Raw genomic sequence first — 141,944 nt, forward strand, 5'->3', positions numbered from 1 at the left:
AAATGTGTTCTGAGTCATGAGTCTGCCCAAATATTAGGACATAAACCAGGAGTGTGTCACTGGTTTCTCTGCTGTGAGCTCTATTTACACTGCGGTCAGGTTAATACATTAAACAATTTGATGGAATAATCTACACAATATTAAACTGCAATTATTTAAAGGTGCTAGATAAGATGTGTTTTAACTGGGATTGCATTGTATGATATATGTGTATATGTAAGCACATACACAAAGTTTTATATTCTATAAAAATACAGAAAAGAAGATAATGGCATTTTTAGCAAACATGAAAACAATGTGCTATTGCTGCAAATACAAAGTCTCCATGAGAATTCTAGGCTGGAAAGTCTTCTATTTCTATAATGGTTAACTTATCACCACTTAATAAAACAAGGTCATTTTCAGAACATATTATCCAACATCTGGTCTACCATCTGCTGGCTGAATAAAAATTCATGTGACTCAAGCACAAAAGGAGCAATTTCCCACATCATTTCGGTTGTTGTTTTTTTCTCATTTACAAAAACAAAGGCTATGTGATCATTTAAAAGTTGCTCTCAGAAAGACACGTGTACTTCATTTGTGCAATAGGTAGGTTTCTGAAAAAAATTTGCATGAATTATTTTTTCCTTGTTTTATTAAATCTCATTTTCTATGCATGGGGAACATCTAAATTTTAAACAAATTTTATTCTGAGTCTTTCAAACACATAGTAGTCCCAATTTTTATGGAATACTATCTGTTATTTATTTTTGTATTTTTTTAAATTTATTTTTATAGTCGATGTATAACATTATATAAGTTATAGGTATACAATATAGTGATTCACCATTTTTAAAGGTTCTACTCCATTTATAGCTATTATAAAATATTTGCTATATTCCCTATGTTGTACAATATATCCTTGTAGCTTATTTTATACCTAATAATTTGTACCTCTTAATTCCCTACCCCTATATTGCCCCTCCCCGTTATTTATTTTTTAAAATAATCTAAGCAATTAATGCACATAGTTTAAAGAATACGAATATAATCAGTGTTTATAATGAGAAGCAAATCACCTGACCTACACTTCTCTTCCTCTAGTACAATGTCTCTGACGTTGTCCCTTTTTACTATTTCTGTTTTTAGGTCTTCTGAAGGTGCCAGCATCAATCAAGCCAGTATGCCTATACTATTGTTTCTCGTTTTATCAATCTGACATGATCTGACCTCCTGCTAGGATAAACGAAGAGTTGGCTCACCTACAATACCCTCTACCTTGTTCTCCACCTCCTTCCATTATCAATGGTATCAGCACCTCTAGTGCTATAAACTTCCCTCTTAGAACTGCTTTTGCTGCACCCCATAGGTTTTGGGTCATTGTGTTTTTGTTGTCATTTCTTTCTAGGTATTTTTTGATTTCCTCTTTGATTTCTTCAGTGATCTCTTGGTTCTTTAGTAGCGTATTGTTTAGCCTCCATGTGTTTGTGTTTTATACAGTTTTTTTCCTTGTAATTGATTTCTAATCTCATAGCATTGTGGTCGGAAAAGATGCTTGGTGCGATTTCAATCTTCTTAAATTTACCGAGGCTTGATTTGTGACCCAAGATGTGATCTATCCTGGAGAATGTTCCGTGTGTACTTCAGAAGAAAGTGTATTCTGATGCTTTTGGATGGAATATCCGATAAATATCAATTAAGTCTATCTGGTCTAATGTGTCATTTAAGGCTTGTGTTTCCTTATTAATTTTCTGTCTGGATGATCTATCCATTGGTGTAAGTGGAGTGTGAAAGTCTCCCACTATTACTGTGTTACTGTCGATTTCCCTTTTTATGGCTGTTAGCATCTGCCTTATGTATTGAGGTGCTCCTATGTTGGGTGCATAAATATTTACAATTGTTATATCTTCTTCTTGGATTGATCCCTTGATAATTATGTAGTGTCCTTCCTTGTCTCTTGTGACAGTCTTTATTTTAAAGTCTATTTTTTCTGATATGAGTATTGCTACTCCAGCTTTCTTTTGATTTCCATTTGCATGGAATATCTTTTTCCATCCCCATCAGTACCTCTACTGATCATCTCTGTAACTTCAAACATTTTTCATTTCCTAGTCCTTCAACCTAGGATAGAATCTCCTAAGCTAATTCTCATAGGGTCTCACTATTTCCTCCAACTTTATTCCTAGAACTGGTCAAGTGTTTTGTAGAATGTCCCTCAATTTGATTTTGTCTGATGTTTTCACATGATGAGATTGAGGTTATGCATATTAAGGAAAAATATCACATAGGTGAAGAGACCCTCTCAAGACACTGTATGAGGGGGTACAGGATGTTAATATGTCTTGTTACTGGTGAAGTTAGGTTTAATTATCTGGTTAAGGTGGTGTCAGAGGCTTTTCCACTTTAAATGACTACTTTCCCTTTGTAATAATAAACATTTGAGGGGAGATACTTTGAAACTATACAAACATCCTGTTTGTCCTTAAACTGTCACCCACTAATTTTAGCATTAATTGATGGATATTGTCTGTAAAAATTATTACTCTGGTGTTCTCATAGCCATTTTCTTTTCCCTGCATTTTTCTACACTTCTTAATTGGATTATCCTATAAGGAAGTGTTATCTCATCTCCATCATTTATTTGTATATTTAATCACATTTATTTTGGTATGGAATCATGGATATCTACTTTATCCTTTAAGTTTCATTATTTATTTTATTGCTAAATTTCTTCCAGCTTTAACCATTTGGGAGTTCTTTCAGGTTGGCTTCTGTGTCATTTTGACATGCCCCCAACTTTTTTTTGTTTGTTTTTGAGCACTTCATTACCTTCTGTCAACACAAGGTGCTCCAGGTTTATTTTGTATTTTTCCTGCCCTAGTCTTTTTTTTTTTAAGGGTATTTTTTTTTTCTTGGCTGTGCCACATGGCTTGTGGCATCTCAGTTTGCCAACTAGGGATTGAATCCAGGCCACAGCTGTGAAAGCCTGGAATCCTAGCCCCTAAGCCACTATAGACTCTACTATATATTTGCCTTTACCAGTGGAATTTTTCCTGTCCTATGATTTCTTATTTTTTGTTGTAGCCTTTTCTTTTTTCACTTAAAGAAGACCCTTTAACACTTCTTTTAAGGTTGGGTTAGTACTGATGAACTCTTTTAGTTTTTGCTTTTCTGAGAAGCTCTTTATCTCTCCAATTCTGAATGATAACCTTGAAGGTATAGTATCTTAAGTTGTAGGTTTTCCCCTTTTAAAACTTCAAGTATGTCATGCCACTCCCTTCTGGCCTGCAAAGTTTCTGCAGAAAAATCAACGGTTAGCCTTATGGGGGTTACCTTATATGTGACTCTTTGTTTTTCTCTTGCTGCCTTTGAAATTCTCTTTAGCTTTTGTCATTTTAATTATGAGATGTCTTATACAGGTCTCTTTGTTTTTTTGTTTTTGTTTTTAATAGTTCATATAATTGTGAGTTTTTTGTAACTGGTGAATATGCTTCTAACACTTTTAAATATTTTTAAAAATTAATTAATTAATTAATTTTTGGCTGTGTTGGGTCTTTGTTTCTGTGCAAGGGCTTTCTCTAGTTGCGGCGAGCAGGGGCCACTCTTCATTGCGGTGCGCGGGCCTCTCACTATCGCGGCCTCTCTTGTTGCGGAGCACAGGCTCCAGATGCTCAGGCTCAGTAGTTGTGGCTCACAGGCCTAGTTGCTCCGCGGTATGTGGGATCTTCCCAGACCAGGGCTCGAACCCGTGTCCCCTGCATTGGCAGGCAGACTCTCAACCACTGCGCCACCAGGGAAGCCCTACGGGTCTCCTTGGATTCATTTTGCTTGATGACTCTCTGTGCTTCCTGTACCTGGAAATCTATTTCCTTCCTCAGGTTCAGAGAGTTTTCAGCCACAATTTCATTAAATACACCTTCTACCCCTTGCTCTCTCTCCTCTCCTTCTGGGACCACTATAATGCTAATGTTAGTATGATTGATGTTGTCCCAGAAGTCCCTTAAGCTATCCTTATGTATCCTCATTTTTTAAATTTGTTTTTCTTATTGTATTCTGATTGGGTGATTTCCATTATTCTATCTTCCAGGTCACTTATGTGTTCTTCTGTATCAACTAATCTGCCGTTAATTCCTTCTAGTATATTTTTCATTTTAGTTATTGTATTCTTCAGTGATGACTGGTTCTTTTTTTTTTTTTTTTAATTTTATTTATTTATTTATTTATGGCTGTGTTGGGTCTTCGTTTCTGTGCGAGGGCTTTCTCCAGTTGTGGCAAGTGGGGGCCACTCTTCATCGCGGTGCGCGGGCCTCTCACTATCGCGGCCTCTCTTGTTGCGGAGCACAGGCTCCAGACGCGCAGGCTCAGTAATTGTGGCTCACGGGCCCAGCCGCTCCGCGGCATGTGGGATCCTCCGGGACCAGGGCTCGAACCCGTGTGCCCTGCATTGGCAGGCGGATTCTTAACCACTGCGCCACCAGGGAAGCCCTGACTGGTTCTTTTTTATATTTTCTAGTTCCTTGTCAAAATTTCCACTGTGTTCATCTATTCTTTTCCCGAGTTCAGTTAGCGTTCTTATTACTAATGCTTTGAACTCTTTATCTGGTAAATTATTTATCTCTGCTTCATTTGGGTTTTTTCCTTTCTTGTTCTTTCATTTTAAACAAATTCCTTTGTCTTCTCAATTTAACTTTCTCTGTCCCCATGAAATTAGCGACACAGTTACTTATTGTGGTCTTAAAGTGGTGTCCTTGAATGGGGCATCCTGTACAGTCTCTGGTACCCAGTGGCTTTGGTGGGAGAGTTGGATCTGAAATGAGCATGTCTTCCCACAGGTGTGCTGGCAGCCCCACCCTGGTAGGAGGTAGGGCTGGAGCTGGAGCAGCTAGAGCCAGAGCCAGGTGCAAGCTGGAGCTTCTCCTATGCTCAATGGCTGTTATCACCCTGTCGGGAGCAGAGTTGGGACCCAAGGGGCTGAAGCAGGAGCCCTGAGGGAGTTGGGTTTCTCCCAGATTGGTGGTAGTCTGTACCTTGGTTTGCATCATAGCCAGGGCCTGAGGGTTTGGGGCTGCACTTTTGTGCTGGCTTCACTTTTTCCCTGGTATGCGTGACTTGGTTAGAGGCTGGGTCAGGGCCAGTGGGGGCTGTTGCCACACTACTCAGCTGGTTTCGCTCCCGCTGGTTTCGGTGGTCTCCACCCTGGAGCTAGTTCCCCTCCTCCCAAGTGTGGGCAGGAATGTGCGTGCTGGCAATGGCTGCCTCAGCCTTGGTCAGAGGCAGAGCCAGGCCAGGGTTTGAGCTGGCTCCATTCCCCCTAAGTCTGTGTACTCTCGTTGGCAATGGTAGCCTCCCCCCTAGTGTTGATTAACGCTAAGATTTTCTCTTGCCCCTTTATCTGCTCCTTCTGAGCTTGGAGCTCCCCCAGAACCCTTCCTACCTTTTCCATCAGTCCTCTTCTACAATTGCTTTGGGCTACTATTCTCTCTTTTAGTCTGATCCCATCTGTTTTCTGTCTTTCAGAATTGCCTCATAATTTCTGGTTCACCGAGGATATTCTTTCCTGTTTCCCAATTCTTTATAGAAGTAATTTTCTGTCATTCTGGGGGTTTGAGGTGGGAGTGGGTGATTAAAACTAATGCCAAGTGTGGCATTATAATCTAGTCTCATTACTGATCACTGGAGCTGGAATCTCAGTGTATTATTCTCCACATCTAAATTCTCCTTTGGGAGACTGGCTACATAAATTATCTTGGGCAAATATTACACCTGACTCTAATTATCTTCTGGGTCTAACTACCAAATTCCAGGAAATATGGAAAATATAAGAACAAATTAAACATAACCATGAATATTCAGTCAATCAGCTAAATTCATTGAGGAACTATGTAGGAAAAATGACTCAATTTCTTCCACAAATAAATGTCATAGAAAAAAAGTGTGTATGGGTGAAACGGTATAGGTTAAAAGAGACTAGAGTGATGTTTCAGGCATGTGTAAACATATGGACCTTTATGGATCCCAACGTGAAAAAACTAATGTAAAATATTTTTTTGAAACAGCTAGGGAGATTTTTAATAAAATGAACCTGTTGTTAGTTGATATTAAGGACTTGTCATTAATTTCATTTGCTATGATAATGGTATTTTAGTTATGATTTTTAAAAAATCCTTATCTGCTAGAGCAGGGGTAAGCAAACAATAGCTGCAAATAAAAATAAACTTTTATTGGAACACATCCTGCCCGTGGCCTTGCATATTGTCTATGGCGGCTTTCGTGCTACAACAGCAGAGGTGAGTAGTTGCAACAGAGAGAGGGTTGCCTGCCAAGTGTGAACTATTTACTGTCTGGCCCTTTACATAAACTGTTTGTCAACTGGTTAAGTGGGGGAGAGGGATAAGTTAGGAGTTTGGGATTAACAGATACACACTACTATATATAAAAATAGATAAACAACAAGGACCTATAGCACAGGGAACTATATTTAATATCTTGTAATAACCTATAATGGAAAAGATCTGGAAAAGAATATATGTATATGTGTGTGTATATATATATATATATATATATATATATATATATGTATATATAAAACTGAATCACTTTGCTGTATACCTGAAACACAACATTTTCTATCAACTATACTTCAATAAAAAAAAATTTAAAAAAAGATGTATTGAGGTATTTATAGGTGAAAGGATATTTGGAAGTTCTTTTAAAACAATCTGGTAAAACAAACAAAGTTGGTAGAAGATAGATGAAACAAGATTGGGAAAATATTGGTAATTCTTGAAACTGATGATGACTCGATGGGGATTCATAAGCTATTCTCTCTACTTTTGTGTACATTTGAAAAATTCTGTAATCAATTCTTGAAAAAAATCATCTTAAGTATGCTTATTGCACATGAAAGTCCTGTGTTTGAAATGCTTTAGTTCTGACTAATTAAGCAAGTAGAGAGAGGGGGGAAAAATTGAAGGTAGAGGTTATATGTTGAAAATCTACTATATGAACCACTGTGCTAGGTTCTTGACAAATTTCATTAAAAAAAAATCATTCTAACAACTCCTTGAGGTGGATATTATGATTAACGATTTATTAATGAAACAGAGGCTTGGAGACATTAATTTACAGCTAGAAAAGAGCAGAGAAGGAATTTGACCGGTACCATTCTTAGTCACTGCCATCACTGGTGTTACACATCCACACTGTTAAGCGGACAAGCCGAGGCCACACATCTGTTTAAAGGTCAAGAAGTATTTAACCAGGTAGAGTCTATAATAGAATACAAACACTGGAGCCTTCAACTGAGAAGTTTTTCATCAATGCCCTGTGAGCATTAAAAACAATTTTCTGGTCGACCTTAGAGCTGCTAAGTTTGCCTGGTGTCAAGGATGCTGCTTGGTCCCCACGCCCACTTACCTCTTTCCATTTCTCTCTCTCCTATAAGATTCAAGGTTTGGCAGAGACCGTATGTCTCTACCGCCTACATTAAGCCCGGTCCCTGGAATAAAAGGAGAAGGTCAAATACGTTTCCTGAATGAATGAATGACCAAGAACTTCCATGCCACGACCTCATCCCTGTGTATAAAGTCTCCTTGTACTGGACACAGAGACACAGATGATAGATTGTAAACCTCCAGATTCCAAGGAAAGACTCTTGCTGTATATTACGTGTTCAACCTATACATCAGGAGATAATTTATTACTTTTTGATTGTCTGCTTTTCCAGGTGATGGAGAAGACATAACTGGTTTCTTAATCTCTGGAGTGGCTTTTGTGGCAGAGGCCTGGGGAGGCATGATGTGGTTAGAGCAGTTGTTTTAGTGGTTTAGTGCCAGGGTGTTACATGCTTGTTCTTGCCCTTGCTGATACTAGTCTACTCAACCTGACCTTTGTCCTTTCCCCAGAGATTTCAAGCAGAGAGTCATGCTGGAGTGCCATTAGAAGGGGCAAGAGATTGCTGCTGGATGTGAAAGGGGGATATTTGCAGAGTTGGAAGTAATGTGTCTTTACAGGTAAACAGGATTTGAATTTAGCCCAGATCTTAAACAGCTCCTGTGGTAGAGGGCTAGACACAAAATTCCCACATGCACACAGGTAATGATAAACGTCAAGGTTCGTATCCCTGAGCAATGATGCTAGCTTTGCCCTCCTTCAGTGCAGGGGAATTAAGTCAGTTTTTCAGTGAGGGCAAGGCGATGGATGGCGCATTCCAGGAAAATGGGTGGAATAGATGGAAACACATCCACAGACCCAGGAAACATTTAACTTTTATTCCTACCTCATATACTGCACATTTTCTGCAAAAATTATGAGTTAAATATAATTTAATGGAGACAAAGTACTCAAAATATAATCGCGACAATTAAAAAAAGAATCCTATCACGAATACAGAAGGAAACAAAACAAAACAAAACAAAAATAGGCGAAATAAGAACAAAATCTCCTCAACTTTGAAATGGTACATTCATTCCTCTTCTTTCCCAGGTCGAAGCTCCCTGGGGTAACTGTTGAGATTGGGCCCCAGAGTAAAAGGTAATTATTGCACTGAGGGCACACATCTGATTCACAGAAGCAAGTCTATGTTCCAGACAGGGCAGCGAGGCTGAGGAGGTTGCATCTAAGTCTTCTTCCGTTCCACTGAGGTCTCAGGGAAATGCAAGCTTCAGGACACTTGAGGTTGTTGCCCAAGTGCAGCTGGGCTTGGTTTGCCCGAGCCCTTAGACTTCACTGAGGTTTAAAAATGGGTGCTCTCCTTGTCTGTCGTGTTCAGCTGCAAGTATTCCAGGGTGCCCTTCTTGTAGCTGGCTATCCGGGTTGGTTTTCTGTTCCTTATCCCTGAGGCCTGTCTTTTCTGTAAAGAGCTGGCGATCATGTCTACAAACTCGGCTTGCAATCGCTGTTGGTTTTCCCTGGAGAGAGAGTGCGGAGGGAAAACGGATCTTCTCAGCAATTCATACAGACTACCCCTCAGCTCCACAACTGCCAGTTCCATTCACTGAATACTTGTTGAACACCTATTCTGGGCTGAACACAGGAAGTCCAGAGAACACAAAATGATCCTTGCCTTCCCTTGATGAGCTTAAAGATCTGTCATCCCTGCTCTGTGTAGTTGTAGGAAAAGCAGAATATATTTCGAGCAGGAAATTATCGATATATTTCAATTTCAAAGTGAAACAACATGCTGCGGAATTCGGAGGCATGGTTAGGTTTACACATACCTCTGCAGGGAGGGGAAAGGAAGCCAGGAGGGTGCTAAGCCCCTGCCACCACGAAACTCTGAAAACGCGTGGTCCCACACCTTCCTAGGAGTGTGGCTTGTCTGGGGAGCGCCCACAACGGGCGGAGGGTTTCAAGAGTTCAGAATGGACCTGGGGGGCTCTTAATAAGGGGCCAGGTCCCCCGTGACCCAGGGACGATCTGGGTTGTCTTGGCATCTCTACGGTCTTCCCCATGTGTCTGGGTCCTGCACCTAGGAGTCTGCAAAACGGGGTTTCTCTACCACAGCAAAAGCCATTCCAGTGGCCACAGTGACTGATCGCAGTGGCCAAGGTGCAAGTGGAAGACCATCTGAGTCATCTTTAGGGGAACTGAAACCGGTTACTTGGACCTGGAACCTCTCTTCCTCATCTCACGGGGAACACACGCTCCATGTGAAGACCCAGACCCGCAGTCCTGGAGCTGGGGGCGCTCCCGTTTCATCGGGTGACTCGGCGGAGCACCGCAGGCACGGGAGGCAATGCAGTACAGTGGGCTCCGCTGCTCCACTTTTGTTACGACCAGAGGGGCAGGGAGGGAGCCCTGAACGGTCCTCTGGTCTCCTGAGCAGGCCTGAAACCCTCCAGCGCTCAGAGAGGGGAGGTTTCCAAGCTTTTTCACGTGTGTAGTCTCTCGCCTTGTATTCACTGCATCACTGCCACTGGCAAAGCACTCGACAACAGTTAAACCGGCTGCACGTAGCACAACTTACAAAGCCAAGACCTCCCCTCCCCCACCCCTCCCCATCACAGCCGCAGGCAGCTTACGCGGTCGGAGGGGTTGGCAGGTTGTACTCCTGGTCCTTCCCCCCGGTCAGCCAGTAGGTGGTCTCAGTTCCTCTTCCCTAGAGAGAAAAGAAAGGTGTGTACCATGGAGACCAAGACAGTCGGCTCTAGCCCATCGTTCTGACCCACCGTTCTGACAAGTATCTGCTTCCAAAAGGCATTTCACCTCTGAGTTTCTCATCAGTGCCTATATTTCAGGACAGCACCTGTTCCTGATATGATCTGCATTATCTGTAGACCGATCTTTATTTCTAAGTGCCTGTTAAAAAATATGTCTCTCATCCACCAGACGTGTTTTTCTCAAAGTAGAATTTTCTTTTTTCCCAAAAGATATTTCAAAATATCATCACAGCAACAGCACAAGAGCTCTAAATGAAGAAGGAAGAACATGCATCCGCAATCCTGCTACGCCAACGAATCCAACTGGTTTCTGTTGCCTACGTTTTATTCCAGCCCTTTTTGCCCCAAAACTTTGCCACGAAACTTGTGCCACAGTTTCCCCACCTTAAGTGTGTAAATTATAAACGCATGTGCATCATAATAAACATTCACTAAGTACCACTGGCTGGGTCCATCTGGAGGCTATAAAATAAAGGGAAACACAGGCAATTCTGTTTTTGCTAGAGCTTGTATTTGAAAAGGAGACTGGATGTTTATATTTTAAAAAATCACTCATTCATGGGGCTTCCCTGGTGGCGCAGTGGTTGAGAGTCTGCCTGCCAATGCAGGGGACACGGGTTCGAGCCCTGGTCTGGGAGGATCCCACATGCCGCGGAGCAACTAGGCCCGTGAGCCACAACTACTGAGCCTGCGCGTCTGGAGCCTGTGCTCCGCAACAAGAGAGGCCGCGATAGTGAGAGGCCCGCGCACCGCGATGAAGAGTGGCCCCCGCTTGCCGCAACTGGAGAAAGCCCTCGCACAGAAACGAAGACCCAACACAGCCAAAAATAAATAAATAAATAATTAATTAATTAAAAAAAAAAATCACTCATTCAAAACAATCGTGTTTTGGGGCTGTGTTTGGACTGTAATAATCCTTAGACCACTTCTGTTTCGGGGGGAACACCCTGCAGAAAATGTATTTACGGAGAATTAAAAAAGCGAGTGTGATGTTCGGACACAACTACCTAAAAGGAGGCTTTCCCAGCTGCCGTCACAGAGTAGAGGCCAGCGGCCCTATGACTAGTAGAGGCAGATGGTCTTGGCCGATCATTGGCTTCAGACCAACTGTGAGTGCGGTTGCCTTCAACTAGCAGCCGGTGGGCCACCTGGAGACGCGCGGTGGCTCTCGAGGGCTGCTGTTCTAAATGTGTGCGCGGCAGCACGGCGCATCTGAAACGGGGATTCTTACGTCTCCCTGTGCGTCACAGTCACGTAGAGTACGTGTTTCAAGTACAGATTTCTGATCTACACCCAAGGAGAGTCTGACTCAGCAGGCCTGTGGGGGGAGTCAGGCATCTGCATTGTAACAAGTGCCCGGATGATGCTGAGTCAGAATGTGAAGCCACACCTTGAGGTTCACTGGTCCAGGACCTCAGAAAAGTACAGCAAGAAAGGTGGCCTTAGAGAGTAGCAGCATCTTGCAGTAAAAGCGAGGACATACGTGGGGAGAGTAGGGGCTTTGACCAAAGTAGTCCTGCAATAGACTTTAGCTCTTGGGAGTGGAGGGGGAACTGGGGACAAACTTGGATACAGGTGAAAGAAATGGTGGCAGCATTTTATAACGTAGTGGCCATAGTTCAAAACATCAGAAGGGGTCTTTGGAGTAAAGGAAAGTTCTGAGTTTATAGTCTTCGGTGGTAGATTCTCCTACAGGGGAGAGTGGGTGATCATTGCGGGGAGAACAGGAAAGCATGCTTCATCCCCGTGCTCATCAATATACTGAACACTGGATGTCCAGCCTCAAAGGAGGCAGCCCCCAGGTGCTGGTGAGAGCTTTTTTCTGGGTGCTGTCTCTGTGGATTCCTCACCTTTAAGTACGTTTCTCCTCTCACTTCATACCGGAACTGGCACTCCGTTCTCTTCAGGATGGATATTGTGGAGCCGCTCACATGAATTCTCAAGGCTGGAAATGCAAAATAGATAAATGAAAATCTCATCCGTTTTGAAAGCTATTATATGGCTCCATTTGTTTCCCCTTGAGCCAGAATATTTACTACAGGTGCTCTTGGCAGCTTAGATATTGTAGTAAAAAAAAAACACTTAAAAATATCATCAGTGAGATAAGAACTACTATCACACATGGGAAGAGAGAGGGTCCTGAGTGAGGGGGCTCCTTAGGTTGTGCCCCATAAATTCTCATCCCAGCTCAGAGTGGGGGCCCCTGGGCCTGGCTTTGGATTTAGCCTGTGGTGCTGAGCTTAAAAGGTGGAATTTGCTCTGGTGTCTCCATATATACATTCCAATAAGTAGCTAAAGTGTTGGTGGCAAGGTGAAGATTCTGGAGAGTTACAGAGTCTTGATTTTCTCGTATTTTACTCTTCCGGGCCCCAACCTTATTTCCTTTACACCGTGATTTTCTAGTTCAAACCAGTATCAGGTTGTCAGCAGACTGCCAAAATACCATACTACCACCAGTGTTTTGTAAGCCCGCACACACATTACCAATGCTTTCTTTCTCTCTTGTATATATTTCTAATATTATCATAGTCATAGGTATTTATTGAGCATTTACTAGATGTAACACACACTGCCTCCACCTTGCCAGAAAAACGCAATATAAGTTTTGCATATAACAAATACTTATCATTTTCTTTACTAAAACCAATTCCAAGGAAAACCAAATAAAAGAGGAATAGGAAAGTGAACCAGGGTATATACTCTGTATCTAACCCACTGAATTTCTATTCAGTTTAACAGAAATCCCGCGCGAGGCAATGAAGACTCGACGCAGCCAAAAATAAATTAAAAAAAAAAAAAAAAAGTAAACCTTAAAAAAAAAAAATTTAGCCCTGGAATGCATACCATGTCTTTCGTTTTTCCTTATTAAAGGCTCAATCCAGCACTTTGTATAGGCTATGTACATCAGGCAAAGTTCAGTGTTCATAGGAACTTGACATTAGCTGCCTCAATTTATAGCTGTGGTAGTTTGTCCACAGGGGTGCCAAATTTGAAGTCTGTAGGAAACAGATCTGGGGCCCGAGGACAGATTAGTCTGTAGACTGTCTGACTGTAACATCAGCAACACCAGTAATATCTCCAATTTCTTTTTGGGTCCTTTTCTCAGCTGATGCCTGTGAGGCCATGTAAATGGCGGCTGCTGCCACAGATACCGGGCTCCTTCCAGGAACCAAGTCCAACGCCACAGCTTTACGGGCTACATGTGTAGATGCCATCTGTACTTTAAATGTCCTAGGAACTCCTTCCTGTCTACAGGCAATATAGAGACAAGCAGAAGCTATGGCATCATTAGCCCTTCCCTTCAGGCTCTTCTGTTCATACCGTTGCCAGAATAGATTTCTGTTAAACGGCATTTCTGTTTAACTTACATGGATCTATGCTAAATTTCATGGCTATTCCAGGTAGAGCATGCCTGAATGCATTGCAAATGAACCCAAATTAATGATAACAGTCTAAAACTGAGTCAAAAAGGAAGAATAAAATAGTTATCAGTAAACGGCAATTTGTAGCAAGGACCGGATTGACCCAGGCTCACGGCCAGTCAGTGTGAAGAGTCATTCTTCATCTCCCTGGCACTTATTCTGCATTTTATCCTACAATTCCCCTCTGCTGGAAGACAGAATCTCTGTCCTCTAAGAAAAGCAGTCTCCCTTCTTACGGAGGCCAGTGGATTCCATCCGCGAGGCTGTGTTGACTGTATCTCCGAACAGGCAATAACGGGGCATCTTGATGCCCACAACTCCGGCAGCACAGGGACCTGAGAGAGACAGAAAGCAAGAGGTGGAGGCAACAGAAGTCACAGAGTGGGGGGATGTGGGGCAGGCCTCTTCTCGGGGTCACGATGCGCGATACCTCATGTCATGGAGAAGCGGTTCAAGGTGGGAAATGCGACCTGTGACTTTTGCTTTAAATCAATGTACTCACTGGGGGAAGCACCATTATCCAAATCACGCTTTCAGAAAGTAATTTGCTCTAGCACAGAGAAGGGCATTGGCAAGAAACAAGGCATCCAGAGATCCAGGCTGCAGAGGTGTAAAGTGCTCCTTGAGATTATATATATATATATATATATATATATATATATATATATAAGATTTATTTATTATTTATTTTTATTTATTTATTTTATTTATTTTCGGCCACACTGGGTCTTAGTTGTGGCACACGGGATCTTTTGTTGCTCCAGAGCGCCTGGGCTCTGTAGTTTGCGGCACGCGGGCTCTCTAGTTGAGGCGCGTGAGCTCAGCAGGCTTAGCTGCCCCGCGGCATGTGGGATCTTAGTTCCCTGACCAGGGATCGAACCCGTGTCCCCTGCATTGTTAAGGCAGATTCTTTACCACTGGATCACCAGGGAAGTCCCCCTCTTTAATGTATTAAATAGAAGGCTCTCAGGAAGGATGAAGACTGTTTGGCATTGGTGGCCTGATGATGGAAGACCCAGAAGACAAGGACTTGGCATCTTCTTCCCTGAGCATTTCCTGCACCATGTGAATACAGAATGGGGAGCCTGTCACACAAGGATACTCCAAAAAGAAGAACAAAAGCCAAGGCAAGGCGATGCACAGCGGCATATCAGGTAGGAAAGAAGGGTTTGCTCATGCAAGCATTTGTGTGGAATGACGGAATGCAAGGAGTTAAAATTTTAGAAGTTAAAGATTAACTCAGAAAAAAAAAAAAAAAAAGATTAACTCAAACTGCAAAATCGGGTTTTGGATAGAGGTAACTATTGATTTTATGGTTGGCTGATTGGGTTTTGACCTCTATGAGTTTCTTGATAGATTCGTCCTACAAATACTCTGTGTTTATGAACACTGAAAAAATTGAACATTGAGTTGTTCATTGTTTATGAACACTGAAAAAATAAAAACACTGAAAAAAAAAAAAAACAACTTTTTTTTTGCATTGAACCTAACCTCCCCTGTTAGGGTCAATGCAAAACACAAAACAAACCACAAAGAAATAAAAAACAAACAAAAACAGCAGCAGCTACTTGATTAGAAGCTCTCCGAGCTTCCCATAATCTAAAATATGACACAAATGAACTTATCTACGAAACAGATACAGACTGACAGACATAGAGAACAATCTGTGCTTGCCAAGGGGGAGGGGGGATGAGGGGAGGGACAGACTGGGAGTTTGGGATTAGCATATGCAAACTAGTGTATGTATGTATAAATGAATCACTTTGCTGTACACCAGAAACTAACACATTGTAAATAACTATACTTCAATAAAATAAATTAAAAAAAAAAGATCTCTGGGCTTCCCAAGGCTGTGTCTTGACTAGTCACTTCAAAATTGGAATGATAAAACTGGGAAGGGCCTGGAGGTGGAAAATCCCTGCAGATATTATGTTTTGTCTTCAACTATCAATATTTAACTGCAACCTTTTAATTTCTTAGGGATAAACCCATCCTGGTATATGTGTCTACTATTTACTCTCATTCCAGCCCAATGTGACAGTGCCTGGGCCCTGGCAGTCACTCAGGCATTGAGTAGGTCACAGAGGAAAAGAGAGGGGACCAGGACCCAGAGCTCCATTCTCCCTCCCTGGTTCCATCAGTTCTGCTGCTGTCCCTTCCTCCAGGCCCGACAATTTGTGATGGGTCAGGGAGATGCCGAACAGTTCACTTATGTGTATGTGGAAACATCTACGACAATTTGGTTGTGACATGACTGGGGAAGGCCACAGCTATGTTCCTGGCTGTCAAAGATATGGCAGCAGTTTTTAACTTCTATTTACTGTCACTCTGAGACTCTTACTGATTCATTACTCAACCAAATATTTACTGTCTGACTCTGTGCTAGGCACGGTGGATACAGGATGACTTTTGCAAATGCCGTTGTCTGGCCCTCACCACAAAGCCTGGAGTGACCTCTTGGGTTTTCTCTACCTTGGGTCTTCTGTGAGGCTTGGAGGCAGAAAAAGGGGCAATGACAAGAAATTATAGGGAGATGTGATTTACTTTAACACAAGGAAAGACTGTCTAACAATTATAACTATTTGATAAAGGAGTGAGCTGACTTTGGAAATACTGAGTTTTCAGGGAGTCCTGGGATTATTCACTCTAAACGTGGTTATATTATTACTTATCTTGGAAACTGTAAGTTATGCCCTGTAAAGGATTAATCTAGATGACTTCTGAGTTCCTCTACCACTATATTTTTCTGTAATACCGTAAGTCCCTACATACGAACGAGTTCTGTTCCGAGAGTGTGTTAAGTCAATTTGTTCGTAAGTCCAACAAAGTTAGCCTAGGTACCCAACTAACACAATTGGCTATACAGTACTGTACTGTAATAGGTTTATAATACTTTTCACACAAATAATACATAAAAAACAAACACAAAAAATAAAGAAAACATTTTTAATCTTACAGTACAGTACCTTGAAAAGTACAGTAGTACCAGCTACATCACCACTGCTTTTACGCTCGCTTCTGGACATCCTGGGCTCGAAATAAAGATACTGTACTCTAAACAGTACTATACAGCAAAGTACACAAAAGCACAACCACTTGTAGAGGATGCACGCATGTGACAACATACGCCAGATATGTGAACTAACTTACATGACTGGACACGCGAACGCATGTTTGCATCTTTAAAAGTTCGCAACTTGAAGGTTCGTATGTAGGGGACTTACTGTATTCATAACTCATCTTCTCAAATCTCTACATTCAAGGTTGGATAAGTTTCATGGTCTTTGAAGTGATCCATGTACTTTCTGCACCACTGAGGGGTTGGGGGAACATAAACGCCCTTTTATTGTAGGGATCTGACCAGATGTGTTTTCCCCTTGTAGATAACATAATCCATTTAAGATACTGTAATATTTTAGTGGAAAAAAAATACACAGAAGTTGGGGTGGGGGAGAGGGAGGGAATGGGGAAGAGATAAATGACATAGTAAATAGGGTGGCTTAAATAGGAAGTCTGGAGTTTGGTATTTTAGTTTGTGGTTGGTATTTATCATTCCATGAGTGCTGTCATGGCTGTTGTTTCCTAGAACTCTCTAGAGACTAATTATAGGTCTAATTATGTCAGGATGTGTAATGGGACTTCGTTTTTGGCAGGAGGATTCAAGAGTAAACCTCATGGGAAAATTGATCACGTCTGAAGATCCTTTAACCTTTCTGATTTAGTTGGTGCACAGAGGTACATACGGTTCCCCATTGCTACAATGCTCAACTGCATACCAGAGTGAATTCCAATGCGAATCCATATTGGGAGGCCGGGAAGATGCTCTAGCTCAAAGGTCCCCATGAAGCTGAGGATGTCCAAAGCCATCTTGGCAATGTCAATTGCATGCCGGTTGCCATTTCTCTTAGGCAAACCACTAGCCACCATGTACGCATCACCAATGGTTTCCACCTGTGGAAGTAGTTTCTCATCAGTGAATCTGCCCCTTCTAATGGCACAAGAAATTAAACAGAAGCAGTTAGTCACATAACAAATACAAAAATTCTCGAGAACTCAGTATGAGCATGGCCCTGTATGCTTTTTCTGGGACTAGTTCAAGACCAGTTCTATGCTAATTTCTTCAGGGTTTTTATAGCCTAGTGAAATAGTTGATAAAACAACTATAAAGGATTTTAACCATATGAAAGTATTTTATAATAATATGAATCATCCAGATGTGATGACAATTCTATCAATGTTGAAATAATCTGAATGGTTTTATATAATTTTAGGAACACCTCTAAATACCAGAAAAGTCATCTTTGGCTCTTATCATTTTTTATAAACTATTTGACAAAAAATAATTATAAAACTCAAAATGGATTAAAGACCTAAATGTAAGGTCAGACACTATAAAACTCCTAGGGGAAAACATAGGCAGAACACTCTATGACATAAATCACAGCAAGATCCTTTCTGACCCACCTCCTAGAGAAATGGAAATAAAAACAAAAATAAACAAATGGGACCTAATGAAACTTAAAAGCTTTTTTTGCACAGCAAAGGAAACCATAAACAAGACAAAAAGACAACCCTCAGAATGGGAGAAAATATTTGCTAACGAAGCAATTGACAAAGGATTAATCTCCAAAATATACAAGCAGCTCATACAGCTCAATATCAAAAAAACAAACAGCCCAATCCAAAAATGGGCAGAAGACCTAAATAGACATTTCTCCAGAGAAGATATACAGATTGCCAACAAACACATGAAAGGATGCTCAACATCACTAATCATTAGAGAAACGCAAATCAAAACTACAATGCGGTATCACCTCACACAGGTCAGAATGGCCATCATCAAAAAATCTACAAACAATAAATGCTGGAGAGGGTGTGGAGAAAAGGGAACCCTCCTGCACTGCTGGTGAGAATGTAAATTGATACAGCCACTATGGAGAACAGTATGGAGTTTCCTTAAAAAACTAAAAATAGAACTACCATACGACCCAGCAATCCCACTACTGGGCATATACCCTGAGAAAACCATAATTCAAAGAGTCATGTACCACAATGTTCACTGCAGCTCTATTTACAATAGCTAGGACATGGAAGCAACCTAAGTGCCCATCGACAGATGAATGGATAAAGAAGATGTGGCACATATATATGATGGAATATTACTCAGCCATAAAAAGAAACGAAATTGAGTTATTTGTAGTGAGGTGGATGGACCTAGAGTCTGTCATATAGAGTGAAGTAAGTTAAAAAGAGAAAAACAAATACCGTATGCTAACACATATATATGGAATCTAAAAAAAAAAAAAAAAAAAAAAAGGTTCTGATGAACCTAGGGGCAGGACAGGAATAAAGACACAGACGTAGAGAATGGACTTGAGGACACCAGGAGGGGGAAGGGTAAGCTGGGACAAAGTGAGAGAGTGGCATTGACATATATACACTACCAAATGTAAAATAGATAGCTAGTGGAAAGCAGCCACATAGCACAGGGAGATCAGCTCGGTGCTTTGTGACCACCTAGAGGGGTGGGATAGGGAGGGTGGGAGGGAGACACAAGAGGGAGGGGATATGGGGATATATGTATATGTATAGCTGATTCACTTTGTTATACAGCAGAAACTAACACAACATTGTAAAGCAACTATACTCCAACAAAGATGTTAAAAAATAATAATAATAATAATTATAGGTTCCTCTAAGACATAATACACTTTCTTGTACTATGATGATTCCAATCACTTTTCTTGTAATAGGTAGTAGACCTATTTATTCTTTGATAAATGTTCTCCCTTTTAATATTATTTTCATAATCATATATAGTTCACATGTGTTGGTTAGTTAACTTCATTTTGCTGAGTATCTCTAAAATGCATAATCATTTTCTATTCAACGGGAACCCTTGTTAGTATGGCTTTCTGATCTACATAGGGTGAGGACTGGGCTAAGATAAATCCTAAAAGGAAGTCCTCCCTGTGGGTAAAACCATCATAACAGACTGTTACATGAATGACCCCTAAACTTAAGGATACAGAGTTTTAGTCATATTGTTTATCTCAATAATCTTCAAAATAATCCATTGAGTTAGGTATTATTACCATGCCATTTTACAGATAGGTAGATTGAGACTTGCTGAAGTTAAATACTATATTTTATGAGGTCATGCAATGAGGTGGGGCAACCTGGGATTTGAATAAAGAGTTCTAATTCTGAAGTTACTTGTTCCACATGCTCTGCTGCTGTTCCAACATGAAAATGTGGGAATGCAATTCTCCTTTACTCTTCTGATTCAGACATTATCAGCCCGGAACTGGCCAGCACCCTGGTCGGGCAACAGATCCAGCTCTGTTCTTTACTCTTCTTCGAATGATGCTTGCTACTTCAGCAACAACAACAAAAGATTCCAATTCTTCTGAGAATAACTCTGGTGCCTTCTCTCCTTCATTCATAATCAGCCTAAACACTGCCCATTTTGTGAAGATGACTGAAGAGTAAACGATTTTCCCTAAATTTAACACCCCAAATTCGTTCTTGCAGGACTGTATGTTGTGTCTTTCATATTGGTCCTTAAAGTCACAAGGTCATTTCGACTTACGACCCTTCTTATTCTTCCAATTCCCTTCACTTTTAGCTCAGATTCAACCACTAATTCATTAAATCTTAAATTACAAAGGACAAGACCTGAGTATAGTTGGCCTCTGTATCCACAGGTTCCGCACTGTGGATTCAACGAACCATGAATCAAAAATATTTAAACAAAATTCCAGAAAGTTTCAAAAAGTAAAACTTGAATTTGCCACACTCCAGCAACTATTTATATAGCATCTACATTGTATTAGGTATTATAAGTAATCTAGAGATGATTTAAAGTACATGGGGATGTACGTAGGTCATATGCAAATATGCCATTTTACACAAGGGACTTGAGCATCTGGGGATTTGGGGATCCGCGGGGGTCCTGGAACCAATCCTGGGGCAGAGGGGGTAGTGGGTAGCGACGGAGGACTGTAATAACAGAAACAACCGATTCTGGCTCTGCTGACCTGGGGCTGAACCATCATTCAGCCTATTAGGTGAAGTGGTTACCTTGTACACGTCGTGGTGATCGAGAATGCGGTCAAAATTCTTATAGATGTCGTTGAGCATGTCCACCACTTCCATGGGGGTGCTATACTTGCAGATGGTGGTGAACCCCACAATGTCACTGAAGTAGATTGTAACTTCCTCGTATAGTTCAGGCTCCACGATGCCTTTCTCCTTCAGAGACTTGACCACCAGTCTAGATGAGGAAGCGAAAAACAAGGCCTTCAACTTCAGCAAACTTCTTCTTCTCCTACAGAAATCTTTGCGACAGTACTAATTGTCCACCAGGAATTCTAAAATTGGGGATTTCCAGTGAATTGTGTGGCTAGGAAGCAAAGATAGTTTGCATATACCAAATGTATGAATATACTACACATACACGTAGCACACGTATTTGACCTCAGATGAATAGGAGGTTCAGTATTAATTTAATACTTGATTATAACACTAATACACACGTACACATAACTCTAATACCTACACAATCCTAATACTTGCTCACTTTTTACCTCTCTATTGACAGTCAGCTTCTTCTAGATAGAGTTCTACATCCAGAAGCCGAGAAGGAGAGTGTGTCATTGATGTAAGAGCTTGACTCACGATAGCTATCAGATCTGACTTTCTCATCAGTAAATACTTTTACTTCCCTGGCATATTTAACATGGCCTTGTTTAATATCACTATGGAGGAATAATGTATTTAAAATGAATTTTGATACATTCTGAACCCGGATTTATTTGAAACATTTTGGACCAGAATTGGGTCCTTTAAAAAGCAACATCAATTACCATGTAAACAAGTTAAAATTCTGCTAAAACTGCACAAGTCAAATAGAAGCAGCTTAGAATATCTCTGCTGAACAGATATAAAGAGCAGTATATTAGACTCAGAATTAAGAGAAGAACCACAAGAAGAGATGCCACACTTCCTTTATGTGCCAAGTTGCCTTTTCACTGAGTAAATGGGGTGGAGGGGTGCTGACATGAGTCTGTGTGTTCCCTGTCTGCCTTTGGGATCACTTGGTAAAGGACCAGAGTATGGACCGCCTGCAAGCTGGGAGGTACGACAGAGGTCATAAAAGCCCTTACTTTTCCAGATGAGAACACTGAGGCTTAAAAAGAAAGTGTGGGGAGTTCCCTGGTGGTCCAGTGGTTAGGACTCCACGCTTTCACTGTCCAGGGCCTGGGTTCAATCCCTGGTCGGGGAACTGAGATCCCACAAGTTGCGTGGTGCAGCCAAAAAAACCCAACCAAATAAAAAAGTATGACTTTCACAAGGTCCCAGAACCACTGAGGGCAGAGCCAGTGCTGGAACTCAGTAACTCCCACCCTTCAGCTTTTTAATTGTATCACATTCCTCCACAACCCAGGCCTCGGATCCTCGGGGTGATGGGGAAGATTTGGAGGTGTGCTGGCTGTAGTAAAGGAAGAAGGTCTGGCACTTTCCTGCAAAACAGACAGCCAGTCAACCACAAGCATTCCCAAAACTCATTTAGAGAACCTTCAGAGCATCACGGGAGGTCCTTTCAATTGGTACGATGATGAAATTTGGGAACTTGAAAACCACCCCTTCCGTGCGGCTGGTTAGATTCGCAGGGGCACGTCTGGGGTGGTGGTTCTTTACGTGCCCAGTAGAAGGGTGCAGATTATTTGGAGGCTACATAGACTAATGATAAGACTGGATATTTCGCCATCTTTGCCCTTCATTTTACTGCTTATAGCTGAAAAGTCATATGAGCTTAGAAAATAGTATGTTACCTGAGAGAGAAACTAATGTTGGTGGATAAATGAAGGAAGGGCTATGACTTAACCTGGTGAACTTTGATAACAGGTTTTTGCTGACACAGTATACAGAGTAGGTGTCTTGGAAGTGCTTCCCATAGGTAGGTATTTTTTTCCATTGGTAGAAAAACTTCTATTCTAACCTGTTTCAAAACCCCAAGGAGTACTGTGAAATAAGTGTCTAAGTAGTATCTGGCTCCTACCTGCAGTTTATTTACAATTTTGCTGTAAATATTTATTTTGGATTCTTCTAGGTATCATGCATGTATATTTTAGTTTTCTTTTGCAGATATAAAGAACTTGTATATAAATGATCAAAATGACTTGCCCTGTAGTCACTGTGTATTGCAGGCCTTGCTCTACAATCTTTGGTGATCCAATAGGAACATCTCCCATCTAGTGGTCAACGTGGCACACTGAACCAAGGGTAGGAAAAAATCCATGGTGCTGAGCCAGCTATTTCAAATCGTGTGAGTGTCACTATGGGTTAAAACCATCAGTGATAAAAAAGCTGGGAAGGCAGCTAAATCATCAGGATGTTGTTTTTGTCACAACTCAGCATGAAAGGCCAGGCAAGGACTGATGCATTATATAAAGAACATTCACAGAGCGCTAACAGAAACTGCTATCTCTAAAGTGAATAATAAGGGCTCCAGCTTATGCCCAGGGTACCAATGCCAGGCTGAGGGCACGTGGGTTCTGCATTAGGCTTTCTTCAGGGCCAGATGGCTGAACAGGGCATGTGTGTAACTCCTACCTCCTCATTCAGGCTTATAGAAGAGAAACTATTTCTTTATTTAGAAAACAACTCATATGAGCTCAAAATCACTCCTTTATTAATGTAGAGCTGATATGCTCAATGAGCATGGGTTCAAAATAAAATAATAATTAATGCAAGTAATATATAAAAGTTGTAACTACTATGCATAGTAATAACAACCATGGACGTTCCAGACACTGTGCTAAGTACCTTATATTGTGCACATTATTTTAGAGGATTCTTTGAGCCAGCCTATGATGGGAAACTGAGGCTTGCAGTGTTTAGGTAACTTGTCCAAGGCTGCAGATCACAAGTAGGTGGTGGAACCATGATTTGAAGTCAGGCCTAGCTGACCTCAGTTTCCATGATCTCACCCAACGCGAGACTGCCTCGCTTATCCTTAATCTAAGAGGACAGTTTATCATTCATTAATGAGCAGAGAACATTACCTCTCACTTGTGACAGTTGTGGGTCCCTTGGTCCAACCTATTTCCCAGCTGTTCACATCTTAATTTCTTGCTTATCTTAACATTTCTTAGGTATTACCTGAGGACCAACACTTATAAAACGTTAAACTGGGATTTCAACCTTAATTTCTTTCTCTTCTGTCATGGTTGTAATATTGTTTCACAAAATAGAGATCAGCCCGTAGATGCCTGTGTGATGAGACACCCGGGGAGAGTGGGACCATACCTTCTCCACTAAAGATGCTCCCACTTCTTGTAATTTGGCCTCTACTTTGAGGCAGACAGAAGAAAGCAAAGGAACTAACACTTAGTGCCTGAAAATGCCTTAAAGCTCACAGATTCTGTAGGAAAACTTTAATTTCCATTTTTGGACTGGGGACAGACAGTGACTGGCCTAAGGTCCCAGACTTAGCAGAAGTGGCCAAGAGGTGTTGGAACCCAGGTCACTTTAACTCTACCGTCCATGCTCCTTCCATGGCACCACACAGCCACTGGAAAACAACCTCTTTCTTCTAGCTATTTAGACAGTGCAAACCAGGACAAGGCTTAGCAAGGTACATGAATTTTTTAAAAAATATATTTTCTCATATTTTATTGTGCAATATAAACGTGACTAAAATGCACTAAGTAACAACATGTTATATTTAAATCAGCACTAAATTAAAATGTTTGGTAGGAAATAGCGTAGTTTATTTTAATACACTCCAACTCAGTATGAAGGTGAGCAGTTTATTTCTGAATGTTTAGAGATTTTTAACTATAGCTTATTATTGAAACAAACAAATTTTTTGGTCTCTTTCTTCACCTTTGATTTTTAAAAATTCTTCTTCTTTAGTTCACAGTGTCATAGAAATGTAAAATAAGACTGATAGAAACCACTCTAAAACATATGACTTTATATACATAAAAAATTCAATAATGTTGTCACAACCCCTAATACAGTATGATTCTTATTTATTTACTAGCATCCAGAATAAATACATGTTCTGTACATATTAAATTGTTGAAGTATATCTAGAGCAGTGCTTGTAAAAGCGGGGATACATGCATTTTTAAACCCGACAATCTGTTGAAGAATATGCAAAAGGGACCAATCCTATATAAATACAGAGAAAACCAATGCTAGACAAATATGCTTTGGCTTTCAGCCTTAAGGGCTGAGCGTGTCTGTGGAGTCTGGGAAATCACGTCCGCGGGAGGACTTCCTTACCTTGGGAGCAACATAAAATTAAGTCTGTCAGCCCTGTCCCTCTCTGCCTTGTACAGCTGTGTCCTTTCTTCCACCAGATGTTCCAGGTTTCGGGAATACAGCTGTAGACGTCGGATCAAGGTATCCATATAAGTTTCATTTTTTTGGTCATGGAAAAGGCTGTAGGTAGTGATAGATGAAGAGGTCTCCATATTATTAAGAAAACATGAACATCCATTAAAACAATAGGCAAATATCATAAACAGGTAATTAAACAAAGAAAGAATAAAAATGACCAACAAATGTAGCAAAAATTTTTAACCTGAGGAAGGATCAAAGAAATAGAAATAACATTTAAAAAAAGAAAAACAAATGTTAGCACAATGGTAATCAATGTAGGTAAGATGGAAGAAAAATATACATTACAGCCTTTCTGGAGGGAAATCTGGTAAAATGTGTCATAAGCTTTAAGAATGCTTATGCCGATTGGCCCATCAACCCTACTTCTAAGAATTATCTGAAGGAAACAATCATGCACGTGCTGAAAGTTAACTACAAAGAAAGCCACAGTATTCTTCACAAGCAAACATTTAAAAATAACCTACATGTGTAACAAAAAGTGATTAAAATATGCAACGATGGAATATGAATGTATCATTAAACACAAATTAGAATTGTGATACACACAAAGATGCTACCTCTATATTATTAAGTGAAAAAAGCCAGTTTATAAAACAGCAAAAATTATCATCCCATTTTTAGTTTTTGAAAACTGGTGGTCATCTATTGAAAACCAGGTGATGTTTTTACTTTCTTGTTTGCTTATTCAAATTTTCTAAAATTTTAATAAGGAGCAACTTGCAATAAAGGGAAATATAAGAAAAGGACCAAGAAAAGTAAAGCTGAGCCTTACATAGTATCTCCTCAGACAGAGTCAGGGTCCTAGAGCAAGAGCCCTAACTCTGGAGTATTTTGTTAGATCAAGACAACTTAGATGAGATGGCAGCTTTTCGTGACCCTGTGACACGCCTAGGTGCAGAGCCCAGTCGGGAAACACACTGAGTCCCGCACAGCTGTTGTGAGGACTGGCGACAACGTTCATGACACAACCGAAGGGATGAATAGATCATACCGTTTCATTATCACAACACCAATTACAAGTTGCCGTTTCTGTACTCAAAAAGATGGACTACATCGTAATCCCCTTGGTGTGGGGCGGGATGTCTGTTAAAAATTCAGTACTTTTCTGAGTCCTATCACAGACCTATATGACTGGAAACCGCTAGGTTTGGGATTAAGAGAAATATTTAACAAGGTCCCTAGGAGATTCTTACCGGAAACCATTATGGAGTCTAGTTGGGTAGAAAGAGTGAGGGAGCAGGTGTAAGGGATGGATTATCTTATTTCATGATGAATTGATTCAATTAAAACAGTTTTCCTCAACCTTGGCTGTGTATTTTAATCACTTGAGGAGCTTATTTAAACTCCTGATGCCAGCCTGCACCCAGATCAATTACACCAGACTCTCTAGGGTAGGACTCTGGCATCAGTAGTTTAAAAATCTCCCCAGGTGATTTCAGTGTGCTGCCAAGTTGAGAACCACCATATTAAAGGCTAAATATCAGGGGCCTAGTTTTATCTTCACGAGCTTACATTTCATCTGTCACACATACAATCTCATCTGCTCTTAGTAACACGTCTGGGAAGAAATGAAAATAATAAATCATTTATTATTTCCTGCTCCTTTTCCACATATGACGGTTTAGATCAAACAGTCAATGGCCACACTTTCATTGTCTTCACTCTACCCCATCTCGGTCCTGGGCTTTATTTAGCTTTATCTGTGTCTTTGACTTGACGAGAACTACAGAAAGAGCTGGAAGGAACTGCAGAAATCATCTTGTTCATTCTAATTTTACTAGCAACAAAACTGATACCCAGTTCGGGTGTTTTGCCCAATGTCCCACAGCTAGCTATTATTAGATCCTAGCCTAGAAACTGGATCTCCTAACTCTTACCTCAGAGCTATTTTTCTCACCCTGCATTGTATCTAACTGAAAACATGGGAAATCTAAAATTCAGTCTTACTGGATAACTGTATGTTACTTTTTATGATCCTGAATTTAGAATCCGATTCATGGCTCAAGTGCTTAAGGCCAAAGTTGCTGATCTTAAGATTTTAAAACTGTAAGAAACTTTTTGATCTTCAGAATTATCCAGGGTTTTGTGAAGATTTGTACTAGACTTCTAAATCCTGATTACCTGCAGAAGGGTCAGGGAACTATATTTTTAACAGATCAGTCAGAATTTATTTTCTAATCAGGCAAGTTTTGCCCTTGAGGATAGTACTTAACGTTTCAAGTGATTATTCCCCCAAGAAAATGGTCTGTTCGTCTCCATACCATTTTAATTTTTTTGAGACAGGTATTGTAGTCTGTGATTTTTCATTAGAAAAGACATTCTCATACTTAGCTGCCACTGAATGTCAGCTCTTATTAAAAAAACCTGAAATTAGAGGAGAAAAGTAAAAATTTCAGCCATACCCAAATATCTTGGCCAGTGTATTCTCAATTTTCTTGAAGTCTGGCCTCTTTTCTGGATCTTCCTCCCAGCAGGTTTTGACAAGTAGATAGACCTGGAAGAAAGAAGAGGTGGAAGTGAAGTAAGTCGGAAGAAGAAAGACAAATACCATATGATATCACTTATAGGTAGAATCTAAAATACGGCACAGATGAACCTATCTACAAAACAGAAACAGACTCACAGACATAGAGATCAGACTTGTGGTTGCCAAGGGGCGGGCAGGGAGGGAGAGGGAGGGACTGGGAGTGTGGGGTTAGCAGATGCAAACAATTACATTTAGAATGGATAAACTACAAGGTCCTACTGTACAGCACAGGGAACTTTATTCAGTATCCTGTGATAAACCATAATGGAAAAGAATATTAAAAAAAGAATATATATGTGTATAAGTGAGTCACTTTGCTGTACAGCAGAGATCGGTACAACATTGTTAATCAACTATACTTCAATAAAAACAAACAAACAAACAAACAAATAAATAAATAGAAGAAGAGGTGCATTAGCTTAGAGGGTGGTATCCTATCCTATTCTGTTCTGGGTTGGGAGTAACTGAAGTAGAGACTATTTTTAAAACATCTCAACTCTGACAACGAGGATGAAACGGCCCAGCTCCCTGTGGTGTATCTCAATCACTGCCGCCTGCACTACCTTGCCTCACCCTTCCCTTTGATCCTAAACTAAGGAAACCGGCGATGCTGATTTGGACCAGGTGGGGTTGATGGGAGAGACAAAGTGCTTTACGGACGGACGTTTGCAGGCTTTGTGCGGGGGGATGGCAATAAACAGCTGGGCTCTGTGAGTACGAGGCAAGTGACTCTAAATGAGTGAGGCTCTATGACGTTAGTTTTCAACCATGCCTGACCGTGGAATCGTCTGGGGAGCGTTCACAAAGCTTCTTATGATTTCGGGAGATTCTGAATTAACTGGTTTGTGAAGGCGCCTTGTTAGGGTTCTCAGATATAGCAAATAGAAATACAGGACACCCAGTTAAACTTGAATTTCAGATAAACAACGAATAGTTTCTTTAGCCTAAGTATGTCCCAGATGTTGCACGGCCAAAGGACACTCATCTGTACATTTTTAAGTTCCCCAGGCGATGCAACGCGCAGCTGCGGTGAAGACAAGCGAGGAAGGGGAGGTGCGGAGGGAGAAGGAGACGCGAGGAAGCCTGCGGAACCGTCTCTCGTTCGATACCACTTGTTTGCAGCTTTTGTGGGATCAAAAAGCATGGTGAAAACCATTTGTTTTAAATAATAAAGTTTGTTCTTCACTCTGACCCCAAACAGGATCACAAATGGTACTAGATACAGTCCCTGCCTGCGTTCTTTTGCCTTAACGAGAGTCCCTGGGGAGGGACAGGACCGCGGTATGGAACCGTGGTTGCCAGTATTCACCACTAGGTGATGTCCTGCCTGGGAAAACGATCTGCTGGCTGATGCCTCAGCAAAGAAGGGACAGAAGCACTGACAAATGGGCTGATACGGCACCGCCCGTGAAACAGCAGATGTTCTTCAGGCATTGCCAAGTCTTGGAGTTTCGGGCCTGTATTCTGTTGGAACCAGCTACTAGATAATGCAATCGAATTCCTCATACCCAATTCCAGAACCATCCAGCCACACGAGTGAACTGATGAGGAGGATGCTTTGGTGAAAGAGGTTGTAAACAACATGTGGATATACTCAGGCTGGAAAAGAGGGCTTGAGAAGAGAGATGCTGATGTGTGGGGAGGGATCCCAGGATCCAGAAAAGCAGGAGGAAAGGAAGGCATGAGGAGAAGCAAGGATAGAAGCAGATGTAGCTCAGAACCCTGGGGAACAACCTGCCTTTAATGCGGAAAAAGAGAGAGAGAAGTAAAAATGGCCCATTCATGCCCAGCAGAGTCTGGCCATAACCGCAGCTGGCAGGTTGCCTGCAAATTAAAGCAAAATATTTTTATCTTTATCCTGCAAGGAACTAAAGTTTAAAAAAAAATTTTAAAGACCATAAATATTTTTTAAACATTTACTTACCATCTTCTGGATTATAAAAGCGCAGATAAAATTCTAAAGAAAAAAATTAGAATTTTTTTTCCCACAGGCCTTGAAGGCCTTTGTGAGGGATTACAAAAAAATTAAGCAGATACAGAGAAAATCTCCATTTTCTTCAGAGGAAGGATAGAAAGAGTGAAAGTACATTTCCCTACTGTTTCTAGATGTTGGCATATTTTTTTTTTTAATCAGGAGGTAGTATTTATAAGCTTAATATGGTTATCACATGGAATCTTGCTCTTTTAGCTCCTAAAAATCGAGAATGTAATGTGTACTTGAATTCCTTCCTGAGTTGGGAGTATGGTAGGCCGATAGCGGCTCCCAAGGGTGTGTCCCAACCCCTGGAACCAGTTACCTTATTTGGAAAAAGGGTCTTTGCAGATGTGATTAAGTTAAGGGTCTTGCGATGGGGAGATAATCTGGATTATCTTGATGGGCCTGATTGTAATCACATGTATCCTTATATAGGAGGGAAGTAGAGGGAGGTTAGACAGACAGAAGAGGAGAATGTGGCCTGGAAGCAGAGATTAGAGCATTGTGGCCACAAGCCAAGGAATGTCAGTAGCCACCAGAAGCTCCTGGAAGGAGCAAGGAATGGATTCTCCCCTAGAACCTCTGGAAGAAGCATGACCTTCTGACAACTCATTTCACACTTCTGGCCTCCAGAACTGTAAGTGTATACATTTCTGTTGTGTTAATCCACGAAGTTTGTGGTCCTCCTGCCGCGGCCCAGAAAAACTCCATGCAGGGAGATATACTCACTTCCAGCTCTTTTTCCTCTGCTGTTTCCAGGAACAGATCAGGGCGGAAGGGTTTCGCTCCGTCGGAATTCTCCACTCTGAAAATCTTCTCTGGTGGGGTAGGAAGAATTCAAATTACAAGAAAGAATGCAGCGTGAAGGAATTTTAGCAGCAGCCGCCAGACTCTGAATTGGTTCACCGACCCTGGGTGGGTACCTAGTGGGAGCGTGGCAGAGCCTAGGCCAGCACTTGACAGACAGATGTGAATGAATGGATGATCCACCAGGCGAAGGGGTCTCATGCCCCCTTATACCCAGGAGGTTACCTTAAGTTAAGGCTACTAACCGTTTAAAACTTAACTCAGAGACCACTGTCTTAGGGAGGCTTCCTCTGACCAAGACGTTAGCCTGTCCTTCCTATATCCCTTAGCCACCTCCATCCCCCAGACAGGTAAGAGCTGGCACATAATAGGTGCTCAGTAAAGCGAGGATTGGATGAACAGAAGGAGACATTTCCCCCCTGAGAGGACATGTGACAAAACTATAGATCTGCTCTTAGTAAGAACTAAAATATGTGTTATCCCGCTAGAGTGATCTAGTTCAGGTGTGAAACAGATACACGTCTCTTATTGGAATCAGAAGGAAAGCAAGAAATTGTAAGGCGAGATTCTCTAACTCACAAAAATGCTGACGGTAGTGGCAGCTGGCAGTGGTGTATTGTCCTATGCTTTTCAGAGCCCTCTAACGTTCATACTGTCACTGAATCCCTCCAACTACCCCGTGGAGTGTGGAGGGTGGATGTGACATTGCTTTTGCAGATGAGGGACTGAGATGTGGTCACAGAAACTTCGGGGTCTCAGTCAGCCTAGAATTCCTGCTGGGTCCCAGAGAAGGCCCCCGAAGGGTCAGACTCTCACCCTTCTGGTCCCGACAGCTGAACGTGTAGAAGGTTTCTCTCCGCAGGATGATCTCCTGGGCGATGATCCCATAGCTGTACACGTCTCCTTTCTGCGAGATGTTGGCTTGGCGAAGGTGCTCCGGGGCAGTCCACAGGTCTGTGCATTCAGCATTGAGATCGCGAGGTTGAGGGGGGTGAGCGGCCCAGAGGTCCCCAACTTGCTTTTATTTTTAAGTCCCTCTACCACGCTGATGCTGGTAATGGGGCAGAACACACACTTGCCTCCCAAGCTGACTAGGTAATGCCAGGATTTGGGTGAGGAAATATGGCAATGCCTTCCCTAAAACTGCTTGGATCATAGGCCTGAAAACCCTCAAGGTCTACCTAGACTAGCACCTGGGGTACAGGAAGCGCTCAGTAAATATTTGTGGGGTGAATGCAGTAGAATGTAAGAGGCCGACGATTTAATAGCTTACGGAACGTATGGCATAAACCTATGAAAGCCTCTATAAATATTTTAAAACTATATATTTATATATTTTATGTAATATAGAACATTATAAATACATATATTTATAATTTATAATGTTTCCTAAAAGAAAATAAAGACAGAACATTTGAACAAAGAGACCACCACTGATATTTTCTGGGTGTGACATACTGGCAGCCATGAAGTCAGCTATTATCCACGGATGTGTTTTCTTTGGAGGTCGCGGTATTATTTAGAAATAGAATGCATACACTTTACTCACATTTTACTAGTGTGCCTGCTATTCCTAGTGCTTTCCATCAAGTCTATTTCACACGAGCGAAGCACTCCTGTGTCCTGTGTTTGGCTCCTATAGACACTTGGGTTTTGGACCCCTATCACATATCTTATGTATAATAATGAGGGCATACAATGAATTATCCTCCAACATCCCTTGGAAGTTTTCCAGGATCACCTAGCTCCTTGCAGACTTTCTGAGATTTCTACCTTCAGCATTTTCAATTAAATAAACCTACAGATTCGTGTGTTTTCAGTACGGTGAGATGCTTATGATGAAGCACACTTTCCTCATTTAGTTTTCCATCCAACTGTTCACTGCCTTTTTGAATTTATATCTTGTGAATTCATGTGGCTTGTGATTCATGAACAACCGATCCTAATGGTTAAACTTGTGGGAAGGGAAATAAATCTACTTATGCTAAAATTTCCGATAACCGACCCCACAGATAGGTAGGTATAACTGGGTGATGTTCAGAAGGATAGGATTTGGCCTGCAGTTCATCTGATGCTGTGTCATGGTGAGTCATTTCATGAAGGTGAGTCATTTCGTGAAGGAGGTTTGCTCACTCCATGATGAGCACTGCTTGGCACACAGTAGGTCCTCAACAAGCACTTACTAGATTGAGTCCAATGTCCTAGCATCCTTGACATGACTGAAGAAGTGGGGGGCAGAACTGTAATTTTTCATCTATTAAGGGAAAACTAGAGGATTGCAAAGTAGGATTAGAGGCAGAATTTAGTTTTTGGATCCAGGTAGTATTTTGAGGCGTATATGAGCCCTAGCCTTCTGAGGCTGTTTAACCCTGAATTCTAGTAAAGAACAGGTGAATGTTCAACATGAAAAGCCCTTTATACTTTACAAATCACTTTTTTTGTGTGTTACTTTTTTGATCCTCATCACAATCCTGAAAGGGGTAAGTATGAATGTATTTTACTGATAAGACTTTTTTCTTATCCTCATCATTTCTTATCAATATCACAGATAAATGAATGAAGTCTAGAATTGGGAAGTGGGTCTTCAGCCTTGTACTCTATCTTCTTGGGCAAATCTCTTAACCTCTCTGAGCTTCAATTCTGTCTTCTACAAATGAAGGGGGTTGGATCAGATGATTTCTAAGATCTCTTACTGCTCTAACTTCTGTATTTTTTCACGCAGTCCTGCTTCCACAAGCCAATAACTTCTTCATGATTTCTCCCTGATATCAAGGGACACACAAATGAAGGAAATCCAGAGGAGATTTGTTCAACTCGACAAGCATGCACTGAACACTGAGAAGGGGGTAGTGCTGGAGAATGACCCAGCTGATGTCTCTTACAACTCCAAGTGTTTATTTTCTGACCAGTATCACCATTTCCTGAGCACCTTACATGGACTTGTGAGAAAAAAAAATTTTTTTAAGTGGGAAACTAGCAAAAATTTCATTCATGACAGACCTTTTCTTGGAGGTAAAATGGAATTGCAGCCAAAATCAGTGATCTTCACCACCATTCTACTATCCACCACGCAATTGGTGGATTTCAGACGACCGTGGACCTCTGTCTTGCTGGAGTGCAGATATGACATCCCCTGTAGTTTTTCAGATAACAGGAAAACAAAGAGATATGACACTTTTCAGCAGCTCCATTATTTTAAGGAAAGAAATGACGTTTTGAAATTATTTTGGCATGCAAATAGAATCACCATCAAACTTTAAATTTAATTCCATTAAGTTTAACTTTCAAAATGTTGTTAGAGCCCCAATATTTGCCTAAGCACTGCATCTAGTTTTGAAGTCTATTTAGGTGACACAGTAAAAGGCAATTGTCTAAAGACTCTGTTTAGTAGTTGTATATAATATGAAGCAAAGATTGATCCTATTTTTTTAAAGCGTTCCTGCTTACCACTTATTCTGTCTGTGACCTTGGGTATGTCTCTAGTCCTCTGCTACCTCAATTAAAAAATATGAATAAGGCCTTGCCTTCCTGAAGGGAGGGGTGAGGCTAGATTGTTTCCTAAAGTCTAAACGGTTTCATTCTATTTTGAAATAGAATGTTTCATCCTGTTTTGAAAGAGGAAGCCCTTTTTGGGCTGATGTGCCTCCCCCTGCTGGCCAAAGGTGGTATTGCAGAAACTGGTGTTCGGCCTTGATCCCAGGGATGGAATGTACCAAATAAGGTATTGTGTCACATTTTTTCCAACTGATTCTGATCCTATGTGACTTTCAAGTGATTTAAGACTGTATCACATAGCTTACTCTCGGGACTCACTTTTCTTCATTCTTGAATGGGGCCCTAGTTACTGGTATCCACTTCCTTTTCATAGCACATCTGGGAAATATACATGTCCAGATTTATTATTGCCTCATGCAAGACGAATGCCTGCCCTTAATATTCTCTCTTATGAAGATGAGGATTCAGTCATCTTCTCTGAGACCTTATGTGATTTTTTTACTTCCAGCAAATCCGTGAAAATGTGTGCCCCAAGCCCAGTGTAGAAAGAATTTAATAATAAAAATAATAATGGCCAACGTATATTGAATATCTACTCGTCAGGTCTTATTCGGAGCACATGCATTGCTTCATAAAATCCTCACAACAACCCTATGACATAGGTACTATTTTTATTATCATTTTACAGATGAAGAGACCAATGCAATAGCTTGCTAGATCTGTTTTCCCAGATTTAACTTTCATAAATGTCTTTTGTGTCTGTGGGTCTCTTACCTTAGCAATGTCATACAAGACAGAGATCTTAAACTCCCAATCCATGAATGTACCATCAGGATAGGAAATTGTGTCATTTAAAACTTCCTGAGCAGGAGAAAAAGAAGAAGATGAATTGGCTGAAGGAGGCTTTTGTGGAAAGACTCTTAGAGACAAATAATGACTTTCTGATCATGAGGCCTTGGGCTCAGGAACAAGTTGGAACTCCATTGTCCTAGTTTTCCTGAACACGTGTTTCTTTTCTCTCTGATTTAAGAAACATTAGGTGGTTCTTATCCCAAGGAGATGAGCAGGAGATGACCATAGATCCAATATACCGGTTCTTCCACCAGGAGTAAAGGCATGAGTAGGCACCTGCCAGGAGAGTGGGCTGGTGGGCTAAGCCACAGGCTCTGTCTCGTCAAAATTACCCTAGTGTTTTTCAACAAGGAATTGCTATTAGGAAATTCTTTCATTAGGCTATGTTTTCACTTACATGATCAATTGTATCCATTGGCTTAATACCTCTAAGTGTTTCTTCCGTTTACTAAGTCCTCTGTCGTTAAGACAGAGCACTTGGACTTTCGCGGTAACTGTAGGACCTAGAATTTTGAACTCACAGTATTAATGTGATAATGGGTTCTATCAAGATACAGGGTTTTAACTAAGCTGAAAACTATTCTTCACAGTAAAACTCTAAACAGCACCCTAACTGAGAACCTAACAATAGTTTCTTGTTTGGGGAAAAAGCCCAGTTTTAATTCAGGTACTGTACCAATAGTTTCCAACAGAGGGTCCAAAGCCGTCAGTCATTTCAGATAAGGGGCTGTGGGTAGCAGGCCAAGTTAAGGGAGAGGAGTTCTGAGCAGACAGACCCTAAGTAACTCTTTCCTTGAGCACTGACATTTTTTACGTTTTTATTTGTTTACTATCTCTTCTCCTTATGAAAATGTCAACTCTGTGATAATTTTCATTTACTGGTGTATCTGCAACATCTTAGTAAGTGTCTGGCACAGAATAGATGTTCGATAAATGTTTATTGCATTAATGAATCAACTGTTCCTAAACAAGGTTAGCCAAGGTTAGCCTTTTATATGCTGTATATTTTTTTAAACTAATTCATTAATTTATTTTTGGGCTGCGTTGGGTCTTCCTTGCCACGCGCGGGCTCTCTCTAGTTGCGGCTAACGGGGGCCACTCTTCATCGTGGTGCGCGGGCTTCTCATTGCGGTGGCTTCTCTTGTTGTGGTGCGCGGGCTCTGGGCACGCGGGCTTCGGTAGCTGTGGCGGGCGGGCTCAGTAGTTGTGGCTCACGGGCTTAGTTGCTCCGCGGCGTGTGGGATCTTCCCGGACCAGGGCTCGAACCCGTGTCCCCTGCATTGGCAGGCGGATTCTTAACCACTGTGCCACCAGGGAAGTCCCGGTTGCTGTATATTTATAAGATTGGAAGCATATTGTTTTTACTCTGTCTAGGGAGAGACTTTCTCATTTGTTTCCCCCCAAACGTAGTTTCTGATGGGATTTGCCATGGGTTGAGGCCTAAAAGGATTACATCAGGGAGGGGAATGTAGTTTGCAAAGGCACAGCCTTTGCTTTGAGGTTCATGATACAAAGGAGTGGATAAGTTTCCTGTAGAAGCTTCTGTGTGGTCTGCTCCCAGTCAGCAATGCCAGACGGGGGTGGCGGGGGCCCAGGACCACTCAGGTAATTGAAGTTTCCCACCATAGGGCAGAGAGCCAAACACACTACGCATATGATATCTAAATGTTGGCTGGGCATTTTAGGGATTAAAAGACCATGTGAAACCCTTTGACCAGGCTCTGTTAATTGGTAATTTCTGTTGCATTGAGATCAAATGAATCAGATATGGTCTAGCCTTTGTATGGAAAACACTGAATTTTGAAAGACCTGAAATTGTTATTATTAGGAATGTGTTTATTTTATTATATCAGCAGCAATTTAAACGATCACTATCAGCATCAATTAAAATGATCATATGGTCTTTCTCCAAAGACCTTTTGATATGATGCATTAGAGTAATATTTTTTCCATTCGTAGAATTAACCGTATCTAGTTGTATTACACTTTTCATATACAACTGGCTTAGTTACCAGTATTTTATTTATAATTTTTCCATTTACATTCATAAATGCAATTAGTCTTTAATCACACTTAAGTATCAACTTTATGCTAGCCTTGCTGAATGTTAAATGAACTTAGAAGACGTTCATGTTTTCGTTTAACTTTATAACAGTATTTACATAGATGATGAGAATTATTCACTGAAGTTTAGAAAAATTAAGCTGAATCTGGTTTTCTTTGTAATGGGAGTGTTAATTTCTATTGTTACTGACCTCCTTAAGTTTGTACTTCTTGAGTCAAGTTTTCATGATTATATTGTTTCTGAAGTTTTTCCTTTTTTTCTTAGATTTTTTTTAACTTAATAGTCATGACATTCTTTCATAATTGAAAGCATCTTTTTCGTAGCTTTATTTTTTTAAATTTTCACTTTTGTGTATTTTTATGTTTGTTTTAGAGATTTAATTAGAAGTATGAGAAGCTTGTATGTTTTGTAGTTTTTTTAAAAAATAAACAACTCATGAATGCACTTTAAAAATTTACCAGTTTTATAGTAATTGAATTGTGAAGGTTTCCTTTCCTTAGGCCATAGTTATTCTTCTAAATTTTGCATTGAATACTTAGATTTTTTTTTTAAGAGAGAATAGCATTTAGGGATATAATTTTTTTCTTTGAAGATAGATTTGAGTTTATACCACACATACATTTTTAAAGCTACATTCTTTTTTTTTTTTTTTTTCTTTTTTGGCCACGCTGCGTGCGGCATGCAGGATCTTAGTTCAGGATCCAACTCGTGCCACCTGCAGTGGACTTGCGGACTCCTAACCACTGGATTGTCAGGGAACTCCCTCTTGTGTTTGTCTTTTTTTTTTTTTTAATTGAAGCTTATTGAACAAAAATATTTAAGTTATTAGTTCAGCATTTTTTATTATCTTAAAATTTTATTGAATTATGAATGTATGGACCTCTTTGAAGCTGCTGCTGCCCCCAGTATTAGTACTCTGGCTTTGTTGGGGAAAACATTGAGGTTTTTAAGAGATAAGAGGTCGGAAAGGAGCCCATAGGTAGGGCGACCACAATTCCTGGTTTGCTTGGGGCCAGTTGCAGTTTATGTCTGCTGTTACAACATAATTATTTTGGTACCCCCTTTCATTCTCAAAGGATCCTGAGAATGAAATTATATGGTCACCCTACCCAAAGGTATTTAAAAGGCTGAAAGCTCTTGTCACATATGCCTAGAAAGTGCTCAAGGTGCGGAGCAAATATTTCGATGCTCTTTGAAGCAACTGTCCTGGTTTCCTTCCTGCTCCTCCCCTTTTCCTCAACACCTGACTTTGTCTTTTGTATGAATGCTTCTGTGTATGCCTGCCCTTCTGAACTAGCCAATGATTTGATATTCTTAGCTCGATACTTGGTTCTTCCCAAGAACTTGCCTCAGTCCTGTCTTTCTTTTTCTGCTTTGGACTTGTTCAACAAGAATTCCTGACCCCATCTGGCAACTCCTGGGTCATCCTCAATCCTTCCCAAGGGAGACAATGGTAGGATTTAGACAGCAGAACTAGGACTTAGGAACAAGCCTCCTTGCTATCGTAATGACCATCCAGTTTTCTTTTAATACAAAAGCAAGTATGCAAGTAAAATAAAATGAATCAAGAGGCAATCACATTCCACATCTGTCCTTTGTTTTTTCAAGTCTACACTCCTGAATATTTTTTAGCTAGTTTTCTCATAAAGATATAATATGGATGATTGACAAAATCTGAGTGATCTAGTTTGACAAGCATATGGGCCCATACACTTTTCCTGATAACGCTCTGATATTATTTCACTGAGTGAGCCTTTAAAATTGCTACTAAATATTTGTTTTTGCATATGGTTGGCTAGTTAGGGAATTGGAAACGATCCTGGTTCCTTACCCGGAGGGATCCTCTCTCGCAGTACTCAATCACCCCAAAGATCATGGAATCAAGCTTCACCGTGCCGTAGAACTTGGTTAGGTTGTAATAGTCAATCTGAAGCAACTGAGATATAACATGTTTATTTACAAAGCAAGTCAGCCAGAAAGGAGCGCCTAAGTAAAAACTAATATGTTAATAAAACATGCCGTGTCTCAGATCTCTGGGAAGATGTATTGTTCTTGATACAATGAAGTGTCAGTTCATTTCCTACTGCACTTGGCATTACATCTTACCCCACAGCCTTTCTTTTGTCAGCAAGGGGACTTGAATACAAACCTTTGACTACTCTCAAATCACATCAGGACCACTTTCTAGGACATGCCAGCATGTTTTACACCATCAAACATCACTCTTCAACATATTTTGGTAGAATTTTCAGCGAGTATGGTCACCCATTTCTTGGTCTGAGGGCTTCTCTGTCAGCATCCCCAGTAACATCTTGCTCCAGCAGGGACCTCAATGCTTGGGGAAAATGGAGTGAAGCTATTTCTCACTTAAAGGTTTTAAGTAAGGGACGCATACCTTGTTCAAGTCTATCTTCTGTTTCTCGGTGAAATTGCCATCGTTGTGCTTGAGATCCTTTAGAATCACTCGCTGCAAAGATCCATTGAATTAAGGAGATAATGTAGCATGACCACTCATATGCATGTTATAATAATTTGCTCACGTGTCTATCTTTCCACAATACCGTAAGCTCTAGAGAGCGGTAACACTTTAATTGCTGTTTATATCCTTGGTGCCTAGTGCCTGGGATATGGTAGGCTCAGATGGGAATGTTTCTTAAAAATGCCTAAATGAAAAGGCAGGAAGGAAGGGAGGGAGGGAGGGAGGGAAGGAGGGAGGGAAAGAAGATACAAAACCCCCCTATGGGATTGTCGTATTCGCACTGCAATGAGCCGAAATATATACAGGGTTGCCTGGACTGCTCTGAATCTCTTTAATTTTTCCTTTTCCTTCCTTCACTCTCCCCCTCTTAAAAATTCTATTTTTCCTTCAATATACTCATGACTTGTGAGTGTTGTAACCCTTGAAGCAGAGCCCTGCCCATCCCTGTGAAAGGCTCCAAGAACAGCCCCTGGGGATCAGCCCGGGCACCCCGGCCATCGCACTGCTGACATCAGAGCTGGGGTGACGATGAGTCAGAAGGCCCAGCACATACCCCTGACTGAGAGTTCAGAAGAGCAGAGGAGACTAGAGTCACCTTTTTGTCGTATTTGCACTGTCGTAGTCTCTGGATTGTATCTCGTCTCTTGTCATCATCGATCTGGCACAAGAAAAGGCCAATTATTCCAGAAGCTCCATACCTTGTCTCCCCCGCCCCCCCACCTGCCAGTCAAGGCTGAGAGGCCCTGCGGGCGGCCTGTGTCTGTTGTAGTTTGCTCACAGCACTCTGGGCAGGCTCAGAAAAACTGTCAGAATTGACTCGTGTTCCCCATCATTCTCACCTTCCCCCTCCAACGGTATCTTTCTTCCAAGTATCCGCCAGCTTAACCCTGGGTTTTCCTCCCTTCCTCCTGTGGCTTATTTCAGCCAGCGATTTCCTTTGCTTCCTTCTCTCTCAGCTCCCCCATCTACTGGGAACCATCGCCTGTAGCTCCAGACAGGTGCTCTTAGGGGAGCACGCTGTGTGTCTGAGTTGCGAACTCGTGCCTAAATGCCCAAGTAGCAACGCAAGTGGCGACACTGTGCTGGGGCTTCAGGAGCAGCCGCATCAGCTCTGGGTTCAGCCTGGAGTTGCCAGATCATCTGATTTGTCAAAAGAAGCTCGTAATATGGATTTTCTATGCCATTCCCAGATGTTTGTACTTGGTAATTAATTTTTTAAAAAGTTAAATATGGAACGAAACACAACACACACACACACACACACACACACACACGCACCTGCAGGCTAGTATGGCTCTTGGTCTGCCAGTCTAAAGGCAGAAAAAAGATTGGGAACTATTGCATCTTTCCACTTGATTCTCATAAAAACCTGTGTATTGTATTTGTTAAAACTTACCTCATAGGGACATTTTGAAAATGTGAGTGAAATAAGTTATATCCAATTCCAAGCATGATACCCAGCACAATGCAGATTAATAAATGTCACTTGTCTCCCCTTCTCCTGTGTCTCATTTTATACATGAGGTACAAAAGGGTTACAGGATACCACATGTGGCCTAAGAACATACGGAACCCAAGCATGACTTCTTGTCTAGTATTCTTTTCACCCTCTCAGGCCTCGATACGTCATTTAAACCATTTGAACCTCAGTCCCTTCCTTATCTGGGCAATCCTAACTCACAGGGATACCTGAGAATCAACTGAGACAAACTTTGTGACATTTTCTTGCAAGCAAAGGTGTTCTATCCTCAGATGAGTCCTCTGCATCTTTACCACTTTTTTCTGTCTGTTGCTCTCCCCTGGGGCTTTGCTGACTTCTCTTCCTCTGGCTGCCTTGGTTTTCTGACCCTCTCTCTTCTAGCCCGGGAAGCTTTCTTCATCGTCTCGCCCCTTAGTCTTGCTTCCTTATCCAGAGCTCGAACCACCGCCTGTCTGGTTGTATGGCATTTTCCCCTCTTGCTGACTTTGCCTGACCTCCGTGGGCCTTCTCCCGGCCCTGCCAGACTCAGAGCAATGGAAGACCTCTCCTTACAGCCAATTCCCAGTCGCCTGGTCCCCAGCCGGGCTGTAACTCAGAGTAACAAGGATTCCCCAGGCTCTGAATCACTTCTAACCTTCCTCCTTCTCGGTTACCGTCCCCAAGACCTATTCCTTAGCCTTTTCCTTAACTGATGAATTAACTCATAAAAATTCTGTCATGCCTGACAAGGGGTAGATGGGGTATACTCCTAGGAATATTTATATTTTAAGAAAACGCGCAGAGACACAATGTTTTAGGCTTAACCCAAAAGAACGAAGTGCAATATTGGGGTTTTGAGGCGGTGGGGTGGCTTGTGAGGAGTGGAGCCGTGGCTGGACGTGGGCAGAGGTGAACCACGTGGGAGCCCATCCTCGTGTCACACCAGAGGCAGGGGAGCACTCACTCCTTCTACAGGTCTCCTCTCCCCTTCCCAGGGTACTGCCGGTAAGTCATTCAGGTCAATAAATTCTCTCTTTGAACATCCAATAATCTGACGATTGTTTACATTTTACTGTGAATGACCACAAGATCGATTTCATCCTGACACTTGCCTGAGACAGATTGGTCATTTTTAATTTTTAAAATATTTATTTATTTGGTTAGTTAGTTGGTTAACTTTTTGGCCACACTGCACAGCATGCGGGATCTTAGTTCCCTGACCAAGGTTCGAACCCGTGCCCCTTGCAGTGGAAGCTGGGAGTCCTAACCACTGGACCGCCGGGCAAGTCCCTGGTCTTTGCCAACAGCACCTTTATTTCTGTGGTTCAGAATGTAACAGGAGCATCATTTTTGAGCGTGGAGCATTTCTGGAGGATGGGAAGACCCAGTCCTTGCACAGCTGTGAGGGGACCGGAGGCACCAGAGTGCAGTGTGCAGGACTTGGGGTGGAATGCCAGGAGCTGGTGGACAGGCTCCAAGCACAAACCTGACCCATGAAGCAACTGCTGATTCTAGGCAAGTAGGCACCCCAGGTCACACGATCCTGTTGGCTTGGCCCTGCTCTGAGGGACCCTGCTCACTCCTTCACGTGGAGGTTCTGGGACTCCATCTCCTCTTAGTATGCTTTGGTATAAAACCTCTGATAAGGCTATGGTGTATGGTGAATGTTAGGATCGTGGTCTTCACAGTTACACAGACTGGGTTCAAATTGTGGCCACGCTCCTGAAATTCTAGCCCTGTTGCCTCAAAGTGCTCGGGAACAATGAAACAGGTCAATGCTTCTGGCACATAAGAAGTGCTCAGGAAATGTTAGCTGTTACCATTTGTAGCAATCTGACTTACTAGCTGTGTGTGACCCTGCCCTGCTTCTCAACCCTTTGCCCTTCAATTTCCTCATCAGCAAAATTAGGATGATAAAGTTCATCTCATGAGGCCCTTGTGGGGAGTAGATAAGACCACTTAGGTCCCACATCACCCTCAGTGGATGGGAGGAGTTATCATGGGCTGCTGCTGAGATTTCCTGGCTGAGGGAGAATGTGGGCAAATATCAGCAGAGACCTCTTTTGTCAGCAATGAGCAAGTAAGTCACACGTCCTTAGTATAAGCAGAGTAGCTCCCCAAGGTTTAGAGGAACTCAAATGCTCTACCCATTTCCGTATCCCTTCCATAACAAATTCTCACTCTGTGCATTTCTCTTCTGGGTCAAATGCAAAGAATGAGTAACACACCATATCTCAGCCTCCACCGAAGTGTTCATTGGTTCAAATAGCTGACATTTAGTGCAGTGAAGAGCCAAGGGAAAGATAGGAAGCTGAGAGTTAGAAAACATCTAAGTCTTGGATTCTGAAACAAATGATCCTGGCCTGGAACATTTCATACCATGTACCAAAGTCTTGTCAAATCCCTGGCAAGTTGCACCAGCCCTTGCATTCACCAGGTAAGGGACACCTTACCTTTAGGCTAACATGGTTGGTCTCATTGGACTCCAGGGGTAAGATATTTTCAGGAGGAATGTGGGACCACTTTTTCTGACGAAGTGCATATTCTCTCTTATATTTTCTGTGAAAGGAATAGAACCAGCCAATAGGTTTGTATTAGTATTCATGCCATTCGGTTTCTGAACACTAGGAGAAATCTAGAGCTATGATGCCCTCAGGTGGATACGCGGTGAGTACAGCTGGCCCAATGGTGTGACTCCATGTTCTCCAAACTGGTGAGTGCTGGCCTTTTGTGGACCTGTAAGGATTTCTGATGGTCTTCTGTACTCTTTCTTTTTTTTCTTTTTCATTTCACTTTCTCAGATCCTTCACTAAGGCAACCCTTTATTATAATAAAAAATCTGAACTGATGTCACAGAAAGAGTGAGGTGAGAACAGAGGATACATCAGATTCCTAAATAAGCCAGTTCCTCTTCGGCATTTGTGCCTTTTAAAAAATGCATCAAGAAAATAGAAAAGCACAGAGAAAAATGTAACAACATGTAACCCAACATTCAAAATGTCAAGAATTTGTGATTGTTTCCCCCAGATAGTATAGACAAAGCAGCATTCTTGGGTTATAGGAATGCACACTCACAACTTTACAGACATCGCCAAATTGTTTCCCAAAGCGGTTGCACCAATTTGCCCTCCCACTGTGAAAATTCCCGTTTCCTCCGTATTCTTAACATTTGGTATTGTTTAACTTTTTTTAACCCTTAGGATGTACGTGAAATAGTGCTTGTTGCTTTGCATTTCATTTTCTTGATTATTAGAGAGATTAAATATCTTTTCAAATATTTTCTAGCTATTTTATAGAGTTGCTTATTCACAATTTTGCCCATTTTTTTCTATTGCATTGTCTTTGCCTTATTTATTTACATGAATTCCTTATAAATTCTGCAAAACAAATCTTTTGTCCTTTGATGCGTTGCAAATGCCTTCTTCTGGTTTATTGCTTTATTGAGCTTTGTTGTATAAAAAGTTTTGATTTTATTATGGCCATGGTTATATTATTTTCTTCTTTGACTTTTCTTTTTTATCTTGACTGAGAAGTATTTTCCTACTTGAGACATAAAGTGATTTTCTATTAATTTCTTCTGAGTTTGCTTTCTCACATTTAGGTCTGTAATCCATTTACAATCCATATGGAATGAACTTTATCTTTGTGTATTATTTCAGGTAGGGCTTTAATTTCATTTTTTTCATGTTGAGAGCCTACTGTTCCAACATCATTTCCCAGCTGACTCACAACGTTCCCATCATATGCCAAGCTCTCACGTTTGCTCGTGCCAGATTCTAGAATCTGTATTCTTTTCCATTGGCCTATTTTTCCCTGAGTTTGTCTTTGCTTGTGCTCATTTGACAAACTCCTACTCACCTTCTCAAGGTCATTGATGATGACTTTCTGAATGTCCCCTAAGCAGAAATGATTATTCTCTTCCTATGCTTCCATCTAACTCTGACTATTCCTCTATTAGATACATATAAAATAGTATATTATTGGCCAAAGATTTTGGTCCTAAGACCTGGTGGCAAGTGGCGTGACTATTAGGGCCTTGAAGGCTCCCGGACTCTCAGCTCTGCACTGCAGAAGACTCTTGGGACTCCACAGAGCCATATGCCATTCATATTGAATTAGAGGATGCTATAAATCATTCACGACTTTTCTTGCATAGCTGTTGGAATGGAAAACTATAGAATAACATTTGTCTTCCATATCTCCTCATGGACACAGTATTGCTCTGGCCATTAGGAAGCCCTATCTCTGCCTTCCCTGCTTAGAGAAAATGGAAAATGCCTGTTTCCACCTGTTACTGTTTCTTACTTTGTGATTCATCCTATCTTAAGCTGACGCCCATTTGGACTTGGTGTCTGAGGGACAATAGCCACATCTGTGGCCCTGCTATTGGCTGCCTTTACTCTCCTCAAATTTTGGTTTCCTCTTACCTTCAACTAAATGGTCACCATACACTGTAAATCATCTCTTATATTTCTTGGTAATACAGAGTCACAGGAGTCAAGTTCTGCCTTCAGACTGAAGAGAACAATCTACCCGCTTTCCTGGAGAAACCTTTAACTGACATGCAACAGACTGGACTCTCATGATGAGAAGGTACAGCGACACACAGACCAAAGCGTGTGATACATAGAGGAAAACTGTTGTCTGGTTTAGTTAGGAAATGGGAGTGATCCTGATACTCTAATGGGATAGAAAGTTTTGTGTGTTTAACACACACAGATTAGGAGGTAGTGTGAGACTCACTCATTCATTTATATATTCAACAAATATTTCTGAGTATACAGACTATGTCTCTGGCACTGCACTAGGCTCTTCATATGTCCAAGCTGAGTAGAACAATCATGGAACTGATGGACAGAAGGCCTGAGTTCTACCTTTGGCCCAACACACTACCTGGTGATGTGATTCCAGACAAACCGTTTGGCTTTCTGGGTCTCTCTTTCCTCAGGCTAAAGCAGGAGGTTTGGAATGGATGATTTCTAAAGCCTCTTCCAGCCTGAAAGTATGTAATATAGAGACTCTGACATTTCCCACAATATACTAATAAAACAGCAGAAATAGCTATTTCTACCTGTAGAATGCCTGGTATATGGTCACTATACGGACCTTATTTCAACCCCTCACAACAGTTCAGATGAGGATACTGAAGCTGAGTAACATGTTTAAGTTGCTGGTAATATGGTGAACACCACACAACTGGTAAAGCCTAGAACTGGGATGTGAGTTCAAACGTCTCTGACTGCAAGCTCTAATCCATCCACTGAGTAATATTCTGCCCTTGACAGAGTCTTTGATGCTGAATGCCTTCGTGATCTTAGCTCTGTCCAGAGACCTTCTTGTGAATGTATACTATCATCGACAGACATCAGACGTCTCCCTCTTGCCCTCTTCCCTCTCTGAAGGAGGAGCACAGCAGGTTAGAGGGGCTGGTAGGTACCTGAGCACCAGGAGGGCGATAAACAGGAGCAGGACCACAGTCCCCGTGAGGGTGAAGACAGCGATCATCAGGATTGGAGGGTCTGTGGCAGAAAAGACAGCGAAAATCGCACTAGTGAGGCTCTTTGAAAAGAGAATACACACACTACACAAGATTCTAGTTGGGTAATATAATCTGAGGAAGGGGAAAAGGAGAGACCTTTTAAGATGTCTGTCTTTTAGAGAGAGACAAATATCATATGATATCACTTACATGTGGAATCTAAAAAAATGGTACAAAGGAACTCATTTACAAAACAGAATCACAGACTTAGAGAACAAACTTACGGTTAGCAAAGGAGAAAGGTGGGAGGAAGGGATAAATTAGAAGTTTAAGATTAACATATACACACTACTATATATAAAATAGATAATCAACAAGGGCCTACTGTAGAGCACAGGGAACTCTACTCAATATTCTCTTAATAACCTCTATGGGAAAAGAATCTGAAAAAAGAATGGATATATGTATATGCATAACTGAATCACTTTGCTGTACACCTGAAACTAATACAACATTGTAAATCAACTATATTCCAATATAAAATAAAAATTAAATTAAAAAAAGATATCTGTCTTTTATTAATCTCTTCATTGGTAATACAGATCCTGCATCCTTGGTCTATGAGGAAAACTGTCTGGAATGTGCCCCAAAGTGGCTTAATTTCATCTACCCCTATAGTTTAGACATCTCGTTTCTTATGGGAATCATCAAATGTTACAAGAACATAAAATAGTTTCTGGCACACAAATAATTTTGGTGGGAAGACTATCTGATGTCTTTGAAACCAATATACCTAAGGAGGATTCACAGAGGAAGAAATAGACAACTGGTTTTCAATACGGAGAAACAAATCGGAGGAAAAGTAGGACGGTGTGGAATGAACAGTAAATGACAGTGTCGCCCACTGGTCCTTTCCAAGCTCAACCAGGTCACTGAGGGAAGTCAATGAAGAACGTAAGGAATTTGATTTATTAGCACGTAGGTGAAGCTGTGTAGAAGGAGGAATTTGAGAGACTCGCTGAAGGGTCAGTGGACTTCAGGAAAATGTGGATCCAACCCAACGAAGCACTGAAGCAGACTCTGAGTGTGCAGAGGACTAAGCCCAGATTAAGGACAACAACAATAATAAAACTGCACAAGAGGGCTTCCCTGGCGGCGCAGTGGTTAAGAATCCGCCTGCCAACGCAGGGGACACGGGTTCGAGCCCTGGTCCAGGAAGATCCCACATGCCGCGGAGCAACTAAGCCCGTGTGCCACAACTACTGAGCCTGCGCTCTAGAGCCCGAGCTCTGCAACAAGAGAAGCCACTGCAATGAGAAGCCCTTGCACTGCAGAGAAGAGTAGCCCTGGCTTGCTCGCCACAACTAGAGAGAGCCGTGCACAGCAATGAAGACCCAATGCAGCCAAAAATAAATTAAAATAAAAAAAACAAAACTGTACAAGAAGGTCGTTGTTCAAACATGCCTCAACAGATCCCTATCAGAATAGGAAGTTAGAGGGTTCAAGAAGAACAAATGGAATGGATTCCAAGCAACAGAGAGTGTGTAAGAAGCTGGAAGGTAATAGCAATATGGTGAAGGAGACAGGTTTTTTTTTTTCTTTATAGCATAAATAAGAGAGACCCAATCAGAAACTCTAGGGAAGAATGTTCAAGGAAGGCGCAATCTAAAAATAAAACAAAGTAAAATAGTTTGAGAATTTGGAATTTAAAAAATCCATTTGTGTGTGTGTGTGTGTGTGTGTCACAAAGGAGAGACATTGGAGTTATACAGAAAGAAATGTTATTCTGACATGCTATCTAGTTTTATAAAAATAATAATGAAAATATTTAGTAATTTTCAACTGATAGGTAAATGATAGAGGGCTTCATATGGCTACCAAAAAAATATTATCAGCCCCGACAAATTACAGCAAAATACAGGAGAATTTGGGAGGTAGGATGGAGGTAGAAGAAAGGAAAGAGACACTAACGTCTTCATCTTACAAAGCTGGGAAGCAAGAACTTTTATATATACTTGATAGAACTCGAAGCTTATGCAAAGTTAATTAAAATTACAAGGCACCAATAAATGTATTGACAAAAAGATATAACTATATTGAGAAGAGCTTAGAGAAAAGTAGGGCTAGTGAAAATGAACTATATCTTCATTTATCAATACAAGAAATAAATAGATAACATCTAAAGCTTATAATGCAAGAAATATATGCATATTATTTAAAAATATGAAAAAAAACTAAGCAGAAGGGACTGCAAGACCAGGGATACACAGAGGTGGGACCAGGTACACTCACTTTCCATTAGGAATATTTCTACTCTTGGCTTTTAAAATCATGTGCATGAAGTTTTATACAATAAAAATATAATTAATGAAGGTGTCCCTGGAATGATGAGTGGCCGGCTCTTATTCAAGTAGCATCTCAACACCTCACACTGTATTCTCTCTCATGGCACCATAACAAGGACCCTTGAGGGCATGGCTGGGGTTCTGTCTGCTCGTCCTGATACCTTTAGCACGCAGCACCAGACCTGGTACCTGGTCACGTATCAGTAAAAAATTACTGAATAAATAAATAACTGAATAAAAACTTGGCCCTGCTCATCTCACTCTCTGAGAAGAGGCAAAGAAAAATGCCCAAATGTTAATATATGTAAATAAATTCACATAAAAAAAATCTCTTGTGCTATTAGACTTAGCTTACATGTCACATGTATTTCTGAACCATTTTTGTTTTATCACATTATGTCCTTCTAATGAACTAACCATTTTTTTTTTCTGAGGTAGAGGGTTTAGTAAGGTTCATTCTGCAGCACCTTTCTATAAGGGATGAATTGGAAGGAGTTATGCTTTGCTAACTTATAACTTTGCCTCTGCTTGTTATTTTGTTTTCTGCTAAGGGGAGAATTTAACCGTGAAAATGTGAGCTCTGGATTTCTATTCTCGTTAGGGCAGAAATAAATTATTCCCTTGGAGGTGGAGCTGCATTGTGGGCATATTTGACTTTGGTGAACTCCGTTTATTACTACAATCACCACTTCCATCCCCATCACCACCACTCTCATACCCCCAACCCCCCCCAAAACAACAGTGAGTACGAGGAATACAATTTCAACAGTGCAGACGATTCTACTCACCAGTCATTTACTAAAATTACCCAGCCTCCAGACTACAGCATGAGTTGGAGGAAATATCTGCTGAGTCCTTAGCCCCTCTCAATTCTTCCCTAGTGTAAACATCACATTACATGAAATATAATTATGATATTTAAATATAGTACATAGAATTTAAATATAGTAAATTTTAATCCAATATACTTGTAAATCACCGCTATCACATTAGTTCTAAGGTTAAGCTTCTGCTGCCCTCTGGTGGCTACTGTGGTTATCACAGCCTATTTAACTAGATAGATGGTGAATGCAGATTGAGTTTTATAACCCCAAGGTCATAGAACATGATCGTTGGAAAGAACTTTGAGATCAGTTAACAAATCTCCTGACTTAACAGAGGAAGATACTCATACTTAGAGAAGTAAATGGACTGAAATTAACACTGTCTAGATTGGTACTGAATAGAAGCATATTCATAGTTATCTCATACTGTCTTTCATTCCTTACTTCTTTCCTTCCTCCCTTCATTTCCTCCCTTCTTTCCTTCCTTCATTTCTTCCTTCTTTCCTTCCTTTCAAGGCACTGTGTTTGAGTAAAGAATGGACCCTACACTTACACGGTGTATGGTGTAAACAAATAAATGAGATATAAGTAATATGCTAGAAGTCTGGTGTAATAAGGGCAAGATCAATAACCTCCTGAGATGCTAAGAGAAAGCTTAGGAAAGGTGAAATCCAAGTTACACAATGAGGATGAGTGGTTACTAGTTCTATGGGGGGGTGGTGATAGATTTTAGTCAGAGGGAGTAGCATCAATAAAGACACAGGGGCATGAAGCTGCAAGACCCTTTCTTTAAGGAAGTAGGAGAAGTTGAGAGAGTGGGGAAGAAATTTCAGGTAAGATGAGATAGAAGGCTGGAGACGTAGGAAGATCAGGGACATTTTGTGCTATAATAAGTCATTTGGACGCTGAAGGCAAAGTGGAGCTGCCATTCGAAGGGTTAGCAGCAGTTGGGTAATGCGACTGGATTCGCGCTGTCCCTCTGGTGGCAGTGGTGGCTGGGTTTGAGGTGGGCAGGAGGTGGGGCTGAGCAGGAAGACAGATGGATGTCACTGGCACCCAGGAGACAGCTGAGGAAGGCCTGGGTGAGGAACAGGAACCAAATCTGCCTTGTCCACTGCTGTGTCCCAGGTGCTTAGAACATTGTCTGGCATTAAGTAAATATTTGTCAGATGAATGAAAAGACAGTGATGGTAGAATCTCCAGATGAAACGTTCTGTTACTTAGTTGGCAGTTGTGTACACAGATGAAAGACCAGGCATGACTATCTTATTTGTATACTATTTGAAAGACTGAGTTACTTAATTTGTAAAGTTTGAAACTAAATGTAACAGTTAAAGAATGAAAAGCTCTGGCTAACTGAATATTCTAGTTAACTGAGGATGAAGTAAAGTTGCCCAGGATGAGGCAACGTCCCTGTCGTATGTAATGTAAATATTTAATGTGATCTCGTTTAGGTAAATAATGAGAACTCTCTCAAAAATCATGTTTTGAGAAGTTCATTATTTTAAACAGTACAGACCTTCTGTTTAATAACCAAAATATCTAAAAACTTTTAAAGAAATATATTAAAAATACAAACCCAACTCTGTCACTGAGGGCTATAATTAAGGAAAAAGAAAAATAATTTTAACTCAAAAAATTACAAAAGAAAGAAGCATGGAGTTACAGAAGCCTGTGAGAAAAGAGATATATTTCAGAAGTCAAGTTTGGCTTGAATCTAGGAAGCTTGAAGATGGTTCTAGAGATAATTAAAAAGAAAAAAAAAGAAAGCTTGCTAAAGAAAACAAATCAACTTTAAAAAGCAATGATGAGGGTAAATCATTTGGAAGAATGGGATCCCTACTTCCTACCTCTCTCTTTGCTTCAGTCAACTACCTCGTGTCTATTGACTAAAAACACAGGATTCATTTTTAACCACATTTGACTCATGGAACACAAGAACTAGAAACATAGTTACAGCTATAATGTAAACAAGCCCATTTCATCAGAACTGTTCTCTTCAGTCAGATCAACCTTTCAGCCAGAGTTTCTGGCTGTAGAGCAGGGCTAGAAGTATTTCTAGTTTATAATTTTTAATATTGTTAAAAAATGGTAAATTAATAGAGTCATTATGGAAAATTCAGAAAACTAAGAAATATATAAAAAAGCAAAAAGAAAATCTGGGATACTATTACCCGGAGGCTACGACTATTGACATTTTAGCATATTTTTCTGCAGTCTTATTTCTATACATTGTTTTGCAAAGTTAGACTTTCATTAAATAAAAAAGCTGTATTACTTTACTCATAACTTTTCCAATGTCATTTAAAATTCTTTGTAAATAATTATTTTTAATTGGTTGCATATTGCCCCATTTATGAATATATTGTAGTTTTCTAAGTCATTTTATTAATAATGTTTCCACCTTTTTTTTTTCTTTTGCATCTTTGGGCATAAATATTTGTTCAAATTTAAACTTTTTTCCTAAAAATTGATTAGTAATATGGAATTACTTACTATTCATTATGGAAAGCCTTGGCCAAGCCAGCCATGGGCAGAGTGCCCTGAGACCTTGCTGCCCATGAGACACTCAGCTGGCCCTGTCCAGTGACAGTCAGTGTTATACAGTTGCATGGCAAGTTGCATGGGTGAAGCCCTAGCCGTGTTAGGGCTTTCATGACATGATAGGACCTCATCTCAGGTAGGAGGGTAACCATCATTATGACCCAAGTATGTGTGTCCTCTGAGGAAACGGGGGAGACTTTAGAGGCCATGCTCACTTATCACCCTCAGCCTAATGACATCGAGTATTCCTTGCTGAAATATATATTCCATGAGTTTCCTTCAGTAAAATGTAAATGGAGTGAGGCTATGTGTCTCTGTGTTCATTTTGCCAATTGCCAAACCTAGTTTTCTATAGGAAAATTTACATCAAGGGGTAGGTAGGACACCCTATTGAAGACACCTTATATTAAAGACAGTTATAGCTAAATTAGAATGGGATATCTTCAGTGTTTTATCAGAACTGTAATATTATTCATTGGACAGAGACGTGAAGTCCATGTTTACAAACCTGGCAAATCTAATACAGACAATAAGCAAAACAAAACAGAAAACACAGGCTAATTTCATAAACCACAGAATTTACTCTCCTTACCAAAAAAACAATTTCAGGAAAAGAAACTTCACGAAGGATATCTTACCCCCTTCTGTAATATCATTAGGAAGTTTGTGGTTCTTCCAGATGAATGTGGGGCTCTTATCCACCGGGTTAGTCTGGTTTTTCCGGGTGTCATAGGTCAAAAGAACCTTGTACTGTGTCGGGGCATGAAAAGAAGAAGGATGAACAGAAAAAGACATTTTAGAATGACTTCTGATGAGACTGACCGTGCCGCCCAGTGACATCTGAATTTCATAGCAACGTTTCTCAGTGAAACAAGGTAAATGCTACCAGCCGGGAGCTAGTTAGCGTCCACGTGGTTCTCACCATGAACGTGGATTTAAGCTCCATGTGGGCCGATTAGTTTTTTGTTTCTTTATGACCATATGCTACACCTGCCCAGCAGAGATTCTTTGGGTCTTTCTAGTTCAAGTCTTTCATTTTACTAATGTTAAAATAGAGGCACAAAAAATTAAATGGTGAGCTCCAAGTCACATGACAAGGGAGGCAGCAGTGTTTTCCACAATATTAAGTTGTTATTAAAAACGATGTCTTGAGAAAATGCACCATAGCTAACATCCATTATCCATATTTATACACGTCAAGGGGCTCCTAGAGAATTCTACATTTCTTAAGTTCTGTCAATTACATAATTTTTGAATCTCTTCTAGCCCTATGCTCTAATGTGCTTTCTTAGACACGACACTCATTAGGTTTCCAAGATAAAAGGTTTCTTTTTCAAGTAATCTGTCAATGGAAATATTAATATATCCTTAAATTACTGCTGCATATATTGAGTCAGTTTTGTAAGAGACAACTGGAAAATGTTCATCCTTCTAAATTCACCACTGCTCCCTCAAAACATTCTGGACAAAATTTTACATTTTCAAAACTATACTCTTAACTTGAAAACAGAATATAAACTTGCATATATTGAGGATAGAAAATATCCTATATATTAGGGGCTGGTAGATTATATCTCTACTGAGACCTACTCTGGTTATGGAATAACTTATCTATAGCCCTATGTTTTGACAATTAATCCCTGTTTTCCCCATAGATACATATCATACAGCACAACTGATGGCATTAGATTATTGAAAAGTTCAACTAGGCTTGCCTGTGGAGACAGTAAGTGCACAGAACCACATTTTTCATTTTGAAGAGCAATCATAAGGCTGACATAGAATCTCACCGCAGGTGGAGCACCCTCTCCAAGGGAGGCAAAGGCATCATCCCAGGTGCAAATAACTTAGAGGGGCACGTAGTTATCTCAGTAGTTACTACTAGAAACTGAAGTATTGAGCAGATTTCATTTTAAGGTATTCCCATGGTATGATGCCAAATACAGCATTATAGTAAAGGTTCAGTATAACTAAAACAATGTAACTAAAAACGATGCATTACTTTTCTGAAATACTGCTACCCCCGCCCCGAACTTCTAGTTTAACTTTCTCAATCTGAGCATCTTTTCTCTAGCTTTCCACATTTCTCATTATAGATGTCTTTTACAAAGCTGGGTCAATACATACACTCAATATATGAGTTAGGGACGTCACAATGCTCATTTGGAAAATTACGTGAAAAAATGAAAAACTTTTTCTAGTAGATTCCTGGTTATGTCAGGACCTAACTTCTTCTTTTTTTTTTTTTTTTTTAAAGATTTATTTATTGATTGATTGATTGTTATGTTGGGTCTTCATTTCTGTGCTAGGGCTTTCTCTAGTTGCGGCAAGCGGGGGCCACTCTTCATCGCGGTGCGCAGGCCTCTCACTCTCGTGGCCTCTCTTGTTGCAGAGCACAGGCTCCAGACGCACAGGCTCAGTAGTTGTGGCTCACGGGCCTAGTTGCTCCGTGGCATGTGGGATCTTCCCAGACCAGGGCTCGAACCCGTGTCCCCTGCATTAGCAGGCAGATTCGCAACCGCTGAGCCACCAGGGAAGCCCCAGGACCTAACTTCTTAAAGAAGAAAAGGTTTCTACCTACCATTTGGTTGGTTAGAACAGTGGATTCTAGTTCATGATGGGCACAACTCTGGGTGACATAAAGGCAGGTATTTTTGTTTTTAAATTAAACGCTTAGCAGCCATCAACTATGTGCCAGATAAGAAGCTAAGCACAGGAGACATGGAGAAATGAGATCCATTCCCTTTCTTCAAAGAACCTACTATGTAGGTGTGTGAATATATCTATCTATCTATCTATAGATAAATAGATAGATATGTACTATGTATATATAGTGTGTGAATATAAAGCACATATGTAGGTATGTAAATATATATCTATCTATATACAGATAGACAGATATGTACTATGTATATATAGTGTGTGAACATAAAGCATAACATTAGAAGGCTGTTTGTATGTGCCAGAGGGATTACACAATTAATGATTTTCATGAGACTTCAGAAGGAGAGAGAATAGGTAATGCTTCATTCAGATTTTTAGTTGTGGAAATGAATAAACGATTCTTAGGAAAAAACCGTCACCTTCTCATTGGTATCTCATCAACAGTCTGGTCTTTATACCAGTGTTTTCTGGGTGGGTATTTTTTATACAGTAAATAAGAGTGGATACACTGAATAAGAAGTTCTATGGGAGAAAATGTTTAAGGAATATGGCCCCAAGGGGGGCATAATCGTAAATCTGAAATAAACTAACCTCTAGATTTTAAACATAACTTCTCTAATTCCTTTGCTAGTATTGGGTTGGCCAAAAAATTCGTTCGGTTTTTCTGTAGGCTCTTAGTTACAGAAAACCTTTTGGCCAACCCAATACTTGCCTTCCAGGATAACCCTCCTCACCTAGTCACTTAACCCCAAGTTCGTGATAAGAAGTCAGACATACTTTGTTGGTGTCCACAGAGGTGTACAGAAGGAACATAGTATTGTCAATATCTCCACAGTCATCCAAAGTCACAGGACCCACACGCCCTAGGGCAAAATCAGAAAGAGTTAGAGGCCATTGTTGACTTCTTGACTGAAAGACCAGTTACATCCTGACAGAGGGTATAAAATAGATTCAAATTGCTCTATTTTACTGAAAAATTATTGACCTTAATGATGTAATCTGAGGGCATCTGGATTGGTTCTTGGCCCTGAGATCTCTGAAGGATATTTTTATAAGAGATGGTATTTAGTTAGAAGGAAAATTCTTTTTCATTGCATTTAGAATGATGACACTAAATATAATCAGTCAGTAGATTTCTCCTGATTATTAGTGACAAGTTTTTGTTGAGAGTATTTACTAAACTAGTGGCACAGTGTTTGTCACTCCATAATCTAACTTAGATTGTAAAAAGGTCAAAATCCCTTCACTACCATGTATTAGCTAAACACATTGAAAAAGTTAAGTTCTTTAAGTCTCAGTTTTCTCAACTATGAAATTATAGCCATATAGGATGAGCCTATGAAACGGCTGTTTAGGTAAAAGAAAAAAATTGATCAAATATCAGTAATTTCACATGGTTCAATATAATAGTTAATATTTATTTTGTGTTTACTAGACCAGGCTCTGTGTTAAGTGCTTCATATGCATTTATCATATTATTCTTCCCCAAATACCAGGACATAGAAGCTGTTATTATCTCCATTTTATTGATGAGAAATCTGAGGTCAGAAATATTACTAACTTGTTCCAGGTTATAGGTACAGGTAGCAGGTGACTAACTGCTGCTTATGATCACAGAGGTGCAGGCAAAAAGGTGGCAGCCACTGCCATTGCACCTCCCCCATTGTTGAAGCCCTTCCCCCTCTGCTGATTATGACTTTCAAGGGATGTAAAGGGTTGGTGCTCCCCTCAATCCCCCTTCGTTTTTCTCTTTTTCCCCTTTGAGAGCCAGACGTTGAAGACTAGAATATTCAAGCAACTGCATATATGGGGGAAATTAGAAAGCTACTACACATGCCCAGGGGAAGGCAGAGGCTCAGAAAAGACCTAAGAAGACCTTAAGTTTACACCTCAGGCTGATCCTCAGCAGATAGCCTACAACAATAAAAACAGAAACAAAAAGCAAAACCAAAAAAGAGCAAACCCTGGGGAATGAGAAAATTCCCCATTCCCCATGTGATTTCCAGGATTACCGATTATTAGATTCAAATGTCCAGTTTTCAACAAAAAAATCACAAAGCATACAAAGAAACAGGAAAGTATGGTTCATTCAAAATAAGAGAAAAAAAAAAAAACCCAATGGAAATTATCCCTGAAAAAGACCTGATGGTGGATTTATTAGACAAAGGCTTTAAAACAACTGTCTTAAAGATGCTCAAAGAACTAAAGGAAGGCATGGATAAAGTCAAGAAAATGATGTACAAACAAAATGTAAATAGTAATAAAAAGGTAGAAAACCTAAAAAAGAAACCAGAAAGAAATTCTGGAACTGAAAAGTACAGTAACTGAAATAAAAAATTCACTAGAGGGATCAAAGGCAGATTTGAGCAGGCAGAAGAAAGAATTAGTGAACTTGAATATAGGACAATGGAAATTATCAAATCTGAGGAACAGAAATAAAAAGGATTGAAGAGAAGTGAACAGAGCGTAAGGGACCTGTGGGACACCACCAACCAGACCAATACATGCATTGTGGAAGCCCCATAAGGAGAAGACAGAAAAATGGGTAAAGAGACTATTTAAAAAAATAATGGCTGAAAACTTCCCAAATTTGATGAAACACGTGAATATAAACATCCAAGAAGCTCAATAAATGCCAAGTAGGATGAATTCAAAGAAATCCATGCCAAGGCACATTATAATCAAATTGTCAAAAGCCAAAGATATAGAATTTTGAAAGCAGCAAGAGAGAAGTGATTCATCACATATAAGAGATGTTTAATAAGATTTATAAGCAGATTTCTCATTATAAACTTTGAAGGCCAGAAGGTAGTGGGCTGATATATTCAAAATGCTAAAAGAAAAAGCTGTCAATCAAGAATCCTTTATTCAACAAAGCTGTCCTTCAAAGTGAAAGGAAAGTAAGACATTCTAAGATAAAAGTTGAGAGGGTTTGTTACCTACCACTAGACCTGTCCTGCAAGAAATGTTCAAGGGAGTCTGGCAGGTTAAAATGAAAGAACAACAGACAGTAACTTGAAGCCATATGAGGAAATAAAGATCTCAGTAAAGGTAAATACACAAGCAATGACAAAATCTAGTATTATTGTAAGAACAATGTGTTACTCCACTTTTTGTTTTCTACATGACTTAAGAGATGAACAGGGCTTCCCTGGTGGCGTAGTGGTTAAGAATCCGCCTGCCACTGCAGGGGACATGGGTTCGAGCCCTGGTCCAGGAAGATACCACATGCCGCGGAAAAACAAAGTCCGTGTACTACAACTACCGAACCTGCACTCTAGAGCCCGTGAGCCACGACTACTGAGCCCACATGCCTAGAGTCTGTGCTCCGCAACAAGAGAAGCCACCACAATGAGAAGCCCATGCACTGCAACCAAGAGTAGCCCCTGCTCGCCACAACTAGAGAAAGCCCACGCGCAGCAACAAAGACCCAGCACAGCCAAAAAAAAAAAGAGAGAGAGAGAGAGAGGATACATTAAAAAAAATTAGTCTAACAGTTAGTATTATTGTAACTTTTGTTTGTAACTCCACCTTTTGATTTTGAAGCAATTTAGGAGACTAATGCTTAAAAAAACATTAGTTTCCTACTTGGACACAAAGTATAAAGATGTAATTTTGCAACACCAATGTCTGAAAGGGATGGGAATGGAGCTATTAAAGGAGGAGAGTTTTTGTATTCATTGAAGTTAAACTGGTATAAAGTCAAACTAGAGGGTTATAATTTTAGCATGTAATCCCCATGGTAACCACAAAGAAAATAGCTAAAGAATATACACAAAAAATGAAAAAGGAATTTAAACATTTCACTATAAAAAATAAACAATACAAAAGAAGACAGTAATGCAGGAAATGGGGATAAAAAAGCTACACAGCATATAAAGAACAAATAACAAAGCGACAGAATAAATCTCTCCTTATCAGTAATTACTTTAAATGTAAATGGATTAAATAGTCCAATCAAAGATAGAAATTCAAAAATTGGATTAAAAAGGTGATCCAACAGTATGATGTCTATAAGAGATTCACTTTTGATCCAAAGACAGAAATGGGTTGAAAGTGAAAGGAAGGAAAAGGATATTTCATGCAAATAGTAACCAAAAGAGAGCAGAGGTGCCTACACTAATATCAAATAAACAGACTTTAAATCAAAAAAGTTTACAAGAGACAAAGAAAGAAATTCATTATATATTAATAAAACATTCAATAAAGCAAAAATATATAACAAGTATAAACATTTATGTAACCAACAACAGACCAACAAAAAATATGAAGCAAAAATTGGCACAAGAGAAACAGTTCTACAATAATCATTGGAGATTTTAATACTTCACTTTCACTAATGGATAGAATAACAAGACAGAAGATAAGTAAGGAAATAGAGGAGTTGAACAAAATGATAAACCAACTAGATATAATAGACAAATACAGAACATTCTACCCAACAACAGAATGCACATTTTTCTCAAGTGCCTGTAGGACATTTTCCAGAATAGACCATATGTTAAGCAACATATTAAGTCTCAGTTAAAATTTAAAAGATAGGTATCATACAAAGTATCTTCTCTGACCACAATGAGATGAAGTTAGAAATCAAAAACAGAAGGAAAACTGAAAAATTCGCCAATTTGTGAAAATTAAACAGCACACACTTAAATAACCAATGGCTCAAAGAAGAAATTACAAGGGAAAAGTTTTAAGACCTAGAGATAGAGGAATATAAAAATACAACACACCAAAACTATGGGACACACACAATCAAAGCAGTGCTAAGGGGAAATTTATAGCCATAAATGCTTACATTAAAAAACAACAAAGGTCTCAAATCAACACCCTAACTTTACAACTTAAGGAACCAGTTAAAGAAGAACAAATTAAACCCAAAGCTAGCAGAGGAAGGAAGCTGTAAAGATTAGAGCAGAGATAAATGAAATACAGAATAGAAAATCAATCGAGGAAATCAATGAAACCAAAAGCTGGTTCTTCAAAAAGTTCAACAAAATTGACAAACCTTTAGCCAGATAGAGTAAGGAAAAAAGGAGAAGACTTGAATTACTAAAATCATAAATGAAAGTGGAGACATTACAACCAATTCTAAGGAAATAAAAAGGAATATAAGGCAGTACCATGAGCAACTGTATGCCAAAAAATTGGATAACCGAGATGAAATGAACAAATTTCTAGAAACACAAAACCTACCAAAACAAAACCATGAAGAAACAGAAAATCTGAATAGACCGATAACTAGTAAGGAGACTGAATCAGTAGTCAAAAATCTCCAGACCCTCTACCCCCTAAGAAAGGGCCCTGAACCTAATGACTTTACCAGTGAATTCTACCAAACATTAAAAAAATAATTAACACCAATCCTTCTCAAACTTTTCCAAAAACCTGGAGAGAAACACTGCCTAACTTATTCTATGAGGCTAGAATTACTCTGATACCAAAGCCAGACAATGACACAAAAAGAAAAGAAAACTACACACCAATATCCCTTATGAACATTGATCTAAAAATCCTCAACAAAATATTTGTAAACAGAATTCAGTAGCATATTCAAAGGAGAATACAACATGACCAAATAAGATTAATTCCTGAAATGCAAGGATGGGTCAACATATAAAAATTAATCAATATAATACACTACAAGAGAATGAAGAAAAAAACCACATGATCATATGAATTGATGCAGAAAAAGCATTTTACAAAATTCAATACTTTCATGATAAAACACGCAACAAACTAGGAACAGAAGGAAACTATCTCAACATAATAAAAGCCATATATGAAAAACCCACAGCAAACATCATACTCAATGGTGAAAGACTAAAAACTTTTCCTCTAAGATCAGGAACAAGGTAAGGATGCCCAATTTCACCACTTCTATTCAACATAGTACTAGAAGACCTAGCCAGAGCATTTAAGCAAGACAAAAAAGGCATCCAAATTGGAAAGGAAGAAGTAAAATTAACTCTGTTCACAGAAAATATGATTCTGTATGTAGAAAACTCACAAGATTCCAAACACAAATAACCTGTTCGAACTAATAAAAGAGTTCAGCAAAGTAGCAAGATACAAAGTCAACACAAAAAAAATTAGTTTCATTTCTATACACTAACAATGAACCATCAGAAAATGAAATTAAGAATACAGTTTCATTTAAAATAGCATCAAAAAGAATAAAATACCTAGGAATTAACTTAACCAAGGAAGTGAAAGACCTGTACAATAAAAGCAACAAAACATTTCTGAAAGAAACTTGAGAAAACATCAATAAATGAAAACACATCCCATATTCAAGGATTGAAAGACTTAATATTGTTAAGAAATCAATATTACCCAAAGCAACTGACACATTTAATGCAACCCCTATCAAAATCCCAATGATATTTTTTGCAGAAATAGGAAAACTCATCATAAAATTCATATGGAATCTCAACGGACCCTGAATAGCCAAAACAAATCCTGAAAAAGAAGAACACAGCTGGAGGACTCACACTTCTTGATTTCAAAACTTACTACAAAGCTACAGTAATCAAAAGATACTGGCATAAAGTCAGACAAATAGACCAATGGAATAGAATAGAGTGTCCAGAAATAAAACACTGCATATATGGTAAAATGATTTTCGAAAAGGGTGCCAAGACAATTCAGTGGGGGAAAACATAGTCTTTTCAACAAATGGTGCTGGGAAATTTGATATCCATATGCAAAAGAATGAAGTTAAGACCCTTTGATAATGCCATATACAAAAGTCAACTCAAAATGCAGCCACAACTTAAATATAAGATGTAAAACTGTAAAACCCTTAGAAGAAAACACAGGGCAAAAGCGTCACAACACTGAATTTGGCAATGATTTCTTGGATGTGATACTAAAAGGCATAGGCCACAAATGAAAAAGTAGACAAATTGGACTTCATGAAAAGTTTAAAAATTTTGCGCATAAAACGGCAGCACAGTGAAAAGACATCTCACACAATGGGATATAACATTTGCAAATCATATATCTAATAAGGGATTAATATCCAGAATACATAGAGAACTCCTAAAACTCAACAATAACAACAGAAAACAACACAATTCAAAAATGGACAAAGAAAAGAAAAAAAAAAAATGGACAAAGGACCTGAATAGACATTTTCCAAAGAAGATATACGAATGACCAATAAGCACCTGAAAAGGTGCTCGACATTACTATTCATTAAAGAAATGCAAGTCAAAATGACAATGAGATACCACTTCGTACCCATTAGGATGGCTAATATATATATTTCTCTCTCCTCATCAACAGATAGATATATATATATATATATATATATATATATATATATATATATATATATGAAAATAAAAGTGTTGATGAGGATGTGGAATATTGGAACCCTTGTGCACTACTATTGGTAGGAATGTAAGATGGTATAGCCATTGTGTAAAACAATATGATGGTTTCTCAAAAAATTAAAAATGAGATTTCCATATGATCCAGCAATTCCATTTCTGGGTATGTACTCAAATAAATTGAAGGCAGAGTCTTGAAGACACCTTTATACACTGATGTTCATGGAAGCATTCTTCACCTTAGCGAAAACATGGAAGCAACTCAAGTGTCTATCGACAGATGAACGCATAAGCAAAACGTTGTATATAATATGATGGAATATTATTCAGCCTTAAAAAGGAAGGAAACATATCCTACAATATGGATGAAACTTGAGGACACCATGCTAAGTGAAATAAGGCAAGCACAAAAAGAAAAATATTGTATGATTCCACTTATATGAGGTACATATAAATCATAATCATAAGATTACGTGGTCAAAATTGTAGTAAAAATCATAAAGACAAAAAGTAGAATGGCGGTTTCCAGGGGCTAGAGGGAGGGGAGAATGGGGAGTTCTTGTTTAGTAAGAATAGAATTTCAGTTTTGCAAAATCAAAGAGTTCTGGAGATGGAGGATGGTGATGGCTGCACAACGATATGCATGTACTTAATGACACAGAACTGTACACTTCAAAGTGGTTAAGATGGTAAATTTTATGTTATGTGTATTTTACCACAATAAAAAAAAAATTGAGAAAAAATGCACATAAAGTCACTGGCAGAACTTGGGATACAGGGAGTGATTAATGACTCTCCCTCCCTCCCTGTATTTTCAGGGGAGCAGAAGTGATCTCTTCCTGTCATTGTCATACCCCACAGATGCTGGTACAGCCCTCAGTCTTTACTGCTGGGTGTCTGCTGCCCTCTGAAGCCAAGAAAAGAAGGCTCACTCTGCAACAGGATAAAGGTTTTCCAGAGTAAAGGTTTCAGGCAAGTTAGAGAAGTGAACCATCATTTGTCTTTTACGTAATACACATTAAATCTAAAAGGAAATTTCTTCCTAGTATCTGGACGAGATCTGGGAAATGAAAGACAGAAGTTTCCATAGGGGTTTGGGTAGCAAAGGAATGTTGATCCATGTGGCTCAGAGGCACATGTATTGGGAGCTTTTGGATGGCACTGCTATGAGAGGTTTTTTAGTTAGAGAAGTAACACAGGGTCCTTGATCCCTGAAGGACAGAAAGGGAGATATGGAAGGACGAAAATCAAACGGCAGCTATTTCTCTTCTTGCTGGTCTCTAAGCAGAGTCAGGACATCACTGCCCAAAATGCCCTGTGATGAGCTTGGTCATAAGTACAGGGCCTGAGCTACCTGCTCTTCCTTTGATATCCAAAGATTCTGAAGTTCTGAACCATAAACTGGGGTCTAGTTATAGATTATAGCATCCCCAAGGTTTATGCAATTATGTTTGCCTCCAATTAAGTTAAAGGTATTTAGCTGTTGATTCATTTATTGCCACACCCTCTCTTTGCTTCCCAAAGTCTGCCCACAGGGCCCATATTTCATCAGATTCCTCTAGAAACTGTTAGGTAAGTGTTGTTTGCTCCTAGGAAACCGGTACCTTCAAAAGTGACGTTCCTGAAAGCATGAGCAAATTTAGGGGTGGTAACTTCTTCTCCATTTGCAAGAAATATCTTCAACATGTGTCCAAAGAGCAAGACTCCATCAAAGTAGGCAGCAGCGAAATCATTTTTCGCCTGAATGAGAAAGGAAAATCTCAAAATGAGTTCCCAAAAAAAAAAAAAAAAAAGATTCTGGTCTTGAACCTGGAGAAAAACATTCTTGGGGTCAGCAGGGTAACTGGAAAGGTAAAGGAACATTAGGGGAATTGTAGGGGTGGTATTAAAGGAAGTTTTGGAAAAACTTTTCTTGGACCAGGGCTCTTTATCATCCCCACGTGACAATTCTGTCTTCTCTTGGGATCAATAAACTGCAAACCCTGCCTTTAGGGAAGTATCTAAAAGCGGCTGTGCTTCCTCCTTCCCACGATGAGAAAATATTTCACTTCGACCAGGAAGGACAACATACAGCATTTTCGATTCCTGTAAGGTTTTATATAGAAATAATGCTTTCATTTAAGAGGAAAAGAGAACAGCAACAAAAACAACCCCACTGCCTTTGAGTATCCTGATGGGGTGGGAAGAGTTTTCATTGGATGATACCATTGAATTTGCTTTGGAGATAGTCCTGATTGGGTGTTAGTTCAAGCCACAAAGGTCTGCCCTGGGGAACATAAGAAGGGGGTCAGAATTCCTCTGCCTTTGCAACAGTTGTGTGGTTGTCTTCACAGAGATGGGCTATGGATTAAAAGTTCTGTGCCCCCCTGAGACCACGTGAGTTCTGTCGGCTCAGACACTTTGGAACTCCCACCTGTGAAGAATCAGACTTTTGCCAGAGCCTAGAAGCTGTGCAAATGATAAGTGAATACTACACCCAGAAGTATATTTGCTAGAAAATATAAAAAGGAAAAACTAAAACACTGCTCATTGGTTTCAGTGTCTTTTGCTGAAATCATCCTTTCATGACATGAAAAGAATGAGTTAAGACCCAGCCCCCAAAGGGGTTGCAGCCCCTAATTTTGGCAGGGTTGCAAAACACAGGGCTTAGAACTGCTAGTCTAGGCAAAGCTGTGATTCTCTCAAAGGTCCCCAACTTTCCTCACTGCTCTTTGGGCCTTGTCATCCCCAAGTTGTTCAGGGTCCTCAGGACAGACTGCGCCCCCACTTCCCTCTCTAACCTGCTCTCAGCTGTGTCTGAGGGCAGAAAACATCCGATGAATTCAGTCACGTTACGGTGCAGTGACTGATAAAACCCGAAGTGGTATTAGAGGCAGGGGTCTTGCATTTAATGATTTTTTTAAAATATACTTTTAAAATTTCTTTATTTTTTTCCGCTGTGTCTGGTCTTCTTTGCGGCGCGTGGGCTTCTCTCTAGTTGTGGCGTTCGGGTTTTCTCTCTCTAGTTGTGGCGTGTGGGCTCCAGAGTGCATGGGCTCTGCGGTTTTTGCGGCACGCGGGCACATGGACTCTCTAGTTGAGAGTTGAGGCATGTGAGCTCAGTAGTTGTGGCGCGCGGGCTTAGTTGCCCCGCGGCATGTGGGATCTTAGTTCCCTGACCAGGGATCAAACCCGCGTCCCCAGCGTTGGAAGGCGGATTCTTTACCACTAGACCACCAGGGAAGTGCTGAGACATTAATGATTTAATGTCCAATTGGAGGTTCTTTTTCTGGGACAAATGCTAAACCAGATGGGATGCTGGGATAAGAGGAATAAACCAGGCCTTGCCTGGACAAAGTTGAACAATGGCCAACCTAATTAAAAAAAAAGGGACAATGTCTTAACCTAGGAATATGTATCTCTAGAGGTAGAACTGTGATATCAGGGCCAGCAGAAAGTTGCTTTAGGATGTAGGGAACTTCATTTATCTTTCATTGCTTAATTTCCACCTCCCCTACGTTAGCAGGGCTTCTTCTGATCTTCCCACACTGTCATTTCTGTTCTGATGTCACAGCAGTGTGCACTGTGGTGTTGATCTAGAGCCTAGCACAGTGACCTATAGTAACAGTTTTAGCAGCAGGAATCCTGCTATTGGCCTTAGTTAACATCTGTTGAGTGAATTGGAACAAGTGAAAAAAATGAATTGCTCATTTTAGAATTTGGGTCCCAAATGGAAGAATGATATTTTACCCTTGCCAAAAAAATAATAATATATACGTATATGAAGCTTACCAGTGATAAATTCTTGGAGAAAGAGCTATTTGAGACAGAATTTTCAGGAGGCAGTGTCAGAACAAGAACATTTTTCATATAGTCAGGGGCTGTGACATTGTCCATGAAGTAGTGGTCACTGGAATAAAAAGTACAAGTTCCTCATGAAAATTAGATTCCTCCAAAAATAGAAATGGAGCTTCTACAATTCATAGAGCAGCCTTGAAATAGTTTAAAACATCTTTTTCCTGCAAAACGTTCTACTTTTCCCAGATAAGTTTCTTCTACACCTGCTACCTTGAATAGAAGAAATTAGGCAGCTGTGGTTAACATACACAAATGGAAAGGAAGATCAGAATACAGATACTTATTTGAGGAAGATTTTTTGGGGGCTCTGGGCACATAAGCTTGTTTTCAAGGCTTAATGACCCTTGGTTTATACTTGGAAACTTTCTTTTCCTTAAGTGCTTATAACACTTTAGAGATTTATGGATAGGATAGAGAGAAAGTTTATGAATTAAATTTACTTTCCAGATGGTGAAACATAAGCATGAAAAGACTAAGCATTTTCTCTAACATTGTAAGCTTCTTAACATTAGATTATCGGTCCTTGTATCCTTGACTCCTAGACAGTATTTGGCACATTGTGGACCCTCAATACCGTCTGGGATGGCACTGCCAATCATATGGGTCCCAAGCTTCCTAATCATTTTAATGTTTTAATATGCAAATAATCTAACAAGCTTGAACCACTGTAACTAGGATGACCATCATTTAATAGGCAAACAGTAGGTGAACACATCTATGTACAGAGGACTGTGTTGAATAGTTTGCTCATATTGTCACATCTAATCCTAAAAGCACCCTTATAAAGTAGACATTTTTATTCTCACTTTACAAATGAGAATCTCAAGATATACTAAGGAATACCCAAGAGTCAAATGAACCAGAAGCGTCAGTTAGAATTTGAACCCAAGTTATGTCTAGTTTCAAATGAATCTATCTCATGATCATTCCGAAACAGACCCAGAGGTCCTTAGGGAATAGTGACAAAAGAATACCAATACTTTGGCAATTGATTGAGGATTTGCTAAAAATAAAATTACACCAACCTGGTTACATTGAGGCCTCCTTCCAGAGGGCAAAGCAGCTATTGAAAGCAGCTATCAATGTGGTTGTAGGAATAAAATGTTGATCATTTTGCCCTCTTTTTTGTATTCTGCAGCTAAAAGGCTCAGTTGACTAAATTATCTTTGTGAACAAGATAGGCCTGCAGTTCCTATGCCTCATTTTTCTCAGTACCGGGACAAGTGCATTTAGTGTGGGTGAAATGACTAGGCAAATATGATATAGTGCAGGAATAGTTTCTGGTCTGAATACGGACAGGGAATGATTAATGATCCAATCAGATAAGTGAAGTCATATGATCTAGCTGATGGGGCAAGGGACACAGGTGTACCAGCAACACCTTTTTTAAGCCTAATCTGACTCAGATATTACCTTTGCACAGTTTGTTTGTGGGGTTTCCAACCATGTTAGAAAATGACTAGTAAAAAGAGGGGATGTGATAAGAGGTAGTTTCTGTTCTCCAGAATTTTCTCCCCTTAGCTCCAGATAAGTGCAGAGGAAAAGATAACCACCCAGTGACTATACCACAGAGGGCAAAGAATAACTGTGTAAATCAAATTCACTTAACGGGAACTTTTCTCTTACCGAAGGAGGCTGAAGGAAAAATAATCTAGGACCAAAGGCCATTAGCAATTGAAGGCATAGATAGGGCCCACGTTCTCAGAAGTATGATTGGGATATTAGTTGATTTATTACTGCCTGGAAAAAAAACACCTTAAAATCAGGCTGAAGACCAGGATCTTTGTTGAATGAGCATGTGGGTTTCATGGGGATTTCATAAAACTTTTGTATTTAGACATGATAGTTATGTCAAAGGTATACATCTCTGCTAAGGCTATAATTAATTAAATAAGAATGACGGTGTGATAAAGAAGAAATGAAACACTGGTTAAAGTATTATCTTCATAGAGAATCCCATTTTAGGCTGTGCAAAACGTGAGAAAAGAGAATATCTTCCAGAAATCCTTAGAGTATTTCCTTTCTGAAAGGAGGAGAGTTCTTCCAAATATTATACCTACTTGAAAAAATCCACTAGAATAATGACAGTGTCTTCAGCCACTGCTCGGTCACCCTTGAGGACGTTGATGGTGTTTGGTGTACCACACATAACAATCACTGCAGGAGAGAGAGCAAGACAGGGAGAAAAATATACAATAGTCTACTCCCAAGCATGAAGGGAACCAGGGGCCTGAATTTGAACCCAGTAAGTCCATGCTACATTCGTGTTTTAAGATTAACACCAGTTCCTTCAATTTACTCCCCCCTCCTTTTATTTTTCATTTACAGTCATAGAATCAGAGGAGAGCTGCATGGGATCTTAAAAAGAATCATCTAGTCCTTCCCCTTAATTTTATTGATTTAAGGAGACTGTAGCTAAAATGCCAATGAGATTAAAAACTGGTGGATGAATAATTCTGATAGTCAAGTATTTGAGTCTGGCTTAGTGCTTATTCCATTACACGAGGCTGGAGTAGTTATATAGACGCTATTTTCAGTGGTAAGTGAAGGGCACTGCCACTTGTAAAGTAGTTGGAAAAGATATAAATTAATGTGAGAATTTATGAAGTCTTCCTAAGCACCTTTCCTTGGGTTTTGGTTGCAGCTTCTTAGCTCAGAGCTCAGTGATTTCAGTGGTCGAGTTCCAGTCTGATTCTCTAAGCTCTCCTATCCACTGCAGCCAGATTTCCCAAATGCATGGCTTGATGAGAAGGATGAATAAGCTGGGAGACACTTCATTAGATCTGTTCACACACTGTGTTGTCCAGTTGAAGTGTAAACACTTTAGGGACATGAATCGTCTTATATTTCTTGTTCCCCATATCTTGGTTAATGTTTTGCAAATGTAGGCTCTTAATATGGCAAATGCTTAATTGTAACAGCAAATGATACTTCAAGCGATACCAGGAAATCCTGACAAGCAAGAACATTTCCTCGTAGAAAATTCCACAGTTGATTCCTTTGCTCCTGATATATTCTTATTTGCAAAAAGAATTCTGTGGAAAGTGAAATAAATCACCAAATAACTTAGTATCCCATTGGCCTTTCACACTTGGCCTATAACTGAGAGATCATTAGGCAGGTAAAATACCGACAGAGTAAAGCAAAGTGAGACAATCCTTGCCTACCTGGTAATTTTGCTTAAGGCTACATATCAATAAATAAGTCCTCTTGGTCACCAGGGGACCAGGGTTCAGAATATTTGAGAATTCGTCACAAATCCAACAATATATTAGATTGTGGTGAACATAAAAAGCAGTTTACTGATGGTGGATCGTGATATCATTTTTGGCTTATAAAAGCTGGATTTTAGCATCATCATTACTTTCATAATGTTAATATATTTGCTCAACATTACTTTGCTAATTTCTCTCAGAGGATAAGGTTTTAATCATCAAAAGGAACAGTATAACGTAGTTGCATGCAGCTACAGATCTCTGCAAATATACAAAATATATAGTAACGACGATAGCTCTGTGGTGGTAGATTTGTCAAAATGACTCATAGGGAGGTGGCAGTTGTGGGGACGTAGCTAGCCAAAAATTATCTTCATGTCTTCTTACCATTGCTTTTCCTGTTCTGGTTCATTATGATACGCTGAAACTCGTTATCTCCTCTCAGCGTCTCCTTGAAGGAAAGTTTCTGAGAAAAATAGGAAACTCCAGCCTCCAGAGCATTGAGGTACCTAGAACAGAAAAAAAGAGAAACTCTAAGAAATCAGCCTAGTTTCTTCATGGCTTTCCATGTTGTTTGCTCACTGTTTACAGATCTGTCCAGGGACTTGTTCACCTAAAATTCATTTCTACCACTAACACAATAGACAATACACAGTGTGATACCAATGGTTAGGACTACAAACATCTAATTTAGGGAAAGTTTTAGGGAATCTTCGTGTATATATACAGATAGTAGACATTTGGCAAATCCCTTATAAGGGCTTCTTATTTGCTGAAGGAAGACTATTCTGCTTGTCCCATTATCACAGATAAATGGAAACTTTTGAATCTATAGTACAAAAATTCAGAGTTGATACGAATAATTTCTCCTACTGTGTGAAACGGACTTTTGTGTGCTCTAAGTTCGCCCCAAAACTTCTAGGATGCTGCCTTAGGGTTGATTCTTGCTGTTCCCTGGATGTGCGTTCTCAGTGGTACCCTATTTTAGTCCTCTGAATGCTTTGGTGGAGAGCTACTGCAGACTCCTTCAAGAGATTCTTTCTGCCACCTTTGCTGGAGTTGTGTGAGCCTTGTGATTTTATTTTAGCAATGGTATCCAATATCCTGTTCTCCCCACCACCCTTTTTCCTCTGAAAAGCTGTGAGAGAAATGATTTCTAACTCGTGTAGGACAGGCAGAATGTGTATTCTCTGCTATCATATGTTGCACGGTAATATGACAGCATTTACTTCTGGTTTCCCTTCTCCTTATCTGTAAAATGGAGATCATAGTACTCGTTCTCTTTTCTTTAGAGGGTTTATTTTCATCAAAATATATTTATTGGGACTTCCCTGGCAGTCCAGTGGTAAAGAATCCGCCTTACAATGCAGGGCACGTGGGTTCGATCTCTGGTCAGGGAACTAAGATCCCACATGCTGGGGCAACTAAGCCCGCGTGCCACAACTATTGCGCTCACACGCCTCAACTAGAGCCCGTGTGCCGCAACTAAGATCCGACGCAGCCAAAAAATAAAAAAATAAAAAAATAATAAATCTAAAATATATATATAAATATTTATTGCTAGGTCACGTATGCCATTTGGGAAGAATTAGAAAAAAATTTAGTCAATGTATTTACGATTACATAGACACTTTATGTCAATCACATTGAGACAACAAAATAAATCAGATCACTGTTAACTAAAAAACTCTGAGAAAATGCAACTTTTTGAAAATATGTTTAAAAAACATTTATTCAGAGTTCTCAAGACATATAACACACTCCATATGATTCCTTTTTATTAATATGAAACATTAGCTGCACACCCTATAGAATAAACGTTCATTATTCAATTGAATCTGTAGATCTCATATCCTAAGACTGTCAGCCTCAACATCAGACTCTCCTTCTTACACCACTACATTCTAGTAGTTAATAACAATTTGGGTAGAGGTCAGGAAGAAAATTGTGGCCACCTTGAATAACTCCATGCACTCCTTTTAGGAAATAAATATTAGGTAACTTTTAAAACATGTTCTTGAAAAGACATTTTTCATTTGCTGTACGGCAAAACTAACACAACATTGTAAATCAACTATACTCCAATAAAAATTCTTTTAAAAAGAGAGACGTAGATGTAGAGAACAGACATGTGGACGCAGTGGGGGAAGAGGAGGGTGGGACGAATTGGGAGATTAGGTTTGACATAAATACATTACCATGTGTAAAAGAGATAGCTAGTGGGAACCTGCTGGATAGCTCAGGGAGCTCAGCTCGGTGCTCTGTGATGACCTAGGTGGGAGGGAGCGGGGGAGGGAGGTCCAAAAGGGAGGGGATATAGACATGCATATAGCTGATTCACTTAATTGTACAGCAGAAACTAACACAACATTGTAAAGCAATTTTACTCCAATAAAAAAAAAAAAAAAAGGCTTCAAACCAAAAAAAAAAAAAGAAAGTGCTTAGTGCAATGTTTGGCAAAAAGTAAGGACTCAAAGAAAGTTGCTGTTAAAAAAAAAAAAAGACATTTTTACCGGCTGCTACTGATTTAGATCATGGAATCAGTGAAGTGTTGTACACTTCCAAGTGAAATTTCAATTTGACCTAAAGTTAATGGGTATCTACTTCAGAGAGCTATGCTTAATATATCTAGTTCAAATATGAGTAACAAACAGCCTTATCTAAATATATCTACAGCTTAAGAATGAAATCAATTAAATGTAAGCTATGTACCATTTGTGTGTAAGAAAGTGGGCTGGTTTCCACTCCCAATGCTACTATTCATGGAAGGCATGTCTGATAATAACTAGTGGCCTGCTGAGGGTTTATGGCTTCTCTCCCTGCTAAGTGCCAGAAGGATATTAATGGTCCTGCTTACCAGAAACAGTCCTCAGACTCGGTACTATTCTTGAAAACATAGGCAGTGTTCCAGGAAAAAGTTTTGAATGGAAAATAATCGACCTTCCAAAAGTCAACCAAGAAGTACATCAACTTCCTAGCTGGAGTCATCAGCCTGGTTAAAGTTTCTTTGTAGTCACACGACAATCCAAAACTTCCAGCTGAAATCATGGGATACTTCAAATCTGTGTCAAGGCTATGCCAAGAGGTGAGAAAGAAACCAATATCAGGATTAACCTAAGTAGTACAAATAAGATCCCTCTTTAAGCTGTTTCAGCGTGTGGGTATAAATAACAAAAATGAAAACGTATGCTACGTTCTAAGCATACTCTGGGTGTTTTCTTGTATATGTGGCTTGGTTACTTCGATTTATTCTAAAATGAGTTGTCATTTGGGTTGTCCTAACATCTAGGCTAGGACATATGGACTTCGGGGAGTAGGGCAGAGAAAAAATAGAAAATGGGCCACCATAGCTACTACAAATGTTGTAAAGCCCAGAAGATGCCCTCTGCAGCTTCCCTCTGTGCATTGCCTTATTTCCAGCTCTTCTACGGACGGCCTTTGAGACAGACATCACCTGAGGACCTTACAGTTTTCCTTCCGCTGCCTGGCACACGGGTCTGCTTGTGGTCCCTTAAACATAGCAAGCTTTATTTTCTACCAGGGTCTTTACAGATGCCAGAAATGCTGTTCCCCTCTGTCTTTGCCTGGTTGATACTTACTCATCCATCAGGTCCTTAATTAAACATCTCTTTATCCATCAGGAGAGCTTTCCTTGATAACTAAGACCAGGAATCATGGGTGAGAACCTGTTTAATATCTGTCTCCTCCACCAGACTGCAAGCGCCACAAAGGTGGAATCACGCCCAGCTTGTTCACCGCAGCATTTCCGGTCTGCCTGCTTTATGTGTAGATGCTTAAGATGTATTTGATAAAGGGAGGAAAATGACCTCCCCTTCCATCTTCGGTGCTCCACTGAAAGGTTTCACTTGGGTGTCCTGCTTGCATTTCAAACTCCTCATGGTCACGGTGAAATTTGTCTCTTATTTTTGTTTCTCAAAACTGTTCCTTATCCTGATTTTCCCATTTCTTTTAGCGTTTTGATATCTCAAAGCCTTTTCAACTACTTTTCGTCCCACACTCCAATATCCAATCAGTTATCAAATGCTATTGATTCTACTTTTAAATATCTTTAAGGCGATGCTCCTATTCCAAGTCGACTGCTTTCTCGCTAGTTCAGGATCTCCTCCTCCCCTGTTGACTTTCCTGTCCTCAGTCTCTCCTGCTGGGCTCCAGCCTTTCCTATACACTGTTGCCAATTATTCTTCCCAAAGTTGAGCTGCTTCCGATGGCACTTCCCTGCTGTTTTAGTGGTTTCTGATGCAAATCTAATTAAAAACCCTTCCCTCACTTAGAACTCATGACCACCCAAATATGGCCCTATCTAATTTTTCGAGTTTTATCTCTACTATTCTCCTATACATCTCTTGCACCCCAGTTAATACAGACTTTCACAAATTTTCTACACTTCCCTGATGCTTTGCTTTTACATATACTTCTCCCTCTGCTGGCTGGGATGCTTATCACCTCATCTCTACCCACTACAATTTAACCCATTCTTCAACACTCAACTCATATACCATCTCCTTCATGAAGTCTTTCTCCTCCTGAAGCTTAATTCTCCCAACCAGAGGGACCATTTCCACTGTGCATCCATAGCACCTTGCTTGTACTTCTCTAAGGGAACCTGTCCCACTCTGCCTTGTATTGGTCACCAGTGTCCTTGTCCTCTATTTTACTTAATTGTCTCCACTCTGACACAACAAAAATGCGTCTTTGCACACGGAAGTTCCTCATAAGTGGTGAATCAATGTTCTACTTCTCCTTTCCTTCTGGGCACACTCTCCAGCGAGATCAGTAAATGGTCAGGTAAGATGACAGTTGGGAATGGGCACAAGGAAGAGTAAGATTCTGTATTCGTCTGCACTTCGGTACAGAAGACGAGGTCAAACGTGCTTCTGTGGGGTGTCTATGGTCTGTGTGGGTGTGAACGTCTGAGTCTGTTTATACAGCTGAGTGGGAGGTGTGAGAAGCAGACTTTGCAACAGAAAGTTCAGAAGTCTAATGTCTACCCTTCAAAACCTATTGCAAGGGTTCCTTCAGCATAGTTTTCTCTGTGCAGACAAACGGTCATCCTTGATTCACGGGGAGATGGAACAGGTGAAAGAAAGGCATGTGAGAGGGATTTGGATTGGGGGAGGGGTGATCTGGCAAAACAAAGTGTTTTGCAGTGAGGAGAATTACACTGAGTGAAATGATCGAAAGGGATGAGGGTGATTTTCCCAAAGCCAGGAAGTATTTCCGCTCTAAATACAGTGGAAGCTTTTTCTTTTTTCCTAAGCTGATAAGGGCACTGTGCAAAGTACTTTAGTGTGTTATATATATAATCCTCAAATAGTGCTCTGAAATAAGAACCCTGCTACCTTCCCTATTCTTACGGCCCTAAGGATGGAACGGAGCCCTGTTAATGCCCTAGGGTGCTGCACTTTCCTTTGTGTTTGGGTACATTCTGCCCATACTTCTGGGAAGATTTCCTTTATTCAACTCTCAAAATATCTAAGTTCACCATCTTCCATTTCCTGCCTGGAGTCTAACTTTTCACCTCTACCTTTTTGCTTTTCAAGCTCAGATGTTAGTAACTGAACCGGAATATCTACTGTCATCCACCCCACACTGAGCAAAGGCAGAGTCACCCGGATGAGGGAATGACAGTTATAGAAAGACTGTAAAATACGAGGGCCCTGGCACCCTCAGTTGTATGGCCTTGACTAGACCACTGTTTGATAAATCATTTAAATCTTGATATGATGTCCTGACTTCAATTCACAGGGGCATGAAAACAACAAAGCAAACTACTTACTACATCTGGAAGGTGGAATAGGTACACGTGGGCCCCATGAGGACACATCCCATCTGTTTTTTCCTCTGTAGGAGAAAAAAATAACAACCAATTCCTAAAACTATGAATCAATGCACAGGAAAGAACCAGCAAGGGGAAGGCTCCCAGAAGGCTAGAAAGCGGGCCTCTTGAGATGTTAGAATGTAGAGCAGAAAGGAGCCGCGTGCGTGCCTTGGGCTGGGCGAGGGCCAGCCGAGGAATGAAGGGGTCCGAGAGGGGAGAGGCTACGGATGGAGGGGAGGGCATCCCACTGAAGGGGAGCTGACTGAACGTGAACCTGGACTCTATCAAGGGGAGGACGTCCACTGGTGGGAGAGGGACTGGCAGACTGTCACGTCAGCAGTGATCTGTAGGCCAAGGGGTGAAGAGGCTAGATTGGGAGGTGCTGTGGAGGGACAGGGCAAGTTTCGGGTTTAGGGATAGCTACAAAGCGGGGCTGGAGGGAACAAAACGCAGTGCGGTCGGGTGGGAGACTGTAGATCTTAATTCCACTCTTTCTCAAGGGGAAACTGATTAGGAGCATTCCATCGTTGGTGCTGGAGGACGAGGTAGGACCTCCCACCTCTGGAGACGGAGAGGGAGGAGGCACACCTGTTTATTAAACTCCCCTTGCTTGCCCCTCGCCCTCCCGTGATCAAGAATGACCACCTCCTGACAGGAGTGCGGCCAATCTGGTCGATGTGGTGTTATTGATCAGAGCTTTAGAGCCATGGATCTGTGCCGGTGCTCAGCTGCCTGGACGGCCTTCCCTTAGGTCTCTGTAGCAAAGGGACATCTCACACCCTACCTGCCTCTAGAGAGCTTGGACTACTCTTCAGTTCCAGAAAGCTCTGGTTGGGGATGGAGTTGGGAGGAGGAACTAGGCAGGAATCTCTCTCTTCCCATTTCTACGGATTGACATTACAGCTACTACTTTAAAGTTGGGTTTCAGATTCAGCCCTTAAGCAATAAACCTGCGACCGTGTATATGGTGATGACTTGTAACAGGTGTCCGGTGTAAGGCTTTAGAGTATATTTTTTAATGGGGCACCTCAGGTTTTTCTTGAGGGACACGAAGGCAAACCAGTTAATACCAACATTTAAATTTTTTAAAAGTTCTAAAAACAGCTGAAAACAAAATAATTCCCCTCCATACCACTGAACGTGTACAGACAGAACATAGCTAAGGTTCTCCCCGCTTTCCTGCATTCCTGGAGGGTGCTTGTCACTTGGGAAATAGACGGGGATACAGTCGGAGCACCTGGTCCCCAAATCACTCAGCTGCATAGCTGGAGACGAGGTGAGAGATCCTGGCGGGCCAGCGCCCAAGCTCACGCTGTGGCCCTCCTGCAGCAGGAGGGTGTGAACTGACTCTGCAAAGGCAGGTACTCACTGAAATCGTCCTGAGTAGGTCGAGGCCTTCACAGGTGCTACTCCGGCAGTCACTGGACTTATAAATCATACCTTCCGACTGGATAAAGGTGGCATTCACGGTCACATTTAGGCCTATTATCCAGAAATGAGGGGAAAGAGAAGACTAGTGTTATTTCTCAGGAAGTTTACACCAGCCATGAGATTTTATTTTTCTACCTTTATAGAAAAAGGAGATCTAGAGAGGTAAGTTAACTTGCTTAGGGTTACCAGCTGGCAGGTAGTGGAGCTGGGTTTTGAACATAGGGCAGTCTGATTCTAGAACCAATACGCTATAGAGCAGTGGTTCCCAAAGTGTGTGCCATAGACCCTTGAGGCACCTTGAGACTCTTTCAGGAGGTCCATGAGGTCAAAACTATTCTATTATTTTAAGACATTCACTAGCATATAGTGAAGTTTTCCAGAGGCTACATAATATGTAGTATGGCAACATTTTAATTGCAGAAGCAGGTATGAGAATCCAACCATTTTCTATTAAGCCTAATATTAAAGATTTGCTAAAATGTGAATTTCTGCCACTTTTCCCATCTACTTCTAGTTTTTGGTTTGAGAAGTATGTTTTCTCTAATATGAAATTTTATTTATGTTAACAAATTCTTACAATTGTTATTTTAACTGCATCAATAAGAAAATATTTTGAACATTTTTCAGTTTTAATTTCCCATATAATAAACATTGATAAATGTAACATAAACAAAATTCTTTAGAACCCATGATTATTTTTAAGAGTGTAAAAAGGCCTTGAGATGGGAAGTTTGAGAACCACTTCTATAGAACGTACTGTAGTAAGCTGCTGCCTCTCATCATTATGGTGATGTGAAGTGTTTTTGCTTACTTTTATCTCCCCAAATCCCAAGTGATTTCTCAAGAAAATATTGAACACTTTCTAGACAATGGGATGGGATGACTTCAAGTCAGGCTTCACTTTTGAGATAATGGGATGACTTCAAATCAGATTTGGGGAGATACAAGCAGTTCCCACCAAGTGCTGTTTTCATGCCTGTCTTGCTTTCACTCCCCACAGAACACCATGAGATCTCAGTCCTGGGAAGGTGAGTGGAACATTTTGGAATATAGGGTGATCTCAGAATGCTCTCTCTCAAATCTAGGGCTTTGTGGATGGGACTGGACCAAAGTGAATCTGGATATAGATGCTGGAGTCTAGGAAATGGACCCCCTTAGCACATGAGAGCATGTGGAGGGTAGGGACCAGGTACATTTAGCCATGGCACATACATCCTTGGGAAGCTGATTTCCTAAGGTTGAAGGAATCTTTTTTTCATGTTTTCCACCAAGTCCTATGTATTCTTCAAAACCCACAAAGCTTTCCTAAGTACTAGGGAAAAATATTGCTCTCTTCCATTTGGACATCACCCACATTTGAACTCTTTCTTTTCTTCAAATTAGCCCTTAAGTATATTGTCTTAAGCTTTTTCCCAAATAACAATGCTTAGTATGTTTAGACCATAAATCTATCATTCCCTCACAAGCTGCACTTCTTGAGTTTACTACGCCTGAACATCTGTCTGACAAAACGCATCATCAAATGTAGAAATCTGGGCATCAATGTTTATTCTTTCACACACCTCTCCTTCCAATTCTCCTCTTATTGAGTCCATTTAAAAACCTCACCATTATTGACTCCATTTTACAAATGAGATGAGCGAACTTAGAATCAGTAACTCACTCAACGTCACTTAGTACACGATGGAGCAGAAATGCTGATTCAGGTGATATGAGTTCAGAGATCAGCATCTTACCAATGCACCACACTGTTTATTTTATATGCCTGGTAACGTGTTCCGACACCACAGCAACAAACACAATATCAACGTCCTTCACAAGCACAACAGTAAGAGCAGCAACAATAAAACAACTGCCATTTATTGAGTTCTTACTATGTATTAGTCAGTGAATTAGGTACTTTATGTGAATCTCCTCATTTAATTCACACCACACACACAGAAGGAAACTACTATTTATTGTGATTTTACAGGTGAGGGAACTGAGGCTCAGAAAATGTAAGTAACTTGCGTGAGGTCACTGGTGATAAATGGTTGGATAAGAGGCTGGAATATGAACCACGGTCTGTCCAATTCCAAATCTCTGCTTCTAACCACAGTGTTCCACTACCTTATTTTCATGAGCAATGGGTGGGTAAAGATCTTACAGCGGCGACATGATACACTCTGTGGAATCTGACAGATAGGGGTTTGACTCTCATTTCAAACAGACAACTTGTATGACTGCAGCAAAGTTATTAAACCTCTGCTGTGAAACAGTGTCAGCAGTGTTGGTCGTACAGAGCTGTGGCGAGTAAAGAGATTATATATCTTACTTAGCACTTGACAGGTACTCAAAAAACAAGAACACCAAGTTCAGGGAGACCAAGGGAAATAGCTCACATGAGATTGGCAGGGACTCCAATTCAGGTCCTCAGACTTCGAATCAAATGTTCTTTCCACTATACCACACTGCCCAAGTAAATAACGGGATTTTATTAAATGACCTCCTAGTTCCATTATAGCACTAGATCAGATCCATCCATTTATATCTGAATCCAGTCTCAGAAAGGACTGAAGAAATGTATATTGCACAGAAGACAGTTATTACACATATATGATATATGATCTATGATACCTATTGCTATTATTACCACAAATTTTAAATAGAGAAAATTAAGACATCCTCTCCTTAGAGCCATAAACCACCATTAAGATGTATGAAATACTCATTGACTCAGTAATTATACTTATGGCAATCTCATCTCAAAGCATGGGAAAAAACTGTGTACATAAAAATGTTTATTGTAGTAGTTTTTAAATACTCGTGAGAAATTAAAAACAATGGAATGTCCTACCATAGGGAATTATTAGATGATTTGGGAGGATATCTACTCTAAGGGGTATTGGTCATTCGTTCACATGATGCTATGAAGATTATGCAGCTCTAGGAAAGTCACTTGTAGAATAATGTGAAATGAAATAGGAAGGACGGAAAATTGTTTCTGTGCCACAGTGACCCCAACTATCTTCTTAAAAACAGGAAACTCAGAGGCATATGAAAAGATAATGGAAATATCCAGGTGGCTGGAAATTATCAGGGGTGACTTTTTTCCCCTTTATTCTACATTTTTTATCTACTGCTATAGCTTATTTTAATAATTAAGAGATACATGCAAACTAGCATATATAGGATGGATAAACAACAAGGTCCTATTGTAGAGCACAGGGAACTATATTCAACATCCTGTGATAAACCATAATGGAAAAGAATATATATATATATATATATATATATATATATATATATACACACACATATATATATATACACACACACATAACTGAATGACTTTGCTGTACACCAGAAATTAATACAACATTGTAAATCAACTATACTTCAATAAAACATTTTAAAAAGTAAAATAAAATAAAATAATTTTCTTATTTCCCCCCCAAAAAGAGATACAATAAAGAACTTCAACACTGAATTTGATTGCAAATTTATCATATTGACTGTATCTTATAATAACAGCCACCAGAGATGTAAAGAGTGAATAGACGGATTAAAAATCCCAGTGAAAGATTTAGCACCTGGATCTTTACTTAATTTTACTTAATTCACCTTCTTGACTGGTAACCCTGTGAAATCTCAGATACAGACCAAATCTTGCCTCTGAGAAGCTACAGAAGGAAACATAATGCCTTCCTGACGCTGAGTAGTTTTATCTACTTAAATCCAGTTAAGTTAAATCCAGTTTTAGCTGGGACATTTCACTGCTGTGAACACTTGGGTCAGGGCCATCCCAAAAGCAGAGTAGATCATGAGTGAACTCATTGAGGTAGGGCTCAAATCCTTCTCTCTGAGGATCTATTGCCTTGAAATAGAAAAGGCCTGTGGGCCAGGCCCTTAGAGAAGGTTGGGTGATCAGGCAAAGAACACAGGTCTTGGCTTAGCAACCCTTGGACCCCAGAGGTGGTAACAGGGAGGAGAATTCTGTTACCATCTTCTTACCAGCTTCAAGCAGACGCTGTCTCACTATTTCCATTGCCACATTCACCACGTTTCTCAAGTTAACCCAGGACTCTGGGAAGGCCGAGTTGTTCATCATCAGGACACTGATCTCGTAGCTGCCATTGTGGCAGTTTTGACTCACATGGGAGGTCCAGAACAAAAGCCCTGGTCGGAGGAGCAGTGACCACAAGGTCAAGGCCAACAGTGGCGTCTTCATGACCTCCCTCACCTCAGCACCATACTCCTTGCTTTACTCCGGGCTTTCAGGGAAGCAGGAACTCCAGCTGAACAGCCTGTCACTGGGTCCCTTGGTCTACTCTTCCCCACACTCCTTTCTGGTCACCCCACTGGTCACGTGGACCATAGAATACAGCCTCCCTGTCGGCACTTAGCAGCTACATTACAGTAGGAGATAAACCAAAGTTCACTTTGTGTGTTTGCTCACAGAAAGGTCAGAGTTATAAACAGGGAGATTACCTGTGCCTCACCCAATAAAAAAAAACATCACTGGTGACACAACACTGAGAAGAGGGAAAAGAGGAAGAGGGCAGTATTGTATATACCAAAAATGCTTTGTAAAATGGAAAATAAAGGTCAAAGTGTTTAAGGCAAGCACAAATATGATAGATTATTAGCTTTTAGGTTATAGTTGCACATTGAAACTGAATCCTTCACATTGAAACTGAATCCTTAACTAGGAAGATCTGTGTTTCACTCACCCAGTCAGCAATTATTATTGAGACTTGACGGGGCATTGGAAGGGCACTGGGCATACAGCCATGAATGACATGGATACATTAACGTCTTCATGGAACACATGTCTTCTGGTGGGAAAGACAAACATTAAATAAATAATTATGAATAACTAAACTCAACAATGAAAAACAGTGCAGAGTGCTGTGGGAGCACATGGCAGATTAACCTAACCTATTCTGGAAAGTCAAGGACGCGTCCCTGAGAAAGTATCCTTTGAGCTGAGCCCTGGAGGATGAACAAGAGTTAGCTGAATGGAAAGTGAGGGAGAGCATGTGAGGCTGGGACAGAGCTTGTGCAAAGGCCCAGAAGTGGGAGGGGGCATGGATATTTGAGGAACTGAAAGAGATACAGTATGGCTGAAGTGAAGAAAGCTAGTCCAGTGCAGTAAAGGATGCCAGAGGAGTAGGCAACTGTAGGCCAGGGGGTTTCCTGTGAGCCATTAGGAATTTGGAACTTTACACTAAGAGTCAAGAAAGGGACGTGATCAGATAAATTTTGTAAAGAGCACTTAGGCTGCCATGGAAGAAATGACCTAGAGAGAGGCAGGAGTGGGGTCATGGAGCAAATTAAGAGGCTGCTTCTGTGGTTTAAGTGAGAAGTGAAGGGGGCCAGATGAGGGCAGTGGCCATGGAAGTGGATTCAAGAGACATCTAAAAGGTAAAATGATAAGAAGATATTTCATTGGACTTGGGGAATTAGAGAGAGGGAGGAGTCGAGAGTGACCCCTTATACACTCAGCTGGGTGAATGGGAAAGCTGTTGACTAAGCTCTAGGATTTTGAAAGCAGCAAGAGAAAAGTGACTCATCACATGAAATGGAACTCCTATAAGACTATCAGTGGATTTCTCAGCCCAAATCTTGTAGGCCATGAAACAGTGCAATGATATATTCAAAGTACCTGAGAGAAAAAACCCTGCCAACCAAGAATATTATACCTGGCAAAATTATCCTCTAAAAATGGAGGAGAGATAGAGTCTTTCCCAGATAAGCAAAAACTAAGATAGCTCATCAACACTAGACCTGCCTTACAGAAATGCTTAAGGAGTTCTTCAAATTGAAATGAAAACATACTAAACAGCAATGCAAAAGCATAAATCTCATGGCAAAGGTAAATATATTAAAAAATGCAGAGTAAAGTAATACTGTAATGGTGGTACCTAAGTTATGTTTAAGCTTAATATAAAAGTTAAATGATAAAAATTTGTTACTGGGCACACAATATAGAAAGTGTGGGGACAGGAGAGTAAAAGTACAAAGTTCTTGTACGCAATTGAAGTTAAGGTGTTATCAACCTAAAATAGATGGCTACAACTACAAGATATTTTATGCATGCCTTGAGCTAACCACAAAGCAAAAACTATAGTAGATACAAAAAAGATAAAGAGAAAAAACTTGAAAGCAAATCATTACAAGAAAACCATCAAATAGCAAAAGAAGACAGCATGAGAAAGTAGCCCTACAAATTTTCCCCAGAAGTAACTTTATTTACAGTTTAAAACTGACCAAATACAATATGTGAAATGATAAATTCAATCAATCATGGTGGTCGGCCGCCAAAAATTTTTTAAAAAATTTTACTGGAGTATAGTTGATTTACGGTGTTGTGCTACAAATTTTTTTTTTTTTTAATTTTATAGCTACTTTTTTTATTTTTATTTATTTATTTATTTTTGGCTGTGCTGGGTCTTCGGTTCGTGCAAGGGCTTTCTCTAGTTGCGGCAAGTGGGGGCCACTCTTCATCGCGGTGCGGGGACCGCTCTTCATGGCGGTGCGCGGGCCTTTCACTATCGCGGCCCCTCCCGTTGCGGGGCACAGGCCCCAGACGCGCAGGCTCAGTAGTTGTGGCTCACGGGCCCAGCTGCTCCGTGGCATGTGGGATCTTCCCAGACCAGGGCTCGAACCCATGTGCCCTGCATTAGCAGGCAGATTCTCAACCACTGCGCCACCAGGGAAGCCCTACAAATTTTTTTTAATAAAAGCTGGGCTGTTGCCACTCTTCAGGTTAACTTGAGTGGCCCTCTAGTGACCTACCATGTCCCAGCTGATCACACCTCTACACTGGGAGTTGTATCCCCCAGTGCAGGGCCTACAAGGAGAATGGACTTCCTCAGATCATGACGTGAAAGAGATCTTGTGAGTGATCGCAGAAAGGCTGCCTCTAGACCTCCTGGGACAGGACAGGAATTGCCTGGTGTAACACTCCCTTGACTTAGCCTTGCCAGTTCTACTGTTCATCCCAGGTAAAAGGAGAAATGCATTCTGGGTACTCAATGAACCAAACATTAATAGAAGGGATTAGTAAAATTGAATGGGACAGTATTTGTGATTCTCCTCATTTTATAGTAGACCAAAAACTGAAAAATAGGCTGGTTCTAGAAATCCACTCAGTGATTGAAAACAACCAGAAATTATGCTTCTTTTACCAGAAGCAGAGGAGAGAAAAAGAGTGATAACCAGAAGTGGGGATAGGGTTATGAGAGGATTTTTAAGGGTGAAAGTTAGTTATTTAAATGTTGATAAGGAGCTGGTGGAGAGGGAGAGGTGGCAAATGTCAGAGAAGAGGCGTAAATGATGATGGCTCCAAGAAGATGAGAGGCAATGGGATTCCAAACATGGCAGAAAGAACAACTCTTCCTTATAAAAGGAAGAACGTGTTGTAGGATGATTGTGTATGTTCCTGAACAGAACTTGGATCCACCCACCTAGATACGCAGCAAAGCCAATCTACTGGGTTGTGGTGAAGCAAAGCACAGTGTTTATTACAGGGCACCCAACAAGGAGAATGAGCAGCTAATACTCAAAGACCCAAACTCCCCGATGGTTTTCAGAGAAATGTATTTAAAGACAGTGTTAGGGGTGAGGGTCACAGGGTGTGTGATCAGCTCATGGACACTTTTTGGATTGGTAGACGGTAAGGTGACAGGGTGGTGTTTCAGTAATCTTGATCATCAATTTTCCAGCTCCAACCAGTCTACGGTCTATGTGTTCAGGGTCAGCAGTTTCCACCTGGTCGGGGGTCTGGTTTCCGTAAGAAATAACTTAAGAATGTGTGTCAGACACTGTTATCTGTTTTTCTCAAGGAGAACTAGGACTTTATGACCTAATCCTTCAATTTTACTTATTGCTTAAGTTGTTATCACCTTCCTTGCTTGACTGCTTTTTCTTAGTTCCCGCTTTTGCCCCTCCTTAAATGATTAATTGCTTGAGTCTGTTTTCTGAAACAGGCCAGGGAAAATAAGGTTGATTTTTTCTAAAGGTGGGAGTGGGGGAACATGGAAGGGTCTGCAATCACGAAGGCCCTGCAGGGCTCTGCTTGGTTTCATATATACACGTATATTTCTAGACTTCTGTGCTGGAAGATGAGATCGTTTATGTATGAGTGTTTAAATTTATTTTCTGAAGGAGGTGAGTCATTGGCTGAGAATGAAAGGAGAGCTGGGCTAGTCAGAGGCTTGAGAAGGGAGGGACTTGAAAAGTTACTGTGATGAGTGAGAGAAGGACTGATAAGAGATGCGTCCTAAGGTTGTTTGTCAGTGGTGAGATTAGGAGATGAGTGACTGAAAACTGGCCCTACTCAGCCCAGCTTTATGATTTTCTCTAGCAATGTTTAGCTGCCCAAGAGCAAGTACAGGAAAGTGAATGGTTGGGCTTATTCAGGTATGGTTTTTCAAGGTAGGTGCAATGAAAGAACAAATGGATAAAAAAAAAAAATTAAACAAAGTCAAAGGAGTGGAGAGATGGACTATAAAATCTAAATTGAATAAGAATGAAGTGCATGCAGGAGGGGAGTGAAGGAAAGGCATAAAGAAGAAGCTTGAGGGAATTCCCTGGTCGTCCAGTAGTTAGGACTCCATGCTTTCACTGCCCAGGCTGTGAGTTCAGTCCCTGGTGGGAGAACTAAGACCCTGCATGTTGTGCGGCACAGCCAAAAAAAAAAAGAAAAGAAGAGGCTTGAAGGGATGACGGTACAGTAGACAGGCAGAAGTACAGGTGGAAAGGGGACAGCTGAAACAAACAGCTGGAAGGGTGTGTTTGCATTAGAGGGTGGATTTTCTGAATTACTGATTTGAGCAGTTCAAGGTGGCTGAGGGGGGGAAGGAAAATGTTTTTGAACAGAGGAGTTTCAGGAACTCAGAGTCCAGTTTGTTGGACAGGTCACCTCCTGGGTATGAAAATCAACCAGACTGATAGCAGGCCCTTGTTGGGGAGGAATAAACCAGGAAGAACATCCAGGACTTCAGTAACTGACAGTGGTTGATAAAATGGGATAGAGAGTATCCTGGCTAGATGGTACATGCCTCAAGGGAACAGAGGTGTTTTTTTTTAAATTTTTAAATTATGAAGTAGATCATGCATGTAAAGGCATATCTACAATGAATATATACAAATTAAAAGAATAATAAAATGAACACTCAGGTACATACATTACAGCCTAAGATATAAAATGTTACTAGACCCTTTGTACCTCTGTGTGCCCCATCCCTAACACATCACCCCTCCTTCTCCCAACCTAGCCATGAGGTGTACGGAACAGTCCATGAAGAGATACAGGATACTGGGGCATGTGTTGAGCATGGCGTAGCAATATGGGGATGAAAAAAGGCTAGAGAAGATATGACACCAAGTACCCATGTTTGGGGGGATGAGTGATGTGGAATAAGGTGGGTTCAAATCTAGTGTCTCCCGGAGGGAGGACAGTAGATGCTCAGACTTCATAGGATTCAGCTTTGATTCAGAAGGAAGGCACTGGGGTTATTTTATGGGGGGGTACGTGGTGATGAGTGACTGAGAGTGGTCAGGAGTGGGTGCCCCTGGATACTTTTAGTGGACGTTAGGAAGAATGGAACAGCAGGCGGCAGAGAGGCACACGGCCATCACAACGGTGATTAACCTTTGCTACAGGTAACGATTTTATATGTTGCACATTTGGTGGCCACTGTGGACTCAAACTTGGTGCTCTGTTAATATGTTGCTATTCCCACTTCCTGTGGTAGGAGAAAGAGTAGACTGTTTTTGTTTTTGTTTTTTGATTTGGTCTGCAAATTGCAAATATGAAAAAAAGCCACGTCAAGGGATGGACAAAGTTGTAACTGTCAGGCGCTTTTAATTCAGATGTGAAGACAGAAGGCAGATGCAGTTCTGGGAACCCTTTGGTTACAGCATGGAACCACGAAGATTTTCAAAAGGGAAGGAACAAGATGACAGTCCTTCCTGGATCCTTTAAGGCAAACATTATGTATCTTCTTTATGTTGTAAAACTACCAGCACATAGATCGTGATTAAAGAGAGGCAGGTTCTGCTGGGAAAGTTTCAAGGGTCAAAAACAAATAATGGAACACTGAGTTGGCAGATTTATGAGATATACTCTTCAGTAGAACCAAAAGCCCTAAAGATATGAGAAAAAAAGGGAAATTACGCCACATGGGAAGGGGTGGCTGGGCAGGTCACCTGCATGTGCCACTCTTTCGTTTCTGGCAAGACTTCGGGTCTCTTTTGTATGCTTCTCATTAAGATCCCCTGCTCACCTTCAGGCCTATCAGAATACTTGGCATCTCTACAGTCTGTAGCAGTCCTAGGGTTCCTCTCTCCCTATCTCAGTGCAGATGCAAAAGTGAGTTTTTCAAAAGGGATTTTACGAACTAATGTAACTGATAGAACTAAAACATGAAAGTAGTTTTTTAAATAAGCACAAAAGTAGAGATTCTGATCTGGATTTATTGAGGAAAAATGGCTACAGTAAAGTACTTCTCTTTTTCCAGTGTTAGTGAGAAATACTTGACATACGTCACTGTATAAGTTTAAGGCATACAGCATGATGGTTTGCTTTACATATATTGTGACATGATTACCACAATAGGTTCAACTAATATCCGTCTTGCCATATAAATACAATAAAAAGAAAAAAAAGGAGGAAAGAATAAACGAAAAAAAATTCTCCTTCTGATAAGAACTCGTAGAATTTATTCTCTTAACAACTTTCCTATATATCATATAGCAGTGTTAGCGGTAGCCATCATGTTGTACATTAGAGTATTTCTGAACGGATGATTTAATAGACTCACCAGATTAGCTGCAATACACCCTGAATGCCTGCAGCCAGTGGACGTGTATACTTCTGCTCCTTCTGGGTAAGTCATTTGCTTACCAAGGGTCCCTTGTGTTTGCGCCCAAATTTGCCAAACATACTTATTAAATTATGTCCTTAATTAAATGTTACGTAATCTGATAAAATACATACAAAAACTGTTGGAAATCTTAAACAAAGCAAATTACTAAGAAAACTGCTGTGGGGAGACTACTATAATACACCAGGGAATAACAAAGAAACCTAAAAAAATTCTGTCCTTAGAGAACTTGTCAATTACCTTAAAACATCAAACACCAAAAGTAGTACAAGTTGCACTCGGGGTGTGGTTTACTTAAGAAAGCTGATACAGGGGGGAGGGACAAATTGGGAATTTGGGATTAACAGATACACACTACTATATATAAAATAGATAAACAACAAGGACCTACTGTATAGCACAGGGAACTATATTCAATATCTTGTAATAACCTATGGAAAAGAATGTGAAAAAGACACAACTGAATCACTTTGTGTCACAACTGAATCAATTTGCTGTATACCTGAAACACTGTAAATCAACTATACTTCAATAAAAAAAGAAAGAAAGCTGATACAGAGCTCCAACCTGGCTACTCATGCTCAAAGAATATTACTTGGCCTGACATCAACCAATGGGTGAATAAACAAACATGAATATGTTTTGAGATAAAATAAAATTTTTAAGGTATAAATATATAATTTTTAATGATTCCTAGTTTAACTGTTTTTTTCCTGTGAAGGAAATACTTACTGGTCCTATTCACAAAGGATAACATAATGCCAGATGGGTTCAGGTAACTAAAAGGCTATACGGTTTTGCTGAGCACTCAAATGGATTTGGTTACGCAAACCTTCTGAGTCAGGCATAGAGAAATATAAATTGCTTTACATAATAAAATGAGGAAAATGTGAAGCTCCCAGGGCCAATCCAGGAACAAGGGAATGAGGAGGAGAGATGGAAAGAGATAAAGGGAAAGAGATGGGAGCTACATAGAAATAAATGGCCTGTGGGAAAGGCCTAGTGAGATGCAGGCTGAAGACATTTAAGAACAAGGATGTATAAAATAAATAAGAGGTTGCTCGTCTTTTCCTTGAGGAAAAGATGCCTTACTTCATCCATACAACAGATATTTATTGAGAACCCTCTAACCGTTCTCAGCATTGGGGTTACACAAATGAACACATTTCTGCCTTCATGATAATTGTATTCTAGTGGGAATTTAAAACTGATAAAACTGGGTAACAGTTCCCAAACCTTCAGTCAAGTCTGTGCCAGATACAACTTGCCTAACTTTGGGGAATTATGGAAAGGTGCTCATATCTGTGTCTAGATTCATGGGGTAAGAACAGGAGTAGGATGGCTAGGTGATTCTCAGAAGCAGGAGTCTAAAGTCAGAGATGATCATGGTAGTTTAAGACTTCAGGGTTTGACGAAATATTGGGAAGTGTTTTTGAACTTTCTACAAGGATGCGATGAGAGTCAAAGTCATGTTATCTAGATCACAAGGTCGGGTGACCTGACTGATACCCAAGTCACTATTGTACACTAGGGCTGCATATCTAAATCTAGCACCAGTGCCTGGGCACTTCAGGCTGACAGGCTTCTTTCTTTTCCTTGTTATGCCTGTTTCCTCTTGTCTTCCCCTCCCCCATTCTCAGCTCGGTGCTCTGTGATGACCTAGAGGAGTGGGATGGGGGTGGGGTGGGAGGGAGGCTCAAGAGGGAGGGGATATATGTATACATATAGCCGATTCACTTTGTTGTACAGCAGAAACTAACACAACATTGTAAAGCAATTATACTCCAATAAAACAAACAAAAAAACAACAAAAGAAACTCTATTTAAACCCTGAGCAATGTCTTCCTCTCCCTCCTTCCCCAGCCCATTTTGTACAGTCTTTTCATATGCTCAGGAAAGGCTGGAGTAGGTGATTGTTATATACTTGCAGGGGCAGCTGGAATTCTGTTCAATTTCCTAGTGACTCTTGGATTGCCTCCTCTGTCCAGGTGGCTAGTTTTACCTACTTAGGGAAATATGTGCTGGAGACAGTAGTAATGCATCTCAGCTGCAATAAAGTTCTCCATGCTCTGGAAACAGCTTTGTTTGTTTTCTCTTACCTCCAACACACGGAAGGAAACAGGCCGTAGGCTGCCAAAGAGTGGTTGGTTGGGTTGATACGTCAATCCTGAAAAAGGAACTCTGTATTCTCCTGTAGAGAAGCTGGACATTACTCTTCCCCACCACGCCAAGGCAGCTGAAGGATTACTTCCTCCTAGTTATACGGGTTAAAATAATAGCTTGGGAAAGAAGGAAAAAAAGTTATCAGTCCCCTGAAGTGTAAACTCCTTACGAACAGAGTAATTACCAGTTTTGTTTATTGATGCTTCTTTACAAAGTTGGAAAGGTAAGGCAAGCATTTAAAGAACAGAATTGTATATGTTGAGGTAAAGAAGAGCATCTTTGAGTTTCAGGAGGCAGTTCAATATTCTTAAGCAAAACACCAAGACCCACAAAACTTGAAGCTGGATTTGAATCATGTTTCAGCTGTTTGTTAAGCATATGAACTCGAGCAGATTACCTACATTTGCTGATCTTTAGTTTTCTTATTCGTAAGACAAATTTAATTTCTATTCTAGCCAGTAAACCTGAGCTGTGACCCTTGTTGGAGTTTGGATGTGGGTAGGTGTGCCAGATGATTGATGGGATTTGCCCAAACAACACTCACCTGGGGTTGAAGAGTCACACCATAGGTGATTCATTCCCAGGGAAACAGCCAAACAATAGCTGCCATATTATTCAAGCCTGTCTCCAATCCAGTCCATACATGCAGACCTTAGTTCAAAAGAGAAAAAGACCTGGAATAAAAAACTGGAAGAACAACCTGATAAAGAACTCAGTAGAATATTAAGTCATAGATAATTGCCTAGGGCCACTCTAACAGGTTCTAACACATAAAGAAGAGGGATGTCGTACTTCACTTGATCAAAAATTGGCAGCCTGCTCTGGCACTTTGAGAGTCCTCCATGGTGGTTGTCGGGATTGCTGGAGCTGTGGTAGCACCCAGTGGGGGACTTCAATGTGTGAGCAAATTGCACTCACCAGGTGGCAGAACCCACTGGAGACCCTCATGCTCAGTGGGCCCACATCAGTTCCCGGGACAAACAGACTTATTGGACAATATTCAAGACATGCCTAGCAACTTCTAGATATATTCACAGGAGCACCAGCAAGTGAAAATTAAGTTACTATTGTTGCGTGAACTTCGCAGATTCTAGCACAAGGAAGTTTGGTTTAATTAAAGCAGAAAATGGTATTATAAAGTTCCTGGCACCTAGTTAGTTATTGTTATTCCTTGATGCCCTCCTCTAAACGGCAGAATCAATTGCTCCTTCCTTTGTGCTACTTTTGTGTGTAGTAGGTATATCTTCTCTAACTTTAATTGAACGTTTATTTAATTGAAATTAATTGAATTGAAAAAGCAAAGTATATGACAACTTCACTTTATTAGAAAAGAATAGTAATGGAAAGAAATTTCAGTTGTATTCAAGAAATAATTATGTGGCTAGATGTGATTAAAAAATTGTCCCTCAGACAAGTATTTGGAATCTACCACAGGAACAAAAATTTAAACTACATTTATTTAGATATACTTCTTTATATTTAACAGTGAATCAGCAGGATATATTTGAAAGAAAGAAGTTCTGAAATGTAGAGTGGTAGATATTCCTTTTCACCTTATGTATGAGATTAGGAAAAACGAATTTGTCGAATGCTTAAAACTTGGCAAAATTATTTGAAGGAGGAACAAATGCCTGATGAAATAGGATTAGATGGAAAGGGATAAGAAGATCAAGGGGAGAAAAGTCTTATTAATGCTTCAAGATTGCAGAAACTGGTCGCCCAAAGACACATCATATCAAATGTATTAGATGAGACCACATTTAATACATTTGATATGTATCATTTTTCTGTAAAAAATTTTTTCTGTAAAAAATTGAAAGGAGTTTTATAGTTTTGCTATCAGTTTTGATTTTGTAGTTATCTTTTTTGTATTTGGAGCCAACACTTCTTTCTTTTAGGTCTCAAACACCTTTATAGGCTTTCAGAACGCTCAGAGGTCTAGACAGTGATAGACTGTCCCTGATAGGTAAGGACGTAAAATAGACTGTGAGAAAGAAACCAAGCCCATTTACAGCTGACACCCACAGCATCCCTGTGAAATAAAAGGAGAGAGTATTTAACTTCAGGTGTTTATCAGACAAATGGAGGCCAAGAGTCAACAAAACAAAGTACAAAGCTGTAAATTTGTCGGGAAAGAATATACAATTATATTGAGGATGTGAATGTAGAGGCTAGTGAGAATTCTTGACATAAATTTAGAAAGTTGCAAGGGTAGTTTGAAACACACACGTGAAATCAGCAGGAATGATAACAATGATACTGGAAGTTTGGATTTTGCTACCGAACCAAACTTGGGTCTGCTTGCCTGCACATAAAGTCAACCTACTGGGTTGTGATGAAGGAAAGTGCACTGTGTATTGTAAGGCACCAGACAAGGAGTCTGGGGCAGCTAATGCTCTAAAAATGCAAACTCCCCAGTGGGTTTCAGGGAGGCATTTTTAAAGACCAGGTGAGGGAGGGGAGTCGCAGGGTTGTGATCAGCTCATGCAATTCTCTGACTGGTTGACAGGGTGAGGTAACAGGGCAGGGTCACAAGGGTTAACATTATCAGTCCTCGGGCTCCAATAAGTCTGAGTGCTCATGGTCATCAAGTAGTTAACTTCTTCCATTTGGTGGGGAGTTTAGCATCTGTAAAACAACTCAGGAAATGTGCATCAGATACTGTTACCTAGGTACTTCAGAGAGGAGCTAAAGAAGAGAACCTGAGGGGAGGGGTCTGTCTCAGGAAGGCCCTTCGCATGCTCCCCTGAACTCAGCACCACAAAGGGGTGGGCAGACACCTAAGCCAACCCTCCAGCCCGACCCCTGGACACACCTCTACCCTCACCCCATATAAGGAACCAGCTCGCCCCATCCTCTCAGGGAAGCGAGCTAGCAAGGGACTGTTACTTGTTCTCGCTCCCCCCTGCTGCAGCAGGAGCCCCAATAAAGCCTTGCCTGAACTTCCTGTCTGGCCTGTGATCAATTTCTATTGATTAAGGAAGGCCAAGAACCCTGGTTGGTAACATTTGGGTCCAAGGCCACTTGGGTGGTAAGTAGCAGAGCCAGAATTTGGATTGGTTTTGCCACATTCCACAAGCCTAGCTTTCTCCACTCTGAGCTTATTAATTGAGACTGGGGGCTGGGAGCTGGTGAGGAGGGCAGGTGGTGAAACATCTGGAGGGTAACGAATTAGACGAACTTAAATAACAAAGAAGTAGTTTATGGAAGCAGAGTGAGGAAATTTGGAGGGAAATAAAATTTGACACATAATGGTGTAAAAGAGTATAAAGGGATAATAGACATAGGAAAGCAAAACAGGTGAAGGGAAAATGGCAAAACCTTGAAAGTGTTTAATTTATAAGGATATGATTTTGTGCCACACAAGGCATTTTGTTTAGTTAGCTTTTATGAAAAAAGTTATAAAAATGAACTGTCCCAGTACTTGCTGTTGGGGGCAGGGGAGAGAAATAATTTTCCCTCTACTCTTCTGAGTTCTTAGCTGAGACCCTTGTAATAAAGGACAGATTAACATGAGAAAAACAAACAGAAGGTTATTAATATGTATACGTGAGGGAGATAAGAGGTACAAATTTCCAGTTGCAAAATACATGATTCATGGACATGATATGTACTGTGTGGGGAATATAGCCGATAACTATGTAATATCTTTGTATGGTGACAGATCATAGCTAGATTTATCATGGGGATCACTTTGAAATGTACAGAAATATTGAATCACTATGTTGTGTAACAGGAAATAACATAGTGTTGGAGGTCAATTATATTTCAAAAACAAACAAACTCATAGGAAAAGAGATCAGATTTGTGGTTACTGGAGGGTGGGGTGTGTGTGAGAGGGTTAGATGAGAGCAGTCAAAAGGTACAAATCTCCAGTTATAAGATAAATAAGTCCCAGGGATGTAATGTACACACCATACACAAAACTAACACTGCTGTATGTTATACATACATATGAAAGTTGTTAAGAGAACAAATCCTAAGAGTTCTCATCACAGGAAGAAATATTTTTTTCCATTTCTTTAACATTGTATCTATATGAGATGACAGATGTTCACTAAACCTATTGTGATAATAATATCATGGTCTATGTAAGTCGTCATTAAGCTGTACAACTTAAACTTATACAGTGCTGTATGTCAATTATATTTCAAAAAAACTGGAAGAAAAAATACAACAAAACCTGTTGGAAGAGTTAAAAACAAGTAAATAAATAAATAATAAAGTATATGTTCAAATCTTCCCTCCCCCAAATACAAAACAAAACATGTATAGTTTATGTATATGGGGTAGATTCCCAGGGAAAAATGAGTAACTTATAAAATGGCTTAGAATTCAGGCTTAAATACCATCTTAATAGGGAAAGGGGAAGAGGGAGGTAGACCTCTTGGAGAGAATAAATGATTTTTAGGAAAGATGAACGGACCTTTAGACGAATAGATGGGAAGTATGTTAGTTTGTGACACAGTCTGTCTGGCTGTGGTGTCCACTGTTATTCTCCTCTCCTGTGACAAGAGTCAACTTTCCCTAGTTGATGAAACTCACAGGGAGGGGATTTATGACAATTGAACTCCTTTTGAGGATCTGTCTTTAGGCAGATAAAAGGAGTTCAGAGAAAGCCTCTCCTTGTATTTGCTGTTTTTCAAGTGACTACAGCTCAAAATAATCAATATACCAAAGGGGCATGTTTTTTTGGGTTGCATAGCCTGTTATCTTTCAATGTCTACACTTTCATCCTAAGAAATCTCATCCATAGCTTTATATAATCTCTAGAAGGTGACTGAACTTAAGTTTACATCTTGAACCCTGAACTCTTCCTGAACTAACTCCAGATTCAAATATCTGTCTTGATATTTCTACAGGGATGTGGAATAGAAGCCTCAAACATGGCATGTCTAGAACAGAACTCTAGATTGCATCACCCTGTATCATGTTCCTCTTCCAGTCTTCACCATCCCAGGAAATGGAATCCTCATCTACCCTATTCAATCAAAATCCTAATAGTCATCCTTGATTTCTATCTTTCCTTCATCTTCCACATCCAATAGGGTATGCAAATTCTATCAGCTCTGCTGCCACAATATTTCCCAAAAAGGTTCACTCCTTCCCTCTCCATTATTACCACCCTAGTCCAAACCATCATCTCTTGTCTGAGATACTGTCAGAGCCTCCTAACTTGTCTCCCTACTTCGGCTTCTGTCCTCTTAAAATCCATCTCCTACACAACAGCCAGCAGATTTTTTTTAAAAACTACTAAATCAGATTATGTATTACTGCTTCCTAAAACTCTCAGTGGCTTGCTGTTATATTTATTATAATAATAATGACCACGTATAGTATTTACCAAGAGCCAAACATAAACTAAGTGATTTATATAAATTAACTTAATCATCACAAAAATCTATGATATCAGTTTCATTATTATTCTTGTTTTTCAGATGGGGAAACTTAGGCAAGACTGATTAAGTAATTTGTCTGAGGTCATACACATGCTGAGTGTTGGTTCTGGGATTCAAACCTAAGCAATCTAGCTCTAGAGTCTGTGTTCTTAAGCAGTACATTGTACTGTCTCTCAACAGAACCTGAATTCATAAATTTACATCTCCAGTTCTTAAACTTTTGGATCTCAGGACCCCTTCTTAAAAATTACTGAGGACCCTAAGAGCTTTTGTTTATGGGGTTTTAACTACTGATACTTATTATATTGAAAATAAAAGAGGGCTTCCCCGGTGGTGCAGTGGTTAAGAATCCGCCTGCCAATGCAGGGGACATGGGTTCGAGCCTTGGTCTGGGAAGATCCCACAGGCCGCGGAGCAACTAAGCCTGTGCACCACAACTACTGAGCCTGTGCTCTAGAGCCGCGAGCCACAACAGCTGAGCCTGCATGCCACAACTACTGAAGCCCATGTGCCTAGAGCCCGTGCTCTGCAACAAGAGAAGCCACCACAATGAGAAGTCCGTGCACCGCAACGAAGAGTAGCCCCCGCCCGCTGCAACTAGAGAAAGCCTGTGCATAGCAACGAAGACCCAACCCAGACAAAAATAAATAAATAAAATAAATTTACTTTAAAAATTATTTATTTTAAATAATAATGTTAAACCCATGACATGTTAACATAAATACATTTTTTTGTTGGTGTAGCCACTATGGAAAACGGTATGGGAGTTCCTTAAAAAAACTAAAACTAGAGCTACCATATGATCCAGCAATCCCACTCCTGGGCACATGTCCGGAAAAGATGAAGACTCTAAGTCGAAAAGATACATGCACTCCAATGTTCATAGCAGCACTGTCTGCGATATCCAAGACAGGGAAACAACTCAAGTGCCCATCGACAGATGATTGGTTTAAGAAGATGGAATATTACTCAGCCATAAAAAAGAATGAAATATTGCCATTTGCAGCAACATGGATGGAACTAGAGGATATCATACTAAGTGAAGTTAGTCAGACAGAGAAAAACAAATATTATATGATATAACTTATATGTGGAATCTTAAAAATAACACAAATGAATCTATATACAAAACAGAAACAGACACACAGACATAGAAAACAAACTTACAGTTACCAAAGGGGAAAGGGGAAGGGATAAATTAGGAATATAGGATTACAAACTACTACATATGCAATAGATAAGCAAGAATTTACTGTATAGCACAGGGAACTATATTCAATATCTTGTAATAACCTATAATGAAAAGAATTTGAAAAACAATATATATAATTGAATTACTTTGCTGTACACCTGAAATAACACAATACTGTAAATCAATTATACTTCAATAAATATATATTTTTATGAAAAACATCTGTATTTTCTTAAAATAAAAGCTGATGTGTAGAGTGATTTTGTTTTGCATATTTGCAGATCTCCTTGATGTCTCTTTAATAAAAGACAGCTGGATTCTTATATTTACTTCTGCATTCAATCTGTTTTAATTTGTTGTTTTGGTTGAAGTATATGAAGAAAATCTGGCCTCACATAGATATGCAGCTGAAAAAGGTGGGGGGGGTATTTTCATAACCTTTTCAGATATCCTTTGATTTTATACCCAAACTTGACAAGTGATAGTTTCTGAAAGGTTAGTTGAAATTTGAGATCTGGAACCATATCAAGGAAATTTCATACCCTGATATATTAAAATCTATATATCTATCATGCACTATTATTGATTGAGTCTTTCACACATGCATGATTTTTAACATCATGAATCAGTTAATTTGGAAAATACTGTTTCATTGAGTTCTGCAGATCTTTCAAATTTTAACACATTGCATGATACAATATCAAAATATCGCATTTGTCCTATCACTGTTGGTCTCATTACAAAAGTCAAGTATCAAGAAGATGTCAAGCTCATGGTAGCAGATACAAGTTTTCCAAAATTTTAATTTTTACTTGTATGCATGACTTTTTATCATCGGTAACAAATACTGTCAGTTGTGTTCCTTGAAGTGACAGTCTCACTTGGCTTACTTTTTGAGAAAATGTCTGCAAACATTCAAATCTGAATAACCATCATTTGTCTTTCAAGTAAAAATGGTTTCCGTAAAAAGGTGACTAGGTCAGCTTGTAACTCAGTTATGCAAATGATATGTGATGGATGAAGAATATAATGAATACTAGTATAGTCTGGGTATCACTACCTTGATGTGCTGAGGTTATAGTAGTTTTACCCACCATTGCTTCTGAACTATTAACACTAATGTCAACAAAGAGAAAAAGGCAAATAAAATGTTAGTATTCTTTTGAAAATAGTTTGACTCTGTGACCCTTTAAAGTGTCTTGGGGACCTTTACCCAAGGAGTCCACGGACCACACTTTGAGAACCACTGTTTTACATGGTAATTGTCTTGCCAAGTTTCATGTCTCCTCATCTATCCTGCTCTGCCTTGCTAAGTTCCACTCACTTAAGGACATCTGCATCAACTGTTCCCTCTGCTGGGAACTCTCTGCCACTGGTATCTTTATTGTTATCAGATTTCAGCTCAAATGGCACCTCCTAAAGACACTTCTTGTGATTAACCAGTTTAAAAGACACCTCGCTCCCCTAGTCATTCTCTATTATGTTACTCTGCTTTATTTTCTTTATAAAAGTTATCATCATTTGATATTACCTTGTTTATTAATTAATTTGCCTCCCCCATTAGAACATAAGGTGTAGGAATTCAAGGAATTGAGATGTCTTATTCATTTCTGTATCTCCATCTCCTAGAACTGTGCAGTCAAAATTTAATAAATATTTAAAAAGACCTTGAGGGGGCTTCCCAGGTGGCACAGTGGTTGAGAATCCGCCTGCCAAGGCAGGGGACACGGCTTCGATCCCTGATCCAGGAAGATCCCACATGCCACGGAGCAACTAAGCCCGTGCGCCACAACTACTGAGCCTGCGCTCCACAACAAGAGAAGCCACCGCAATGAGAAGCCCGCGCACGGCAACGAAGACCCGACGCAGCCAAAATAAATTAAAAAAAAAAAAATAATTTTAAAAAAAAGACATTGAGGAATTAAAAGAAAAAGTAGACATTGCAGTAATTTGAAAAGCACAAAGCATTATAAGGTGGTTTATAATAGTTTTTCAATATTAATTTCCCAATGACTATTAACTCCTGACATTTTTCGTAGTTTATAATCAACTTTAATATTCTCTCCACACCAATATAGAACTTGTATTCTTTTATTTTCCCCTTCCCATTATTACACTTGGATGGAATGCAAAATATTTTAGGATATAGATGAAGTTAGAAAGGCACTTAAAATATTCTTCTTCTAAAAAAAGTAATTTCTTCCACAGCATTTTTAGAGCATAGTGTGTGTAAAGGTTAATATCTATGAACACGGTCAATTTGGGGTATTAGACATCTTTAGTATACTGAGTCTTCTTATTCAGGAACATGCTCGGTCCCTTTACTTACACCTTTATTGATGCATCTAAATGAAGTTTTACTATTTTCAACATAAGTATACTGTACACTATTAGAATTATTCATAACTACTATATATTTATATATGTTTGCTGTTATTGCAAGTAAATTGTAAGTTGTGTTTTTAAAATCTCTTATGTTTATGGATAGAAATTTAAATTTTTTTGTATTCATCTTGTATTGGCAACCTTGCTAAGTTCTTTTATTACATACTAATAGTTTGTAGATGAAAGTTTTTTATATATGAAAGCACATCATTTACTAAATGATTTTTTTCTCTTTTTATTGTATTGTCCCTAATAGATCTCGGAAGATTGTGCATCTTAGTTTGCCTAGGTGGGTTGGTAACATAGTTTTTATACACTTATTTTCTCTCCTTTCTTACTTACTGTTTTCACCTAGCAGTACATATCTTGTTGTATTTCCTATTTTAAAGATAATGATTTTTAACGTTTCACCATTACGTATGAAATTCACTGTAGGAATTTAGTTTTAATTTTATTTTTGATTCTTTTATCATGTTAATGACATTTCCTTCTATTTCTAGGTTCCCAAGTTTCTAATCATAAACGATGTTTTAGTTGTATTGTCTTCTTTATCTATTGAGATGATCAAATGTTTTTTCTACTTTTATTTTTTCATGAGGAAATTATATCATTAATTTCCTCATGAAAAATATTATATTTATCATATTGAACTCTTCCTGGAATAGTTGAATCCTGAAATAAACCCAATTTGGTCATGATATATATTTATTTCTTATTTATACATTGCTAGATTTGGTTTGCTATTATTTCATTTGGATTTTTGCATCTATGTTTTGAGTGGTATTGGTCTGTAATTTATCTTCATGAGAAAGTACTGCCTTTGCCAGGTTTTGGTGTCAATCTCATAACATGAATTGAGGAGTACTGTTTCTTTTTTTTTATTCTTTGGAAGAGTTTGTACTGAATATAAGGTTGAAATAATCTGTTCTTGAATATTTAGGGAGGGTGAGATTTTTAAAAACAACACAAAAAAGTGAAAATCACAACGGGAAAGCTAGTTTTTTTCTCCTACACTAGAATTAAGAACTTCTATTCATCAAGTGCACTATAAAAAAGAGTGAAAATAATTGTAGCATGAATAACTGTCGAAGGGTTAACATGTGCAGATTACCTTAAGACACCTACAAATCAGTAAGAAACAATCAAATATAAAAATGATCTACACAATTTAATTCTAATTGTTGTCCCCTCTATTCTGTTCTACCAACCTTATGTAGGTAACAATTTTTAATTTTGCTTTAATCATTCCAGCTTTTTAAAAGCATAGATGAATATATATTCTTTTTTAACCTTTTTTCTTGTCTACTGGCATCATTTAATGACAAAAATCTTAGAACCATGCTCAGACCTGTACATAGAGATCTTCATTCTTATTTTTTAAATAACTGCATAATATTTCATCATGTAGATTTTTTATTGTTTATTTAGGCAGTCTCATTTTATTGAACATGAATTTTCCCCAATCCTTGGCTACAAATATTGCTAAAATGGGTAATTTGTAATAATGTATACATTATTTTATAGCTGGATAATTGTATCTGAGAAATAGATTCCCAAAAGGGAGATATTTGGGTCAAGGAGTAAATGTAAGCTATAGTTTTTGTGTATATTGCTAGATTTACCCACTTTGGCCTTTCATGTGAGGCACTCCCACCACTAATATGTGAGACTACCTGGTTCTTCACAGCCCCTCATACAGAATGTGTTGTTAAACTTTTAGACTTTGGGTTACTTAATAGGTGAGAAATGATATTTCAGATTTCTAATTACATTGCTCTTATTAGGAGTTAAATTAAGAATTGTTTTATAAGTTTAAAGACATTTTTCAACAGCTATACAATTTTAGGGTGACAGTACTTTGAAGATATATTCTGCAGTCTTCTGGCTTCCATTGTTCCTGTTAAGAAGTCATCTGTCTAATCATGAATCCTTTGTCTTTTCTTTCTAGAGGTTTTTAAAGTCTTCTTGTCTTCTGGCTTCTACAGTTCTACCAAAAAGTTTCTAGGTTGATATTTATTTTTATTTTTCTATTTGGGATTTATTGATATTCCTGATTATGAGGATTGGTTTCTTTGATCACTTCTGGATAGTGCCAACTACTAGCTCTTCAACTACTGCCTCATTCTCATTCTTTCTCTTCTTGCCTTTTGAAAGTTCTATTAGACAGAGATGTACCTTCTCACTTTACCTTCTATGTTTCTTTATACCTCTCTCATAGTGTTTTATTTTTCCCTATCTGTTCTGCATTCTGGATCATTTCTTCAGATTTATCTCCCAGCTCTCCAACTTTTTTTTCAGCTATGCCAAAGAAGATGCTTAACCTGCCCATTAAGAATTTAAATTTAGGAGCTGTATCTTTAATTTCTAAATAAATTTTACCTGTTTTCTAATCTACTAAATACGTTTTGGAAGTTTATCTTTTTAATAATGGTTTCAAATCTCTTTTTTTTAACATAATAAATTCACTTATTGCATGCTCTGTAACTGTTAAATCCAATATCTGCAAACTCTGCGGCCTGATTCTGCCATTGTTTCTTCTGACACTTGTTTATGTAGTTGTTTGTGTGTGGTAGTGTTTTCTAGTGGCATCTCATTTTGGGGGGAAATTTATCTCTGTAACTTTTTTGAGGTTTATGTGTTAAATGTGTTAACCCAGGGACTATTTTGCACTTGCTTTTATCAGTTGTCTAAGGGGTATTACTAATCAGAAACATTTTTAAAATGTTCTTACTTTATTTTTTAAAATTAGACTTTTTATTTTGAGGTAATTGAAGACTTACATACAATTCTAAGAAATAACAGAGAGATCCCATGGATCCTTTACCCAGTTTACCTAATGGTAACATCTTGCAAAACTATGGTACAATATCACAACCAGGATATTGACACTGACAGAGTGAAGAATCTCTCAAGTTGTTCTTTCATAGCCATACCCATTTCCCTCCTGCCATCCCCATGAGAACCTCTAGCAACCACTGACTGATATGTTCTCAATTTCTATATACTTCTTTCAAAAATGTTATATAAATGGAAATACACAGTATATAACCTTTGGGGATTGGCTTTTTTTCACTCAGTATAATTCTATGGAAATTCCTCAGGTTGTTGTGTACCTTAGTAGTTTATTCTTTTTTATTGCTGAGTAGTATTCCATGGTATAGATGTACTATAGTTTGTTTAGCTGTTCATTCATTTAAAGACATCTGGGTTGTTCCAGTTTTGGACTGTTACAAATAAAGCTTCTGTGGACAATCATGTACAGGTTTTTCTGTGGATATAAATGTTCATTTCTCTGGGATAAATGCTAGTGAGTACAATTGCTGGGCAGCATGGTAGCTGCATATTTAGTTTTGTAAGAAACTGCCAAGCTGTTTTCTAGAGTGCTGTACCACTAAATTCCCACTAGCAACCTATTAGTGATCAGTTTCTCTGCATTCTCATGAGCAGAGAATGTTAGTGTGGTCACTATTTTTAATTTTAGCCATGCTAACTGGTGTATAGTGATAGCTCATTGTGGTTTTAATTTTCATCTGCCTAATAGGTATTGATGTTGAACATCTTTTCATGTGCATATTTGTCATTTGCATATCTCCTTTGGTGATATGTATGTTTATGTCTTTTGCCCATGATTGTCTATTCTTTTACAGTGGAATTTTGCTAGTTCTTTATATATTTTTACATATTACTCTTCTGTCCAATATGTGGTTTGCAAACATTTTCCCCAGTCTGTAGTTTATTTTTTCATCCTCTTTTCAAAGGGTCTTTCACAGAAAAAGAGTTTTTAGTTTTAAGTCCAGTTTATGGAACTCTTTTATGGATAATGCTTTTGTGCCAAGTCTAAGATTTCTTTGCTTAGCCTTAGATCCCAAAGGTTTTCCCCTACTTTTAAAAAATAGTTTTATAGTTTTAAATTTACATTTAAGTCTATAATCTATTTTGAGTTAATTATTTTAAGTGAGACTGAGATGGAGGGTCGTTATTCATTCATTCACTCATTCATTCATTCCTTTATTTGGCTATGGATGTCCAATTGTTTCAGTATCATTTGTTGAAAGGCTATCTTTCCTCCATTGCATTGCTTTTGCAGAAAGAGAAAAACAAATACTGTATGCTAACAAATATATATGGAATCTTAAAAAAAAAAAAGGGTTCTGAAGAACCTAGGGGCAGGACAGGAATAAAGATGCAGATGTAGAGAATGGACTTGAGGACATGGGGAGGGGGAAGGGTAAGCTGAGACAAAGTGAGAGAGTGGCATGAACATATATACACTACCAAATGTAAAATAGGTAGCTAGTGGGAAGCAGCTGCATAGCACAGGGAGATCAGCTCGGTGCTCTGTGACCACCTAGAGGGGTGGGATAGGGAGGGTGGGAGGGAGACGCAAGAGGGAGGGGATATGGAGATATATGTGTACGTATAGCTGATTCACTTTGTTATACAGCAGCAACTAACACAACCATGTAAAGCAATTATACCTCAATAAAGATGTTAAAAAGAATCATATTTGTGAAGATTTAGTTTTGGATTCTCTGTTCACTTGTATAGATGTATAGATTTATCTTTCTGCCTTTAACAAAGTCTTTATGACTGTACCTATATAATAAGTCTTGAAATCAGGTAGACTGATTCTTCCTACTTTTCTTCTTTTTCAAAATTGTTTTAGCTGTTCTAGTTCCTGTGTCTTTCCACATAAATTTTAAGATAATATTGTTTATGCCTTCAAAAAATCTTGCCACTATTTTGATACAAATTGCACTAATCCTGTATACCAACTTTGGAAGAACTGACGTTTTTACTATGTTGCATATTCCAGTCCATGAACGTGTATCTCCATTTATTTGGATTGTATTTGATTTCTTTCTCCAGAGTTTTCTAGTTTTCAGCATACAAGTAATATATGTGCTTTGTTAGATTTCAAAGTATTTCATTTTTTGAGTGATTAGAAATGGTGTTATATTTAAAATTTTGGTGTCCATGTATTCATTACTAGTACATAGAAATACAATTAATATTGATTTTGAATAGTGTAACTTTGACCTTGCTTTGTTTTCAGTCTTGGGGAAGAGAAGGGGAGAATTCAGTATTTCATCATCAAGTGTAATGTTAACTATAGTTTTGTTGTAGATGATTTTTGTCAAATTGAGGAAGTTTCCTTTTATTCCTTATTTTCTGAGAATTTTTATCATAATGGATCTTGAATATTGTCAAATGATTTTTTTTGCATCTATTAATAATATTATGCAATTTTCTGTTGATATGATAGATTACATTAATTTTCAAATATTGAACCATCCTTGTTTCCTTGGAATATACCTAATTAATTACATAGAATTCTTCTTCTATATTGTTGAATTATATTTGCTAATATTTTGATAAGGAACTTTGCCTCTATATTCATGAGGGATATTGGTCTGCAATTTTCTTTCTTCCTTTCTTCCTTTTCTTCCTTCCTTCCTTCCTTTCTTTCTTCCCTCCTTTCCCTCCTTCTCTCCCTCCTTCCTTTCTCCATTTCTTTCTTTCTTTCTCAGGATAATATTAGGCTTATAAAATAAGTCAAGAAGTATTTCCTTCTCTTCCATTATCTAGAAGAGATTGTTTAGAATTGGTATTAATTCTTTTAATGTTTTGTATAATTCTTGAGTGAAACCATCTGGGCCTGGATATATTTCTTTTGGGGGACTTTTTTAAATTGTAAATTCAATTTCCTTAAGAGTTATAGTTCTGGGCTTCCCTGATGGCGCAGTGGTTAAGAATCTGCCTGCCAATGCAGGGGACACAGGTTTCAGCCCTGGTCTGGGAAGATCCCACATGCTGCAGAGCAACTAAGCCCATGCACCACAACTACTGAGGCTGCACTCTAGAGCCCGTGAGCCACAACTACTGAGCCCACACACCACAACTACTGAAGCCTGCGCACCTAGAGCCCGTGCACTGCAATGAGAGAAGCCACCACAATGAGAAGCCCATGCACCGCAACGAAGCGTAGCCCCTGCTTGCCACAGCTAGAGAAAGCCTGCACGCAGCAACAAAGACCCAACGCAGTCAAAAATAAATAAATAAAATAAATAAATTTATAAAAATAGTTATAGGTCTATTAGCGTTATCTATTTCATTTCGGATAATTTGTGGTAGTTTGTACTTTTTGAGGAATTGACCCATTTCATTTAAATTGTCAAGTTCATGTGTATAGAGTTTGTTCCCTTACCATGATTCTAGTGTGTGCAGTCTGTAGTGCTAACCCTACTTTATTCTTTTTTTTTTTTTTTTTTTTTTTATTTTTTATTTATTTATTTTATTTTTTTTTTTTTTTACTTTTTTTTTTATTTTTTTTTAAATTAATTAATTAATTTATTTATTTTTGGCTGTGTTGGGTCTTCGTTTCTGTGCGAGGGCTTTCTCTAGTTGCAGCGAGCGGGGGCCACTCTTCATCGCGGTGCGCAGGCTTTTCACTGTCGCAGCCTCTCTTGTTGCGGAGCACAGGCTCCAGATGCGCAGGCTCAGTAGTTGTGGCTCACGGGCGTAGTTGCTCCGCGGCATGTGGGATCTTCCCAGACCAGGGCTCGAACCCGTGTCCCCTGCATTGGCAGGCAGATTCTCAACCACTGCGCCACCAGGGAAGCCTACTTTATTCTTGATATTGGTAATTTGTGTCTTTTCTCTTTTTTTTTTTTTTTTAATCAGTCTTGCTAGAAGTTTATCAATTTTATTGATCTTTAAAAATATCCACGGGGAATTCCCTGGCGCACCAGTGGTTAAGACTCAGGCTTTCAATGTGTGGACCCAGGTTTGATCCCTGGTTGGGGAACTAAGATCCCACAAGCCACATGGTGTGGCCAAAGTTAAAAAATAAAAAAAATTAAAATTAAATAAAAAAAATTTTAAAACCCATGGTTACATTGACTTTCTATACTGTCTTTCTGTTTCCAATTTCATTGATTTCTGCTCTTATCCTTAATATTTCCTTACATTTGTCTCCTTTGGATTTTCTTCACTCTTTTTCTAGGTGAGAGCTTAGATTATTGATTTGAGGCTCTTCCCCTTTTCTAATATGTTTATTTAATTTTATAAGTTTCCCTTTTAGCAATGCTTTAGCTATATCCAATAAACTTTGATATATTTTCATTTTCTTTCAATTCAACACTCTTTTTATTTCCTTTCAGGTTTCCTTTTTGAAAGAGAACCATGAAGTACGTTGTTTAATTTTCAAACATTTGGAGATTTTCCTGTTTTCCTTCTGCTGTTGATTTTTAGTTTGATTCCATGATGGCAAGAGAACATCCTCTATATGATTTAAATTTTAAAAAATGTTTGTTTGGGCTTCCCTGGTGGCACAGTGGTTGAGAATCTGCCTGCCAATGCAAGGGACATGGGTTCGAGCCCTGGTCTGGGAAGATCCCACATGCCACGGAGCAGCTGGGCCCATGAGCCACAACTACTGAGCCTGCGCGTCTGGAGCCTGTGCTCCGCAACAACAGAGGCCGCGATAGTGAGAGGCCTGCGCACTGTGATGAAGAGTGGCCCCCGCTCACCCCAACTAGAGAAAGCCCTCGCACAGAAACAAAGACCCAACACAGCCAAAAATAAATAAATATATATTTTTTTAAAAAATGTTTGTTTTATGGCCCAGGATGTGGTCTATCTTAGTACATGTTCCTTGGGCACTTGAAAAGAATGTGTATTTTGCTATTTTGGGGAGGACTGTTTTATAAATGTTGATAAGATTCTGTTGCTTGATGGTGTTGTTGACTTCTTCTATATCCTTGCTGGTTTTCTGTCTAGTTGTTCTATCAATTATTGAAAGAGGGGTGCTGAAGTTTCCAGTTACAACTGTAGATTTGTCTATTTTTCCTTTCCCTTCTATTTGTTTTTGCTACACATATTTTGCAGTTCTGCTATTTGATACATAAACATTTAGGATTGATATGTCCTCTTGGTGGATTGACCCTTTTATTATTACATTATATCCCTCTGGCTCTGGTGGGTTTTGTTTTGTTTCTCTGAATTCCACTTTATCTGATTTTAATATAGACACATATGCTTTCTTTAGATTAATGTTTGTGTGATATAAATTTTTACATCCTTTTACTTTCAATTTGCCTATATCTTTATATTTGAAATGAGTTTCTTATAGACATATAGCTGGGTCATGTTTTCAAGTCCACTCTGCCAAGATTACTTTCAATTTGTTTCCTTGGACCATTTACATTTAATGTAATTATTGATATGTTAGGGAATAAGTCCATCATTTTTTATGTTTGTTTTCTACTTGTCCTCTGTTTTTGTGTTTCATTTTTATTGTCTTCCTGTGGGTTATTTGAACATTTTGTAGAATTCTATTTTGGTTTATTTGTAATGTTTTTGAGTGTATCTCTCTATATAATTTTTTAAATGGTTGCTCTAGGTGTTATATACACATAACTTATCATAGTCTACTGGTGTCATCGTTTGACCAGTTCAAATGAAGTACAGAATCCTGATCCTCCTTTATATCTCTTTACCCTCCCCATTCATAATATAATCTTATTAAATATTTACTCTACATATATTTAGAATCACACCAGATACATGTTAAATTTTTGTCTCAATCATCAAACATAATTTAAGAAGCCCAAGAGAAGGGAGTCTACTGTAATTATTCATATTTTTGCTTATCATATTCTTTCTTCCTTTGTGATGTTGTGATTCCTTCTTTCTGTTTCCTTTAAGTTTAGAGAACTTCTTTGAGCCATTATTTTAGAGTGGGTCTGCTGGTGACAAATTCTGTTAGTTTTCCTTAATGAGAATGTCTTGATTTACGCTTCATTCTTAAAGTGCATTTTTGCTATATACAGAATTCTTGGTTGTCAGTTCTTTTCTTTCAGCACGTTAAAATTGTTGTGGCACTTCCTTCTGGCTTTCACAATTTCTGATGAGAAATGTGCTATCATTGGAATAGTTTTCCTCTTATATATAAGGTGTCACTTCTCTCTCACTGCCTTCAAGAATTTTTGTCCTTAGTGTTTGGAAGTTTGACTTTAATGTGCCTTGGTAGGATTTGGGGGGTTTTATACTCCTTGGAGTTTACTCACGTTGTTGAATCTAAGTTTATGTCTTTTGCCACATTTGGGACATTTCAGACATTATTTCTTGGAATACTTTTGCAGCCCTCCTTTCTCTTCTCCTTTGACATTCTAATGACAAAAACGTTGGATCTTTTCTTATATTCCCACAAGTTCCTAAGGCTGTTTCTTGTTCTGTTTTCTTCCTATTATTCAGATTGGGTAATTTCTATTGTTCCATCTGCAATTTCACTAATTCTTTCCTCTTTCGTCTACATTTTGATTTTGTGCCTATCCACTGAGTTTTGATTTAAATTAATTTATTTTTTAGTTCTAAATTTTACATTTGATTCTTTTAACAGACTTTATTTTTTTACAGCAATTTTAGATTCACAGCAAAATTGAGCAGAAAATACAGAGAGTTCCCATATATTCATGGCCACCACACAGCATGCAGAGTCTTGTCCACTATCAACCTCACAGCATCATCACCACAGAGTGGTACATTTGTTACAATTGGTGAGCCTAATTTACACATTGTTATTACCCAAAGTCTATAGCTTACAGTTCACCCTTGATGCTGTACATTCTATGGGTTTGGATATAATGACAAGTATCAACCAACATAGTATCATACAGAATAGTTTCACTGCTCCAACAAATCATCTGTATAATTCTTTTTCACATCTTCTATTTCTTTGAAGAAATTTTATTTTTTCATTTGTTTCGAGTGTGTTCGTAACTTCTCATTAAAGTATTTTTATGATGGCTGCTTTAAAATATTTGACAGATGATTCTAACATCTCTATAATTTCAATGTTGGCATCTATTATCTTTTCATTCAGTTTGAGGCCTTTCTGGCTCTTGGTATAACATGATTTTCTATTGAAATTTGGACATTTGGATATTCTACTATGAGACTCTGAATTTTATTTTAACCTTCTGTTTTATCTGTCTTCTTTGGACATCACTCTGGCAGGGAAAGGGAGAGACATAGACTCATTACTGCCAGGTAGAGATAGGAGTCTAGGTTATTCACTCATGCCTTCTTACAGCCCAGCAAGGGTGGAAATCTGAGCTCCTTTTCTGGTAGAGGTGGGGTGGAACTACAGTTTTTCTCTGGTATTTGGCTGGAGAGAGTTGTTATTGTCTAAAAGTTTTCTGTCTTGTTAGGCTTCCCTTTCCTCCAGCTAGAGAGAGCAGGCTTTTGTTGGGCTTGTTTTGTCTGCCTTTGTTAGTGTTTCCAGTTTTCTAGCTTCTGCAGTTCCAAGACTGGGATCTACATGCCAAAAAGAAAACCCAGAAAACTCACCACTTTGTTGTTCATTGGATTCTGAGTTCCCTTGTCAATCTGTCTTTTTCTCTCCACCTTTTAGAGTCTTCTTTTATTTGCTTTATATATAGTGTCCAGGGTTTTGGTGTACTTAGCAGGAAGAACATGGCAAACTACATCTACCCTACTATTTTGGAAGTGGAAATCTACTATTGAATTTTGTCTTTAATTTTCTTCCTTTACACCATGACTAGATTGGCTCCCAGATCCTATAACTGAGCAATAAACAGTTAAAGACCTGAGACGGCAGGAGTTGTTCAAGTTTGTGAGGGAAAGAGAAAGGTGGTTAGCCTTAAATGGCATTATTGGCCCAGTGCAAAGCTGTTCTGTAAGTATGAGGGTCACAGAAAAGAAAGAGGATAATAAGGAAAGTGCACGATGAATATTTATCTGTATATCTTCTTTACAATGTGGGAGGAGTGTTTGAATTGTGAGTAATGCAATTAAGTCTCTTCTTTTGTCAAGAAACTGTATTAGTCTAATTTATATATGAAACAGAGAACTATTTTGTACACAAATTGAATTTTGTATTACTAGTGCAACAATAGTGCAACAATCAGAAGATAAAAGGAAAGAGAAGACAACTTCATACTTAGGTATCTAAGATTCTGTAAGCTTTTCCAGAATCAAATTAAGGTAAGTAATTAAAGCTTTGATTTCATAGCAAAGTATTTTGCAGAAAGTTATTTAAATAATTTACATCCATTATTTTTTAACTATCAAAACAACTCAGTCAAGGTAAGAATAAGCCCAGCTTAGTTTATGTCAAAATTGATGGATTAATAACTAATAAAGTTTACTAAAGTGAGATATCCATTAGAGATTAGCTCATGAAAATATTTAATACAGAATAAACTGCCACACGGGTAAAAAAAAGTATCTTATTTTTCACTGTAACATGTCACACTTCCTTTCACTTTCCTTTGGCAGCAGAAGAAAGCTGAAGAGGAGGTGGTATCGGTAAGTAATACAGAAGATTTGAGAAAGATTGCTGGAAATACTCCCACCTGCTGGAAGAAGGAGGAAAATGCCAGACTTTTAAAAGCTGCCACTGAAATTTGATCTCTGCTGCTAAAGACATCTATAATGATTATAAGGCCCATCCCTCCTTTTTCCTGGCAGAACCACAATTTGTACAGCTATCTGCTAATTCTCATGCTAACATGAGCTTCTGGGAGGCTCGGCTCCTCCCCTGCTCCAGGAGGTGACTCCTAATTAACTGATTCAGTCGCAATGGTCCCATTGCCTTTGTAATGATGAGCTTAGGCATGGCCATGTGACTTTATTCTGGCAAGTGAAACATGTGGGAAGGTTTTTTAGGGATCTCTGAAGAGGTTTCTTTGCTCTTAAAAAGGAGTTATGAGTTAAGAGATGGTCTTCATCTAACTCAAGACTCCAAATGCTGTCTATATGCTGATGACACCTAAATACATATATTTCTAACCTTGACTTCTCCCCTAACCTCAAGAATTTTATATATAACTGCTGACTTGACATTTCCACCTGGATGTTTAATACATATTTTAAATTTCTCATGTCCAAAACAAAACTGCACTACTGTTTTCCTCAGCTCCTCTCTCCAATCTTGCTCCTCCCCAAGTCATCCTCATCTCAGTAATTATAACTCTACTCCTCTACCACTCTACTTTCTCAGGCCCTCCTTTTTTTGCTGTTAATAATAATACCACTTTTAAAAAATTTATTAGTTAATTAATTAACTTTTGGCTGCACTGGGTCTTCATTGCTGCGCGTGGGCTTTCTCTAGTTGCGGTGAGCAGGGACTACTCTTTTGTTGCGGTGCGTGGGCTTCTCATTGCGGTGGCTTCTCTTGTTGCGGAGCACGGGCTCTAGGTGCATGGGCTTTCGTAGTTGTGGCACGCGGGCTCAGTAGTTGTGGCTCGCAGGCTCTAGAGCACAGGCTCAGTAGTTGTGGCACACGGGCTTAGTTGCTCTGTGGCATGTGGGATCTTCCCAGACCAGGGCTCGAACCCATGTCCCCTGCATTGGCGGGCGGATTCTTAACAACTGTGCCACCAGGGAAGTCCTCTCAGACCCTCCTTGATTCTTCTTTTTCTTTTATACCCTACATCCAATTCCTCTCTAATTTCCAATATGTTGGCTCTACCTTCAAAATACATTTAGAATCAAATTACTGCCGTTGGTCCAAACTATCATCATCTCTTGTATTCTTGCCCCCTACAGTTTATATTCCTCACCACCAACAAACTAGCTCTTTTAAATTATAAGTCAGATCATATTACTCCTCAGCTTAAGATCCTCCAGTGGATCCCCATCTCATTCAGAATAAAGGGCAATGCCCTTCCAGTATCTTAAGCCAACAGACCCTCTGATTGCATCTCCTCCCAGTCTTTCTTTAGCCAACTCTGCTTGACCTTCACTGGCCATCTGGGTATTCCTTGAACATACAAGGCATGCATTATGGTCTGAATATTTGTGACCTCCAAAATTCATATGTTGATGCTCTACCCCTCAATATCATGATTTTTGAAGATGAGGCCTATGGGAGTAAAGTGAGGTTAGATGAGGTCATGACGATGGGGCCCTCATGATGGGATTAGTGCCCTTATAAGAAGAGACACCGGAGAATTTGCTCTCTGTCTCTCCCCATGCATGCACAAGGTCCTTCTAGAATTCAAAACTTGGATATATACTTGGCATTTAATGTGGCATGATTTTCAAATTAATCTCCAACTAAAACCATGGCTTCATTTGTTTCTTCCTGGCAACAATCTCTTTGGTTGGTGACAGAAGCAAATTTCACTGAAAAACCCCAATTCACCACACATCGGGAATTAGTGTTTCAGTGGGTCTGAATATATGTAACTTTATCAAAGACAATGTCTTTCTGAAGAGATCTAGACAGATTGAAGGTGCTGTACTGGGTTGTATCTTTCCTATGAGATAGTATTGGAGATAATACTGAAGTATTAATATGCACTGGTAGAGGTAATTAATGACCAAGCAGAAATTAAAATTCCTTATAAACAGTTCACAGATAACAATAAAAGGGAAATTTTATATGCTTCTGGGTAATTACTACATTACTCTCACTAAAATTATAAATTGCTGTTTCTCAAAATGGATCTTAAAAAAAAGTTAGCAAAGTAATATGAGTATATGGTATCAAATCAAATAGAAAAAAAAGTTATGATGTCCTTACAGATATCTCAGCCCCACTTCACATAGGAATTTTAAGTTCAGTCCCCTTTTTTGTAAGGTGAGAATATTATTGCTTCTATCATTTCCTCTATGGTTCCTTCATATCTTTCACTCCAACAGTGTAAAAGTTATATTGTCCAGATTGCTAACAGTTACATTCTACTCTGCAAAGACCAAGGGAAAAAAAGCCTGCCATGTGACTAGCATAAGAATCTAGGTTCTGGTATCCATTTTGCATGAAGCCAAATAAAAATTCTAACGCTGTGCCTCTGGAACTAGAAAAAGAAGAACAAACTGAGCCCAAAATTAGCAGAAGGAAGGAAATAATAAAGATTAGAGCAAAAATAAATGAAACTGAGAACAGAAAAACAACAGAAAAGATGAACCAAACTGAGAGCTGGTTCTTTGAAAAGATAAAGAAAATTGACAAACCCTTAGCTAGACTAACCAAGGAAAAAGGAGAGAGAATCCAAATCAACACAATTATAAATGAAAAAGGAGACATTACAAATGATACCACAGAAATGCAAAGGATCATAAGAGACTACTGTGAATAACTATATGCCAACAAAATGGACAACGTAGAAGAAGTGAAAAAGTTCTTAGAAACATACAACCTACCAAGACAGAATCAGGAAGAAACAGAAAATCTGAATAAACCAATTTCTAGTAAGGATATTGACTCCGTAATCAAAAATCCCCCAATGAGAATGAAAGAAAAGAATTATATGATTATCTCAATTGAGGCAGAAAAAGCATTTGACAAAATACAGCAACTGTTTATGATAAAAACAATCAACAAATTAGGTGCAGAAGGAACATATCTCAACAAAATAAAGGCTATACATGAGAAGCCTAGAGCAAACATCATACTCAGTGGTGAAAGGTTAAAGTCCTAGCTAGAGCAATCAGGCAAGAAAATAAAATAAAAGTTATCAGAATTGGGAAAGAAGTAAAATCATTTCTACTTGCAGATGAAGACGCAACCAAAAAACTGTTAGAATTAATAAATGAATTCAGTAAAGCTGCAGAATATAAAATGAACATAGAAAAATCAGTAGCGTTTCTATACATAAACAACAAATTTTCTGAAAAAGAAATAAAGAAATTAATCCTATTTACAATAGAATCAGAAACAATATAATACTTAGGAATAAATTTAACCAAGGAGGTGAAAGAATTCTATTCTGAAATCTGTAAGACACTGATGAAAGACATCAAAGAGGACACAAATAAATAGAAAGGTATCCCATATTCATGGACTGGAAATATTAATATTGTTAAAATGTCAATACTACCAAAAGCTATCTATAGATTTGGTGCAATCTCTATCAAGATTCCAATGCCATTTTTTACAGAAACAGAAAAAAACCTCCTAAAATTTATATGGAACCACGAAAGATCCCAAATAGCCAAAGGAATCCTGAGAAAGAAGAACAAAGCAGGAGGCTTTTCCTGATTTCAAGCTATCCTATAATACTATAGTAATTAAAACAGTATGGTACTGGCATAAAAACAGACAAATAGACCAATGGAAAAGAACTGAGTGCCAGATATAAACCCAAGCATAAATGGTTAACTAATATTTAACTAGGGATTCAAGAATACTCAGTGGAGAAATGACAATCTCTTTAATAAATGTTGCTGGGAAAATTGGATATTCATGTAAAAAGATGAAAATTGATCCCTATCTTATACCACTCCCCCAAATTAACATGAAATGGATTAAAGACTTAAATGTAAGATCTGAATCCATGAAACTCCTAGAAGGAAACGTAGGAAAAAAGCTCCTTAACATGGGTCTTGGTCACAGTTTTTTTGTAAATCACACCTAATGGGCAAAAAATAAACAGGTGGAACTGCATCAAACTAAAAAGCTTCTGCACAGCAAAAGTAACTCTCAACAAAGTGAAGAAAACCTACAGAATGGGAAAAATATTTGTAAACCATATATCTCAGAAAGGGTTAAAATCCAAAATACATAAAAAGCTCATAAAGCTGAAAAGCAAAAAAGCAACTAATTCAAATAAAAAATGTCAAAAACCTGAATAGACATTTTCCCAAAGATACACAAATGGCCAACTGGTACATGAAAAGATGTTCAACATCACTAGTCACTAAGAAAATGCAAATTAAAACCACAATGAGATATCACCTCACGCGTGTTAGAATGGCCGTCATAAAAAAGACAAGAGATAACAAATGTTAGTGTGGACGTGAAGAAAAGGGAACCCTAGTGCATTGTTGGTGTGATTGTAAATTGGAGCAGCCACTATGAAAAACAATATGGAGTGTCCTCAAAAAATTAAAAATAGAACTACCATACAATTCAGCAATTCCACTTCTTAGAATATATCCAAAGGAAATGAAAACACTAACTTGAAAAGATATCTGCACCAATGTTCATAGCAGCACTATTGCAATAGCCAATATGGAAATAACCTAAGTGTCCATTGATGGATGAAGGATAAAGAATGGAATATTATTCAGCCATAAAGAACAGTGAAATCCTACCACATGTGAAAACACGGATGAACCTTGAAGGCGTTATGCTAAGTGAAATAAGTCAGACAGAAAAAACAAATACTGAATGGTCTCACTTATACGTGGAATCTAAAAAACAAAAAAAACAAACAAACACACCAAACTTATAGAAAACAGAAAAAGAGATCAGGGATCAGATCTGTGGCTAAAGAAGAGGGGTGGTGGGAGGCGGAATTGGAGGAAGGTGGTCAAAAGGTACAAACTTCTAGTTATAAGATAAATAAGTACCAGGAATGTCATGTACAACATGCTGACTATAGTTAACACTGCTGGATGATATACAGTTATTCCTTGAACAACATGGGTTTAAAATGCACAGGTCCACTTACACATAATTTTTTTTCAATAAATATGTATTACAGTACTATGATCTGTGGTTGGTTAAATCCACTAATTTGGAACTGAATGAGGAGGCCAACTGTAAAGTTATAGGAGGATTTTCAACTGCAGGGGGGTTGGTGTTCCCAACCTCTGAGTTGTTCAAGGTCAACTGCATAGGAGAGTTGTTAACAGACTAAATCCTAAGAGTTCTCATCGTGAGGAGGATTTCTTTTCTTTTTATTGTATCTATATGAGATGATGGTTCTTAACTAAACTTATTGTGGTGATCATTTCACAATATAGGCAAATCAAACCATTCGTGATGTATGTTAATTATTTCTCAATAAAACTGAGAAAAAGAAATAAATTGACATAATCCAGAACAACACCGAAAAAGCTCAAGAAAGATATGGATAAAACCATGTTTGATCATACCACAATAAAATATTTAATCATAATTTTTTCTTATTTTAAAAATAATATGTTTACCTCAGAAAATTTTAAAATATGTTTATATTATACATGTTTTGTGGCCTCTGCTTTAAGATGGGACAATTTAGAGTTATAATTCCCTCTCCAGAAACTCTTGTGGATCAGACCAAGGCTAGACTTTACCTGCCCTTGGAAACAACTTCCTTTCCCTACCTGGCTTCCACTGTGCCCTCACATTTTCTTGAAAAGCACTCCCTCAGTAAATCATCTGCACCCAAGCCCTGTCTTAGGCTCTGCTTCAGGGAAAGCAGTTCCCTAATGTGAAGAATAAGTTGAGTCAGTAGATTGAAAAGGAGTTACCACAGTAATGGAATACAAGAACAAAATAGCTTCAAACATATCCTGGTAAAGTGACTGAACTCCAAGGATAAAAATAAAATCTCACAAATAATAAATGAATAAAGGCCAGTGAACGAGCATGGGACTTCTTAGCTGCACACTGGAAGCTGATGGACCATGCAACACTATCCAGACTTCTGAGAAAAAAAAAGAGCTACAACTTAAGGGTCTATGTATCATTAAGATAACATTTACCAGTCAGGGTGAAGGAAAGATATTCCTAGAGCTGCAAAATTTCATAGACTCTATTACCCACATACCTCACCTAAGGAAAATTCTTCAAAAGGGACTACTCAATTGAAAAATAAATCAGGGGACTTCCCTGGCGGTCCAGTGGTTAGGACTCCATGCTTCCACTGCAGGAGGCATGGGTTCAATCCCTGATTGGGGAAGATCCTGCATGCTGCATGGCTCAGCCAAAAGTAAAAAAAAAAAAGAAAAAGAAATCAGAACAGAGACTTCAAAATCAGGGAAGATGAAGAAGAGAACAAATAGTAGTGAGCTATGATTCCTGCAATGTGTGTGTAACTAAGTCTGAGTAGATAATGATACAGTGATTGGGAATTTGTAATATAAATGCTAAATAATGATTCTTGGGGGAAAAAAAAGGCACTCTGCAGGAGAAATCATAACAGTCTCGAATTAAAGTGCTAAATCATCTCAACAAATCTTTGGAGCTGACAGGGGATATAAAGAAGAAAATAAAACTACTAAAAAGGTGTTAACCTGAGAGTAAAGGTAGAAGGCGGGGAAGTACATATATTCTGAAATCTCCACTTTCTGAGGCAGGGGGAACAGTGAAGGGGCTGGATGTGCAAAAGCCGGTATTTTATAAAAAGGGTAAAGAAATATGGTTTAACTCTGCATGTCAAAAGAGAATGTAAAAAAAAAAAAAAAAAGAGAATGTAACCAGTAATAAAAAATACAGTATTACTTCTAAATTAACAAAGAAGAAAAGGGAATATACATTCTGCCAGTTTGGTATTACTTTGGGGCGATTAGTAATAGAAACCTGAAATAACAGGGTCTTACCAATGATACAAGTTTATTTTCTCCCTCATGCCCCTGAAAGTAGACCACTCAAGGCTGACAACAGTGGCTTCACGAGGTCATCACTGTCCAGGCTCCTTTAATTTTTTTGTTCCAATATCCTGAATATTCGACTTCCTTTTTCAATGCCATCTCCTAAGTGCTACCCGGCCATGATTACTCCCACACTCCAAGTAGAAAAAGAGGAGGAAAAGGGAACTACAAAGGATCTCTCATCTGAGTTACCCTCCTTTTCAGTCAGGTTTCCCAGAAACTCCACCCACAGCTTCCACCAGCCATATGGCCCTCCTCTCACCACAGGGGCCTTGGAAATACAGTTTTTCTCCTGAGTGCATTATCACTCCCCAAAAAATTTAGGTTCTGGTATTAAGAACAAACGGGAGAATGGATAATGGATCAGTCACCAGTGATGTCTGCCACAGTGTCGTGATAAAACCAGTAGAAATAGCAAAAAGGAACAGCAATAGAAAAACATAAAGATGGAATGAAAGAATCATGTTTACAGTTGTTTAAATGTGAAGGGACTGAATTCTATTAAAAGCTAACTGTCAGATTAAGTTAAAAATATAAAACCACTATAAGTTGCAGAGAAACAAAATTATAGGAAAATTATTTCCTAAAAAGGCTGAACTCAGGCAGCACCTTCCTCCAGTTTCTTTATCTTATTCTTCAGTGAATAAACAAGAGTTTAGGGCTTCCCTGGTGGCACAGTGGTTAAGAATCCGCCTGCCAATGCAGGGGACACGGGTTCGAGCCCTGGTCTGGGAAGATCCCACATGCTGCAGAGCAACTAAGCCCACGAGCCACAACTACTGAGCCCACGTGCCACAACTACAGAAGCCTGGGAGCCTAGAGCCCGTGCTCCGCAACAAGAGACGCCACCGCAATGAGAAGCCCGCGCACCACAAGGAAGAGTAGCCCCCACTTGCCGCAACTAGAGAAAGCCCGCACGCAGCAACGAAGACCCAATGCAGCCAAAAATAAATAAATAACAAAACAAAAAAACAAAAACCCAAGAGTTTAGCAGCAACGATTATGACAATGAAGATGAGTAAAAATGATGCAGAATTGCAGGTATTTAATTGAAAATATAGAAGTATCTCTTTTTTATATATCTAGAATGCCTAACTCAAAGGTTTAGCAAATTGCAAGATTAATATAAAATTTCTCTCTAAGATAGCTTGCTTTTAATCAAATTTCATATATCCCATAAGAAAGTACTAGACACCAAGTACTTATTGTTATGCACGATTATAATCTTCAAGATAGTAAAGCAGTTGTTCAGATTTTGGGACATTATTATTTGAGTGAGCTCAAGGAAAAGAGTTTTGTGAAAGATAACCTTAGAACACAAACTATGTAGGTATTTATGTATGTAAGTACAAAAATATTTAGGTAGAATTTTGGATTTGATAATAAGCAAACTTATTTCTTATTAACAGAATATAATCATTATCATAATGTTTAATGCCAGTTATTAAAGAATTACATAAAGGTAAACATCAACTACAATTTTTGTTTATTAGTTTTTAATATTCCACATATGATATTTAAGGTAGCCCTTCTCTCCACCTGTCAGGCCACTTTGCTGACCAATAAAAATGGTCAAAGAATCTGAAAAGATAACCAAAACATAACCTCCAGGGCAGGTCAAGGCAAATGGTTTACCAATAAATTTAAGGGACAGATAATTGTCATGGTATAAAATCTTTTCAGAAAATGAAAATATATGGAACAACTCATTTTAGTAAGATATGTTAACATATTATCAAATAGATAATTTTCCCAAAACATTAATAAGTGCCTATGAGTATTCCAAATTCTAGGTCAGAGGTTCTAGGGGTACACATATGAATCAGATTCTTGCTTTCAAGGAGTTCACAGACTAGTCAGGGAAAAACACATAAATTCAAATGCTGTAGTTAGTGAAATCCACTTACAGCGGTTTGGCAATCTACAGAATCTGAATGAAACTTCTAGCACAAACGCTGCATTATTATGGCCAGAAGAAAATAAGGAAAATCAAAGAACAAAAAATAAAAAATAAAAGGACAGTGAAATAACAACTGAAGGTGAGAGGTAAGCAAGCATCCACTCTAGGGTTGCAATGGAGAATAAATCTGTAAGGAGGCGAAGTAGAATATGAGCCTCTTCAACAAGCTGGGACACCCACAGGGTGCTAAAATGGTCACAGGTTGATAGCAGCATCCAGCCCAAAGGAGAAGAAAATGTTAATTTTCTGTGGAAGGCAGCAATGCTCAGTTAGCTCCTCAGGACTCCCACAGGTGATCTTCAACCATATATTAGTTTAGAATATATATTTGCCAAATAAATAAAGACACAAGTCTTCATGTGTTGTAGACCACCATGAATTGACTGTGTTTATTAGTTCATTCTGACTGCCAAATTGTATCACACCGTAATTTATTCATCCAGTCTCTTGTCCATGTGCAGCTGGTTTGTTTTTGCTACTGTGAAGAGCTCTACCAAGAACTTGAGTGAACATGCACCATGTACGTAAGTGCTATCATTTCCCTCGGGTAAATATCCAGGAGTGGAATTGCTGGTTCAGCATAAATGTGAATCTATTTTCAAGTTCACAAGACAACGACAAAGTTTTGTTTCAAAAATAGTTGAATCACTTTATACTCCTACTAGTGTTACAAGAAATTCTGTGCAACACTTACTATTGTCATTTTAAAATTTTTTACCAATCTAGTGAATGAAAAATTGCATTGCACTGTGGTCTTGATTTGCAATTCCCTGATGACTCATCAAACTGAACATCTCTTTCTATGCTTATTGGCCATGTTTTTCCACTGTCTTTCACTCATTTTTCTGTTGGCTTGTTTGGACTTGGTTTCAATTTATATCCAACTGTTTACCTGGTCCATCACATTATTCTCAGGCAACAGGACAAATTAAATATCCAACATTAGAAGGTTTCCCAAATACATCATGCCTAGAAATTACTCTGGCATTTGTTCACGCTGTTTGTTCCCCAAGCTTGCTGTGGCCTTCTCCTTCCCCAAAGGGCCTTCAGCTCAGAACAAATGTTACCAGATCTTTGAAGACACCCCTAGGCCTGATAAAATTTGTTCTGTACACCAAGAGCATTTCATTCATGCCACTCCATTATAGCAAGCCACATGTGTACCACATAGATGTCTTCCCCCTCCCTCGCTCTTTACTTGGAAAATAGAAGCTTCTTGATGGCTTATTTATCTCTGAATCTTCAAAAGTTAACAGTTCTTGGGACAAAAGAGGCATTAAATGTTCAAATTCAGAAGAGATGACTTTGCTACAGGATCTAATTTCAACAGCATTTCATTCACATTGTAAGAAAACCCTTATAGAACAGCTTTAAATTAAGTTCTTTAACAAACGTGTAGGAAGGCATTTTATTAGTCAACTTCAGAAAATCTCAGTCAGTTCTAATTTCAGATACCTAGCATTCTCAAATCATGTGACCCAGTTTTGGTTTGGAAAATGAATACTTCAGGACTGGATACTACCATGGGACTCATACTCACAGACAAAAACAAAAAATTTCTCGTGTTCAAATAATTTGGTCATATTTTATAAAGTACATAAAACATGAACAAAAACAAAAAAGCTGTGCTACAAGGGAAAATAAAGTTCTACTAGACAGGTTCAAAAAAATTGAGGCCACCATCAAAAATATAAACAAAAAATTAATTCCAAATAACTTAAATACTTAAAGAATAAATATTTTAAATTATCATATGAATACTTATTTTCGTGCTCCACTGCAGTCCCACCTTCATCCTCAATAATCTGATTCACACTAAATTGGGGATTTAATAGGTCCATTACCTATCTACTCAAATTCACTCATTCGCTCACTCAACAAATACAACGGCACAGAAGTGCGCCAGACCCTGCTGCTTCTTTTTAAGTAACTCAGGGGTTTTTTCACTTGAATTGAAGAAAGTTGAACTTATGGGACTGTCTCACTGCCCTAGAAATTTAATTAATACCAGCACCATGGATACACTTGAGTATGGAGTAGAAGAAAGCACTTAGAAGTGAAATGTCAGCAAATAGGGACGGGAGCCTCCCTGGCAGAGTCAGTAGCACATAAAGGTTAAGGTCAAAGGGTGCAGGATCCAACAGGGCTGGGTTCAAATCCTGGCTCAGTTCTGCCCCCCACCGCGTATCAGTTTCCTCATCTGTAAAATGGTAATTAATAATGAATAATTCGTAAATTTGCTGGGGAATCAAATGCAATCATGGAATACAACTTGTCCCGAAGTGTCTGATATTCAATAAATGATATGATGCCAGCCTCTGCTGAGGGAACACAAGAAATGCTTCCCTGGCTAGAGTACATATGAGATATATTGATATATCGCTTAAAATGAGATACACATACATCGCTGTCAAGGCTGGGAAATTACCCCAAAGCCAATCCAGGCAACCACCTCTAGGAAGCTAAGTGATTTCACGATGTCTAGACAAGCCGGAGCTGGAGGAAATCAGTTAAGGTGCATGGGATCACACCGCATTTGGGGGCCTTAAGCCCCTTCCCCATTTCCCTCATATAAACAGGTTAGTTAGGAGTGACAGAGCCAGGAGTCGAGCGAGGCCTTTGAATGACTTCAGTTCCCGCCTCGCCCCGCTGGCCGCCCCTGCCTGCGGCATGCAGGTGGGGCCCCGTCTCCAGCTCCGCCGGCGACCCAGGAAAGCGCCCGCAAACGGACCGCTCCTTGCTCTCCCGGGAGGGCTCACTGGGTAGGACTCCTCGACTACACAGCTCTCTCGCCACACCCTTTTCACGGAACCCCTTAGAACCCAACTCACCTCCTCTCTCCTCTCCTCAGCCCCGCCCGCGATTCGGAAAACGACTTTTACTAGGAAGTGAGGGTTTATCTCCCGGCTGCTACTGGGCCACACGACCCTCTCTCCCGAGCAACAGCAGCGCATGGATGCTGGGCAGGACGCTGCCCTGCGCCCCGCCCACGCTGCCGGCAAATCCTGGATTCGCACCGCTAGGGGTTCGAGCACCGCCGCCGGGTACTCCGGCGTCGGGACGCTCACCTGTTCAGCGCGTCTATCTTTGTGCAGCTGACCCACGGGTAGCGCAGGGGCCGAGGGCTCAGGCCTAGCCTTGGACTTCGCCCACACGCGGCCACCCTGCATTCAGCGCCTGAGCTAGGTTACCCCTTACTCACAAAGTCAGTGAAAACATAAAATATTCACACCCGGCAGACTCCGGCGCGCCACACTAGGCCTGCACCTCGAGCTTTCCTATTGGACGCCGCGACATCGCGGTCTCAGAGACGGGGCGGGTCGCACCAGCGAGAACCGCCCCCTCTGACGCCTCCTATCCAATCGGAGGAGGATAGCCGGCTCACCCTATTTGCATACAAGCCATTCTATATATGCTCAGGGCCCGAAGCCTCCTCTGCTAAGAAGCGTCTGCCACTTCCGAGACGTGGGTTTCGTAAGGTAGCGAGCCTTCTTTCCCCAAAAGGAATCCAAAGTCGGCAGTCCGGCTCTGAGACAGAGAGCAAGGTCACTACTGCTCTGCACCGCATTTCCCAGGCTACGTTCTAAGCGCGGACGCTGGGTTGCCCGCCCGAGCTCTGCTGCTCTCACCTCCCCAAGCCTCAAGCCTAACCCCAATTCACCCGCTGGAGCAGCTGCAACCTAAACGCTTCATTTGAAGCACCTATCTGCACATTCACACGGCAGTTTAAGCACTACCAACTCTTTTCTTGACGTTTTGAGGGCCCTAAAAAGGGCCTTTTGGGATCTGGAGATAAGCCGCAGGCACACCTCAGCCGCCGAAGCCGTAGAGGGTGCGGCCCTGGCGTTTCAGCGCATACACCACATCCATGGCCGTAACCGTCTTGCGCTTGGCGTGCTCCGTGTAAGTCACCGCATCACGGATCACGTTCTCCAGGAACACTTTGAGCACCCCCCGGGTCTCCTCATAGATGAGGCCAGAGATGCGCTTCACACCACCACGGCGAGCCAGACGGCGAATGGCGGGCTTCGTAATACCCTGAAAGTTGTCCCGTAAGACCTTCCGGTGGCGCTTAGCGCCTCCCTTACCCAGCCCTTTACCACCTTTACCTCGGCCGGACATCTTTCACCACAACCCGACTAAAGCCCAAAAGCAAGTTGCTGGTAGTTCTGTGAGCTGTGAATCTGGGCTTATAGTTCCTTCTAGCGGACCTGTTTGAAAACTTCAAGGAAGTGGGCGGAGCTATAGGCTCCAGGAGATTTCTTTCTTTCTTTTTTTTTTTTTTAATTCCCTCCCTGTAAAATTTCTTGTTTGCTTATTTGGGAAAGTTTTTCTTATTTTTGCCATGAAATTGAGGAAAGACTCGATAAAATTTATTTTGCCTTTTCTCAACGCTTAAAAAACGGTAGGCCAGATCCAATGCGCGCTGGGTTTCCCTTCTCTCTTTCCTCCACCATGTTCGCCCCTCTCTGTCTCTCTCTCTCCCTCGCGCGCGCGGGATTTCTAATTTTATACTTTTCAAACGGAATGCTTACTCTTATAATACCATTCTCAGACTAATGTGAAAATCAATAGGAACCAGAAATGCTTTACTACATGTTAAATTTAAAAGCAGTTGCTTTACACCTGTGGATCTTTTAAAGTCACTAGTTGGGGTAGAGAAAATCTTTTAATGGTTCTTTTTTTCTCTTTCGGGGGCCCCGTGGAGAACTAAAATCCTTTCAAAAAGTCTAACCTTACCCATTCCCCCCCAATCCCCCCAGACTCTTCCCTTGAAGATTCTTCTGCACAGTTGGCAGACTTTACTGCCTCCGCCGCCTCCAGCCGAAGCGCGTTTTTTGCTTTTCAATCAAATAACTATTTCTGTGATTATTTAGTTAAAATACTGTAATATTCTTATTTCATTAAAACCCGAGGTTCTCACTTAAAAATTCAAAGTTCTTGTAAAATAATGGATGCCATGATCGTGGCTTTAAATAGTAATTTATACTGCAAATCTCCAATTAGGAGGCTCTCCATTCTTTTCTTAAGAGAATCCCTGAGCAAAAACGAAACTTTTGAGTAGTGTCGCCCCTCTAGGAGATAGAACTGTCTGTCTTCCCAAAAGGGTTTACTGCGATAAAAGGCAGCAGTATTTAGAGGATGATTCATAACTCTTTCCCAGGTACTTAACACCTTGAGGACGAATATTTTAGTAAATTGTGCTCCCTGTCCCTAGTCCTGATGAATAAGCCTTTCCAGCAGGAAAGCTTTATGGTAAATATCTATATATACCTAAATGCTTATTATTTACCTATCCTTACCCATCTTCATAGCACAAAAAAGTTACTGTTATTGTTGTTAAAGAAGAATTAAAAGAGCCCTCAGAACACTGTCTGGATGGCTGGAAAAAAAAAAAAATCCTAAATAGTCAAATTGTACCACATGATTTTAATCCTTGACTCAAAGAAGAAAAGTCTTGAAGAGTCAGGATTCTTGTAATGGTAAAATAGGTTGGCTTTTAAATATTTACTAAGAAATCAAGGTTAGAACATTTTCAAGTTAGAGATCTCTCTTGTTTACAAGAATAAAAAGTGTCCATAATAATAATAATAATAATAATCTGTCAAAAATTGGGGGCATACCCTGCGACCTCAAGTGCTAGAGGCATTTCTTGCTTCAGGCCTTGTACTTTAGACGGAGTAGCTCTCCTTCTGGATTTTTCTGTTTCTTACCATGGTTTCTTAATTTTTTTTAACTTTTTTTAAAATTAATTAACTTATTTTTGGCTGCATTGGGTCTTCGTTGCTGCGTGCAGGCTTTTATCTAGTTGTGGTGGGCAGGGGCTACTCTTTGTTGCCGTGAGCGGGCTTCTCATTTCAGTGGCTTCTTTTATTGCTGAGCATAGGCTCTAAGAGCACGGGCTTCAGTAGTTGTGGCATGCGGGCTCAGTAGTTGTGGCTTGCAGGCTCTAGAGCACAGGCTCCGTAGTTGTGGCACACGGGTTTAGTTGCTCTGTGGCATGTGGGATCTTCCCTGACCATAGATAGAACCTGTGTCTCCTGCATTGGCAAGCAGATTCTCAACCACTACACCACTAGCGCCACTAGGAAAGCCCGGTTACTTAATTCTTAAGACGTTATTTTCCTGGGAGTGAGCGAGGACGTAGAAACCGCAGGATCCAGTAAGTTCAACAGAACCCCTAAAGGCGGAGCAGTCGGGGCCAGGGTACTCATATGGGAGGTTATGTAAATGAGGGTTAGCAGTTTTTCTTTTGATTGGAGCAAGGTGGAGAAGGCGGTCCTTCTGCCAGCGCTCTAATTGGGAGAAGAGCCTGCCTGCCATTGGTCACCGGAGCCGAGGTTGTTGCCTCGCCCAATGGGAAGGCGCTGCCTAGTGTCAGCAAAGTGTTGGTGGAGGTAGTTCAGATGTGGTACGTCGCCCTCCCATTCTAGGAACTGGACTGCTGGGGTTTGTTTCAAGTAGCTGGAGGTTTAGGCGAGAGACAAACATGTCTGGTCGCGGAAAGCAGGGCGCCAAAGTGCGGGCAAAGGCCAAGTCCCGGTCCTCTCGCGCGGGCCTGCAGTTCCCCGTGGGCCGAGTGCACCGACTGCTGCGCAAAGGTAACTACGCAGAGCGAGTGGGAGCCGGGGCGCCGGTGTACCTGGCAGCGGTGTTGGAGTACCTGACGGCGGAGATCCTGGAGTTGGCTGGCAACGCCGCGCGGGACAACAAGAAGACCAGGATAATCCCTCGCCACCTGCAACTCGCCATCCGCAATGACGAGGAGCTAAACAAGCTGCTGGGGAAAGTGACCATCGCCCAGGGCGGCGTCCTACCCAACATCCAGGCCGTGCTGCTGCCCAAGAAGACGGAGAGTCAGAAGGCGAAGAGCAAGTGACCCTGACGCCGCCACAGGAGAGCTGGCTTCCCCAGCAAAGGCTCTTGCCATAGCCACCCCGCAGTGTTTTTGAATACGGTTGATGTTATGGAGGGCCGGCGCGATCTAGTGGGGAGATGGGCGGCGAGGGTCGGGGGCCAATAAAGTCGGTGAAAGTTGTCTGGTCGAGAGAACTGTGTAATCGCAGGGGCCTGACGGGTGACCCAGGGGGCAACCGGGAGGCCTTTGGAGGAGGTACTGGTGGGTCGGCTTGAGCCACTTTCTGGGCTGCTTTGGTCCGCAGGTCACCCTCAAGGCGGATAAGGGAGACCAGAAGGGACCCACTGGCCTGGAGGTGGGCAGAGTTGGGAACTCTCCCTCCTCGCCTGAAGGCGGAGGAGAGACAGAGTAGGTGAGAATGCGGCTGGGGGAATTATTTTTACGTTCCCTTCCCAGGGCCTTTGCTCCCCTGCCCTGTTTGGGCAGTTCAGGAACCTGTTCTAGGAGGGAGACGGTGGCTTCGAGCTGGTCTTGGGCAGGAAGTTGTCTCTCCGGCCATACTTTTCAAAAGGTAAAATAATTTGCCGTCTTGGAAGTGTGGCTCAGACGACACAGTGTCAACAGATTTTTCTTGGCCTGACAGCTGTTGTGTTTTCGGTATCAGATATTTTTATGTACACGCTTATGTTCACCATTTCTTTAAAATGAAGGAAACATCCAGGAATATATGTAGTACGGAAGCATGAGTCACGAGGTTGGAAGTTTGTTCCACTGACACTCATGTTGCAGAACAGTGCAGCACCTTTAGTCATGAGTTACATATGTTTATGAGCTTTAAAAATGATTTTCTCAAGTTTCTAGCTTCATAATGGTCTTATCTCCACCATATTAGATTCCTGTGGAAATGTAATTGGTTTGATTTTGCTTTATAACAACAAATCACTCTCTTGTCCCTTATGTTCTACCACTGGCCTGAAGTAATGACCTCATTCCAACAATGCCTACTGGGGTTGTGTTGCTTAATGGCACAGTAATGCTTTAATAAATATGTGAGATGTGAGAAAAGGCAAGGACAAATGATATAAATGCGGGGAGAAACACGTTTCAGATCAGGAATTTGAAAGTTACGCACTAGCAATCCTATTCTGTCCTTAATTGACCCTTCTCTACAAGCTTGGTCCTGGCCCTCATAGTCCACAAAAAAAGATCCCCGTTTAGATTTCACGTCTTCGGATTCATCTTTCCTGTGAGTCAGAGTTGAAGTCTTCTTGGGAAAAAAAAAAAAAGAGTATGTCTTCATCCTTGGTAGTATTGTAGTTGGGCCGTTTTCTCACATGGACTATCTTTATTTCTTCCCCAGTATTTATTGAGTGTCTCTATATGCCATGCACAGTACTAGGTGATGGGTGATGGGGGTGTAGCTGTAGATGAGACCAACTAGATTTTGACTCTTAAAGCTCACTTATTTGTTCAGTGTCCTGAAGACAGGACACTGAAGAAATAAGTTACTATCAGAGAAAGAATTCCCCTTCAGCTTCCACTAGTACTTGTGTCTCTCTGTTGCTTGTGGAATGAATGTTGGGATTACTTCTCCCATGTGATCAAGATTGAAGGCCACACATACCCCTGTTAGGAGGCCTAAAGTAATGACCTCATTCCAACAATGCCTATTGGGGTTGTGTTGATTAATGGCACAGTAATGCTTTAATAAATATGTGAAATGTGAGAAAATACCAAGGGTATGTACCCAGGGCAGTTTCCAAGGTGTCCAGCTGTTTACTCCACTTACCACCTTCTATTCAGAAGTCTTCCTCATATGTAAAATAATAGTCATAATACCTATTTTAATGACTGAGATTGTTCCTTTATTGCATGCCAGATATTAGATGCTCAGTAAATTGAAAGAAGTACCATTTTCTACAGGGATATAGACTTACCTTTATAAGTTAGGGAATAGGTAACTGTAGTTAATATGATTTTGTTGTTTTTAATGCCCAATTATTAGGAATAGTTCTCATTGTTACCACTTTGTGGAGTGACGGGCAGTGGAGGAAAAAAAAGTGTATATCAGGTGCTGGTTTTGACAGTTACGTCTTAATTTCCTAAAAAATTTGAGGCACGTGAAAAGATTATTACCAAATGGTAAAGAAATTAGGATAAGACATTTATAAGAAAAACTTTTCTTTTCCCTCTAAAGATTCACAGGAGTCTAACCCTGTTACCTGAAGATAAAAACAGGCCAGATACAAGGTACAGTGATGACCTCATCCTCATGCTACCTTGACCACCACTGTCCCAGAGATTCTTAGGCTCCCCTCCAATACTTCCCCTGCTGCAAGCTTCAGTCAGTCCCTCACCATTTCTGTTTTTGAGGGGTTTTTAAACCTGAATAGTTTATTGGCAGTTAAAAATGCATACCCCTTGCCAAATCAGTTCAGCCTGTGGATCTTTGATGCACAAACAGTTCTTGCCAATGTATGATTGTTAACTTAAAAGGCCAATATTTTTTCAAGCACGAGACCCGATGGAAGAAGATTTAGGACAAAAACTGGTGGGACCTGAATTCTAGTCCTAAGTAGATTTCTAATCCATAGTTGTGCGTGTATACACACATGTGCTTTCCTGTGGAGATAAGCCATTCAGTGTGGCAAGCTGTGACTTGGCCAGGATTTGTTCATACTTTGTTTTTTCCTGCAGAGCCAGTCTTGCCTTTGTGTCCCTGAGAACTGGTCTGTTTAGTTTTGTCTTCCTGGAATCAACAGGTTTAGTCTGGCCCCATAATTGGTGATAAGTATGTGCAAACTCTTCACAAATCTCCTTCCGATGGTTGAAAGGTCATATACTATGGTGTTTAAGAACTTTTACTCTCTGGAATGAGACCTGGGCTCAAATCCACTCACCTCCTTAGTAGTTGGGTGATTTTGGAAATGTTACTCAATCTCGTTAAATCTCAGTTTCATCTATTAATTGGGCATAATAATAGTTACATCAGTGGATCTGGGGGAAGAGTTAATGAGATAATGTAAATGAAGGCACTGAGTTTCCCATATAGAAATGTGCTCAATGAATAGTAACCATTAGTATATGAAACTGGATTTAGAGCAAGAAGCAGTAGTCACGGGACCTATTGAAATTAGTAAACATCTGGCATTCTAGCAATTCTGTGACTTCTCATCTAGCGCACCATAAAACAAGCTTAATGGCTGCTTTACTAGCTATAAGACATCTACAACCCAGTCTATAACAGAAAAGAGAGTCGTAAATAGCGAAATGAACCTTGTGAACCTGAATTTGTATTTTTTCCTCCTTGAAGGACAACCTAGTTTGGAATTAGTAGCTTGTTAAATGCACCCACTCAGATTAAAAATGGAACCTGTTCGTTCAACAATTTATTGAGCATATGTTACATGTTACACCTATGATTGATAACTGGCTGTCAAGAAAAATGATTATCATATAATTAGAAAGATGATTATAATCTAGCAGGCTACACGTTAAGAAAGGGAGATGCTCAGGGTATTATAGTAACAGAGAAGAGGCACCTGTGTTTCTCGGCCTGGGGGGGAGAGTGGCACCTGAGATGGGTCTAGTGCAAGAGTGAGCCTGACACGACAGAGTGTTCTAGGCAGAGGGACAGCACGCACAAAAGCATGGGGGTCAAAAGACAATGTACCTGCGGCCGGATGTGAGTGAATCCAGGGGAAAAGGTCTGGCCTGGAGATAAGAATCTGGGAGTCATGATTAACAATGGTCTCCATGGGTAAAATCATCCAGAGGGAATATAAATCTAGAGAATATACGGAAAGGTCTATAAGTGAATCTCTGACAGGGCGTGTGGGATCTGTGAGGTCTAATCTCCTGTCGAGGAAGAGCAGCCTTTCAGAAGATGACAGGACACAGACTGAAGGAGAGCGTCAAGGGATGGAGATTTTTCACAATTTGGATCGCTGTGCTCCCAGACACTTCCTAATTTGTCTTTATTTTGACATGTAAGTAGAATATGTTCTTTAAAAGTTATTACGTTGTCCTACCCAGGGAACGCTGGCAAGCTGGCTTACTTTACCAGTGGCACTGGAATGGAGATGCATTTTCCCCTTTGCATTTTCACATTGCATATACAGAAATTAGAGGGATATATATATATATATATATATATATCGTGACAGCAAAAACATTTTTTAAAATTTTATTTTTTATTTTTTTAAATTTAAAAAATTTTTTGGCTGCACCGAGCGGCATGTGGGATCTTAGTTCTCTGACCAGGGACTGAACCTGTGCCCCCTGCATTGGAAGTGTGGAGTCCTAACTCCTGGACTGCCAGGGAAGTCCAAAAACATTTTTTTAAAAAAGCCGAGAAGAATATTGGCAAAGAACCATTTGAGAATACATCTTTTGTTATCATCGCATTTATTTGAATACAGCTTTTTACATATTTTAATTTTAATCAATGTTTTAATTTTAAGTTTCAATTTTAAAGAAGTTATAGAAATGGTGGCAACTTTTTTTTTTTGACTTATAGTTGATTTACAACGTTGTGTTAGAGCAACTTATTAATTCATAAAGCCAATGTAGGTATTTTAGAATGACTAAAGCAGGAGAAATTTGACCCTGACAAACTTAGTTAATGTTTAAGTGTTTAGTTTCCCAAGAGAGGGAAATGGAGAGTAAGAGGAACAAAACAAAACAAAATGAAAAAAGAAAGGAAGCTGGCTGGCTTCAGGCAGATACGAAATTATCACTGTAAAGCTTTATTTTGTTTTCTCTACAGGGAGAGGAAAGAAAGTTTAGGTGTTGAAAAACACATTTTAACATATATATATACACAAAAAATGGTTAACAGTGGGTTTGGATAGTAACTGGGGTCTTTGATAATTTTATCAAGCCATGCAATTAAAAAGCCAGCACTGCCTAACTCCAAATTATGGAAACAAAGGAGGGATAAGCCCTACATTAAACAAAATTATCTTTCTTTTAGGCAAACCAGACAAGCAAAGTGCTCATAAGGGTTTACTTGCTTTCTGTTTTAAAGTACTTGTCAAATGAACTATCTTGTTCATGTCAAAAGCCCAGGGGTCCCAGATGTTCACACTATTACTGAGTTGAGAGTCCTGGTCCAAGTAATGAGCACTTTAGTTGAATCCATAGTTTTGTCTTTGCGCTTCAGCCAAAGACCACCAGGAACATACCTGTAGTTTAACAAGTTGGGTTTATTGTTCTTTGTAGCAGGGAGCACACATACTGGGGAGATGTGAGGTGTCTAATATATTAGAAAGGATTTGTTATAGGGCTCGGGTTTGTGTATAGGATATAGGTCTGGGGCTTTGCCCAGGATTCCATACTGTGTAGGGAACAGAGGTAAGTCTTTGATTTGGTAGCTTAATACAGCTAATCAGGTACAAGGAAGGAAGTGAGGCTAAAGCTGTAATAGGTGAAGATGCTAATGCATATGGGCCAACACAGGGGGCTGTTTGGTCATTTTTGTGGTTTGGACAATGCTTATGTTTTTGTGTTCATATATGATACAGAGATCTCTTGGTTTTGTTTTGATTTTTCACGGTGGAATGGTCTTGTGTGTTGGTGTCATGTGAAATGGTTTATGTTCCACATAATACCATGGTACAGCTGTGTCAGGCCAACTCCTAGTAACGCCAGGGTTTCAAGCTGTCATGGGCTGTTTTCCCCTCTCTCAATAGCTAAAGAAAAAAGCGTGACCCTGAGAAGAGGACTTGCTGAGCAGCGGAGGTAGACAAAGACATCCAAGGCGAATGTTGGCAGTGTCCAAGCACCACGCAAAAGAGGGAACCACTGTCTGTGGGTATTTCAGTCCCACATTCATGTACTTTAAACATCCAAGTCCTCTGACACCATCCCCTTGCTTTCATGTTCATCAAGGAACTTTTTCTCTTGAATTTATCTTTTTGCATCTCTTCACATAGGGTAAAAATGTCCTGGTATTTTTCACATGATAGTTCATGTATCAATATTTCTAAAAATAAATTGTTTTAAATTTAAATTATATTTATATATACTTTATATATATAATTATACATAATTTTAATATATTTAAATGTATATGTTAAGTAAATACCGTGGCCTCACTTTTCTCCCCTCTTCCAATCTCCTGCTTCCCATTGTCCGGCCCAAACAGAAACCAGTTATTCTGATTTGAACTTACGCCAGGAAAAAAAGCACTCAAACCAATAAAAATCTAGGCATTTATTTATAAGCTTGCTAAGTCTTGGTTTTCTCGTGCAAAAAGGTGGGATAATAATATCTTTTCCTTATCATAAAGCATTTAGTGTCTAGTGTATGGTAAAAGCTCGATAAATTACTGCTATTGTTGTGATTATTACCTTATATTTTCTACTTCAATTTTCTCTCTCCCTTTTGTGTTCCCCTGTCTGTCAGTGTTTATAGTATATATCCCCTGCCTGCCTTCTAAACTTCACACTTCACCAGCCTACTTAAGATCGCCATAGGTTATCTCACTGGGGTCTCAACCTCAGCTGTTCCAAACTGGACCAATTCCCTTCATTCCACACCCGCCTCCCCCAGCCCACTACCTAGGTTTGAATTTCTGCTCCCCTAGTTGTGTAACTCTGGGCAACTTATCTAATCATTCTTCACCTCAACAGACACATCTGTAAAATGTGTACTAGCTACCCCACAGGGTTGTAGTAAGGATTAAATAAATTAATACATGTAAAGCACTTCTGAAAATGCCTGGCACACAGTAACGTTCCATAAACGTTAGCTGCCGGAGTCATCTTTTTCCTGCTCTTAATCACCATCACCCTCAATAAGCCAGCTTCACAGCCTTTATTCGCTGACTAACGAATTAGTTGCCGGGCAACCACAGCCCTAAGCTGGAGACCCCACGTTCTTGTTCCTCTTTCTGCCTCATCCCCTACATCAGATTGGTTATCCGGTCTTGTGCTTTCTCTCTCTGGAACAGACCTCTCGACTCCTCCCCTCGGCCCTCCCGCGGTGGTCTGGCACTCTTCATCTTTCCCCTACAGTGGGGAAAGATGCATCTTCCCACCTGGGGTCTGTCACCTCGCAGCCAATCTGTCCCCTCCATCACAGCCATAGGTCTCATTCAGAAAAGCAAATGTCATTCTAACAAGCATGTATTTACCATGCGCCGAACACTATTCTGGGAGTTTTATAATATGAACACATTTGTTATCTATATTCGGTGACTTCTCTCTCTTTTATATATTATTTATTCAACACATCTTCTATTGAATATTTTTTCAGGTGCTAAGTCAGCCAGGATCCTGTCAGGAAACAGAAGGCATGCCCAAAGGTGATTTTAGGACAGTTTAATGAAGGGACTTCTTATAGTGATGCAGGGAAGGCACACGGAAGGGCTGGCGACCGCTGGGCTCCACCACTCTCGGCTGATGGACTGAAGGGGTGTGGTCACCAGACCTGGTAGGAGAAGGTAGTGTGGAGGGGCCCGCATGACACGGAGAGTCAGGAAAAGCTAACCCAAGGCAACCATGCGGGGAGGGGCCGGGGGAGTAATTCCCGTGACCTCACTTTCCTCCCTTCCTCCTCCTACACGGTGCTTATTACCCAGCCTAAATGGATGCCAAAAGGTAAGAAAACCCATTAAGGCAGTTTCTACAGTTCATCCTCCTTAGGGGCATAGAACAGGGTGGAATCGTGTAAACGGGGGATCCGGAGGGGCGGACCCTTAGTTATACAAATATAACATGAGCAGGCAGCCAGTGCTATGGGGAGGAACGTCACCGGACCTTTCCTAGCACGACAAAGGTTATCCCACTGACAAACACCCTTGATACACAGTGTTCTAGCAAGAGCAAACAGGGCAGATGGAATCCCTGTGTTCCTGAAGGTGAATGACCTGAAGCTTCCATAAAAGTAGACCTTAAAGGAAGTCTATAAAATTCATAGATTCCAGCCTATTCTTCCGCGGCGCTTTCATATATATGCCACTTGCCAGCCATACAAAAGTACTTCCTGTCTCTTCCAGCGGCAGCGGGGTAGGAGTGCAGGGAACTCACACCCACTTTTTGCCTCGGGAAAGAACTAGTTCATGCTTACATCTCACTGCAAAGAAGGCTGGAAAACGTAAAAGAGCACATGGAATCTTTTAGTGAGTACCACTGTCTCTGTCAGAGTTTCTGAGTATTTTTTGCTTACTTCCTAGTTCTTAGCTTTGTTCTATTTAACAAACCCCTAACATAGTCGGCCAGTCAATTGCAGTTCTCTTGAGACTTTTTTAAGAACAAAATGACACGCAGAAATTTTATCATCAGCTAATACACATGAGCTAACGGCCTAACCACCCGCCAGAAGGAGCTTGAGAAACATTCCATAGATTTCTGTTAAAGGAATTTGTGCCAGTAATTTTACAACTAGATTGTGAAAGTGGAAGTAAAAAGACTGAATTTTCCTTATGCTCTCGTGTGCCGGTTATAAATGTATTGCCTCTGGTCTCCAAATTCCAACTTTATACGGGCTCTGTGGTAGTAGTTGGAGTTCCTCTGGGCCTGCCTTCCTTACAGAAGCGTGATGCTAGGCTCTGTGGGGAGAGGGCACTGAGGGCCTTTGCAGGAGGGAAGGATGACTCTTGCCGGCTCAGGCTGCTGCCCCGTTGTGGTGGGTCAGCAGTGAGGGGGCGAGGACACCGGGTGGCTTCTACTCCAGCCACGTGCCCAGAATGCACATTCCCTGCATGACCTCAGGCCCTGACTTGCCCTGGGGACCACCTTCCCACGGCACTCCCTAGGGGGAAACCACACACGCTGGGCCTCCAGCCTTCAGTGGTGCCCTGACTCCCTCACAGGCCCACCTGTCCAGAGTTTCTCTCTCCTGGGTCCCTCCCCACGTGGCTGTGGAGTGTGACCGGCCACCTGCCTGTACGGCAGGTTTCACACTTCAGAGGCAGGGTTGAGTAGTTGTGGCAGAGACTCTGTAGTTCCCAAAGCCCCAAATATCTATGGAAAGTTTGCTGATCCCTGTTCTGGTCTATCAGTGGAAACAAACACACAAAAATAAAAAGTAATAAACACAAAGCATCTTTTAAAACAACTTCTGTTGCTCTATTTGGTTTTTCTCCATAAAAGTGGTACTTTCATCTTATTCTTTACTTCTTTATGTTAACCCTCAAGTTTTTAAAATGAACATGTATTTTCATGGATAAACTCAGTACAAATATGGATTTAGAAATACCTCCTCCTGTGCTTTGGGTTACTCTGTAATAAGAATGGTCTTAGGAGCAAACGTTGGATTTGTACTCTGCCTGTATTTTAATTCCCTCCTCACACAAGAAAGCCAACAGCCATTATTTGAAGGTATGGGTTCGTTTTACAATAAGTCCCTAAATATGGCAACCTTTATCAACTCATTGAAGAAAGCCAGGCCTTCATGAAAATAATATGGCCTTTTCATTTGTGGGTGGTACATTTCATGAAACCAGGCAAGATTTCAGAGCTATGCTAATGTTCTTTTTTCCCCTCTCCCTGCCTGAACTTCGGCTGTCACCTTCCTTCTTTCTTTACCTCACTCCCCAGTTTATTGGGGTCAAGGTTGCTGGGTGCAATGATAATGAATAATGTAGTTAATTGTGTTCTTCTTTGGACTCTAATTTTTCTTGAGATTCAATGGATATAAACACTACTGCGTTCTAATTTTCCTCACAAAATATTGTTACAAAAAGTCCTGAAAACATTTTTTGCACTTCATAGCATTTTTAAAGTGTTAATTTTCCTGCATATCAGTTATTTATCTCCTGCACATGTGGTATAATTCTTACTAAATATGGATTCATTATGGTAAATAACAATAGAAAACATCTTATTTTTAGACTTCAGACGGCTAAAAAGGGGAAATACTCTGAATAGGATAACAGATCAAGGAAAAACATGTATTTGGGGAGCCATGGTTTTTTTCTTTGAAAACTTTTTTTCTCTAAGGAAAATGTTTTCTCTATTTGGTTGCAGCATCATTAAGGTAATCAGTTGATACTTAGTATTTTTAAATGTTCAGAGAAAACATTTTCATTTTTAAAAAATAACTATAAAAAGGTAACATATAAATATTATAAAGGTCTGATGGGTATGTCTTCGCCAGCACATGGCACATGCAGACCTCAGAATTTTTTTTTCCAGACTGTTTATTAGCGCACGTTTAAAAAAAGAAATTCTTTTAAAAAATTAGCATTGGTAAATACTGTATTCAAAGTATGAGACAGAAGTAACATAGACATTGATGTTTATCTCCTGAAATTTCCATAAGAGCCATGATAGTAGAGACCTCATCTGATTTTCTTACTACTGCTTTCCTAGCACCTAGCTCGCAGCAGGCGCTCAATCACAATCTGTGGAATAAATAGTTTGTACTCCCTCACGCCTCCCCAAACCCTCAGGTACCTCATGCCATCAATTACCCTCTCATTCTCCAACCTCTCTCTCTGCTGGCTATTGACCCTCAGCAAAACGAACAGGCCAATTAAGGAAAACCCCTCCGCTCACCCAGTCCTGGCCACTTGCCCTGTCCTCCCTACTCTTCCTTCACATCCAACTGCAAGGCCTTCGGAGAGACAAAAGAACTGGAGTAGGTAGTTATTTTGGTCTCACAGAAGTCCCAGCTCCCACCTTTACCAAAAGTCCTTATTTCCAGGAATGTAAAGAAGAGCTTCCCCACAGCTCATGTATACCTTCCTGAACCCAGGACCTGGATGTGTAAAGTTCTCTACAGCTTTGCTCAGGAACAGCTTTGAGCTCCAGAAGTCCTGTCATAAGGCCTGTCCTCCAAACTGATTCTGGCTGAGGAACAGTCCCAGGTATTAGACCTGCTCCAGTTTGCGTTCAGGACAAAACAGAAACGTGCAGTTCTACGTGGGGTGGTGACTGTGGCATCTTCTGTGATCTGAAGAATGACTTGAATGCAGTAAAAAGTAGTTTAATACTAAAAAATGTCTCCCAGCTAAATATAAATAGGGAGATATTTTAATAAAGAGCACAAACTAGAATATGCAAAATGAGAATTGCAACTAGACCTTAGATGTCACCTCGGGCTTTATGCTGATTCCATGCCATGTGGTGATCCTTAATTCACACTTTATAGTACCTTAAAGGAATTTCAAAATGATGTTAAAGAGCAATTAATGTGTAATAAAGTGATACTTGGATAAAGAAATGGTAATATTTATCCATATACCTGACTGAAGATTTATATCAGGCTTACATTTCATAGCAGTGATCTAACCAGAACAAACATTTTTATAAAACCATGATGTAAATGATAAATGCCTACCCAGAATCTCCCTAGAATCAGAACCACTGATTCTCCTTTCTTGCAGATGCAGCTAACACATGAAATGTGCCAGATTTTACCAGCTAAAAGAATTTTCAGAAGATAAAACTAGCAATATTAGGAAATGACTTGTATGATAAACTATTATATACACAGCTTCCTTAATGAGAAACAGAAATCTCACCAAGAAGAAACACAAATTTCAAGCAAGAACACTGTTGCACACCAAATACCAAGGAGTAATTGTTTATGCTTAGATTAAAATATTGATTTGATGATGTAATTGTGTTCCACCTTTGCATCTAAACAAAGATTCGATTCACCTGCTGACCCACATTGATTATACTAAAAAATAATAATAATAATTCCAAAGTGGTCTATAGACCGCTTTGGCAGGATTTGCTTTAATCTGAAAGAATAAATAACTTCCAAAAGTCACATACACAAAAGATCTCAGAATAAAAATTTAAAATCCATCAAAGAAATCAGTTGTAAAAAAATAAAAGGCTTATTGTATTACTGTACTACCTTTTTAGGATATCACCAATTTTCAGTGGTATGGGATTCACACGAAAGGCATTGAAGATACAATGGAGAGGGCAGAGTCAAGATGGTGGACCAGGAGGATGCAGAATTCGTGTCTCCGCGCAACTAGGGCACCTACCAGGCACTGATGGGGAACCATGGACACCTAAGGGGACAGCAGGAACCCCCAGTGACTGGGTAGGACGTGGGGCGTGGGGAGAGTGAAGGGGGAGGAGAAGTGGAGGTGGGACGGGACTGGCCCCCTCAGGGGCGGCTGGCGGAGGGGAAGGGATCCCACGCCCAAAGGGAGATATTGGGGGACCATTGGGAGGGCAGAGGAGCAAAAGGGAGCATGGCCAGATTTCCCCTGCCCACTTGGGCCCCCAGGAACCTGCTGAGATCCTGGGCCTGATCCTCTGCCCACCGAGGCCCCCTCCAGCCACGCGGGTCCTGAGGGAGTTGGAGGGAGGGAAGGGGGAGCAAAAGTAAAGGCCAGACCTCTGGGACCAGCACCCCTGAAGGGCGGCTGGGGGAGGGGAGGAGTTCCTACACCCAGTGGGACCCACCCATGGTTAGAGGTCCAGTGGGGACAGGGGAGACCCTGGGGGAGGCGGAGGGGTAGGGGCACAGAGGAACAGAAGGGAACGTGGGCAGTGCTTTCCCTGTCCACTTAGGCACCAGGGAGGCTGTTGGGCTCCTGGGCCTAATCCTCTGCCCTCGGAGCCTCCCTCCTGGGGTGCAGAACCCAAGCCCCGCCCCTATGCCCCCACCCAGGGCCCCACCTCTACACTCGGAGACCCCCTGTGAGACCCCTGCCAGCATGCTGGGCCTAAACTCCACCCACACAACCCCACCCAGGGCCTTCCCTGCAAGCTCTGGAACTCCACACGCCAGAGGCCCCCCCCTTTGGACATGCTGCCTCTCCCCTTCCACGCAGGTCCTAAGCAGAGGCCCTGCCCCGCGCTCAAATGTCACCCCACCCCGACCCGCCTAGGTCCTGCCCCACCCTAAACCTCACCCCTGCCTAAGTTCCACTCCCACCTAAGCTCTGCCCCCATAGCCAAGGCTTTTTTTTTTTTCCCACTTTTAGATTGGGATTCTGTTTTAACTTGTTGATTCATTGTTGTTGGTTCTTTTATATTTTTATATAAATTGTTTCCCCCCCCTTTTCTTTTTTCTGTTGTGGTTTTATTTTACCTTATTGCAGTTGTTTCAATTATGTTTTTATATTTCCTAATATATTTTTTATCATTCTAATTTTATTTTGTTTTTTATTCTTTGATATTGTACTGCTCCTTTTTTTCTTTTTTCTTTCTGCCACGCCATGCAGCTTGTGGGATCTTGGTTCCCAGCCTGGAGGTTGGTCCTGAGCTCCTGTGGTGGGAGCTCTAAGTCCAAACCACTGGACTAACAGAGAACCTCAGACCCCAGGGAATATTAATTGGAGTGAGGCCTCCTGAAGGTCCTAATCTCAGCACCAAGACCTGGCTCTATCCAACAGCCTGCAAACTCCAGTGCTGGATGCCTCAAGCCAAACAACCAGTAAGACAGGAATACAGCCCCACCCATCAAAAAAAAAAAAAAAAAAAAAAAAAAAGAACGACAAGAAAATATGTTACAGACGAAGGAGCAAGGTAAAAACCTACAAGACCAAATAAATGAAGATGAAATAGGCAACCTTCCTGAAAAAGAATTCAGAGTAATGATAGTAAAGATGATCCAAAAATCTCGGAAACAGAATGGAGAAAATACAAGGAACATTTAACAAGGTTCTAGAAGAAATAAAGAGCAAACAAACAGTGATGAACAACACAATAACTGAAATTAAAAATACTCTAGAAGGAATCAATAGCAGAATAACTGAGGCAGAAGAACGGATAAGTGAGCTGGAAGATAAAATGGTGGAAATAACTGCCAGGGAGCAGAATAAAGAAAAAAGAATGAAAAGAATTGAGGACAGTCTCAAAGACCTCTGGGACAACCTTAAATGCAACAACATTTGCATTATAGGGGTCCCAGAAGGAGAAGAGAGAAAGGACCAGAGAAAATATTTGAAGAGATTATAGTCGAAAACTTCCCTAACATGGGAAAGGAAATAGTCAATCAAGTCCAGGAAGTGCAGAGAGTCCCATACAGGAAAAATCCAAAGAGAAACATGCCGAGACACATATTAATCAAACTATCAAAAAATAAATACAAAGAAAGAATATTAAAAGCAGCGAGGGAAAAGCAACAACTAACATACAAGGGAATCCCTATAAGGTTAACAGCTGATCTCTCAGCAGAAACTCTGCAAGCCAGAAGGGAGTGGCATGATATACTTAAAGTGATGAAAGGGAAGAACCTACAACCAAGATTACTCTACCCGGCAAGGATCTCATTTAGATTTGATGGAGAAATCAAAAGCTTTACAGACAAGCAAAAGCTAAGAGAATTCAGCACCACCAAACCAGCTCTACAACAAATGTTAAAGGAACTTCTCTAAGTGGGAAACACAAGAGAAGAAAAGGACCTACAAAAACAAACCCAAAACAATTAAGAAAATGGTCATAGGAACATACATATCGATAATTACCTTAAATATAAATAGATTAAATGCTCTAACCAAGACACAGATTGGCTGAATGGATACAAAACCAAGACCCATATATATGCTGTCTACAAGAGACCTACTTCAGACCTAGGGACACAAACAGACTGAAAGCAAGGGGTTAGAAAAAGATATTCCACGCAAATGGAAATCAAAAGAAACCTGGAGTAGCAATTCTCATATCAGACAAAATAGACTTTAAAATAAAGACTATTACAAGAGACAAAGAAGGACACTACATAATGATCAAGGGATCAATCCAAGAAGAAGATATAACAATTGTAAATATTTAAGCACCCAACATAGCAGCACCTCAATACATAAGGCAAATGCTAAGAGCCATAAAAGGGGAAATCGACAGTAACACAATAATAGTAGGGGACTTTAACACCCCACTTTCACCAATGGACAGATCAACCAAAATGAAAATAAATAAGGAAACACAAGCTTTAAATGACACATTAAACAAGATAGACTTAATTGATATTTATAGGACATTCTATCCAAAAACAACAGAATACACTTTCTTCTCAAGTGCTAATGGAACATTCTCCAGGATAGACCGTATCTTGGGTCACAAATCAAGCCTTGGTAAATTTAAGAAAATTGAAATTGTATCAAGTATCTTTTCTGACCACAACCCTATGAGACTAGATATCAATTACAGGAAAAAAACTAAAAAATACAAACACACAGAGGCTAAACAATACACTACTAAATAACCAAGAGATCACTGAAGAAATCAAAGAGGAAATAGAAAAATACCTAGAAACAAATGACAATGAAAACACGATGATGCAAAACCTATGGGATGCAGCAAAAGTGGTTCTAAGAGGGAACTTTATAGCAATACAATCCTATCTCAAGAAACAAGAAAAATCTCAAATAAACAACCTAACCTTACACCTAAAGCAATTAGAGAAAGAAGAACAAAAAACCCCCAAAATTAGCAGAAGGAAAGAAATCATAAAGATCAGATCAGAAATAAATGAAAAAGAAATGAAGAAAACAACAGCAAAGATCAATAAAACTATAAGTCCGTTCTTTGAGAAGTAAACAAAATTGATAAACCATTAGCCAGACACATCAAGAAAAAAAGGGAGAAGACTCAAATCAATAGAATTAGAAATGAAAAAGGAGAAGTAACAACTGACACTGCAGAAATACAAAGAATCATGAGAGATTACAACAAGCAACTATATGCCAATAAAATAGACAACCTGGAAGAAATGGACAAATCCTTAGAAAAGTACAACCTTCCGAGACCAAACCAGGAAGAAATAGAAAATATAAACAGACCAATCACAAGCACTGAAATTGAAACTGTGATTACAAATCTTCCAACAAAAGCCCAGGACCAGATGGCTTCACACGCAAATTCTATCAAACATTTAGAGAAGAGCTAACACCTATCCTTATCAAACTCTTCCAAAATATAGTAGAGGGAAGAACACTCCCAAACTCATTCTACGAAGCCACCATCACCCTGATACCAAAACCAGACAAAGATGTCACAAAAGAAGAAAACTACAGGCCAATATCACTGGTGAACATAGATGCAAAAATCCTCAACAAAATACTAGCAAACAGAATCCAGTAGCACATTAAACGGATCATACACCATGATCAAGTGGGGTTTATCCCAGGAATGCAAGGATTCTTCAGTATATGCAAATCAATCAATGTGATACACCATATTAACAAATTGAAAGATAAAAACCATATGATCATCTCAATAGATGCAGAAAAAGCTTTTGACAAAATTCAACACCCATTTATGATGAAAACTCTCCAGAAAGTAGGCATAGAGGAACCTACCTCAACATAATAAAGGCCATATATGACAAACCCACAGCCAACATCATTCTCAATGGTGATAAACTGAAACCATTTCCTCTAAAATCAGGAACAAGACAAGGTTGCCCACTCTCACCACTGTTATTCAACATAGTTTTGGAAGTTTTAGCCACAGCAATCAGAGAAGGAAAAGAAATAAAAGGAATCCAAATCGGAAAAGAAGTAAAACTGTCACTGTTTGCAGGTGACATGATACTATACATAGAGAATCCTAAAGATGCTACCAGAAAACTACTAGAGCTAATCAATGAATTTGGTAGAGTAGCAGGATACAAAATTAATGTACAGAAATCTCTTGCATTCCTATACACTAATGATGAAAAATCTGAAAGAGAAATTAAGCAAACACTCCCATTTATCAC

The 141,944-nt window shown here is 39.8% G+C and overlaps 3 protein-coding genes and 1 long non-coding RNA gene across 5 annotated transcripts; 1 reads left to right on the plus strand and 3 right to left on the minus strand.

Annotated features, from left to right (window-relative positions):
* Window positions 1-8,320: 8,320 nt before the first annotated feature.
* GUCY2C (guanylate cyclase 2C) lies at window positions 8,321-80,366 on the minus strand. Its single transcript, XM_059934499.1, has 27 exons — window positions 80,150-80,366; window positions 76,095-76,207; window positions 74,684-74,748; window positions 71,744-71,959; window positions 69,274-69,395; window positions 67,732-67,828; window positions 65,606-65,723; window positions 63,439-63,574; window positions 55,275-55,360; window positions 52,472-52,583; window positions 46,079-46,160; window positions 43,095-43,200; window positions 39,778-39,840; window positions 39,099-39,170; window positions 38,535-38,639; window positions 34,561-34,647; window positions 33,292-33,424; window positions 31,108-31,245; window positions 30,214-30,302; window positions 27,385-27,476; window positions 24,863-25,021; window positions 20,648-20,840; window positions 17,341-17,515; window positions 13,801-13,899; window positions 11,993-12,087; window positions 10,005-10,081; window positions 8,321-8,891 (listed from the first exon to the last, which is right to left on the minus strand). The coding sequence occupies exons 1-27, from the start codon at window positions 80,364-80,366 to the stop codon at window positions 8,717-8,719; spliced, it is 3,222 nt and encodes a 1,073-aa protein (XP_059790482.1). The 3' UTR covers window positions 8,321-8,716.
* An 8,912-nt stretch (window positions 80,367-89,278) lies between these two features.
* LOC132372425 (uncharacterized) lies at window positions 89,279-121,758 on the minus strand. 2 transcript variants are annotated; one of them, XR_009505188.1, is made up of 3 exons: window positions 121,695-121,758; window positions 89,738-89,844; window positions 89,279-89,309 (listed from the first exon to the last, which is right to left on the minus strand). It is a non-coding gene; the product is annotated as an uncharacterized LOC132372425 (long non-coding RNA). The 2 variants fall into 2 exon arrangements; XR_009505187.1 differs by lacking the exon at window positions 121,695-121,758 and adding an exon at window positions 121,531-121,650.
* Window positions 121,759-122,272: 514 nt separating this feature from the next.
* On the minus strand, window positions 122,273-122,584 carry LOC132372426 (histone H4). The gene has a single exon (XM_059934500.1). It carries the CDS (start codon window positions 122,582-122,584, stop codon window positions 122,273-122,275), a length of 312 nt encoding a protein of 103 aa, XP_059790483.1.
* Window positions 122,585-124,845: 2,261 nt separating this feature from the next.
* On the plus strand, window positions 124,846-125,501 carry LOC132373021 (histone H2A.J). The gene has a single exon (XM_059935350.1). The coding sequence runs from the start codon at window positions 124,953-124,955 to the stop codon at window positions 125,340-125,342; it is 390 nt and encodes a 129-aa protein (XP_059791333.1). The 5' UTR covers window positions 124,846-124,952; the 3' UTR covers window positions 125,343-125,501.
* Window positions 125,502-141,944: the final 16,443 nt, after the last annotated feature.

Source organism: Balaenoptera ricei, chromosome 10 (genome assembly GCF_028023285.1).
Source record: "Balaenoptera ricei isolate mBalRic1 chromosome 10, mBalRic1.hap2, whole genome shotgun sequence".
NCBI classification, from domain to species: Eukaryota; Metazoa; Chordata; class Mammalia; order Artiodactyla; family Balaenopteridae; genus Balaenoptera; species Balaenoptera ricei.

Excerpts from the sequence above, each read along its gene's own strand:
- GUCY2C (XM_059934499.1), bottom strand. The coding sequence starts at position 80,366 with ATGAAGACGCCACTGTTGGCCTTGACCTTGTGGTCACTGCTCCTCCGA. Across the intron at positions 27,477-30,213 it reads CAGAGGAAAAAGAGCTGGAA|GTCTATCTACTTGTCAAAAC; the intron begins GTGAGTATATCT and ends TCTTTCTTCCAG. Across the intron at positions 8,892-10,004 it reads CTGCCAACCCCTCCGACCGC|GGAAAACCAACAGCGATTGC; the intron begins GTAAGCTGCCTG and ends CTCTCTCTCCAG.
- LOC132372426 (XM_059934500.1), bottom strand. The coding sequence starts at position 122,584 with ATGTCCGGCCGAGGTAAAGGTGGTAAAGGGCTGGGTAAGGGAGGCGCT.
- LOC132373021 (XM_059935350.1), top strand. The coding sequence starts at position 124,953 with ATGTCTGGTCGCGGAAAGCAGGGCGCCAAAGTGCGGGCAAAGGCCAAG.